Source organism: Bubalus kerabau, chromosome 16, assembly GCF_029407905.1.
Source record: "Bubalus kerabau isolate K-KA32 ecotype Philippines breed swamp buffalo chromosome 16, PCC_UOA_SB_1v2, whole genome shotgun sequence".
NCBI classification, from domain to species: Eukaryota; Metazoa; Chordata; class Mammalia; order Artiodactyla; family Bovidae; genus Bubalus; species Bubalus kerabau.
In genome coordinates this window covers 62,282,283-62,425,214 of record NC_073639.1, presented here as the reverse complement: position 1 = coordinate 62,425,214, position 142,932 = coordinate 62,282,283, and the positions used below count along the sequence as shown (strand labels likewise).

The window sequence follows — 142,932 nt, the reverse complement described above, 5'->3', positions numbered from 1 at the left end:
AACTCCAGCCTGACGCCCGTAGGCAGTGACATCTGCTCTCTTCACCCACGAGTGCAGGTGATTCCATCCTACAGACGAGGAAACAGGCCAAGGGAGGTTACTGAGCATCCCTGATAATGATAGAGAGGGGCTGAATCTTGCAAGCAGAAGGGAAGAGGAAAAGAAAAAAAAAACCCAAACCCAAAATCATGCTTCTTTGTTCGCCTTCTGGAACTCAGACTCCCGACTTGCCAGAGCGAGCGCTGCGTTGAGTCCTGGAATGCTTTTTGAGACGAAGATAGCCTCCCCATCCTGTCGTGTTTTTCACTCTCCCCTGACTCCCACCTGCTTGTTGCTGTCTGCTGTGTCACACCTTCTGCACACGCGGAGCTCAGAGCTGAGTCGGGCTGGGTGAAACCGGGGCTCCATCTGCCCGCGTGCTTGCTGGGGGGTGTCTGAAGGTAACTTTGTGCCGGCACCCTTTGCCAGGAGGCTGAGAAGCCTTCTGCAGTGCCACCCGGCTCCCATCCACTCTCGGCAGAAGAAGTCGGTACCAAATCCAGTCTCTGGTGCCACTCAGCCAGATGGCAGGGGAAGCAAAACAAAAGTGACCTTGTTAGCAGACTGTGTCTTCCCCGGGAGAAGCTATTTTTGTTGTGGTTGTGAACTGAAGTTGTCTCGGCTGAGTTCTCCTTCCCTGCAAGGCTGTGGAATGTTAATTTGTTCCAAAGTTCAGTATTTTGATTAGAACCAGGAGTGCCAGATTTTGTCAGAAATATTTTGGAATGGGGTAGGCTCATGCGCGCTCACTCTTGCCGGCTCGCTCTCTCCCTCTCCCTCTCCCTCTTGACCGCTGTACAAAGTAAATGTTGCTGCAGCAGCTGCTCTGGGGCAACAGCCCAGCACAAATTGGAGCTGAGGGGTGAACCCGCTCCTCCCTGTGTGCGGCCATGACCTCATCGCCACAGAGGCACCCGGACTGGGGACAGATGTGAGACGGTACTGTCAGGACACACCCTGGGTTCGTGTGGAAAGAGCCGAGAGCCCGACCCAGAGCCTGGAACACAGGGGTCCTCAGTAAAGAAATGTGTGCTGGAGGAAAACATGAGCTCCTCCAAGGCTCAAGGCCGGCAGAATTTCTGTAGCCAAGAGGTCACATTCAATGTTTGAATTCACATCAAAGGTTTTGGACTCCAAAAACCCTCAGGTCTTTATCTTTGGTTCTTTTCCTCAACCATCTTCACTTCTCTCTCTCTCTTATGAGTTATGAACCCAAGTCCTGTACAAGTATATTGTGCATTGCAGAATAAACACAGATAAGATGAAAGTGCCCACCAGCCTCCAGCCCCAGTCCTAGCCCTGCAGGCCTTTTTGGATGTAATGAGGTGCAGGCCCCTCGCCAGCCTCATGGTGATTTGATCGTATCAAACCTATTACTTGCCATCAGTCTGGTGGATGAAAATCGGCTTTTGATTTTGGATTTGATTTTTTTGTTTGTTTGTTTTATAGCATAAGAGTAGTTAAAAGCATGGACTTTGAACCCAGCTTCCCTGTGATCTGATCTCAGCCTAGTAGTAGAAGTAGCAGCAGCAGCAGCTGTGTAGACAGGTTACTCAACCTGGCTGAGTCCATTTCCTTGTGTGTGGGATAGGAAGGTTTCAGTGTTTAGTTCCAGGGTGGTTCGGGGTGTTGAATGGACTTACACGTGCAGAGTATTCAGATCGGGCTGGCCTGTGCAGCACCCTGGGTTGGGGGGTGGGGGCGGTTATCATCGGCACCATGATCTCCCTGGTCACACATACCCCCGGCCCCACACCGTCCCTTTCAATTTTGGGCTTGATGATTTCCCAGGTCTCCCAGGTTCCACACCACACAGAACTCTGGAGCAGGGATTTCTGGGCTTTTGTTCCAGCCTCCGTGCAAAGAGAGAACAAATACTTGGGGAGGAGCAACTTTCCTGCTTCTTCCAGCTGGGACCATGAAAGTCTCACGGGTGGAGGGATACCTCCAAAGGTACAGAGGCCATGGAGGCAGCCAGGATGAGCATCCTACAGGACAGCTCTCCTCTCCCTCTCCAGGGCCAGCGCTGACCGCAAGGGCAGCTGTTGAGGAGGATTCTGAAGTACAGTAGGGATGCTGATAAGGAGCCCATGGTCTGCTGTGAACATAAGGGAGTGGTGGTGCCTGCTCTTTCCTGTTCCTGCTGCCCCCGCTCACCTCCCGCCCTTTCTACCCCGCCACCAACCACCACTGGTTTGCCTGCCATCAGTGAGAGTAAGGGATAAAAGCTCTGCTGAACCCAGGATGCTCAGGCTTTGCTTCTGGGACCCTTTCTTCCTCCGCTTGATCTACAGTTTCCTGTGTATGGTCATCTCCAGCAGACAAACCTGGACGCCCTGGCCACTCCCTCATCCATACTCCGCCAAAGTGGAGGCTTGGTGGGACTCCTGAGTGGGTGTTCAGAGACACAGCAACACAGCCCCCGGGCAATAATTGTTTAGAAGCACTAGTAAGCCTGCAGTGAAGACCCAGCTCTCTGAGATGCCTGTGTACTCCAGGCCTCGGATCGATACTTGGCGGGGAGGAGCAGGTGTGCGTGCTGTATACACAGAGGCGGGCGCTGCAGTTCCAGGCTGCGGCTCCTCAGGAGCCCGGCCAGCTCCCCTCTCCCTCTCATTTCCCTTTGCAGGGCCAGGGAACCGTGGGGGTTCTGCTGCAGGCTGACACCTGCTGCTACACACACCTGTGCTAGATGCCTTCCATGCAGACCAACTGTCTGTCCTTCTTCCTCTCTTCCCTCCAGCAGCTCTTCCTCCCTTTTCCCCCAAGGGGGCCTTTCCAATGGGTGTGCAAACTGCAGGCAGATGCTCAGGGTGCTTCCTGGACTGTCCAGGTACAGGGCAGCCAGCACTTCGTCCTCGGCACCTGGGCAGCCAGATCCTGAGCCTCCGGAGAGCTCACAGGTGGGTGAGCTCACCTGTGAGCTTTGGGAAAACCCAGTAGGAACAAAGTCCATGCTAGTCAAGCAGATCCAATGGGCAAAGTGTCTCTACCCTGCACATCACTGACGCTTCTAGTCGATTTGAAGATTTCTGTCCTCCGTTGGTTCTAGGTTGATAACCAGAAGAAGAGGGACACATATATTGGGTCACCCAGAGTCTTTTCTTTCTTTTTATTATTTTTGGTCGTGCTGGGTCTCTGTTGCTGTGTGCAGCCTTACAGACCCTAGGTACATGGGCTTCAGTATTGCAGCACGTGGGCTCAGTAGTGGCGCACGGGCTTAGCTGCTCCTCAGCATGTGGAATCTTCCCGGACCAGGGGTCAAACCATGTCCCTTGCCTTGAGAGGTGGATTTTTATCTACTGTACCACCAGGTATGTCCTCACCTGGAGCTTTTTCAACATTCACCCGGCCAGTCTGCACACCTCCCACTCCCAGAAAAACCGGGGAGGGGAGTGAGTTGAAAGATGTCCCTAGGGCCAAGGTAATACTAACAGACCTTCTCTACCACTACCACTGCTATCCTTGTGCATTTAAGCTCTGATTTAAAAATCAGTAATTACTGACACAGTGGGGGAAAGGATGGTCTTTTCAACAAATGGTGGTGGGAAAACTGGATATCCACGAGCAAAAGAAGGAAGCTAAAGAGGCATCTAAACATGGGATGTCTCAGAGTCTTTAAATGCCAAAGTGCATGGTCAGTCTTGAAATGTATAAAGAGGATGCAGCTAGTCCTCAAACTCATTTGACATCGGGGTCCTTCTGGATCCCCCTCTTTGAGGAGGATTTTTATAATATGTGCCAGTAAATGCTGAACCAAAAGATTTTGCTTAGAGTAAGAAGAATTCACCCTGCCTGGGATTAGAGAGAGCCGGAAGGCAGCATGCAGAGTTAAAGAGGTTCCTCCCATCCTTCTATTCATTCACTCAGCACACGCTGTTGAACACACACTAAGAGTTGGGCCTTTTGACACACACTGAAGATATGGAGATGGATGAGAAATGGGCCCCCTTCACCCTCACACAGTCTAGGAAAATATGAATAGCAGGGCTCCCTGCTGCCCCACCAAGCAAACTTAGGCCAAATAGAAGTTATGGGCTCAAATATTTGAACTGCACAGGGAATGGGGAAGGGGAGGCAGGCAGGGAGGTGAAATAGGAAATTATTATAAAGGCCCAAGAAACAGATGAGGAGGGCCTGGGTGGCAGAAGGAGCGTGGGATCCAAGAAACATTAGACTTGTCCTGTCAACCAACAGGTGACTCTTGAAGGCTGTTTTATTCTGGGCACTGTGGGGATACAGGAAAATAAACACAAGGCATGATTCTGGGCCTGCAGGAGTTTCTGTCTAGCTGATCCACTAACTATCCATGAACTATCTTCTCAACAAGGCTTATCAACTTTGTCAGACGCAAACACATCCCAGGACTAAAGGGACAGTGATGAAAATGGCACTCAGACCCAGGTGTAGAGAACACAGAAGGGGAACAGGAAGGCTGACCAGCTCCTTTGGTGCCAGTTGTCACAGAGGTGCAGCCTTTGGGAACCCAGACAACCGCTAGGTGACAGATGGAAACGCTGTACCTTTTCTCTCCCACGATAACCAGAATAACACCAGAGTAAGAGAGGAAGGAAGTAGAACAGAACGAGAACAAGGGTGGGGTGCAAGGGAACAAGCTAAATGGGACCACAAACAACAAGGCACAGTGGCAGACGCTGAGCCGAGCTGTGCCGGAAGCTGAGAACTGGCCCCGAGGTCAGGTGTGACTGCAGACATTCAGAAGGGCCGATGACTTCTACAAGGTGCTTTGGGAGCTGCGACTCCCTAAAATGGCATTCTGCCCCCTCCCAATCACTTCCTGACCCCTAAAATAAGCGGCAACCAATAATGAGGTGAACCGCGAATGCAGGTTGAGGGGAACACGTACCTGTCAAGGAAAGAGGCCAGAGACAGAGGTGAAATTCAAAGTTGATGTTTTATTAGTTTCTTCTTGCAATTTGTGAGTCTTAGTGTCACAAACCCAGATTTAGTGTTCCTTTGGAGCGTTCTGGGCTGTGTAATGGTGATATGTGCTCGCTCCTGTTGAGGGTTAGGGGGAAGAAGATGCTGGATAGACTGTCTCTTTTCATCTCTAAGCACTCAGAGGCCTCCTGCAGGCAGCTTTGGAAACCCAGTCCTGTGGAAGGTAACCTAGGTTAGGACACTAACAAGGGCTGCTACCACACAGGAGATGAGAGGGTGAGAATGTGAAGGCAGCGGAGGGAAGGAGGTGGGGAGAGGGGATTATTGGTCTCTCCAGAATGAGAAACAGAAAAGGAAAGGAACTTGTCTGGTACAGGTTTGAGTCCCAAGTGACTTTCACGCTGGGGAAAAATCCCCCAAATGCTAAACCAACCCTGACTCTGTTTCCCCCTTGTGCAGTTAGGATGTCACCAGGCTCCTTAGCAGACATACTCGTTTTCTTTAGACTCCAGCATGGCTCAGGCCTGAAGGGCAGTACTGGATGGAGAAATGTAGGCCTGAAGGGCAGTACTGGATGGAGAAATGTATCCCTGGTACTCAGTATTCTGAATATGACTCAGGAATGCTTTAACAGAGCCTGCCTCCGGTCCCCAACCCCACTCAACCCCCATTGCAGGATCTTGGGTTTTCAAGTTATTCCTGTTTTACTGACAAGCAAGCTGAAGGGAAAAGGGAAATGTCCCCTGACAACTAGCCTACAGCTGACAACTTAAACATCAAAGATTCCAACTCCTGCATCTCCTTCTGGGCTGTGGTGGGGGGTTGTCAAACTACAACCCACAGGCCAAACCTGGTCCAAGGCCCACAAGTTAAGAATGGTTTTTACATTTCTTAATGGTTGGTTGTGGGGGGAGGGGGTGGGAGGGTGGGGATAAATGCAAAAGAAGAATATTTTGTGAAAAGTGAAAATTATATAAAATTAAAAATTTTTATCCATAAAAAGTTTTATTGACCAACAACCATGCCAACTCATGATGTAGCGTCTACAGCTGCTTTTGTGCCTTAACCGCAGAGCGGAGCAGTTGCAACAGAGACTGTATGGCCCAAAGAGATGAAAATATTCACTCCCAGGCCCTTAATAGAAAAAGTGCGTTCCCTGGGGGCCAGCGGTATTGGCTGCTGGGCGTTGAGACCCTTGCCGGGAACTGACCTCAGAGCTACTCACCGGAGATTCCCCACTGCCCCCATGGCAGCCACTCATCTGGCAGGTGCAGAGGCCCTGCTCCCTGGCCTCCATGGGGGCTGCTTCTCCAGGGAGCCCCGTGGGAGTGCCTGACACTTCTGGGGCATCTGCTTGGTCCTGCCCTCACTCCTTTACAGATACTGTTCCCCAGAGCACACTCCCGGGAATCTACACTCAATCTCTATCTCAAAATCTGTTTCCTGAAGGCCCGATCCAGGTTGGGGGAGCATAATGAAATTTGAGGCAAAATATTGTCTTTTCTTCTCCACTAATCATGGACCAGCAGCTGTGTCTCAGTTTCTTTTTAACATAATTTGATGCCTGATCAATTTCAAACCAGTTCTCATTCTGGCGATTAGATTTAATAGAGAGAATTTGAGGATAGGGAGCATAATGGTTTTCTATTCTTTTTTTTTTTTTAATATTTATTTATTTGTTTGGCCACACCAGGTCTTAGCCACAGCACGCAGGGTCTTCAGTCCTCATTTCAGATGTGGGATCTTTAGTTGTGGCATGTTAACTCTTAGTTGCAGCATGTGGGATCTAGTTCCCTGACCAGAGATCAGACCTGGGTCGCTTGCACTGGGAGCGTGAAGTCTTAGTCACTGGACCACCAGGGAAGTCCCCATGGGAGCATCATTGATTTTTTAGTCAGCTCTTCCTATGGATATCTTCAGAAGTCATCCAGACTCCCCTGCTTAAAACTTATCGATTTCCCATGGCCCTGGGGCAAAGGTCACAATAACACTCATGTCCCATATGGTCCTGTCTTGTCTCTAGCTTCACTCTATCCCTGAGTCCCCTTGTTCTCTGCACTACACATCTTTGACACTCTCCAAGGGTTAGTTCCCCTACCACAGGGCCTTTGCATGTGCTGTCTCCATTACCCGGTTCACTGAATTAAGTCCTATTTATTCTCTGGATCTCAGTGTAGTTGTCTCTTCCTCAGGGCAGCTTTTCCTGGGCTGATTTCTCCATTAGAGATAGCCATGGACCCACAATACCTTAGGGGCCCAGGAGCAAAATGTTTAACTTCTTTTAAAATCAGAAGAACAAAGTGACTATAATAGCAACTATATAATGATGAATCTAGCCTGGGTTTATACTAACTCCACTGTAAAATGTAATTTTTAAAAAGAATGGGGTTCCCCAAGGCCTGATTAATGCAAACCGGGCCTTTTCTGACCTCCTCAACCTCCCAGCACCACTAATGGGTCAGGTGACCCCACTAAATGCCTGCAAGGTGCCCTGAACTCTTCTATCAGAGCACTTACCTTGATTGTTATCTTGCACCTGTCACTTAAACTGCAAGCTTGACGAGGGCAGGGGCCACATCAGACACACTCCGACAGCATCGTGTCTGACACGGCACCTGGCTCATCAGGTAAGCTCAAGAGATATATGTTGCAGGTGTGAGGGCGGGAACGCGACACACCTGCATGACTCAGCCTACTTTTTAAGCAAGAAACGCACTCGATCTGCTTTCCACCACCCACCCCACTGGCGGGTCGAGGGGAGGGGACAGGACGGAAACCCAGAGGAAAGACTCACAATGGACTTAGGAGAATGGACCTTGCCAAACTTTTCCCCTTGGGGAGGCGGGCAGGGACGACAGAGATGGAGTATAAACAAACATTTCCTTGTCTGGTAGGTCATTTTGTAATTATGTGCAGGTCAAGCACTTTAGACTCCCGGAAGTCAGACAATATCTGCTTCCAGAGGCCATTAATGCTCAAGGGCCCCCCAGAGTGAAGGGGGACTTTCATTACCAGGTCTTGTCCTATTCGGGCAGGAAGCGTGCTAAGTGACAGTCCAGGGTGAAACAACGGAGCCAGGAAAAAGCAATAGGAAGGGGCACTGACCTCAGAGTTCAGAGAAGAGGAGGGGGAACAAAGCAAATGTGCTATGAACTCAGGGAATTGGCCAAGCCAGCTTGAAGCCCTGAGCAAGGTGCTCTGGGGGAAAGTGGTGAGACTTGGCAAGGGGACTGGAGACTGGTGCTGGCCCCCCGGGATGATCTTCACCGCCACTGGGGCTCTCCGCTGATGGGAAATGCGTGGAGCCGGCTGGAGGACAACAGGAGCCTGTTAAGAGAAAGCAGATGCGGCTGCTGCCAGGTGTGGGACCTGGTTCTTGCCATGTGGCTGCCCCTTCATTCACGTCCATTCAGCAACAATGGCAGGGACCATCCAGTTCACCCTCACTGGTGGTTACATCGACAGGGTTGGAGAGTGAAGAGGATAAAGGGGAAGCTTGACTGGCAGCCAAAAGGAAAACATAACCACACACACCCACCCACACACAACCCCCAACTGGTAGCAAACAGGATGGACTGGTGGCCGCTAGCCAAGATCCTCTGGGTTCACACTTGACACTGGCTTGGTGGCACAGCCGCCGGGCTTCCCTTTGCTGGAACGAGGCGGGTTATGGGAAGAGGCACCGGCATTCTTAAAATTCCCCTGTCCTTGCAGACCTAAAATTAACAAGACTGTTTACACTGCTGGATGTGGATTCAGAACACAATATTAGTAAACAATATAATAAGGATCCAGTGATCCAATGGTCTGAACTGCGGTTGTCTTTGCCTGTGGCGACCAAGTGCCAATGCATTTAATAGGCTGTAATCGTCACTGATTATGTCGCTGTCCTTTGTATTCAGGGATGACTGATACCATCCCTGTATGTGGCAAAGAGCATCAAAGAAGGAATCATGTAATCTTTTTCTTCAAATGGCTTTTTGAGATACCATTCACATACCATACAATTCAATTTTTGTTTTCTTATATATTCACAGGGTTGTGCAACCATTACCGCAATCTAATTTTAGAACATTTTTGTCTCCTCTAAAAGAAACTCCATACCAATAGCGGTGAATCCGAGTTCCCCTTCCCTGCACCCTCTAGAAACCACTAATCTCCTTTCTGTTTCTATGGTTCAGCTTATTCTATGTATTCCATATAAATAGAATCCTACAGTGTGATCTTGGGGGCCTGGCTTTCACTGTGCATCATATTTTCAAGGTTCGTCCACTTTGGGGCATCTCCCTGTATCACATCATCCATTTTCATTGCCAAATATTATTCCATTGTATGGATATGTTGCCTTTTGTTTCTTGATTCACTGGCTGATGGCCATCTGGGCTATTTTCCACCTTTGGGCTATTACAGCTAATGCTGCTGTGAACACTGGCACGCTCAACCAGGTAACATCTACAATGGCAGCTGCACTGATTATCGCACAACTTCAAACCCTGAGTGCCTTTCTTCTAACCTCACACATTGTATGAAAACACCCTATGCTTTCCAACTTATCTTTTCCTAAAAGGCAGTTTTGTGTAAAGGGATCATGGCAGACTATGGGTTGGAACAGTGGAGTCTGTGAAGAGACAACACCTGAATGATTTAGAAAGGCAAAATTGCTTAGCTAGGCAATGCTTCTTATGTAACAACTGTGTGATGTGCATGAATTTGCACATCGGTACACTTATGAGACAGGCTATATGCAGAAGCTGCAAACCTGGGGCCCAGAGGCCAAATTCATCCCCATGGACATGCTGTGTTGGGACAGCATATTAAAACTGTTGTATCTGACATTTTAAAAATATGATAAAAATCTTGATTTCTGCTCTCTCTTGAAAGTGCAGAAGCTCTAGCCTCACAAGGACTTGCCCTTTTGAATGGGGTCACCTTATCACAGTTGCCAAGACTCCACGGCTCCCCTTCTTCCCCGGTTTTGAGGCTAGGCTCGGCTGTCACTGATCATTTACACGCACTGTTGTTTCTATGATGACAAGAGAACCCTCTCTCTGTAGCCAGGCCTCCGCCAAATGTGAGAAAATCTAGGTGAGCAAGCTTCAAGACAAATGGAGAAAGCATATTCCTTTGTGGAGAAGAAGATCACTCCTTTGTGATTTAAGGAGCACAACCATCTGCAAGTGGCTGTGCCATGCTGCACGCGTCACTCCTGTCTGAGGCCTGTCTGTCCTCCACAGGTGTTAGTGCCTGCAACCCCAGGCCTGCAGTCTTCTCATGTGTGTCTGTGGCATCTCTCCTATCTGAGCGCATCTCCTAGGTTCTTTGAGGACCATCCCTCTAGTTTCTTTTTGTATCCATCACCCCTGGTTCCCTGAAGCACCTCCTACGGGACTATCAATCAAAGATGCTTCGATATATTAACATGACAAGCTATCAAATCCAATAAAATATTTGAAGATGGTAAGTGCATTTATTAAGCACTTGCTGTATGCCTGGCTCTGTTCTAAGCTCCTTAGGCACTCAGGTCCTCACCTGCCCCATGACAAACAAGGCAGGTGAGTCGTCCAAAGTCACCTAGTAAATGGGAGCTGGATTTGAAGTTTCGTGGTCAGATTCTGGAACCCAACCTCTTGACTATTAGTCCAGATGGCTGCTCTAGATTGATTTTTCTTGGATGTAAGGTCTCTTTTATAACCAACTGAGAGAAACTGAAGCACAAAGTGGTCCAAGTCTCACTCAGGATCAAATTAAGCCTGAGAGCCCAGGAATTTCTTCCATGTGGACTGGAAGTGAGTTCCTTGTAGGTACCTGATTCTGCTTCACACAGACTTCCCATTCCAAGCCCACCTTTACTTTCTAAATGTCAGAGGTTTGGGGATAGTAATAGACAACATTTTTTGGGGGTACAAGAATATATTCAGGAAAAAACTCAGAAGCTGCCTTTTCTCATTTAGAGTTAAAAAATAAAAAAGTCATGTCCCACATGGAGATGAATTATAATTTTTTACAACTTCATTTGATTACAGGCTGAGACACATGAATAGCAGCAAAGAGGTGGCTGAGCGTTTCAACTTTTCATCTGCAGAGCTCATTGGGGTTCAACAAGTGCAATCACACCCATTTCTCCCTTTACTCTAGAGACCTCTTGTAATAGCTCCTGGGATGGAGTATCCTATCTTCACAGATGAGGATAGTGTGACTCAGAGATGTGAAGGGATGCACTGAGTCCCAAAATCACATGCACCAAATCAGCAGCAGCTCGGGGGTCAGAATCAGTTGATTCCATACAACGTGACAATGACCAAGCTTGTGCCAGGGCCTGCAAGCAGTGCTGGGAACATACGGAGACAGGTAAGATGCACCTCTTTCCCTATGATGGTAGAGTCTCTGTGTTCGGCTCAGATATGTACCCCAGAGAAGCCCCTGTTTCTCCAGGTGCCAGAGGGCTGGCCACTCTGGGTTTCAGCAGCCCCTAGGGACTGAAGACCCAGCCTGCTGTGGCCCTGGCCCCCCCACTGCAAATTCTTCCCCCAGCCTCTTGCTGGTGGTCCCCCCCAATTTGGTGAAGCCTGGGCATCAAGGAGTCCAAACAGGTTCCCCTCAAAGCCAAACATGAGCCGGACCCCTATATCACTCCTTACATCAAAATAAATTCCAAACGGACTAGCATTCAATTTAAAAATTAAAGCCATAAAAAGGCTAAGGAGAAAAAAACTGGTCATTAAAAATATATATAGTCGTAGAGAGGAAAAGGCAAACACAAAACCCAAAAGCCATAAAGAAAAGATTAATATATCTAGCTACATAAAAATTAAAATCTCCATAGTAAAAAAAATTACAAATGCAAACAATAAACTAGAAAAATATTTGTAACACATTTCTTTAGTATTCAAAGAGCTCTTAAATATCTCTATTTTTTTTTTTAAAGACAAAGTCAAAGCACAAACTGTGCAAAGGGCATGGAAAACCAGTTCATAACAGAATTATAAATGGCCAAATAAACACATGAAAAAATGTACTCATAATGCACGTGTGTTACAATGAGCCAATTTTTCAGTGGGAAGATTGTCAGAGATTAAACAGGTCGATAATGCTCAGGGAGGGTGAGGATGGGGGGCTGGTACTTTCATACACTCTGGGAGAGGGGAAACCGGTGCAGATATTTGGAGCACAATTTAGCATCATCTACTGGAAGGTAAAGTGTGCATACCTGGTGACTAGCAAGCCCACGCTGGTCATTTATTCTACAGGTACATTTGCTCCTGCACTGCCAGGTATACGTACAAGGATGCTTCAGCAGAAGCACAGTTAGAGGTGAACATCAGACACAACGGAAACATCTATTGATAGGTGAAGGATGAAGTAACTGAAGTATCCAGCCTTGTAAAAGAATTAAGTCTGTATGTGCTGATCTGGAAATATCTCCAAGGTATGCTGATATCCTCAAAAAAGCAAGACCCAAACATCTTCAGGCTGGACCTGACTACCAGTGGCATCTCCTCCCCAGTCGTATTTCAATTCCAGCCCTACAGTCAGGGCTAATTTACTAACCGAATGACCCTGGGTGAGTCACTCAATCTCTCTGTGCCCCAGTTTCCTCCTGGTGAATGGGGATTGTAAACACTTCCCCCTGTCATGGGATTCGGTGGGATAATACAGGAAGCACTTAGAAGAATTTGGGGCACTTGGTAAGCACTATCTAAATATTGGAATTTTTAAAATTACCATGAAACAAAGGAGTATGAGGTAGAACAGTGTAGATAGCACTTGTTATAGCTTTTGTACTTACAGGGAAAATAGATATAACACGTGCAAAGCATGAGCCTGTATTTGCATAAATACAAGATAATGGTGACATTGGAGAAGAACAGAGAGGCTGGGAACAGCAGTGGGAGAGGGACTTTTCCTAGTAAAATCCTTTTGAATGTTGAACCATGTACATGTATTAGCTGGGCAGAAATGGACAAAATTTTGAAAAGAAAGTTATACGTACATACAGATCCTTATACATGAATAGAAAATTTCAGGAAAGCTATACAAGAAACTGGTAACTGTTTACGTCTGGGGAATGAGATGAACTGGAAGGCAGCTTTTACTTTTGTTTCTCTTTTATGCCACATTGTTGCATTTTTTAAATTTCACATGTGAGCTTTATGTGAGCTTTATAACAAAAAAGGCATACCCAAGCCAAAAAAGATGAATAGAAAACAGCTCCCTTCCTACATCACTTATGAGATTCATCCTCCCTAGTGGTCTAGTTCTTTCAGCTGAGGGGCTAGTCATCCCTGAGGATAGGCAAGAAGCTGTGTGGGCAGGACTTGAATCTGACGGTGGTCAAAGTTCCAGGCAAGGTCCAGCCCAGTTATTTCTCTATCCATCTCCCATTGGTAATGGAATCAATATCCACTTAAAAACCTGTCCTGGCTTCCCCCTGCCTACAAAAAGTCCAAACTCCATAACACACCATGAAAAGTCCTTTGCAATCTGTCCCCCTACACCTCTCCAGCTCCATTTTCTGCATTCAAATCATACCAAGTAGGGCAGCGCTGGGGGACAGCATGTGGGGTGGGGTGGGAGGGACAGACAGGGCTGGGGAGAAATCTTAGTTCTCCACCTGGTCAGCCTTGACCTCGGTTGAGCAATGCAGTCTCCCCCAGCATCATCTGAAAAACAGGGATGATACGACCTACTCCTTGCAGGATATTGGAGGATTAAACAAGAAAATAGTTAAGCTCATCCTTCTGTCTCCTGATCTCCTCCCTCATCTTCTGCCTGATGAACTTCTTATGAAACCTTTCCTGAGTCCCTTTCCAACTTCCCTTAATATCATGGTGATACCTGCCGGTTCGTATTATAATTAGGTTATGTATCACTTAGTTCAGATTTGGGCAGAGTAGGTGCTCAGTAAATATTTTCTGAACCAATACATCTGATCATTTACCTTCAGTGAACTCCGGGCACCACCTTTACCACATTCATCTTGAGAAGGGGAGTAACTGAGAAAAGGAAAATAGGCTTCCAATTCAAGGAAGCAGACAAGGGCTGCAGTCAACTCCCCATGGTTGGTCTTTTGTCTCAAAGAAAGTTGCAGAGAACTTTGCCATGGATTTCTTAATGCTTTGCTATTTCTCACTTTCCAAGACACTTCCCTTTAATGCTTACCTGTTTGCATACAATGCAACCCCTGGGCACCATAACCCTGACTTCGCTTTCAAATGAAATGTTTTTGACAAATGGAGAAGCAACCCAACCATTCCACTTTCCAATTACAGATGCACTAAGGCCCCACACCTGAGAAATATCAGCCTCATTCTCTTCCTGTCTGTGACCCCAGAAAATGTCAGAACAGATGTTTCTAAATTGTGTACAAAAATAAACAAAGCCACAATGAAGGGCTCCCTGGCTGGCCCCCACATGACCAGCAGCGGGGCCTGGAGTGCGGTTCAACGGCTGTGGTGGAAACAGGTGAAAGGAAAGGAGAGTTCCTCATGGCAACAATGCTTTGGTGAGAGGAGGGTCCCAGCCCCTTGAGCTGGGGGACAGGAGCTCCCTGATGCCTGCCTGAGGGGGGTCAAGGACAGGGGAGGCAGGGGGGGCTTGGCAGGATTTGGATCTTTGCATTACTCTGGGATCTGAGTTCCTGCTGTCAAATCATTAAGCACTTTGTAGCAGAGATTCTATGGCTGGTGAAAGGAATGAGAGACTAGGGGAATGGAGGAAGGAGAGGGCAGATGAGGACAAGGAAGTCACATTTATCCGTTTGCCTAGTGCCATGCTGCAGACTTTCATATATATGATCTCATTTCATCCCCATGTCCTGTCTGGGAGATGGGCATTCTCATTCTGCAGATAAGGAAACTGAGTCCAGAGAGGGAAGTGTAGTCAAAAGCACAGCCACAATTCTACCCAGCACCATGGGTAGCCCTTGTTACCCTACCCCAGCACGCTCTGCAAGAAGGCAGCACTCTCCTGTGGGTGCCTGCGACCTTTAGTTGGTGGAAGCCAGCAACTCCCAATCTCTCCTCTACCCAGGTAGCCCCGGCTTTCCTTCAGACAAGAGGAAAGCTGTTCCTAGAAAAACCACATCCTAGGGTAGGGGACGAAGAAGGCAATGGCACCCCACTCCAGTACTTCTGCCTGGAAAATCCCACGGTCGGAGGAGCCTGGTAGGCTGCAGTCCATGGGGTCGCTGAGGGTCGGACACGACTGAGCGACTTCACTTTCACTTTTCACTTTCATGCATTGGAGAAGGAAATGGCAACCCACTCCAGTGTTCTTGCCTGGAGAATCCCAGGGACAGGGGAGCCTGGTGGGCTGCCGTCTATGGGGTCACACAGAGTCGGACACGACTGACGCGACTTAGCAGCAGTAGGGTAGGGGAAGAGGTGATACTGCCCCCTAGTGTTCGACGGACCACACGCACCTCCGCATCTCTTAACGGCAGCTCTTTCTTTCCCTTTAAGACTGCCCCAGATATCCATTTTAATCAGATTTTGACTTAATAATAAGTCAAAGCACAGGAGAAGCTCTCCTGTCATTCACCCTGTCGCTCATCCAGAATTGTGCGGGTGGCCCTGGCCCAGCAGTGATAATGCACATAAAGAGGTCACGTGTGGAGGGGCCCAGGGAAGTCCTTAACCGCCCTGGGCATTTCGAGTTAGTGGAATTAGATTCCAGGGCTCTCTTTCCTTTAAAAGGCACATCCATCAACTTGAGTACAGCAGAGGCTCTGATTCCAAGCACATCTTTGCTGAAACACAGAGTTCCGAGCAGGTAAACATTGCCCCTAACCCATCTTTAAAGACAGGATGACTCACCCACAAAAGCCCAGCCAGGCAGGCCTTCCATGTTTGCTTGGGGTGGGGGGGCGAGGGAGGGTGGAGGAAGGAGAGTCCTCTGATGGGGAAAAACCAAGGTTTATGTGTAATTGGTGCAAGATGTCATTTTTTGGATCAGATGAAAGATTTTCTGGTCTTTATCCTGTTAAAGAGACTTTCTAGAAATTTCTCTTTATAGAGTAAGTGCTCAGTAATCAGAAAAGAATCCAATTCCAGATAAGCCCATGTTTTAAAACAGAATCTCAGGCAGCCCCTATCCTCCAACAAGGGATGGATCCCAGTTTCAGAACACTCACGTTGGCTCTGCAAGTTCCTGGATACTTCCCTGACCCTTGCTTGCCTCGGTTTCTCCTACTGTAAAATGGAGCCGTGCTAGCTGCCATTTGTGAAGAATTTCAAGGAGACTGAAGGGTCATAAAGAAGGTTTCAAGTATCCTGGACTTGGAATTCTCATTACAAAAGCTTATTTCACCTTCAAAGCACTATAGCATTAACTAGATCTGCCTAATTACACTGCAGAGAAATGCCTTGAGTTTATTTCACCTGAATGTGACAGAAATTGGGGTGGTCATCTGTCAAAAATATTCCTGTGCCCACAAGATAGATATATAAACTTTCAGTCTTATCTGATTATCAATGAAGGTTCTGTGTGGGATTTTTTTTTAAGGTCTAAATACTGGGTGCATGATAAGAGAACAGTTCCTTTTTGCAATATGCCAGCTGTCAAGGGTTTCTAGGCAAGATATTATTTCTGATAAATAGATATGGACAATAGATAATGTCTATATTAATCTCACTAAAACATGGTCCTCTCCTGCTGCTCACCCCGGACGGGGACAACGGTGTGTAAAGAGGCAGATGCCAGACAAGAGACTTTTTTCTTGTGATAGTTTGAGCTCCCCTGCCACAATTAACTTTTTCTCCCCCTCCCTCTCCTCCTTCATCTCATGCAATGTGGTTCAGTAAAAGGGGGTCTGTATTTTCCTCCTGCTGATGGAAGTTGATTAGCAGTCAGGTGGAGTGATGCTCAGGGGACAACACAGCGGATTAATTAAATCACTTCTACTGGCTAAGTGGTGACACTTTGATTTATAGCAGAGCTCACTCAACCAGACAGCAGCTTTTCTTGCATGCCGAAGGAGAGGAGGGCCACACTGGCCACTGGTTGGAAGCCGAGGGCTTGGCAAACTTTAAAGACAAGCATCCTAGTCATTAAAGCAGAGGCCCCCCGCTGGGCTCTTCTCTCCAGGGCAGGGGGACCTGCAGGCTCAGGAGAGGAACTGGAAAGAATGGAGCCGCAGAGGCAGGCCAGCAGTCTAACAAAAAGCCAGGGGATCTGTTTCAGAACATGAAGAGCTCCATCACACCCCTGCAGAAAGGCAGGCTTGAAACAGCTTAGCATGCTTTTCTCCAGGTTCGTCTCTATCGGAAGGGTTTGTTAGCATCGCATCTTGGTTTGCTCTAAAGACCCAGCCCTATGATGGTCCTGTCTGATTCAGGCTGTTTGTGACTATTTTCCATCATAGCACAGGGTCTTCTCAATGAGGAGCCCTCAGGCCAAAATGCACACAATAGCGGTGCTCCTGGTGCTATGTTTTATGTTACGAGCTGGATACATCTTACGGCTAATCTTATTTCACTCTTTGCTTGGGCTGCTAGGAAGCTTAGAGCTGACCCTGCAGCCCAAACCACAGGCCCTCGCAGATGCCCCTGTGTGTGAATGCCTTATGGGATGCCTTTACCCAGAACACTTCTGTTTATCTTAAAACGTTTGGGGTGAAAGCTACCTCCAACTCCCTTAGGAACAAGATCATATAGGATAGTAGTCAAAACCCCTAGACTTCACCCATATTAAGCACACTCTAGTTCTCTGATGACCTGTATTGAAGAAGTGTGCATATTAAGACACAAATTCCTGGGACCTACTGCAGACCTTCTGAACCTTCTGAGTAGGTCAAGACAGGGCCCAGGAACCTCCTAAACAATCCTGGAATGTTTGAGAACTATAGTTTTATCTTTTAAATTTTTTATTTATTATTTATGTACTTGGCTGCACTGGGTCTTAGTTGTACATGAGAACTCTTAATTGTGGCAAGTGGGATCTAGATCCCTGAACAGGGATCAAACCCAAGCCGCCTGCATTGGAAGCTCAGAGTTGCAGCCACTGAATCACCAAGGCAGTGCCAAGAACTATAGTACTAAGCCCCAAAACCAAATCTCAGCACCACCAATTAATTGTGGGTCACCTCAAGCAAGACCTTTCATTTCTCCAGGCTTCCTTTCCTCAACTATAAAATGGCATTGGTGAGAATTAAATTAGATTTCTGTAGGTAGGCACACACCTCACATGCATGACTGGAAACCATAATATTCAATAAATAGTGGGCAACCCCAGTGGCCATCAACTGATGGATGGATAAGCCAATGGAGTATATACAAAGACGCAATATTAGTTGTTAAAAGAAAGTTCTGACACCTGCCACAACATGCGTGAATCTTGAGAACATTATGCTAAGTGAAAGAAATCAGACGCTAAGAAATAAATATTGTATGATTCCACTCATATGAGATTCTTAGAGGAGTCAAAGCCATAGAGACAGGAAGTAGAACAGTGTTGCCAAGGGCTGGGGAGTGGGGGTGGGATTAGGGTTTAACAGGTACAGTGTCAGTTGGGGAAAATGAAAGCGTTTAGGAGTTTGGGATGGAGGTGATGGCTGTAAAATGATGAGAATGTACTCCATGCCACTGAGCTGTGTGCTGAGAAATGGTTAGAACGGTAAACTCTATATTAGGTATATTTTATCACAATAAAAGAGGAAATAAACAATAGATATAGTTACCTCTCCCACCACCAACAAACGAAATGTATTTCGGACACCCTCCTCCCATTTCCCACCTTGCTCCCTCAGATCCTCTACAATCAATTTAGCAACAAAGCATCTGGTTGCGGTGTGGGAGGAAGGAGAACAGATGAGCAATGGGAAAGAAATGACAGTACCTAGCCCTCTCATTGTTTTTTCTTTAACCCAGGGATCCCAAAAGTCCCCAAGATGCCACAGAACGCTTATCCCAACTGTGAAGAAGCTGATGCGACATCAAATATTAAAGGGTATAGGAACCAGCATGGCTTTCCATATAAATGAAGCTGCTAACATATATGAAGACTGCTTTTAAAATTCAAACGTAATTATTTTTTAAAAGGCATCCTGTGAGCACTGTCTCTCTCCCAACACTGACACTTCTGGGCCCCTGTCATGCTCCAGTGAGGCGCCTGTTGGCAGCCAGCCCAAAGCACTTTGTAACATGCCCTCCAGATCCTAAGTGAAAACTGATCAAAGAATTGGCACCGGCAAAGACAAGACTGAAATCAGCTCTCAAAGGGGTGGGGCTGGGCTATTGTCCCTCTTTGTGGGAACAGCTGCTTAACGGGGAATTGGAGCAGCGTGATTATAATATGCAGACGGGCTGCTCTGTTAACAGAAGCCGGCTTAAAGTACTCTGGGGGCCTCCACCTTGCGTGTTGGCAAAGGGCTCTGCGAGGATGCTGTGTCAAATCTTTTTTGAAAATGTCTCCTTGACACGGAGGGTGAGTGAGGGCGCCTGCGAATCTCATTACAGTCCCAGGCCTCCCCTCTGCTGTCCCCCTGCTCCCTTTTCTTGGCCGCTGCTGAGTTGGGGGAAGCTGCACAGGGGGGTCATCCTGTCCCCTGCTTTAATCAGGACAGAGGCAGTGCAGGAAAGGAGAGCTTTGGTTACCTGGGTGGGCCTGGGAGCCTGGCTCCCGAACCCTGTGAGGGATCTGCAGATTCTCCCAGGTGGGGAGGGGAGGAAGATGGAGTGAGTTTCACCCAAGTTCTTCTGAATGATAATATGTCACGGAGAAATTCATCTTCATCGTGCTTGGCACCATCTCTCGACACTGGGGACCTCAAGGAGCCCCGTGGACACACGTGACCTCTGGTTTCACAGACCCAGAGCAGGGGTGGGGGTGGGGGGGAAGCGATCCTTGGGGAGGGGAGGGGTGGGGAGGGGAGAAGAACAAGCCCTGAGGCCTTAGGCTCTTCCCTGTTCCTCATCTAACATAATCCTCCCCGTGCTGACATCCCCTTCAGGAGAGGAGGAAACTGCATTAGGAAGGTTAAAGCTATTTTACCGAGGTCTCCTAGGAGAAAGTGCCGGGGCTACCACACAGCTCCTGGTCGGTTTCCCTCCAAGGCCTTTTGTCTGCGGGTTGGTTTTGTTTTTAATTGCACCACGCCCTAAGGAAACGGATGCATTTCTTTTTCTAGGGGGAAAAGTTGGCTGCTCCCAAAATCCTGTCTGCCCCAGTTCGGAAGGATCTCACTGTGTCCTCTGCCTGTTGGTAGCTAAAAGGCCCCCTGGCCTCCATCTCTGCAGAGACAGAGGAGGATATGTGGAGGGAGAGGGGGGAGCCAGGAAGAGTTTTTAAATGAATATATGCATGTGTCTCTCCTGCTAATCACTGGAATGCATTTTCAGGAGAGGTAAGCACAGGGATTAGCTGCAGGACTCCCATTAATGTTAACTTTATTTCAGTAATGAGGTGCCGAGGCATGGAACAATCACGGTGGCTAACACGGCGTAATCACAGTGATGAGATACGCGTGCTGGGAAAAGGGGAGAGGGGGCGAGAGTCAGGAGGGGGGAAGTCGTTCACTAGTGGGGACGATGACACTGTAGAGGCAGCGGGAGCCACACTCGAGAGGCGAAGGGAGGAGGCAGGTGAACCCTGTCGATGGGCTGAGCTGGATAAAGGAAGGCCCTGGCAGGTAGGAAATAATAACAGCAGCTCCCCAGTGAGGTCTTAAGTAGGCCAGGCCAGGTGAGGAGCCCTGTTCTTTTCATGGCATCCTCATGAGGAAATGGATACCTGGGTATTATTACCCCCATTGTAGAGATTGGCAAACTGAGTTTTTAAAAAGTGAAGACATTTGCCAAAGCCATGCAGTCAGTGGAAGAGTCTCAGTTTGAAGTCGTATTTCTCCTAATTAGCTACACTTTACAGTATGCCCCCATCGCTGTGAATATAAGGTGGGAGAAATACCCTGCAGACACCAGACGCTAAAAGAGCAGTACCAGAAGGAGGGAGAAGTGGCTTTGCACATGGGCCCCTGCCTCCATGACACTGGTTTGCAGCTGTATTCGTAGGGCTCACCACGCCTGACCATAGCCGTCACCTGGAAGTCTCGGTGATGCTGAGAGAGGTGATGGAGAAAAGGAGAATTGCCCCAAGTACCACCTGCAGCCAGGAAAGAAAGCCTCCAGACACCCACGAACAGAAGCTAGAATATGCGCTGGCTCTCCAGACCACACAAATCCTTCGGTTTGAGAATGTCTGCCGGCCAGAGACCAGTCACTCTCAACAGAGCCTGGTGGCCTCCAAGGATGATCTGCAGGCTCATCCAGGCACCTGTGAAAAATGCCACTTATCCCCGGAAGTGCTTAATCTGCTGGTAGAGGGGGTCTGGAGCCACCCTTCCACCAGACGCCTGGCTTAGGTTTCCTGAGATTTCTCTGTGCTTTAAAGAGCTTGCAGGTGGCCAAGGCACAGCATTTTAGTGTCCATGACCAGTTAAAGCACACTCTGCAGGCCAGCCCTGCCCCAATCCATGACCCCATCCCCTCACAGGTTACTTAGAAGCATGAAGTTCGTGACACTCAACACAATTACAGAGTACCTACCATGTCCCAAGCTCCATTCTATACCCTTGGAATACAGCAGGGGACAAATCTAAGTCCCTGCTTTTCTAAAGTTTGCATTCCACTGAAGAAGACAGATCGGACGGCCTGTCAGAGAGCGCCACGAAGAAAAATAAAACTTGCAGGAGAGCAGTGATTCTCAACCAGGGCGACGCTGCCTCTCCGGGGACAGTGGGCCGTGTCTGGAGATATTGTTGGGCGTCACAGTTGGGTGTGGGGGGGCTCGCCACTGTCGTCAGGTGGGGAGGGGTGAGGGACGCTGCCCAACATCTTACAACGCCCACAGCAGCTCCCACTACAGAAATCGTCTGGCCCCAAATGGCACTAGTGCTGAGGCTGAGGACCCTGGCTCAGAGAACACGAATGTCTGGTCTTCAGGGTAGGGGTGAGGGAAGGCCTCTGGAGAGATTCAACCAGAGATCCAGGGGCGGGAAGGATGACTGTGGGCAGAGGGGAGGCGCCCACAGAGCATACCGCCTGGTGGGCCTGGTGATTTCAAGGGTACATGCCAGGGAGCCTGGGGCTTCCCAGCAGGATGGTGACATGCTCTTGCTATCCTTTCCTGAGGGTCCCTCTGTCTGTAGGGAGCAGAGGGGAATGGGAGAACCAGCTGGGAGGCTGCTGGACTCTTCTAGACCAGAAATGAAGGGGCTTGAATGAGAGCAGGCGAGGCAGGGTAGCAGGAAGTGGTCTGCTGCAGAACATGCCATCGAGGTAGAACCTTTGGGACTCGATCGTGGATTAGAGGAGGATATGGCACAGAGGACTCAAGAGCAATGCTTGGAGCCCCCTCTCCACTAGGTCGCTGGTACAAGTGCGTCCCTGAACAACGTGACTCCCTGTCCCACCCCTCCCCGTAACCCGGTGGTTCTCAGGAACGTGAGGCTGTATCTGGGACACCGTGGGACACTGGGACACACTGGGACATTGTTGCCACTCGGAAGGAGGGCTGCGACTGGCACCTACTGGGTAGAGGCCAGAGATGCTGCCCAAAGCCCTACAATGCACAGAGCAGCCTCCCCGCTCCCACCTCAAAGACTCGTCTGGCCCCAGATGCCAATGGTGGTGAGGCTAAGGAATTCCTCCCCGGCCCCAGGCTGGGCGCCTCCTCTCACATGGCTCCCGGCCCTGCCAATTTAGCGGGACTTTGTCAGAGCCTGGAGATTCCCAATCAATGTCCGTCGGTGGCTAAGGTCCATATTAACTACATTTCACTTGCTTCTGACGGTGACGCAGATCAGATGCTGCTGCGGTCGCCACCGCCACCACATGAAACGAGACTGTTGGAGAGCAAATTCATTACCCAGCTGTTAAGAGCGACAGAACATACACGCGTCTCTCCCAGACCGGGGGACCTGGGAGCTGGCCCTGGTGCATGATTGAGTGGCTGCCCGCCTCCTCCTCTCTGTGACCTTGACACGCCGGGGCAGGGCCTCCGACACACAAGCTAAAAATCCGAAAGGGAACACAGGTAAGCGACAAATAGATGGGTTAATGTGTTTCATGTCTCCCTTGCCACCAGACTTTCATTGGAAAAAAAAAAAAAAAAAACAACCAACCTCCATTTTGGGGGCTTAATATCCCAGCTGCTAGGAATCAGATTCAGCAGAAGGAAGAAAGTGTGACATCAATGTAGAGATCTGTTTGTATTCAGTTGCGTTTGCTTAAAAACCGGTTTGGGGTCCGCAGGTTATTCTTGCTGGCTGGGACCTCGAGCAACAAGCGCTCACACTTCCAGGTGGTATCTTTAAGGAAAGCTAATTAGAATTCTTGGCACTTGGAGCACGAAACATTTTACAATTTTCTTCAAAGCAATTTGCCAACATTAGCTAATTAAAACACCCAGCCTTCCGTTGAGGGACAATGGGAAGAAAGTAGAATCTTCATTTCTCAGCATCTGCCGGAGGGTAAAAGCTCCCAATTCCTGTTGCTTCCACTTGGTGGAGGTTTTTCTCTAAAGGTGGCCTTTCGTGGTTGTTAGCGACCTTTTTGTGATCACTGAACAGACTCCGGCTTTTCTAGCACTTTGTCTCTAAAATAAGGGACAACACTAAGAAGGGAGGGAGTTTGAACAATTAAGATTGGCCTGCTAAACCAGAGGTCAGTACACTACAGCCTGCAGGCTGAATATGGCTCCCCACCCCCCACCCCCAACTGTCCCTTCACATGCCTTGACCAAGATCTTCTACCTGGGAGGGTCAAACTGCCCTTAGCCCTGACTGGGTTTATCTCCTGCACCCATCTCCAGGCGTCTGTCATCAGTGGGGCTTCAGCACTCAGGCAGAAGAAAGAACCAGCATTACGTTCACGGGGAGAAAGGCTTCTTCATACAGGATAAAGAGCTCAGCTGGGACATGTGCTGGCAGAAGGGCGGAGAGGGCTCAGGAATGAGCACAGATGGCCTTCATTTTCAGCCACTTCTTGCCTAACGCCTTCACCTCACATTGAGATGCAGGACTGGGTCTGACCCCCACTTCCTGGCCTCGTTCAGGACTCACTCCCCCGTGTTGGGCACCGCCCCACTAAGTGAGATCTCGGGTTCAAAGAAGAGCACAGGATAGGACTCGCCAGGTCCCCAGGCTGCCTAGGATTGTTGGGAGGGGTCAGGGGTCACCAATGGAGTTAATTTCCTCTGATCCTGAGGTGTCTGATAGGACAGATGTGACTTGTTGGCTTGGGGACAGCAGAGACATTCAAGACACCCCCTTCCATTTCTCCCCCAGCCTCACTGGCACATGCTTATCTGCCTTTATCCCAAGCATTGTTTGTGTAGAGTAGCTTGAAGGGTCCTTATTCATCCAAGACAAAACTGCTTTACGAGGGTACGGGAAAAGCTGCTCTTAGCCACACTCCCAGCGACCCCTTATAACAACGGCCCTCTGCCAGTCGGCCCCTTGAAGAAGGAGCTGGTGGAGGCAGAGGTGGGGGTGACCGGCCGACAGGAGGAGGGCACTGCCTACAGATGCTGCACAGGCCTTCCAGGATTGGAGGACAATGCAGGTGTGCCCACAGGCTCACAAGCCGCCAGGTGTGGGACTGGGGTCTTGCAGGACAGACCAGAGTGGGCTCAAGCAGACCAACTTAGGGTATCAAAACAAAGACACCACAGACTCCTGTAGGGGCCAGGCTTTTAGCTTAGTCCAAACCCCTCATTTCACATTTTGGATCCACTCGACTGCATTAACCCTAACCCACTAGATGTTTCTGGCAGCCAAAGGGGGCTTCAGAGTCTGTTCACTAGCCTGAAGTCTCAGATTCATGGCAATTCAGGGTCAAAAGACAGGGATGAGTATTTGCTGAGCACGGCTATGTGTAAGAAACTTTACACACGTCATCTATTTAATCCAAAAAGAGCCTATGAGGAAGATACTGTCATACTGTCATGCCTGTCTTACAAATAAGGAAACAAGCTCCAGAGCAGCTAAGTACTAAGGTAAAACGATGCTGCTTGCCCGGGGCAGAACTGGGGTTTAAGCTGGCGTCCTTCTGCTTGAGCCCAGTGCTCCACTTCCTCTGTGGGGTCCCAAGCCCAACACCCTTTCCCAATACACACACCAACTCTTTGCAAAGCTCACTGTACACACTTTAAAAACAGCTTTATTGGGATATAGTATAAAATGCACCCCCATTTCAAGTGTATTTTTAGTATATTTCTTAGTATATTCAGAGTTGTGCAGCCATCTCTACCATCAACTTCAGATCATTTTCATCACCCTCAAAGAAATCCCACATCCATTAGCAGCCACCCTTAATTTCCCCCATATAGTAATCTGCTTCCAGTCTCTATAAATTCACTTATTCTAGACATTCCATATAAGTGGAATTATGTAACACATGGCCTTTGGGGACTGGCTTCTCTCACTAAGCATCACATTTTCAACAGTCACCATGCTGTAGCTTGTGTCCACACCTCAGTCCTTTTTGTGGCTGACTCATATTCCACTGTATGGATGGTGCACATTTTTATCTGTTCATCTGTTGATGGGCATTTCGATTGTTTCTACTTTCTGGTTGTTGTGACTAACACTGGTATGAATATTTGTGTAGGTGTTTTTCTGCACATTCTTTCAGTAATCACATTTTTACTCCTTTTATTAAAGACTGAAAGTTATAAACACCTGTTCTCTCACTGAACAACAGTGCAAATATTCGTTGAAATGACTGAGGCATTTACAACAGAAGCAGCAGTTGGGTGTGGTGAAGGGAAAGTAGGTCGGGAGTCAGGACACAGAATTTCTTTTTTTTTCTCCATTCAATAAAGATTTATTAAAATAGAGTATAAGGCATTATATTGGATACTGAAGATTGCACATCGTAATTGTTCCATCATTTATTTAAAAAAAAAATTGTTGCCCATTCTGTCCTAGAAAACAAAGATCAGTCACGTATCTTCCTAGGGCCTCACTCTCATCAGCAAAGTGGGAACAATACCTAGACCTGGGTATACCTGGGCAAAGCAGGCAAAATGGTACATCCGAGAGAGTCCTAGCCTATCAGGGACTCAACAAACATAATAATTTGACCCAGATGACACGAGAAATGACTTGTATTCATTTGCCTTTCCACACTGAAGGTAAAGAAGTGCTTCCTACTCGATAGTAAAAATGTTGAACACTCTAGGAATTGCCTGTAGAACGAGAAACACACAAGCTTCCCTGCCTTATAGAAAACAGGTTCACTTTTTGTAAGTGGTTGAATTTTTAAACACTACCTCCAAAGGTGAAAAGACCTTAAAGCAACAGAGGTGGGTCAGAATGAAAAGAATTAATTGGCACCTGACAATCTGCCATGGAGAAAGGAAAAAGCAAAAAGACCTTCCGTAAAACCTTCAAGTTTCTGGCATTGCACTTTTCCGACTTTGCCAGAAGATGGCGACGTGGTCCCACGAGGTTGCCTTACCGCAACGCTGGCGACCGAAGGCCAGGGACTTAGAGGGCAGCTAAGTTGTGCTGTATGGAGACTTCTGCTCCTTGTCAGTTGCATTGCAGAGGTCTGGGCACCGCTAAGCACATTTGTAGGGGAGGAAAAAAGGACATGTGGAACAATGATGTGTTTACAAAGGCTACAGGAATCTAATGCAATTTGCAAACGGCTTGAGGTATAACTCCTGATGTCACCAGAATAAAGATATTGGGGGTAAGGGTGGGCATGAAGACATTAAAACAAAGAACATTATGCAATTAGTATCAAACAATTATCTTTTTATGCTACATCTATTCCAAGGAATATTATAATTCATTAAAAATCAATTAGTATCACAATATGACACCAAAATCACAAGCAACCAAAGAAAAACGAAATTGAACTTCATCGAAACTAAAACTTTTATGCTTCAAAGAACACCATCAAGAAAGTGAAATGACAATCCATAGAAATAGGAGAAAATGTTTGCAAATCATATACCTGACAAGGGGCTCGTATCTAAAATACATAAAGAAGTCTAACAATTTATAAAGACAACCCAATTTTAAAATGGGCAAAGAAAAAAAAAATAAATAAAATGGGCAAAGAATTAAGATAGACACCTCCCTAAAGATGTCCACGTAGCCACTAAGTACATGAAGAGTTGTTCAGCATCATGAGCCATCAGGGATACTAATTCAAAACCCCCAACGAGATACCACTTCATCATCATTAGGATGGCTACAATAACAAAGACAAGTGTTGGCAAGGGTGTGAAGTAATCGGAATCCTCGTACACTGCTGGGTGGGAATGTAAAGTGGTACAACTGCTTTGGAAAACAGTCTGGCAATTCTTCAAAAGATGAAACCCATACCATATAACCCAGTAATTCCACTTCTAGGTATATGCCTAGAAGGGAAAAGAAATCATATGTCCACCTAAAATTTGTACACAAATGCTCAGAGCAACGTTATTCACAATAATCAAAAATGCCCATCAACTGATGAATGGATAAGCAAAAGAGGGTCTATCCATATTGTGGAATATTTACCCATAAGAAGGAATGAAGTACTGATACATGCTACATGAGTAAACTCTGAAAACATGTTAAGTGAAAGAGGTTAGTGACAAGAGACTACATGCTGTACAATTCTATTTATGTGAACTATTCAGAATAGGTCAATCAGTAGAGACAGAAGGTAAATTGTTGCCACAGGCTGGCAGGGAGGAAGAATGAGGAATGACTGCCAATAGGTATGGGGTTTCTTTGGGGGGGATGAAAATATTCTGGAATTAGTGGTAGTGGCTGCACAGCTTTGTGAACAGGAAAAAATACTGAACTGTATACTTTAAAAAGGTGAATGAACTGTATATGAACAATTCAACTAGAAAAATAAATTTTTAAAAAAGAACAAAGTACTGATACATGCTATAATTGGACAAGTCATGGAAACATGATGATATACGAAAGGAGCCAGTCCCAAAAGATCATATATGATTCCATCTATATGAAATGTCCAGAATAGGCAAATCTACAGACTAAGTAGATCGGTAGTTATCTAGGCCTGGAAAGATCAGGGGAAATGGGAGAGTGATAGCTAACAGGTACGGGACTTCTTCCTGGGGTGATGAAAATGTTCGAAAATTGATTGTGGCGATGGCTGCACAGCTCTGAATAATACACTAACATCACTGAATTGTACACTTTAAATGGGTGAACTGCATGGTAAGTGAACTACAGCTCAACAAAGCTGCTACAAAAAGTAGAGTTCCAGGGCTGCTGGGTCACACAAGGGGGAGGGGTGGAGGGCTGACACAGAATACATCATTCTGGTACTACGTGAATGATGCCCTCTGGAGTTGTGAAATGTGGGTGTTCACCCATCTCCCTGGATCAAGGCATTCTTGGTAGGCAGTGACCCTGGTCACCTAACTCCACAGCCAGTCTGGCATGCAGACATCTTTCTCTGCCTCGTGATCACCAAATTAGAGGTCAATGCCCCATTCAAGGGCCATTCACTTGGTGACAAAATGGTAAAATAGGGTTGCAATTTTCTTTTTTGTTAAATATATGTGCATGTGTACAAAAAGAGACGTATCACTAGTGGTTATCTACAGATGGAAGAATTATGACAGTTTTTATTCTCTTTACTTCTCTTTCTATAATGTAATGTGTCACTCTGTAATTAGGAAAAATGCATATATGGATTTATGCATCAACTGTGTTGCTGTCTCACATCTGCATGTTGGCATTCCACTTTCAAAGTGTCAGTCACTGAGTCACATCCGACTCTGCGACCCCATGGACTATAGCCTGCCAGGCTCCTCTGTGCTTGGGATTCTCCAGGCAAGAATACTGGAGTGGGTAGCCATTCCTTTTAAACTGGTTCTACTAATCAGTATTATATATAAATACACAGCTTCCTCAAATCCTTTCTGTTTTTTTTTTTCTTATTTACTTTTATTTATTTGGCTGCACCCCACCAGGTCTTAGTTGGGACATACAACATCTTCGATCTTCGTTGAGGCACGAGGGATCTTTAGTTGTGGCATGCAAACTCTTGGTTGTGGCATGTGGGGTCTAGTTCCCTGATCAGGGATCGAACCCAGGCCCCTGCATTAGGAGCAGAGTCTTAGCCACTGGACCACCAGGGAAGTCCCTCCTCCAATCCTTTATAAAAAGAACCAAGCTGACAGGGAAGCCTGACATGCTGCAGTCCATGAGATCGCAAAGAGTCGGCCATGACTTAGTGACTGAACAACAAAGCTATACTAGCATAGGTCTGTGAATGAGGCAGGATTCAATAAATGGTGCTTGGCTGTCCAAGCAAAAAACGCTCTCTGGAAATCCAAAGTGACAGTTTATCCTAAGGAGGATGGTAACATCATCACCTAAGAATGTTTAGGTATCAGTACCATGTTCCCAACACCAGAAGCTTAAGATCAACCCAACTTTAAATCCCAGGAGACTCTTCCAGGTCTCTGCCCTCCCTCACAGAAAGCTAGGCAGACGGTAAGTGCTAAGCGAGTACCTGCTGAACGAATGACCGGAGCCGACAATCCCATGTCACCCCCATTCTCAGAGCAACAATGCTGAACCCAGGGTTTCTCCACCTCGACCCTGCTGACACTGGGCGGTGGACAATCCTCTGTGGTGGGGGCTGTGCAGGGCACACAGACACACACACATCATGACAACCTAAACTGTCTTCATACATTGGCTTATGTCCTCTGGGGGGCAAAATGCCCCTCTGGTTAAACACCACAGGTTCAAAGCAGCACTTTTCAGGTCTTGAGGCTAGACCCTAAAACTAGAGCCCCTGAAGGCCAGGGCTGGAAGGGCATGCTCTCAGGCACACTTTCTTAGAAAAGAAACACACTGGAGCCAAGACGACTGCAGCGGTGCAGCTCAGTGTTGCTACCCGCCATGCCATCCTTTGGGTTTGCATGGTAACTCAGCACCATTTCCTTCAAGGATTGTTATCAGTCACCGCAGGCTGCCCTGACAAAATGCCACAGACTGGGGAGCTTAAAGGACAGGAATTCATTCTCCTGCAGTTCTGGAGGCTGGGAAGTCTGAGATCAAGGTGTCAATAGGTTTGTTTCTCCTGAGGCCGTTCTTAGATTGCACATGGCGGCCTTCTTAAAGCCCTCATTAAGGGCTTTCTCTCCCTCTTCTCATAAGGACATAGTCCTAGTAGATCAGAAGCCACCCTCACAGCCTCATTTTAACTTAATCACCTCTTCAGAGGCAGTTTATCTGAATAGGTTACACTGTAATGCACTGAGGGTTGGGAATTCAGTATATGGATCTGGGTAGGGGGAGACAGTTCAGCCCCTTATAAGGACTCTGATCAGGGCGAAAAAGGAAGTAACCAGAGCTGTGCTGAAAGGCTAAAATCTTCTTTCAGTGCATTCTTCAAACACTCTTCCTGGCAGGACCAGCAGCAAGAAGGTGAAACATTTTGCTTAAATCAAGGATGATCCAAATCCCTGGCCAAATAGCAAGCTTTAAAGCAAATAACCCCTCCTCCATCTCAACCTGCTTCTCAGCACTCAGCCCACAGTGGCACTTACATCACGGGGCCTAAAAGTCAAGGTCCTGGAGCAAAAAAAGATCCGGGTGCAATCACTATCCTGGTTTAAGCCACTAAGACGATGTTTCCCCTGACAAAGAAATTAATCTCTGAGTTCTGTAGAATGAGGATAAAAAGACCTACAACTTCATAAGCGTGGTTGTTGAGATTAAATAAGAGGCCTTTAGCACCAGAAATGACTGGAAAACGGTCGCTATGATCACAAAGTGCCTAGGCTGGGCCCGTGTGCACCTTCCAGGGCTCTGAGGCTGGCATCTGTAACCTGGAGAAAAATATAACCTGTGTCAGAGCCTGACTCCTAAAAAGAAGATGAGAAAGAACACCTGCCTCAGGACACACTGCCATGTGAACGCGATGGGGCCAATGCAGGATGGTACGCTGTAAGCAGTTCCCAGATGTTTTTTGTCGGGGTAGGACCAGTCAAGAGACTATCCTACTTTTCACCTCAGCAAATGGGAGGGGAGGAAGAAGGGGACGGTACGGGCCCCAAGCCTGAGGTCTTCAATGGCACCAGCAGCAGATTTCCTTTTCTTTGCAAAAGGATATGCCTGAGTCCCTGTGCACAAAGTCGACGGGGCTTTGGGAAAGAGTCCTGGTTCGTCGCCACCACCAGATGGTCCCTCGTCTATAGGAACAGCTTCATTGTCTCAGTGAGAGGGAGCCCACGTGGGCACAGGTCTCACGGTCTCACAACAAGGACTACGCTGAGTACAGAAAACCTAAGTAACTGGTGCCCCCAAGTGGCACAGAGAGCAACTGTTGGCGTTTGTGCCCCCAACACTTCCTGCTCTCTCCTCTCCCCTTCCTCCCATCTCTCCAGCTTCTCTTTCCCCTTTTTGCCTTGAGAGAGTGCCCATGAGCATCATTTAACTCGGCAGTCATCCTTAAAGGTCTGAAAAAACTGCGATGAAAAGACAGGGCTTTAAGATCATATTGGACTTGACTCCATAGTTCCTCCCTCTGTTAAATCAGGTCAATGAGCTTCTTTGTGTCAAATAAATGAGCCTGGCTGACTGCTAAGCGGCTGCAAGACCATTTATCTCAGGCCTCCAAGCTGGCATGCAGCAGGCTGTAGGCAGAGCTCAGGATGGGCACGGGTGTCAGGGCTTGCACTCTCAGAACACGCTCTGGATTGCTGCCCAGGCAAAAACTTCCTCAGAGAAACTGAGTCCAGCACGTGCAAGGGACTCCAGGCCTCTTGAGGCTCTGGAGGGAAGCACAGAGGATGCCAGCTCCAAATAGCAACCCATGGAGCGTCTAGAACATCTTTAGAAACTGACATCCCTCTTGCCCTCAAAAACCATCACCGTGGGCCACAAACTTGACAAAACTTGGCTGCTTTAAACTCACAACATCCTTTTCCCAAAGCAGGTATCCAGAAAGATGGCCCCCCTGTGTCCTTCCCGGCCATTTTGTAATTTTTTTTTTTTATTTCCTTAATTGCTGCACTTAGTGATTCACTGAAATGAATGACATAGTTGGGGAGATTTGGAGCAGGGCTCCCCCCATCTTTCTTTAGCTCTCTCGAGAAAGTGGGGTTCTGCCGTGACAGGTTTCAACTTCCTCATGCTTCCTGCAGGTCAACTCTGGCTGAAGTAGCATGACTATAATTTATTTGTGAGGAACACAAAGACTTGTCTCCCCACTGTGTAAAAATCAGACAAAGAAAAGGGATGTAGAAAGCCAATGCCAAACTTGTGTGCAGTTCTACAAGTGCTTTCAACCCTACCCTGACTTTATGTTAAGAGGCCCAGATAATACAATTAAAATGTACACTTTTCCCACTCTGTAAATTAATGAGCTATAATTGAGTTAAGCCAACCCGATAGGAACTTTTTAAAATATTATATGGCAAGATTCTACCTTTATTTACATACTAACACAAAATATACAATTATGTACAAAAAAAGGCAAAACTTTACATCAAAACTTTAGTGGTTATCTCTGGGGGGTGCTGGGGATCTGATAATTTAATATCTTTGTAATTTCCTATATTTTGAGATTTCTGCCTAGTAATCACAAAAGATACGAAAGGGAAACCTTTTACTGAGCAGTGACTACAGATGCCCTAAATAGGAATTCCAAGATGCTCTGAGCATCTCAGGTTAAGCATGTCTAAATAATTTAGCACTGTGTTAAGGTACAGCTACAAAGCACATTCTGGGCCTCCCCGCCAAAAGGCAGCTGTTTTTATGATGGAGAACACAGCAGCTGTCTTCACAGGTGCAGAGCAGCAATACATGATAAGTTGGTCCCAGCAGAGAAGAATATGGTGTCTATTTAATATTTGAGGAGAAAGAGGCAGAAAATGGTGAGCCCCTGCTGAAATCTTCAAGAGAGAAGGAAAAGCCCCGGTCTGAAGAAAACAGGCTCCAGATGGTTGGTCTCCACTTACCCTCTGAGAATCAGAGCCAAGGACCAAGTTGCTGGGCTCTGGTCTTGCTTTATACGTGGCAGGATCTTTGGCACAAAAATCAGAGTTTTGGATCTGCAAGATATCTTAGTAATCACCTGCCTATGACAAATGGCAAAACCAAAGCCATAAGAGGTTAATTTACTTAAGGCCACTAAATGTCTGTGCTCTTGTCAATAATATTAGAATGCTACTCACACACTGCTGTTACACTTATAAACACACATACTCCTCCTCAGTAATAGTGACATGTGGCCACCATAGACTGAGACCTTGAATTTCTCTGATAGCCAATACCACTTCTTCTCATTTAGCAAACATTTCTGACTTTGATAACCCAGATGCAAGCTGACCAGAGCTTCCCTACACTATGCTCCATAAAAATACGTAAGAATTTTAAAATTCCAAAGACTGGAAGAACTACTGATCCTACCAAAAACTAGGACAGCACCCACTTACAAATAAAATGCACTGATAGCAGTGATACGGTTTTGATTTTGGTTCCCTTGAAGACGCTGACCTTGCAGTCCTGGGAAACAATATAGGACCCCTGTTTAAACATTTGAATGACAGTTGGGCCCACTCGCTTTAAGTGGCTAGATGTTTTGTTTCTTTATAATATTAAAGGCTGTACTTCTATTTTTAAAATGTCCACCAATGCAGCTCTACAGTCGAGTCGTACACATGAAGGTATGCGGCGAGGGGCTACCAGGACACGGAGCCAGCTGCACGAACACGATGACCCCCACTGTCCCCACTCAGGCCTGAGGGGGCCACCTGTTCCTCTTCCCACCTGTGAAAGCAAACCGGACGAAGAACATCGCAGCCACGTGACTGAGTGAAAACAGGGATCCCGGCACCCCAAACCATCTTCACACTGTGACAACAAACCCTGCAGGAAGAGTCCACACAGGCAAGGGGCTTAGAAGGCAATGGACTGACGCCACAGAGTCAGGGAAAGTGCTGTGCAGGAAAGAACTCTCACAATTCCACCAGCTTTTCCTTTTCATTATTACTATTCACTTATGTGGTACTTTTTTGTAGTAGAAGGACCAGTTTTCTGAATGGGATCTGTAGTGACATTTCTCTTCCCCCCTCATCCCCCAAAGCCCTCCTTGCAAAGGGCTGCTGCAGGAGAACAAGGAAGGGAGGGCACTGTGAGTAAACCTGAGGTTATTCTGCCCACAGGAGGGTGTCTGTGCTTGGACTGTGTCAGCACGCAAGGGACGCCGATGCAGAGTAATAAGCCAGTTCCTGGAGGCAGCACTGGGCTGGTAGAGACCAGCGAGGAAGCCGTATGTCCTGTGGGATTTCAAGGTAATTTAATCAGCAGCACTTGGGCACAACAGAAGGCAAGGGCAAGGAAATAATCAAGTCAGCTCTCAGCTCCTGTAGTTTTTTCTCTTTAACTGAAAGGGAGGAAATGTGACCAAGAGTAGGGCCTCTCCACGTCGGCACCATTGACGCTTGGAGCCGGATCATTCTGTGTCGCAGGGGCAGTGGGGTGTTTAGTGGTATCCCTGGTCTCCGACCATCACACCTACTGACCACCTGGCAATCTGGACGTTGCCAAATGTCCCCTGGGGGCAAAACTGCCCTCGTTTGCTGCCCTAGATCAACTGGAAAGGTTAGTTTGTTAACAAACAAGCCACTTGCCTCTGAGAAACACAGGGCTGAGAAAGACAAGAAAAGGGGTTTAAGGCCTCCTTCAGTGAAAAACGCTCTGTAAGATAAAGACCAATGAGAGAAAAACTGGCCAAGGTCACAAACAGCAGTTCACTACATCTGAATGATAAGATGACCAATCAAAATATGGGAAGAGATCAGATAAACATCAATTAGAACACTAAGATCCATCGGCAAAGAGTTAAACAATACCATGGGGTTCTTGGGTATACACAAAGAGACACTCATCACATACATTAGGTGGGAGTATAAATTGGTGAAAATCATTCTCAGATAAACATACAATCGTGCACGTGAAAGCATATCATCAGTGCATTACTTATAGTAACCAAAAAAAAGTAACAAGCTAAACGCTCTCAGCAGGGGATTAATAACATTACTGTATATCCATGAAACTGACACCATGTGATCACTAAAAATTATTAGATAGGCCTGTATGTCACATAGAAGAATGTTCATCAGAGGACTGCTTTCAAGAGGAAAAAGGGTTCTCATCTGCCTAGAAAGTCATGAGGAAGAGAAAAAAACAGGGGCTGATGTCTAGATTGCATGATTTTAAGTAATTATTACTTTCATCTTGACGTATTTCTAAACTACCTCCATTTTAAAAATTATCTTTAGCATGAGTTCTTCTAAAAATAGTAATGAAAACAATACCCAGAACTCTGTAGTTCCCATCCTTCCACCCATTCCCAACCTTGTTGACCACCTGATGTTGGGCCCCTGATGGGTTGCAGATGTGGACTTTGTGCCCAGGACTGAGCCCTCACTCACTCCAACACCTCACAACAACCCCATGAGGAGCCATCGGATGTGATCCTGTATCACAGAGCAGGGCCTGGGACCTAAAGAGGAAAGAAGACTACCCGAGGCCATGCCTCAGTAACAAGCAGAAGTTACTGACTGCAAGGCCACGCTCTCTCCAGCCGGTGAAAAGCAGATTAAAGAAGCAAAGTCTCTGCCCATTTACAATTTACCTGCAAATCCCAACGATGGGAACAGCTTGCTCGGAATCTTGCACACAGCTCCCACAGCACCTGTGCAGCCTCACAAACCGAGGCACTCCCTGGACAGCCTCCGAGTCAGCTCTGGGAGCAGGCTGAAAGCTGCAAACCCTGTTTGAAAATCCTATCCACTGCTTTTATAAGAGCTGCAGAGTTGTTCCTTTGATAACAGCTCCAGCGCTGCCAGGTCCAGGGCCACCCTGAGTCCCAGGCTGCGTTGAGGCGGGTGGCCCTTTCTGTACAGCACCCTTTTCACGGAACGTTTCTTTCCCTATCAGGACATATCTTTACAGCTCCACCAACAAGCACGGCAGTTAAGATTCAGAATTGGGGGAAGTGGTTTAAATTAGCCAATTACCTTTCACCCCAAACATTCGGAATTTAATACATTTTCTTCTAAAGGAATTCTCGTTTCATCTTTGATCTTTTCCTAAAACCCAATGTGTATCACGCACTTTGCTGAGCTCTGGGCATACAAAACTAAGACAAGATTCCTAATTATGGAAACTTTCAATCGAAGGAACCAGAAACAAACCAGAGAGGGGAGTAGAGAGGGGTCCAGGCTGGAAGCCTGGGGAGGCCCATGATGTTCCAGGTCCTTGGGAGGCTTCGCTACACAGTCTGCAGTACCCTGAGTTTCCCAAAACAGTTAACACACCTCTCAACTGACTACAGTACAGAGAAACACATTCCAGGACTGAATGAAAATGACCTTTGGATTATCAACCCAATCTGACTACTTATGCCACCTCTCCTCTCTTCTGGCCTGGACAATCCAGATCTATATGCTCTCAGGGGAGTGTTTATAGATGAGTCAGCACTGGAGCGGGCGAGGGGCACCGGGAAGGACAGTGGACCCCCGAGCAGCAGATGAAGGTCATGTTCTGGTTCTGTCGTGGAGACCCAGGGAAGTCACTTCTCTCTATTACCTCATCTACAAGGTGGGAACAAGAGAGCTTCATTTTCTACTTAAGTTACAAAGACCGTGAAAACAGTGAAAATGCAAAACATGCACGCCAATGTTCAAATACAGAGTAAACAGGCACGGCTGACCTTTGATATAAACTGTTTCCACAGTAAATCTACTGTGAGTTATTGCTCAAGGGTTCAAATAAGCTCAAAGGAGAGGCTTGTCAGTGACAACCACCAGGAGACAGGCTGAGGTACCAAAAGCAGTGAGATGACGAAACAGGTAGACGTACTCACGCTTTCACAGAACACACACAGAAGCCAAAGAGCCTGATGCACACTAAATAAACTTCCTGGGATCTAACATTTAAAAACAACTGTCAGATAGTTTACCCTCTAAGAAAGTGGACTTAGGGGAACAACTAGCTTGGGAAGATAAGGGTGAGAAATAATGCGAAAGAGTTAAGGGAAATTCCCACTATGCAGACTTCAGAGATACAGAGGAAGGCAAAGCTCCACTGAAATAAAAACGCTGAAAGCGGGCTGTAAAACCTGTGCTCTGCTCCAAGGGCAGCAGCTGAACAACCGACAAAGAACGAGGGAGACCTTGACAGATCCAGAGGTTAGTGAAGGGCTCTGGGAAAGAACTGTGTGTGATAGCATGACTTCTGAGAGCAAAGAGCTGTATTATATGACAGGCACGACGTCTTGATCTAAGCCCCAAATACTGCTGGCATTGACCAGAGCGGGTTGTTGTACCATAAGCACAGGAGGCCCCAAGTAAGCAGACCAGCGCCTGTGCGTCCTGAATCCACCGAGGGCAGATGTCTCCTTTAGCACCTTGACAGAAACTTGAGTTTTGTTCTTCATCTCTGTAAATCATAGAGAAACCAAATGTCCGTACCTGTTACATCTCCTGAAGCTGAAAGCAATAAAACAGGACCACTTACAGTCAGTTGCGAGATGTATCTTCACTTGGGAATCACCTTAACAATGGGTTCCCATGTCAGGAGAGGAGGAGGCCGCCCCGCAGGTGACTTTCTTGAGACTCCTGATGTTCCAGGGCTGAGAAGACCAGTCATTTCAACCAGGGCGTAGGAAACAGTTAACAAAACCCTCCAGGACAACAAGGCAGAATTGCTGGTTAAAACGATGCATGCACATCAGTAAACAAGCATATCCAAACAGACTAGAAAAAAACCTGAGAGCACACAGTGCCAGATGCCAGAAAGTTAGCACAGGATGTGAAGGGAACAGCATCTGAGTTTCTCCTGAAGATGCTGTCTAAACAAAACCAAAAATAAACCAGCTTGAGAGAACATGCACGTTTTAAGAGGCCAAAGTTTTAGTGGGTGAAGGGACGATTTCACTCATGAAACTCAAGAACACAAGAAAACAACACCAAGAACAACAATCTCCTTGAATATATTCCACTGTCAAGGCAAAACATTTTCCTACAGGAAACAGAATTTTCCCACCACTCCAAAGAAGTCCAATAAATAACTTTACAGTGAAGGGCCCGGGGAGAACACACAAAGGGGCCCACAGGTTCCCAAGCAGCCGCAGGGCTGAGGCGCCCAGAGCGCCGATGCCTCCGCCAGGTCACCCGCCGTTCTGTCTTTCTCGAATGCGACCCGCTGGCGTTTCCAACTGCTTTACGGAGCAAGTCCATCTGGTCAGCCCGGGGGTGAGTGAGGCCACAGAGCACAGCACAAGAAGTGGTCATAATCAAGTCTTCTCTCGAAGACCAGAGAAAAGCTTCAGGCTGCAAGTTCTTCAGCAGCACATCCTCCCAGAGGGCCGAGTCCCCAACAGTGTCACGCGGGGAAGAGCTCGGGAGGGCTCTCTCCGTAGCAGTACTTTGCTATGGGATCCCTATAGGTGTTCTCGTGCTGCACGCTCTGTTGGCAAAACGGAAGAGAAGAGCGCTGTGAGAGAGAGTGGGATGGCGGCCAGCATACGCCCCCTGAGGGAGTCCAGGTGAGCCCAGCTCCAAAATGTCACCAGGGCACCCTCTGCAACCAAGGCGGATGCTCGGCACGGAATGCCAACGAAGGGCATGAGAAAGGACAGAGTGTCACAGGACCGTTTCTTTTACACACACGAGTGAGTTTTTTAAAACCCAGCTGTGACTAGGACAACCTGAGACAATAAACTTCCCTCAAATTATTTTAAGTCAGATTAAGATCCAGCAGGTGTCTTGCACTTGACCCTGTGCTTCAAAGTAATTCGGCCCCTGGCACTGCACCCTGCAGAGGTGAAGGCCCCCGGCACTGCGCCCTGCAGAGGTGAAGGCCCCCGGCACTGTGCCCTGCAGAGACGAAGGAGCTGCACTTCCAATTGCTTCCATCAAGGTTTGTGTATCTAAGGGCCGGCACATGAGCAAAACACCACGGTACCACGCAAATGCTTGACCACATCTGGCCAAGCAAATGAAGTGTGACTACAGATAATCAGCCTCGATGACTAATTTTTCAGCAATTTGTTTTCATACAAGCAACTTGAATTTTTGGCTATTCAAGAATTCATTAATTAATCTAAGACCAAGGCTAAATATCTAAATTGTAAGTATTAATCCAATTTATAGTCATGCAGCCAACTCTGCTTCTTGGGACACTGTTATAAAGGCAAATTGGCAACTGGGAATTTTCTCTTTACAATGAAAAAGCAAAGTCAAGAAAGTTTAGCATCTTCAGTCAAGTTTGGAATTAACTCCTGGGTTTTATCAGTTAAGGAAAGAAAACACCTGGCCTTTTTTCTATTTTCCATTTCTCAGAATGAGAGTATGAATCAAAGTCACAGGTTCAAACTTCCTCCACATTTCCTTTAAAGTCTATTCAAATGGAAAGCTCTTTCAGCAAAACAAGGCCATTAGGAATTTCTTCATGTTTCAAATACTCATTATAATCCCTGAAACATTTACCCAACAATGCTAAATACCATTAAGAGCAGATCAGAGACATACAGAGTATTATAAAACCCAAAGGAGGACTACAGAAATCTGGCAAAGGGTGTAAGAGTTCCAGATAATGGCAAATGAGTCATGTATCTCAGACAGAGCCAGGTCAATCTTGGAGACACCATGAAGGAAAGCCAGAGGAAATGTGCTTGTATAACGAACACATTTGGTGATTTTACAGAGAGCACTCCAACCACCACCCAGTCACAAAGGCTGAGAGCAGAGGACGGGAAGTCAAAAGGCAAAAAGGTTCAGACACTTTCAGCAGCTGGTGCCATGTTTAATGCCCAAAGAGCAAAGCATTTAATGACAACATGCTAGAAAGTACTGAAAGCTTAACGACCTACAGATTTATCTGTGTATTTTTCTACACCCACCGGCCCCATGCCCTTGAATCCTAAAATAAACCACATTTTTGTCCCAGAATAATTTAGTACCCACTCTAAACGAGTGGTGGCTAGAAAGTTTTAGTCAAATTTCAGTCAAAGACAGAGGAGAGAGCTTCTCTCAGGAATTTGACTAGTAGGACTTAAAATGCAAACAAGCTAATCAGACAGGGAACATGCAAGTTAGTTAGACCTTGATTTAAATAAATATAAATATTTTACATCCCTAAATCATATAAATCTCACGTTGACATTCTAAATACAGTCAGCCCTCCGTATCCACAGGGTCCGCATACATGGATTCAACCAACGGCAGATCAAAAGTATTTCAAAAAACTCCACAAAGTTCCAAAAAGCAAAACATGGCCTTTACACTGTATTAGTTATTATAAGTAATCTAGAAACGCTTTAAAGCATACAGGAGGATGGAGGGAGGTAATATGCAAACATTATGCCATTTTATATGAGCATTTAGGAATTTGGGGTCCTGGAACCAAATATCCTCAGATACCAAGGGATGACTGTACAATCAATCCCCCAAAGTTCCATTTAAATCTCTTCTCCATTATCACCCCACCAAAGGGCCCCCAGTGCGGATTTTCAAGTTTTCTTCCAGACGTTGATTCCCACTGGCCCACCCCACCACCAGAGGCATCATGGCTTCTGACCTGGGATGAGGTCCTGCATTTAGCCAAACACAATTCAAAGTGATCTTCAACTGCCATGAAGAGGTTCTGGAATGCCACAGCTGCCCGGTTGAGGAAGCGCTCCAGGAGGAGTTGCTGTGGAAACAAAAGTTAGTACCTATAATAAATTCCGAACTCAGCAGCACAAGGTAACCTTGGAAACTTCTCCTAAAGTAAGAGACTGCTGATGCAGGGAGGGGAGGGAGAGGAAGAGAGGCTTACATGAGCAGGAGGCTGGTGTCCTATTCTTCAGACATCTGACTGGGAATACAACAGCCCACTCTACCAAAGCACAGCTGGAGGAAAGAGAACTACCTTCTTCCCTTGCAGACAAAGGCTACCTCACAGCAGCCATTTCTGACACCTACACAAGGTTCTCTTCTATTTTCAAAGAATCCCACAGAAAGATTCTAATGCTCAATGTGAAATGCAAGCAGAAAAATGAAAGGAGACGCAGCACAAGGAGCGACTCTCCATACCTTGCTGGGCTGCAGGCAGCAGGAGACACAGTACTCGTAGGCGCTACAGCAGCCACTGGACAAGCAGCCGTCACAGCAGTACTGCTTCGTGCCAGGGACGTTGACGTTACAGCAGCCGTTCACCAGCAAATCTCTCCTCTCACAAACGTAACCTGAAAGGCAGAGACTAACCTGAGTATACACCTAGCAGTCCCCTACCTGTCCTCCAGGGGCGATCACACGGCAGCAATCAAAGTCCGGCTCCCAAAGAACACAAAGCCAGAGTCTGGAGTCAGCAGCATCCTAAAGACCACAGAGTTTGGAATCAGACGGTGTCCAATCAGAGCTTGCTATCTGCATGCAGCAGTTTACAGGAAACACAGACTCCTATTTTATAAGTAGGCTGCTGCAGCTAAGTCACTTCAGTCGTGTCCGACTCTGTGCGACCCCATAGACGGCAGCCCACCAGGCTCCCCCGTCCCTGGGATTCTCCAGGCAAGAACACTGGAGTGGGTTGCCATTTCCCTCTCCAATGCATGAAAGTGAAAAGTGAAAGTGAAGTCGCTCAGTCATGCCCGACTCTTAGCGACCCCATGGACTGCAGCCTACCAGGCTCCTCCGTCCATGGGATTTTCCAGGCAAGAGTACTGGAGTGGGGTGCCATTGCCTTCTCCATATAAAAAGTGTGTGTGAAGTTTTGTTTTGTTTTGTTTTTAATCTAGGAGGATCTCATTTTCAGGAATGAACGCCTTGTTTATTTTCCTCTCTTCAGGGAAACAAAGGCCATGTGATGATTAAATCAAATATGTGACCGCAGACTAAAAGGTCATTTAGGTGGATTAGGATGTATATAGCCTAGGCTATATACGAACAAAAAAAAACCTCACACACACTTTTTATATGGAGAAGGCAATGGCACCCCACTCCAGTACTCAGGGAAACAAAGGCCTGTTCTAACCTATACAAGCCAATTTTTCATCTATGCCTGGAGAAAAAGTCATGCTTTTTCAAACAAAAATCTGAAGAGAGGAAAAAAAACAAGGCGTTCATTCCTGAAAATGAGATCCTCCTAGATTAAAAACAAAACAAAAAACCAAAACAAACAAAAAAAACTTCACACTCACTTTTTATAAATACCTTTCATATACTTGCCATTTCACATCTAACCTTTAGAAACTGATTTAGGCTGTTTTTAAGTATACAGAGCAGGGATTCAATTAGCCCTCAGCATTAGGGAATGCCAGTACTCAATAAGACCAAAGGAATAAAAATCCTAATTTCCTCATCATCTAAGTACACCCCCTCCAACTCGGTTCATGCATTCATACTCAACTTTAAGAAAAGAATCTCCTTACTAAAGTGAACTTATTTTTCATAGCTGCTACAGACATTTCTCTATACCCTTCCGGGAGTGGGACACAAAAATATAAGCATAAGTCCATGAGGGACACCACCTGGTCCATGGGCAAACTCCCAGGTGCAGGCCCATGCCCATAGGTGCACACAGGTGCAGAGCAGCTGTTCCTCACATCCTTCCATTCCAAATGCCCCAGCTTCATAATCCTCAGAGAATGAGACCTCGTGAAGCAAGAGGTTGTTTTCAGAAACCATTCTGGAAAACAAAGTCTGTGCAAATGCAGGAGGCACCAGTAAAATAACAATGGAAGAGGCAAGAAGGGCCCTCACTCCATACTAGGGAAACTGAGGCCTCTGAGAAGCCGATCCCACTTATCTGGGTGCTGGTGCTTCTTGTCGTTGCTGTGGTAGTTTTAACTATGTGGTTTTGTCTTCTAAAGTAAGAGAGGATGATCCTAACGCCACATTAAATGTTTCTGGGATTCTTCCTAACTATTCTTACTCATCATCTTCACAGGAATTACAAATTAAAAATCCAAATAAGCCAGCATGTTCCTTAAAATTCTGCCCCAAATGATACAGAGCATCTTATCATGAAATCTGTCAGAAAGATGTAAAATATTACCCTTGTGGAAATGATCTTTCTGCCCTTTTCTCTTTTCCATGTTTTAAGTGTTGGCATCTTAGGTCTTCTATTTTTCCCCAGTACAATCTGTCAATATTTAGCTTTGAAACCAGATCTTTGTAACTTCTGGTGAAAGAAAGCCCATCAAGATTTCTCCTTTTGAATCTGGAGAAGCGCACTCTTACAGACATTATTTCCAACAAGGAGTCCTGTGAGATCACAATCTCAGAGTGTGCTGCTCCTGACTGGGAAACCAACTTATAACCTTTGCAAAGTTTCTAACTCTATTGGTTGTCTTACTGAATAAGGTGTAACTCTGGCAACACTCATGTTGGTGGCATCTGCTCGCTAAAACGCAAAAATTTCCTGCAAGTTTTCTTTATTACACTGTTTATCTCCTCTTGTGTATTCAGGGAGGTAATATAAAACATATCGTTCTTGGATTTTTATTGATTGGTTCTTGGAACTTTTTACTTAAGAAATCTGAGAGTCTTTGTCTCATTTGAATTAATCAGAGGGAAATCATTCTTTTGCTAGCTATGACCAAAGGAAAAGACAAACTGTCATTTATAACCTAATATTAAATAATAAAGTCAAGGCATAAGATTTCAAGCTTTCTCACTGGATATCATACGAACTAAAGTCTGTAAGAAAAAAGCACTGAATTCCAACTTCAGTCCTGGTCCTAGTCCTAGGTCTACGCCTGCCTGACTAGCTGGGTCATACTGTGGAGGTAGCTTCCCTTAACTGAACTTTACTCTATTAAAACAAAACACATGTTATTTGCAATTTAATCTGCTTTTTCAATGTAATCTTAAAAACAGAGCTCAACACTGTTTAGTTTTCCTGATTCTTTCCTTTAATCCCAAATAACCTCATATGCTCTGACACCTTTGAGATCTTTTAGGAAAAGTTTTTTTTTCTTAATTATTTTACTGGGGTTGCAAACTTTAAAACACACCCACATATGCACTGTAGTCTCATTTTAAAGACAGTACCTGTCTTCATTTTGTTGAGCTTCATCAGGTATCAATGAAGACTCTAATTCAAGGTTACTGTTATCAATTTCAGCATTGTTAGGTTTATAATTCATTTGTTCTGAGACTGACAGCAAAATTTACTCTTGCAAAACAAACCAGATTATTTGCAAACCACCAGCTGAAAAAGGAAAAAAACCCACAAAATTACTGAGGAATTCTGACCACCATCTGGATAGTCGACATTAAGGAAAAGTGGCACCAGACTGCAGGAGAGGAAGGGAGCCAGCCTCACCCAGTTCATCTGTGATGAGGTGTTTCCCCTGAATGGAGTTCCGGCACTGGTTGCTGGGTCGACTACTATTGCCCAAATTAAACTGTACTTTCCATGGGATGGGTTGATCGTGGTCTTGGACCTGGAGGAGATTCCGATCTCTCACTGCCCTCTCCTCCTACAAAGAGACCATAAATGAGAAGGTTAAACTATCGTTTCTTGCATTTTCACCAATTTTTCATATAAACTACAGTAATAGGACAAAAACAATATAAAAAAGCTTGCACAACAGGAAACCTCACTTGGTATAAGAAAAGTCTGGGCCAAAGTCCTTTTTTAAAAAATGCAAAATAAACCTGAAGGAAGAAGTAATAAATTAGGGCTATGCTTTAATATTTACATAAATGCCCCTGGATTAAGTACACATTATAAATGTGTACAAAAGCATTAATTTCTTAAAAAAATTTGGAGGGGAAGAGTTTTGAACTTTCTGACAGAAAATCATTTAAAACATTTTTTATGTTAAAGTAAACATTTACATTGGGGAATAGAATGTAAAATCTGAATACATTTTTAAAAAAGGAAACTTCAAAGAAACTTTCCAACTGTCATTTCAGACAATACTGGAACATATCACAGGTAACAAGGTTACTTTAATCTGCAGTGAGGAACAGTGGTAAACTAATGGGAACACTGAATTAAGAGCTTGATTTTAGGTGCAAGAGCATGGAAACTTGCAAATTTTTTCTATGAAAAAATACTGAGTACATGACACTTGGGGCCTCCCAGGTGGCGCCAGTGGTAAACAACCTGCCTGCAAATGCAACAGACATAAGACACGCAGGTTTGATCCCTGAGTCAGGAAGAGCCCCTGGAGGAGTGCACGGCAACCGACTCCAGTATTCTTGCCTGGAGAATCCCATGAACAGAGGAAGCTGGTGGGCTGCAGTCCACTGGGTTGTAAAGAGTCGAACATGACTGAAGCAACTTAGCAAGCAAGCAATGTGACCCTTAGAATATATATCTTTCTTTACAAAAGACACCCACGTCAGACAGCCTTTACCTAGACACGCAAAGTGAGGAGCTTCTCTAGAGGCAAGAGTTTAGACCTTTTCTCCTAGCCCCCATGCCACAGTTAGACTTTCCAATCTGCCTTGTTATACTCTTAAGACAAACTAAGTAAGATGCCCGAGAGCCAAAACACAGACCATGCCATCTTCTGATTCAGGAGACAGCCACCTTCTGAATTACTCAACCTATCTATTGTTGGAAAACAAAACAAGGATAAGACTCCCTCTGAGAGACGCTGTGTATACGGGTGTGTATATACGGGCCCCTAGTGGCTTAGTGGTGAAGAATCTGCCTGCAACACAGGGTTCAATCCCTGAGTTGAGAAGATTCCCTGGAGAAGGGAATGACAACCCACTCCAGTATTCTTGCCAGGGAAGTCCCACAGACAGAGGATAATTTAACCATTCTACCATTTTAATAGAGCTCTGTGGCTTCTGCCATTAAGAATGATTTGTCATGTGTCATTGAGCAAAAGGGACTAACCTTGAAAGGTGATGACAAAGGTTATACTTTTAAGACAACAGAAAAGAGTTATTTTTCTGGGAAGAGTTATTTAATATTTACAACATGCATATCCACATATACTTTGGCACAGCAAACACATTTTTGAAACCTAGCCTCTAGACAGTACCAATGTGTAAGGGTGTATTAGGATGTCCACTATAGGACTGTTTATGTGATAGAAAAAAAAAACAGGAACCCCAACCACAAAGAAATGATTGAATAAACATGGATAGCTATGGCTATTACCAAAAAAAATAGACATGACTGATGTGTATTTACCTACAGTAGGAGTCCTTAAACATGACTTGCACATTAGATTATATAGGACACTTAAATTCTGATTCCCGAGTCCAACTCCAGACTGAGTAAAAAGCTCTGTGGGTGGGACCTGGGAGTCATTATTTTTTCAAAGCACTCAGATGATATAATAAACAGGGCTGCAGATCACTGATGTCCTTAGTATATTAAGCTAAAAAACAAGTTACGGAATAATGTGCATATTACCACATGTTGTATTACAATAATAACTGTATTAATGTATACATACAAGTTTGTAAGAGCTGAGATAAAGGCATGGAAAGATACACTACAGACCATTAACATGGAAAGGACTGGTGATTATTACCATCTTTCATCTTTGGAAAAGTTTCATTTTTAATTTAAAGTAAAATGATAAGTTATTAAAAACATGATTATCATTAACAATAGGCGACACTAGTGAGCAATCTACAGGAACTCTACCCTTGAAACTTCTCTGTAAACCCATAATTATTCCAAATTAAGTTTATTATTTAAAAAAACCATGATTACCAATCTGAAAGACATAAATATCCCACAATCCCATTACTTTAATAAAGCTGTAGCCATTTCTGCATATTAACTTCTAGCCTTTGACCCCAGCATTTATATTACAAATTAGGATGCTTCACATTCAGCTCCTCTTGACACTAATTGGACGGTAAACGATTCAAGTACCTACATTATCTTGATAATCATTTTCGAGGCTATATAATAATCCATCATGTTGATATGCTGTAATTTAGTAAACACATCCTCTACAGATCAATGTTTCAGCCTGCCCCAGGTTTTGATAACAGCACTGCAATAAAAATGGAGACCTTTTGCTTATTCTCTTGCATCCTTTATGGTAGGAATTATTATTAGAAGTAGACTCAATGCTATAATTCATTTCAGTCAGTCGTGTCTGACTCTTTGTGACCCCATGGAATGCAGCACACCAGGCTTCCCTGTTCATCACCAACTCCCGGAACCTACTCAAACTCGTGTCCATTGTGTCGCTGATGCCATCCAACCATCTCATCCTCTGTCACCCCCTTCTTCTCTTGCCTTCAATCGTTCCCACCATCAGGGTCTTCTGACCTGACTGAATGAATCAGTTCTTCGCACAGTGCTAGATAATTTTCCAAAAGTTATATATGCCACTTATAACATTACCAGCATTTAAATAACACTGTGCCACACCAGTACTGAATTCTGTTCCTTAATTTACTAAAGGTAAAACAGTCCTGCCAGGTGGCTTTAATTTCTATTCTCCCAGCTGGTAAATAATCCACCTGCAATGCAGGAGACTCCGGTTCAATTTCTGGGTTGGGAAGATCCCCTGGAGAAGGGATAGACTACCCACTCCAGTATACTTGGACTTCCCTGGTGGCTCAGCTGGTAAAGAATCCGCCTGCAATGTGGGAGAACTAGATTCAATCCTTGGGTTGGGAAGATTCTCTGGAGAAGTGAACAGCTACCCACTCTAGTATGCCGGCCTGGAGAATTCCATGGACTGTATAGTCCATGGAGTCACAACGAGTCAGATATGACTGAGCTACTTTCACTTTCCCCTCTCTTTTTTTTCTTTTGAACTAGCATCAGCATGAACAAGAAGGGTTATACAAAAACAACATCAGTATTACTCGGTTGGGGGAAGAATGGGAGCTAAATGCAGAAGCCTTGGGAATATGGACAAATCACTTAGGTGCACACTGCTTAACCACCTGTAAATTCACGCTCCTCTGCTCTGTTGGGGCTGTATCAGTTAACGAGATAATCAAGCTATGTCCAAGCTAAACTACACTAAAATGCTACCCTAGATAAATTAATAGCCATAAAGACTTAAGAGGCTGGTCAAAGTACAGTAAACTGGATTTACAGTATAGCAAGGTTGAAAGTGCTCTTCAAATTACTCTCAAACTTTCCTGTTATTCCTCCTGAAAGAAAACAAGCATTCACGGACAAGGGCATTCCAGAAGGACCTCTTCCACATTACTATGATCCTGGAAAACAGAAAGGCAATGCTCCCAGCATTTGAGATTGTTTTCAAACCTGAATATTCACAACCTTGCCAAAAGGATTGGCTCAGCGTTGTACAACCAGAAAAGACTGTACAAGACAGTGTGTAGGACATAATGACAAGTGTAATGAATTAGCACACAGCTGTTTTTCCAAAGGTCCACTTTTACAAAGATGTGGTGAAGGGGCACTGAAGGGATTGCTTCACTGAACAAGCAGCTTTAAACCTTTCCCCAGCTGGTCCACCTACCCTAACAGGCTGTCTCAATTTTAAACATCCCCTCCCAATATGTATTTTCTCATTTCGGACCCATCCAAAGGTACCAAGTTCTTACAATGTGTTAAGGATACAGAAACAAAGGTAGCTGGGTTCTCTATTTTCAAAGCGCCTCCAGAATTTTCATAAACTACAAGCAACAATAGAAATGTTTTATTACTAATGTATATTACTTAACCTCTGATTTAAAAGGGGGTATATTGATAACTGGGGCTTCCCAGGTGGCACAGAGTTAAAGAATCCGCCTTCCAATGCAGGAGACACAAAAGACATGAGTTTTGATCCCTGGGTTGGGAAGGTCCCCTGGAGTAGGAAATGGCAACCTGCTCCAATATTCTTGCCTGGAAAATTCCAAGGACAAAGGAGCCTGGTGGGCTACAGTCCATGGGGTAGCAGAAAGTCAGACACAACTGAGCGCCAGAGCACGTGAGCACACATATTAATACCTGTCCTATTTTTCAGGAGCTAGCCTAAGGGTCAAATGAGATACGCGTCCCATGTGAGCAGTGAGGCACCTAAGCATAAGGCACTGTCATTAAAAGAGTCGCTTATGGTTCTCAAAAGTAAAAGAAAAAAAGGGAGACAAAGGCCAGAGGGAATCCCGAATGTCCAATATTCAGGGAATGACAAATAAATATAACCTGATCATGGAAAATTTTAGTTATAAAAAATTTATACTTAAAGCTTTTAAAGATGGGGAAAATGCATACATGTTAAGTGAAAAAAGAGTATGCCCCAACTATATGTTTAAAATATGAAAATGAAGAAAGAAAATATGCCCAAATATCATCAGTGAATCCCTCTGGTTGCTGAGATTAAAGTTAACTGTTTTCCTTGTCTAACCTATGCAGTACTTTACAAACTCTGAAAGGTATATGTACTTTCGTGATTAGTGAAAAATAGAACAAAAACACAGATTAGCAACTCTCTCTTATGATTTATTACACTTTAGACAGTGTCTAACTTGAAACCAATTTACATACTTAATTACTTAAAAGATGATGATGTTCATATATTCTCAAGTAGTTATGCACATAGCCCTGACACTTTCAGAAGTGCACTACTTGAACAACTATGAGAACAGTTATTGACATGAGAGGACCTCTAAGGACCCTTCTGACTCCAAGACTGGGAATTCTTTCGTCTCAGCTCAAACGCCCCAGAGTTAGGCCCACCTTGCTGCTCTAGCATAGTACCTTGTTTTGTTTTCTTTATATTACTAATTGTTGTGTGAAATAATCCTGCTCATTTGCCATTTCTACCCCTCACCCCCTACAGAATACAGGCTCTTGGAGAGTCAGACTCCATCTGCTTTGCCCCCCACTGTATCACCATCATCTAGCAGACACTGCCTAGTGCAGTTGGTTTTCACTAAAACATTTGTTAAATCAGTGTGCCCAAGTCACCTGGCACCCAGCCCTCTCCCCCAATGGCATCCCCACCAAGGTCACTAATTTCTCTTGTGTTCCCATACCTACAATTTAAACTATCCCCCAAAGCATTAATTAACATGAAAACTAAAGAAAAGAGGAATTCAAAGCTGTAGAGAATAATCAACTATTCTCTAGGCAAAAAATGGCTGCATCTGCTCCAAGAGTTCAGTCTCACTGAAGCAGAGCTAAGGATCATATGAAGCTTTGGAGTTTTTCAGTCTCCTTTCAATTAATTCTAACCATTCCCACCCCGCCTTCCTGTCCAATAGCTCTGTTACAGATGGAGCCTGAGTCTAGGCAAAATGGAGCCCACTCGCCTCAAGCCACTGATCTCAGGAGTGCCGAAGACCAAAATGGCAGCAGAGAACAGAGCCGGCAAGCAAACTCACACGTGTGTAAGAGCATCAGTCAGATTGGGATGATGTTCATCTCACAAAAGTCCACGGACCCTTTATACTCTTAAAAATTATTCAGGACTTCAATATGTGGGTCATTGAGGGTTATGGCTATTGATAGTTATCATATTAGAAATTAAAACATAACTTCTTAAAACATTTATTTTAAATAAGCTATTTGTTTAAAAATAACAATAATGAGCCCATTACATATCAAACAGTTTTTCATGTGCATGTGAAAAAGAATGTTTTTCAAAACAAAAATATGTATTTGGTGAGATGAGAAAATGTTTTTACATTTCTGGAAATGTTTTTAATGCCTGGCTCAATGGAAAACAGCTGGATTCTCACAACTCCCTCTGCATCCAATCTATTGCAATATATTGTTCAGGTTGAAGCTTATGAAGAAAATCTATCTCATACAGATGTGCAGTTGGAAGTAGAAAGAATATTTTAGTGGTTTTTCCAGAAAATTATGGATAATCTTTGATAGTACATCAAAAACTTGACAAGTATAGTTTCTTAAAAGCTCACTGCAAATGGTATGGCCACTTTGGAAAACAGCCTGGCAGTTCCTCAAAAAGTTAAACAGAGTTACCAAGTGACCCATCAATTCCACTCCTAGGACCATACCCAAGAGAACTGAAAACCCATTTCCAAACAAAACCTTGTACACTAGTGTTCATGGCAAATAGTCAAAAAGTAGAAACAAGTCAGTATTCCTGCCCTGAGAATTCCATGGACACAGGATCCTGGCGTGCTACAATTCATGGGGTCCCAAAGAGTTGCAACTAAGCAACTAACACTTTCACTACTTTCACTTTTTTCAGACACAAGGCAAGTCTCCATCAGACAAAATGTGGTAGATGTCTACAACTGAGTATTATTCAGATATAAACTACTAATACATGCTACAAAATGGATGAGCCTTGAAAATACAGGCTTTTAATTGAAGAAGCCAGACACAGAAGACACACAGTACAATTCCATTTATATGAAATGTTCAGAATAAGAAAATCCATGGAGACAAAAAGTTGACTAGTGGTTGTTGCCAAGGGCTTAATGGGCAGAAATAGAGAGATCATGGCTAACATGTTTTTTAGGCCATGGGGTAATTAGATCCAAAAAAATCTACAAAACGAAAACAGTTGTGAACAGTTTTAGGGACTCACAATCATCTCCCCCCAACACATACACACCCCTATGATTGTGGCCATAGATCAAAAGTTAAAAAAAAACAAAAACAAAAACAAACTAGGTACACCAGAGTAAAAGGTAGTTGTAGGAGAATTCCCTGGTAGTCCAGAGGTTAGGACTTTGCATTTTCACCCAAGGGCCTGGGTTCAATCCCTGGTCAGGGAACTAAGATCCCACAAGCCTCATGGCATGCCCATCCACACCCACCCCTCAAAAAAGGAGACTGTAATACCTGTGGCGGATTCATTTTGATGTTTGGCAAAACCAATACAATACTGTAAAGTTTAAAAATAAAATAAAATTAAAAAAAAAAAAGGACACTGTAGGGAAAGTAACAGAGTAGACAGCATCTGAGTCAATAAAGGAAAAATCAGTAGGAGTGTGCTAAACTGGGAAGAAAGGAAGCCACCCAATTATAAAGATTTGATTGTTCAACCAATATCTGAAAAACCACAATAGTGTCTGGCAGTATTCTAGAGACTGGGATTCTATGAACAACACAAAGTCCCTGTTCTCCAAAAAATGATGTTCAGAAGGGAGAGTGAGGGGAGACAGATAAATAAAAGATCCAAAAATCCTCAGTAAGCGATTTCTACCACAAAAAAAATAAAGTACGACTATGGACAAGAAACTGACGTCACTGAGACTGTGTCACCTGGTGTGGCCTGGGGCAGTAACAGTAAGCCTCACCTGAGTTAACAACAAGACTCACCATGCAGAGATCCTGGAACTGAGCCTGGAGTTTTACCTAAATGCAATGGGGGCCCAAAGAAGAATTATATCTTTTTTTCTATTCAGATGATCACCCCCTCTTGCTGGTAGAGAAAAGGCTTCAGGACAAGAAAGAAAGCAGAGACCTGTGGGTGGGCCCCTGCAGAGGTCCAGGCAGGCTGCCCTAGGGTGGCTGCGACGACAACTGGGAGAGAAGAACAGATTCGGGATCTGCTGTGGAGGCAGAAGAAATGTTTTGCAGGCGAGGAGTGAGATAAAGTAAAGCAGAAAGTATGTGTGGCCAGACTACCTGAAGAACAGTAGCTAGTGAGCCTGGGAAGACTGGAGAGGAAGTGCGGGTGCTGGAGAATCAGGAGTTCAGTTTTGGACAAGTAAGAGGAGCTGACAATACATTCAAAAGGGACTCAAGCAGGCAACTGGACAGAAGAACCTGGGGGTTTCGGGGGTTTCTGAATCAGCCGAGGCTGGAGTTAGAAATTAGGATAGCCAACAGCATACAGTTGGTATTGAAACCAACGGAGCTAGAGGTGAGCAACAGCAGGTGGGAGGGAGGCAGGGGGCTGAGTCCCTGCTCACTGTGGCACCCGCGGGACAGACAGGGGACGGCATGTGACCACGAGAAGGTGTCTGTGAAGTTGTGAAAACACATGTCCAAGAAGCACTGAGTTCACAGGAATGTCACCCACACATCCTAGTCACCAGAGGAAGCTTATAACACAGGTGAAAGGTGGGATACAGTTCTCTAACTTCCCTTTTTACAGCTTCCCCACCAACCTGCTAGAACTAGGGTGACCATCTCCTTTACTGTTTTTTTTTTTTTAACTTAGAAAATAACTGCTTTACAATACTGTGCTAGTTTCTGCCGTCCAACAACGTGAATCAGCCGTAAGTATACATATATTCTCTCCCTTGTTTAGTAATTTTCTATTCACTGATACATTCTATTTAGGAACTTGACTCTTGAAAATGAAAAGGGGAGATTTGTTTTAACTCCCATCAGAGCAACAGCATAAAGCAGGGTTGTCCCGGGTACCCTCTGAAGTAGGCTCATTCGTTGTAAAAACCCAAACGCTCGTACCGAATTTCTAAACACCCTGCTCGTGCTCTGGGTAACATTTCCCACCAAAGCTCTCTGCCTTTTCTCTCAGAAATTCGCACAGAGAAGAAAAACTCAGGGGGTGGGGAGGTGAAAACAAAATTCCACCCAACCCTGTTTTGTATAGGAAGGGAACCACGGGGGTCCTGAAGTGTCTCCCTGGCGATCACTGAGCCCCGAAATTAAATAAAAACCAGGCACACGGGCGCTGGCCTCGCAGCTTGGCTACTTATCGCCCAGGAATCTCCACCTTTTCCAGTCTCCAGGTTCCCCCACTACAATACCGGGACAGTACACCCCCGCACCCCCACCCCGAACCGCCGTGAGGATGAAAGGAGAAATGTCAGCCCCGCTCAGCCCTGGGACCGGCAGGTGGGAAGCCCTGAGCCTGGCAGGTAGGAAGCCCTGAGGGTGCAAAGAACAGCGTTAAAGGCCCATCACAGCGGGCTCGAGTCCCAGCTCTGTCCCAGCCAACGGGGCAGGTCCCCTCTCCCGTCTGAGCCCCGGCGCGCCGGCGCTCGGGCAGCGCGGCTGCCGAGGCAGGTTCCCTCTCCCGGGCAGCCCGGGGCAGCACTGACCTGCTTGAAGGTGCTGGTGAGGAAGTAGACCAGCGAGAGCCCGAAGACCAGGGCGAGCACCCACCTCTTCCGCAGGAGCCGGCGCCACACCATAGCCGCCAGGTTCACCATCCCGGCGCGGAGCGGGGCAGGACCGGGGCCCCGGCGGCATGGCCCCTACACGGCCGGCAGCCCCATGGCTCGCGGCGGGCGCCGGCCCCGCGGCCCTCAGCCCAGCCAGCTCCCGTCAGCCACCTCTCACCTCCCACGTGACCCCGCCCCACGCACCGCCTCTGCACCTTTGCGTCACCCTCCGGGGCTCATTCAGCCTCCTCCTCATTGGTCCCTAGAGAGCGGCGGCTTCTTATTGGCTAAATCTCGGGAAGGGGGTGGGCAATCGTGTGCGTGCGGCCGATGGAGCTATGCCCGGGTCTTAGCGCCGGACCTTGCGACCTGAGAGAAAAACCTGAGGAGAGGCCGGAAGCACTCGGAAGTCAGGTGCTCTCCCGGCCGCGAGAGTGATTGGCTTGGAAGGACGTGAATGATGCCGCTGTGATTGCTGAATCGTTTGTGCAGGTAAAAAGAAAACGTTATTTTTCCCCCTCCAGTATGGTCAGTGTAATCAGCCCTTGAAATCCTGGGGCGTTTCGCGCTAAATGTTGCTTGCAGGAACGAAAAACGCCCACGGCATTGTATTCGAAGCGCACCTGCCTGCTTCCAATGCAAGTGCTGCAGGAGATGCGCTCTTGCGTGCATTTTTGTGCAGTCATGTAACGGCCCGGGGGTGCAACTTAAAATCTCCCATACACTGAAAACTCTTGGTAAAATCCTTAGGAATGGAGTGCGATGTATTAAGCAGAGGGTAAAAAAGGCATTTCAATCAGTCATTTCAGAAGCATCCCACATGCAAACGTTTTATTCCAGAATTCAGTATGGGAATAGTTAGGTACGGCCTGCTTACAACACAGAATCTGAAGCCCCTTCGAAAGCAAGCATCTGAAAGTGGAATCTTGGGTATTTGATTTAGGAGACTGTGGCAAATTTGTGGATGGAAACTTGGGATTTTTTTTTGTTTTTAAACAATAATTTGACTGCGCCGGGTCTTAGTTGCGGCATGCAGGATCTTCTATCTTCTTTGTGGCTTGTGAGCTCTTAGTTGCAGCAGTAGATGGGATCTAGTTCCCTGACCAAGGATGGAACCTGGGCCCCCTGCATTGGGAGGACAGAGTCTTAGCCACTGGACCACGAGGGAAGTCCCTAAACTTGGGATTCTGTATTTTATTTTCCCCAAGGATTTGTAGGTGATGAGGAATCATTGTGGGGGGAGGGGGCATTAAGGCAAGATTGCAGGTTCTTGAAATAGATTTACGGGATAAGTTCAGTTCAGTCGCTCAGTCGTGTCCAACTCTTTGTGACCCCATGGACTGCAGCACGCCAGGCTTCCCTGTCCATCACCAACTCCTGGAGCTTGCTCAAACTCATGCCTATTGAGTCAGTGATGCCATCCAGCCATCTCTTCCTCTGTCATCCCCTTCTCCTGCCTTCAATCTTTCCAAGCATCATGGTCTTTTCCAACCAGTCAGTTCTTCGTATTGAGTGGCCAAAGTATTGGCACTTCAGCTTCAGCATCAGTCCTTCCAATGAATGTTCAGGACTAATTTCCTTTAGGATGGACTGGTTTGATCTCCTTGCAGTCCAAGGGACTCTCAAGAGTCTTCTCCAACACCACAGTTCAAAAGTATCAATTCTAAAGCGCTCAACTTTCTTTATGGTCCAACTCTCACATCCATACATGACTAATGGAAAAACAATAGCTTTGACTAGACGGATCTTTGTCAGCAAAGTCATGTCTCTGCATTTTAATATGCTGTCTAGGTTTGTCATAGCTTTTCTTCCAAGGAGCAAGCATCTTTGAATTTCATGGCTGCAGTCACCATCTGCAGTGATTTTGGAGTTCCAGGAAATAAAGTCTCTCACTGTTTTCATTGTTTCTGCATCTGTTTGCCATGAAGTGATGGGACCGGATGCCATGATCTTAGTTTTCTGAATGTTGAGTTTTAAGCCAGCCTTTTCATTCTCCTTTTTCATTTTCATCAAGAGGCTCTTTAGTTCCTCTTTCTACCTTAAGGGTGGTATCATCTGCATATCTGAGGTTATTGACATTTCTCCCGGCAATCTTGATTCCAGCTTGTCCTTCATCTAGCCTGGCATTTTACATGATGTACTCTGCATATAAGTTAAATAAGCAGAGTGACAGTATGCAGTCTTGACATCCTCTTCCCAATTTGGAGCCAGTCTGTTGTTCCATGTCCAGTTCTAACTGTTGCTTCTTGACCAGTATACACATTTCTCAGGAGGCAGATAAGGTGTTCTGGTATTCCCATCTCTTTAAGAATTTTCCAGTTTGTTGTGATCCACATAGTCAAAGGCTTTAGCATAGTCAATGAAGCAGAAGTAGATGTTTTTCTGGAATTCTCTTGCTTTTTCTATGATCCAACAGTTGGCAATTTGATCTCTGGTTCCTCTGCCTTTTCTAAATGCAGCTTGAACATCTGAAAGTTCTCGGTTCACATACTGCTGAAGCCTAGCTTGGAGAATTTTGAGCATTGCTTTGCTAGCATGTGAGATGAGTGCAATTACGGGATAAACTTTCCTTCATATATGGAGATGGTGCTACTGACCAGTTTTGTTTTGCTTTGTGTTTTTGGCTGATTTTCCGAAAAGAAAGAAGGCTTCTCTGGTGAATTGTTTCTAATCAGCAGCCCTGGTAACATGAGTACTGTCCCCTGAAGAAGGCTGGTCAGGATCAAGAAATCACTCAACAGCCAATTATGGTGCCCTGAACTAAGCCAGATACCATCTTTTGTTCTGGGACAAGAAAATATTTAAGGAAGCTAAACCTATTCATGTAAAGTCTCTGGCTTTTATTTCTTCTCTAGGGTGAGAGGTCAGGGAAGAAGCAGGGGATATATAGAAAGAGGTAAAGTGAGAGACCCATTGATGTTTTACTTGTTGAGTGCAGCTCTGTGCCAGGCAGTGTTCTACATGTGGAGGTAGAAGGGCAAACTAGGCAGATAGATCCTTACTTTTGTGGCATTTACATTCTAATGGGGGACAGAACATAAATAAATAAACAAGCATGTAAATAACTGATCGATGCTATGAAGATAGTTGAACAGGGCAACATATGTTGAGTCAGGAGGGTGAGAAGAGAAGACCTCTAGGAGGAGGTGACATTTGACCTGAGGGGGCTAGCCAGAAGGAAAAGCATTCTGGGGAGAGGGAACAGCAAGCACAAAGGCCCTGAGACAGGAACAAGCTGGCATCTTTGAAAAACGAAAAGACCAGTATGATTGAAGCGGCTTGGTTAAAGGGAGAGTGGAGGCAGGTGAGGCTGGGGACAGGTGAGGCCTGCAGGCCAGGAACAGAACTTTGATTTTATTCTGGTTACAGTGGGTCACCTTTGGAGGCCCTAAAACATGTCTGTATTTCCCAATCAGGACTCAGAGTTTGACAATAGGGCAAAATATGTTCAGATCATAACTGTCCTCAGGAATACTAAAGAGGGCTCAATGGGAGGCTAGTAAGGGATAAGGAGGCAACAGAACCACCTGCTTATAGCTCCCCATGAAGTCCTAAGACGTCTTAGGTTCAAGGCATCCCATGGACTAGTCACTTAAGTGTTCTGTGCCATCCAGGATTTGGAATCTCTGGTAAGCTCCTGTGACCCGTGTGTCCCTTTGGAGAGAAGGAAGAGGGAGAGATCTGCTTTCTCTGGAATCCAGTGGTCACATCCCCACCCGGAACCCTGAATGCCCACCTGAGGTGTTGTCAACATGGAGTTCTGAAGTCCATGTGGTTCCTCACAGTGAACCAGGTGACGTGTCTGCATGGGAATTCACATCTTCATTACCAAATGTGAGGGCTGGAAGGAAGCTCTGGGTTCAGACACTCCACCCCTCTGCCTTTGAACCTATGGGGACTCTGAGGCCACCAAGAGGTTACTGACTTGTCCAGGGTCACACAGCAAATCAAGGGTGGCACCAGTCCAGGATCTGTGTCTCCCAAATGTCTGTCTATTGCACCTCCTCCAGCACCTCTTTGCTTTATAGTTCACTTCTTTCTCCTCTCATGTGAAGACTTCCTCCACCTTCAAGTCTCATCCTCCTCATCCACGAATGACACTTTCTTCATGGGACAGAATGTTGATTTGAGGGTTGAATGACATAGCAGACTGAAAAACCCAGTTTGCAAAATGTCAGAAAGCTCTAGGGATATAAGATATGAGTAGTACTTTTTTATAGTTACCATGGCAATCTAGGTGCTGGGAATGTTGGGAGACTCTGGTTCATGCCTGTGTTGACTTCTAGGTCTTAAGGAAAATGCAGAGACGGCACAGCAGCAACACAGAAAACGTTCCACCTGAAAGGTAGGCATCACTCTCATTCCATCCGAGGCTCTGAGCTTCAGGTGGTCGGGACAACCCGAAACTGGATTGAATATTACCTGCTCCTCAGGGCTACTTGTCAGAAGGGTGGAGGAGATCTGATCGGAAACTGCTTTGCACAAAGATGACCTCGTATCTTCAACACACAACAGCTTGCTGTTGCTCTCACGGTAATTCTCAAAGCCTGTGCAGCCAGTGGTCCACTTGACTAACTGTGGCAATGATTGCACCCAGGGGATTTTAATTTATAGAGGTGTCTGGGTGGGAACATGGAGAGGCTGATGACCTTGAAAAAAGATTTTTATTGCTTGCACTTCCCAAGAGAAAAGGGCATCCCATCCTACGCAGGGCCACATGGGGAAGCACCAGGGTCAGCCAGGAGACGGAAAGGAGCAAAGGGAAAGCATAGGTCACAGCTTTTATTGTGTTTTCCACACAAAGTAAAGCAGGGCAGAGGAAACAGCTTTGCGTTGACTAGTTTGAATAATGTTGGTGGCCTCTAGGCTATAGGAGTGGTCTCTAGCTGTCTCGTACCTGGCCCTGGGTGATTTGAGGCAGAGGAAATATTGGCTGAGAATGTGAATTAGATAAAGGAGGTGGTTGGGGATATAGGCTCTGGGTCACAGGGAAGCTGTAAACAAGTTTGGCCATTAGTTTGACCCTGTAATGTGTGTGTGAAAGTGTTCGTCACTCAGTCGTGTCTGACTCTTTGCGACCCCAGTGACTATAGCATGCCAGGCTTCTCTATGCTTAGAGTTCTCCAGGCAAGAATACTGGAGTGGGTTGCCATTTCCTTCTCCAGAGGGATCTTCCTGACCCAGCGATCCAACCCAGGTCTCCTGCATTGCATGCAGATTCTTTACTGTCTGAGCCACCAGGGAAGCCCCATACTGAGTAGATGCCAAATAGACAAATACAGAACCTAAGAAAACAACAGTTAAAACACTAATGAACTAGGATTTCTATCTTAAGCCAAAAAGAGTACAGACCGTGAGGCCCTGTTCTCAGGTTGTGACAGCCTCCCAGCCCCAGCCCTCTCAGCATGCTGGAACATACACCCAAGGAGCTGGCAGCCAAGCTTTTCCTATTTCAAGTCCCCTGTGACTCTGAGGTTCGCAGCAAAATCACAAAGTATTCACCAGTGCCAGTGTTGAGTCTTGCATGAAGCCTCCCTGTTCTCTGGGGAAAAACTCCTTTAGTCAGATAACCCTTCGACAAAATCCCACATCAGTCACTTCCCACTTCGGTGCCTTTGGCAAGCACGTTCACCTCTAGGCTTTAGTTCCCCCATCCATAAATGGCAGATAACAGAACTCAGGGTTGCTTGTGAATGAGTGAAAATACATAAACACAGCACCTGGGCTGTTTGTTAAGCTGCGCCGTTGAAGCTTTTTCCAGCCTCCAAAGACAGAACTGCTCTCTGCTTTTAAATGAATGGTGAGGTCTTTGGGGGCAGAGATGACCCTGGAAAAATAATGGCCACTGTGACTTGTGTACTTTCTTATGTCACCCTCATATTAGCCTGTGGAAGTCGGAACTGTTTTTATCACCATTTTATAAATGAGGAAACTGGGGCTCAGAGAAGGTAAGTAAGATACCTGAAGTCACACAGATAAGAAGTGGCAGGGCTGAGATTCAGGCCCCAGTCAATCTGACCTCTGTGAAGTATGTGCTTTGAGACTCTACATTTCAGCTGTCTCCTGTTTTGGTGGGTTCACTGTCCTTCCAGGTTGCTTCACATTCTAGCCTTTAAGTGGTTAAGTTGGAAGCTCAGCCTCTGCTCCCCCCACGGATTATTCTTTCCTATTTAGGCTGAAATCTCAACTGCATGCTAGGGAAAGGCCCAGGGAAGGGAGGCCAGCTATAAAAAGGCCCTTGGTGGGTTGAGCCTTCCCTGGTTGTACTAGAGGTCCCCTGAGCCCAGTGAGCTCAGAGTGCTGGTGAGCTTAAGGCAGGCAGGAGCTTTTCCAGGGCCCCTGGGATAGTGGGGGAGAGGGTGGCCGCTGTGGGCACCTGCCAGGACTCCTGCTTTCTCAGTTCAGCTTCTTAAAGTGCAGAAAAAGCTGAAGGCCCCTTGAGGATCATAGCCATAGTGTTAGTTATTGTTATTATTATCTTTATTATTATCCCAAGCTCAAGAAACTAGGCCCACACATTTCCTAGGCTTTTGGAGCCAGCAGGGATGGGCCATGGGAGGTGGGGGAACAGGTAGCCATCTTCAAGTTCCCTCCCTTGCCCGGGCATAAAGTTGGTGGTTTATAATAACTCACTCCCAGGTCAAGTTTGTAAGGCTGGTGAAGCCAGCCCCAAGACTTCTGCAGATCAGTATCTCCCCTGCCGGGTTTCACAGATATTCTTCAAGATGTGAGTAGGTTTTCTGTGGAGGAAAATAATCCTGTTATCAAATAAGTTTGGGAAACACTAGGTTTAAACAAAGTTAATTTTTTCAATTGCAGGCCTTCTCAGAGACTTTCAGAGCCTTTAGTGTACTTATTCATTCATTCTTTCAAATAATACTTATTGAGCATGTTCTGCGTACCAGGTGCATTGTGCTGGGTCATGGCAATCCAGTGGAGGCAGACAGTCATGATCTTTAACCTTATGGAGCAGGGCCCCGTCTGAAGTACCATTCTCAGTCCTGAGTACGTGTTAGAATCACCTGGGGGCTCTGAGGGACTAGAGGTGCTGCGACCCAACCCCAGAGATTTTTTTTCAAGTTAGAATTAATATTATAACTTTAATGAATTTGTATACTTCTAAGTGTTTCTTTTTCATTGGGCTTTATCTAGCTGTTTCATCTTCTAATGTCCTAGGCACCTGCTTTGGTCTATGCCGCTAGCTGGGCGCTGAAAATAAAGAAGTGAATCAGATACAGTGTGTGGCCTCAAGGAGCTTACAGTCTAGTAGGAGAACAGGCCATGTAAACAAATCAGTGTACTGTGTTGTAGCTTGTGGTATACTGTCTAACCCCAAAGATGTTTGATGCAGTTGGTTAACACTAGGTCCAAGGCCTGTATTTTTCAAGAACTCCCCTGAATGATTATAATGTACATGCAGGGCTGAGAGTCATAGGTAAGGAGTAAAATAACTATGATCAGTCCCATTTTGTGCCTGGATGATAGGAGGTTAGGGTACAATGAGGACAGAGAGCAGAGACTGTCATTGTCTGGGAGGTGGGCAAAGCTCCCCCGAGCAAGAGAGAGTTTTAGCTGAAATCTGATGGATCAGTGTAGGTTACCTGGTGGGGCCCGCCAGTGAAGGGGCTTGGCTTGGCAAAGGCCCTCCAGTAGGAAGGGTGGGTAGTGAGAAAGGGGCACATGGTGAGATTGGAGTTCAGGGCCAGAGATGATCCAGGCTGTCTGGCAAGTTCATCTCTCTGAGACTGAGTCTGTGTGCTGTGCTGTGCTAACAGACTCAGTTTCTTTATCTATAAAATGGGAATGATATTAGCCCCTATCTGTGGGATTTATCTGAGACTGCAGGAAGGCATTTAGAATGGGAAGCCCTTTTAGTGGGACAGTGAAATAATTGAATATATGTTGGGTTGTTTTTTTTTTTATTCACCCTGTTCTCTGAGTGGGGATAATTTATATAAGGTCAAGTGTGAAGGCAGTGTAAAACCTTCCCTGGAGCCTCCCTCAGGGGCCATTTCGTGCCTGGATGATAGCTGCCGTGCATTTATATTAAGCACCTACTGTATGCCCTGGGTTGCAGTGTCCAGAGGATGAGTGGAACTCAGCTCTCACTTGGAGTAAACTCGGGGTGTTTTAGGTATACTGAAGGGGTTCTGGCGTGAGAGGAGGAGGAGAGGGTGGCTCTTTGCCCCTCCCACTGACACAGCACATTAATCAGTTCCACCTGTTCTGTGGACTGATTCCATTTGAAAAGGACAAGTCCAAGAGAAGACATGACATCAGGGCTCTGGGGCCTGGTGTTTATGGGAAAGGGCACCCAGTTCAAGGCTCTCCGTTCTTGGAAGAGTAACTCTAGGCTCTCTGCTCATCTGGCAGTGGCTCTGAAAGAGCATCAGCATGCTTTATCTGATTTCGATACAAGAGGCTGTGCTTGGAACTAGAAATGGCAGTTGGCCCTGGAGGTTTTGCATAGGGATAGAGATGCCTGGAGAATACCAGGGACGGGAGAGCCTGGTGGGCTGCCATCTATGGGGTCACACAGAGTCGGACATGACTGAAGTGACTTAGCATAGCATAGCATAGAGATAAGATTTCCCATTTACTTAGTGTCAGATATATTGAAAGAGGTATTCTAAATTTGATCCCCAGGAATTCTATGCATGAATGGTGTTTATACCCATTTTCCAGGTGAGAAAACTGAGTGTAGGCTTGTTAAGAGCCCTAGAAAGGGTGGAGCTAGGGTTCACATGTGGGCTTCTCCAATTAAGTCTTCTTCCCATCACTCTCTGCTGCCCTCCAAATATCAGCTGTAACCAAGGTGGATCCTCTTGGGAACTGGGAGTTATTGAACTTGGAGATGACAGAGCCAGGGGAACCTGAGTTCCTGAGGTTATTCTCAAATCGTAGGTCCCTGCGCTCCCTTTTCAGTGAAGTAAAGTGGTTAAGAAAGCAGACTCCAGAGGTAGCCTTCTGGGTTTGAATCTCATACCACCCCTTACCAGCTGTGTGACTTTAGATAAGTTACTCTTTTCTGTGCCTCAGTTTCTTGATCTGTAAGATGGGGGTATTATTAGTAAGTAACTCACAGGGTTGATAGGAAGACTTAATGAGTTAATTTAATGAAAAGCACTTGGAAAAAGTATCTGGCACATAGGAAATTTTCAATAAAGATTATAACCCTATTGCTGTTATTACTTGTATTAATTTGCGAGGGCTGGCCATGACAAGGTGTTGTAGACTAGGTGGCTTAAACGACAGAAATTTATTTTCTCACAGTTCTGGATGCTGGAAGTCCAAGGTCAGGGTGTCAGTAGAGCTGGTTTCTTCTGAGGGCCTCTCTTGGTGGCTTGCAGATGGCCACCTCCTCCCTGTGTCATCATATCATCCACCCTCTCTTGTGTCTGTGTCCAGATTTCCTCTTGTAAGGACAAAAGTCATATTGGATTAAAGTGTCAGTCGCTCAGTCGTGTCTGACTCTTTGTGACCCCATGGACTGTAGACCGCCAGGCTCCTCTGTCTATGGATTTCCCAGGCAAGAATACTGGAGTGGGTTGCCATGCCCTTCTTCAGGGGATCTTCCCCACCCAGGGATCAAACCCCAGTCTCCTGCATTGCAGGCAGATTCTTTCCCATCTGAGCCACCAGGGAACCTGGACAAGGGCTGGCACTAATAATCTCCTTTTAACTTAATCACCTCTGCAAAAACCCTTCTTCAAAAACAGTCGCATGCTGAGGTACTGGGGGTTAGGGTGTCGATGTATGATTTTCCCAGGGGAGGGGGCACAGTTCAGCCCATGACATTATGGATACTGTCATTTGCCCCCCATCCTCCATTGCCTGACTTGGTGGGACTTCCTCCTCCTTTCTGGTCCAGAAATCGCAGTCAAGCGCTTAGCTCCGAGGCGAGTGTGGACGAAGGCGGCGTCTTTGAGAGTCTGAAGGCGGAAGCGGCCTCCCCACCAGCGCTCTTCTCGGGCTTATCCGGCCTCCCGGCGGGCGGCCTCCCCACCACCGCATTCCCGTCCAGCCTGGTCCTGGGGGCCGCGGCCGGCGGTGGGGACGTGTTCCTCCAGATGCCGGCGTCCAGGGAGGAAGGCGGGGGCCGCGGCGAGGGAGGCGCCTACCACCACCATCGGCAGCCCCACCACCACTTCCACCACGGCAGCCACCGCGGGGGCTCCCTGCTGCAGCACGTGGGCGGGGACCACCGTTCACACTCGGACGAGGCGGGCGATGAGCAGCCCGGGACACCCGCCCCAGCCTTGTCCGAGCTGAAGGCCGTGATCTGTTGGCTCCAGAAAGGGCTGCCCTTCATCCTCATCCTCCTGGCCAAATTATGCTTCCAGCATAAGCTCGGTGAGTGTTGGGGGGGATGCGGGGGTCAACGCCTGCCACTTCACCCAAGGGGTTGGGGGTCTCCATCCCAAGTGCCAAGGGCAGGCAGTAGAGGTCCTCATGGGGCAAAGTGCTTCAAAGGCCAGGATTCCGCTTCAGACCTGGGTTCAAATCCTGGTCGATTAGCTATGTGACTTGGGGCAAGGCGCTCCCCTTCCCTGAGCCTCAGTTTCCTCATCTGTCCAGCAAGGGTTGTGATAGAAACTTCCTCAGCTGGTTGGGTGACTTGAAGGTGTGGAGGAGTTCAGAATGCTCCGGTCTGAACCTGAATTCTTCCTCTTCCTAGCTGTGTGATGCTGGGGACATTATTTAACCTCTCTGTGCTTTAGTCCCATCATCCATAAAATGGGGATTAAAATAGTATTTGTACTATTCAGGGATCCCCAACCTCCAGGCCGTGGAACAGTACCTCCTGTCTGCTCAGCGGCAGCATTAGATTAGAAGCAAAGTGCATAATAAATGCAATGTGCTTGAATCACCCTGAAACCATCCCCCCATCCCTGACCTGTGGAAAAATTATCTTCCAGAAGTCAGTCCCTGGTACCAGAAAGGCTGGGGACAGCTGTACTATTTCATATGCTATTATATAGGTATCATAGATACACATTTACTATAATGGTATGTTACAGATACCATTAAATGTGCAGCTTCTGGCTTCATAAGATTGAGTAAGGTTAAATGAGTAAACACATGTTAAGCCCTTAGGTCAGTGCCTGGCAGAGAATAAGTGCTGTGCAAGTGTGGATGCTTGTCTTTATTATATTCATTGTTAGTACCTGTAGAATATTTAACATGGAATCCTGCACATAGCAAGTGCTCAATAAGTACAACCTATTACTAGGAAGTAAAATAATGATTCATGAAGTACTTAGCATAGTACCTGATACATACTTATCATTCAATAAACGTGGTCTCTGGTCCACTGTTGTTTATTTCTGTTACTGGTATTAGATCATGGTGTTGCTGTGTCCTGGAGAGTTTTAGGCTATTGTTTTTATCTTATGGTAGAAATTACAGTACAAATTATGTCATAGCCTGGTACATCCCACAAGAAATATCTAGAAGAGGTTAGGCCATCATTTGTGTCTTATTTGCCCCTTTCTGGTATGTTCCAGCTGACCCAGGTCACTCCTTCCTTTTTGGGATGCTACCATATCAGTCCCTTCTTTTTTTTTTTTTTCTTTTTGACCAATTAAAAAATGGTGGGTTTTTTTGGTTTCTATAATCTGTGTGCGCACTGGGTTCTGGGCCCTTCAGCACCTCCTTCCAAGTCTAGCGCCAGCTGGACTAGGGCTCCTGTGGCAGTGTCTGTCCTTTCTGGGTGTCTGAACCCTTTCCCCAGGTGCTGTGGACAAAGCCTCAAGCGGGAGGTTCTGCCCCTTGCTTCTAAACTTTGCAAGCTACTGAGCCTCAACCTTTGTAGGCCCCTCCTTTGTCTACCCCCCTTTTCTCCTAATGTAGATAAAGATTATACTGTACACCTATACCTTTTCATGAAAGAAAGTGAAAGTGCTAGTCACTCAGTCATGTCTGGCTTTTTGCAACCCCATGGACTGTATAGCCCACCGACTCCTCTGTCCATGGGATTCTCCAGGCGAGAATACTGGAGTGAGTTGCCATGCCCTTCTCCACCTTCCTTTTTATTCCTAGAAACAGAAGCTGGCCTGTTTCTTCTTACCCTGAATTCCAGCAAACTCACCGCCAAGTTTTATTCCCAAGTTTGGTCATATTCTTCCTCAGTTGTCAGGTTTGTTCAGTTGATCAAAGAGTATAAGAAGGGATTTTGGGGTTACTGATTATGATTTTATATGTTTTCAATAAAGCAACTCATCTTTTATAAAGTAGATCTGGAAGCATGCATGGAATACATGTACTATTTAAAAAGTAAAAGTGAACTGCAAGCACGGGAAATTCTGTACATTGTGTAAAAGCAGAATCCTGTCCACAAGGAACAAAAAGTAGGATTTGAAAATCCCCGCTCAGGGAGAATTCTGATTGCAGCTTAGCAAATTGTGGAATAAAACTCCGTTCTTTTTCCCCCCTCTCCAAAGGTCATGTTTTCCTGTCAGCTAGGAATTCTTTTCCCTTTCAACATGAAACTTCCATTTCTTATGGTGCTGTGGTCTTTTGCTACATACGCTTTTATTACAAATAACATGCCTCAGATTCTTTTTGAAAATAGAAACACTTTGGCTACCTGATGCAAAGAGCCAGCTCATTGGAAAGGACCCTGACGCTAGGAAAGATTGAAGGCAAAAGGAGAAGTGGGCAGCAGAGGATGAAATGGTTAGACAGCATCACTAACTCAATGGACATGAGTCCGAGCAAACTCCCCGAGTTAGTGAAGAATGGGGAAGCCTGGCGTGCTGCAGTTCATGGGGTCGCGAATGGTGAGACACGACTTCGTGACTGAACGACAGCAACAAACTGCTGGAGATTGTGCCCTGTAAGCAGTATCCCTCCTTGAGTTCAGTTCTGTTATTATTCTGTTTTTACAGAGGAGGAAACTGGGCTCAGAGCGGTGCAGTGACTAGTCCAAGCTCACACAGAGAGGAGGTGGCAGAACTGAGATTTGAACCCAGATCTTACCAGACTGCACAGCCCATGCTATCTAGTCCTATAAAATACCCTCCCCCCTAGTGGCCTCAATCCCATCCCTAAGTCAGGGGCCTCCAGGTTCCCAGCAATATATTTGGCAGCCCAAATGCCCCAGAGATGGGATTTTCTCTCTCCTCTGTGGTTAGTGTGTTGACTCTGAGGAGGGAGGTATGTGTCCTGGGTCCCTAGTAAGCCAGGCCAGGCCAGACACATCTAAGTGGGTGGTCTTGGCCCCTCCTCTGCCCTGCAGGCATTGCCGTGTGCATCGGAATGGCCAGCACCTTTGCCTATGCCAACTCCACGCTCCGGGAACAGGTCTCTCTAAAGGTGAGTCACCTGGCAAATCAACCGTCCAGCACTGCTGTAACAAATGACCACAAACTCAGTGGCTTAAAACCACACAAATGGGTTCCTTGTGGTTCTGTAGGTCAGAAGTCTGAAGTGGATCCCTCTAACCTAAGATCAAGGTGTCCACAGGACTGTCTTCCTTCTGGAGGGTTCGGAGGACAGTCTCTTTCCTCACCTTTTCCAGGTCCTGGAAGTCACTCACATTCGTTGGCTCCTGGCCCCTTCTCCTCTTTTGAGCCACCCACATTGCATCTCTGTGAACATCCTTCCATAGACACATCCCCCTAGACTCTGCTCTTCTGTCTCCCTCTTCCACTCTTAGGGGCTCTTGTGATTATTTGGACCAACTCCCCGGAAAATCCAGGAAACTCTCCCCAACACAGGGTCAGCTAATTAGCAATCTTAATTCCACCTGCAACCATTATCACAATGGAACCGAACAGATTCACAGGCTGCTGGAATTGGGACAGGAACACCTTTGGGAGTCATTCCTCTGCCTCCTACCTTGGCAGGTCCCTAGATGTGCCACCTTTCTCCCTTCCAAGAGCAGCCTCTCCTCTCATGCCCCTAGCCCAGTCCCCTTACCCTCCTGACATTCAGTCAGTTAACTCATTTCCAGCCCACCCTCATGGTTCAGGCCACCCCAGTGGCACTTCTGGGTGGCTGGTGGGTCTCACCACCATCATCCCCAGTGCCTGCTGATACCTGCTGAGCACTCAGTGTGTCCAGCACAGAGCTGGACCCATTTCACAGCTCATCTTGGAGATCTATCCCAGCAACTTGGGAGGCAGGCAGAATCACACTTAATTTATTTTTCCAATGAGGAAACAGTGGCGCAGAATTTCTTGGCTAAGATCTAAGTTTTCTGCCTAAGGCCACACAGCCTGTGTGAAGCATGGTGTCAGGATATGAATCCAGGCATTGTGCCCAGAGCCTGTGCTCCCCCAGGTTCAAATCCCAGCCTCTCCACCCTCCTGCAAGCCCTTGGAGGGGTGACCTCACTGATCTCATCCTCAGGTGCCGCCTCTGGGCAAGGAATTGCCACACCCACTTCATTCACCCAATGAGAGGATTAAGCAAGATGGTGCATGGAACGTGTTTTGTGCAGCACCTGGCTCATAGGAACAACTTAACTGAGCTTTTTTTTTTTTTTTAACAAGCCTGTGTATTCTGCAGCACATGGGCTCCTATAATAGCCACAATCTTCTCTGACCCTGCTTTGGGGTCATCTGCTTTCTTGGAAGCACCTAGGCCTCCATGAGATGAAAATGCCAGCTCAGTCTTTATTTTAAACAAATGAGCACGTTGAAGTCAGGAGTAGGGCATGGAGCCAGAGGTTCTTCTTGATCCTCAGTCTTGTCTTCTTCATGCCAACCCCTTTCTGTTAGAACAACAAGTTGGGGCTTCCCTGGTGGTCCAGAGGTTGAGAATCTGCCTTGTGATGCAGGGGACACAGGTTCAATCCCTGCTCGGGGAACTAAGATCCACATGCCATGGAGCAGCTGGGCCCACATACCACAACAACTGAACCTGCACATGGCCACAACCAGGGAGTCTGTGCTCTGCAACAAATGACCACACATGATGCAACCAAGTTCCCACATGCCTCAACTGAGACCCCATGCAGCCAAATAAATAAATAAATAAAAATTTTTAAAAAATCACCTATAAGAAAGAGCAGCAGGTTGTTCAGTGTCATAGTGGGGCTGTTGGGGCTATCTTTTTCTCAGATACAGCAACATCCTCATGGTGCCTTGACTTGAATTTTAAGGACAAAGGGTTGCCTGTATCCGTGAATAGGCTTCTAGGGGTCTTCACACCCTTTGAAGACTCAGGTGATGTTTTGCCTACGTGTGCATATTTCAGTAGCAGTAGGTCTACATGACTCTTAGTTTAGGATCTCAGCTTACTACTGGAGAACTACCCCACTTGTCCTCCAGAGTCGGGCTTCTCAGGGCTTTGCTCATTCCCTCTCTCTTCTACTTTTGATTCGGATTTACAGGGGATTAAGCTGGAATCTATTATTTATTGGCATAAAAAGGGCTGCTGAGTGGATTAATCACATTGATAAGAGCAGTTGGTTGGTTGGAGGTGGTTTCTCGGGCTGTTAACCTTGACCACTCCTGGAATAATGGGTGGATAGAGATGCATTTATTTTGTCTTCTCTATGGAAATGTGTGTTGTAACAGTGTGTGAAGTACTGAGCTGTGTCTGGAGACTGGAACATTTACCGAAACCACAGGGAAGGTTACACTGGGAAAGTTATGACCTCATCTTATTCCAGCAATGCAGCCACCCTGGTCCAGGAAGAGACAGGCTTTTGAGAATCTACAGCACGGGGTCTGATTATGTATCCCAGGGTACACAGGCAGAAACACCTTGCTCTAGGCTTCCTCTAGAAATTTCCTGGGTTTGCTCTCAGGCTGAGAGACTACTAAGAAAACAGACTGAGAAGGTTTCCCAGCTTGTCTTCCTGGGGACGAATCAGAAACAAGTCTGAAGAAAGAGAAACCGTCTGGATCACAGAGGGCTTTGACGTCGATGTGTACAAAGCTGCCTGTAGCCCTACAAACGTGCCCCTACGCTGAATGGTCAGTCCGGAAAGGTGCATACCAGAAAAAGTTAGAACAGCAGTTTCTGACTTGTCAATCTGAATCGAGTGGTGGGTTGTAAAGTTGGAATAACAGGTCCTGCCACTTAGTGACCCTGAAACACGCTCCTGTGCCCGACTGAATGTTTACATTTGTCAAATTTACTTAAACCTTAACAGAACCTCACTTTTGAATAAGGGCACCGGACCTTAAAATATGTGCCCCTAAAGGACTTCCTTGGTGGAGCAGTGGTTAGGACTCCATGTTTTCACTGCAGGGGGCACGAGTTTGATCCCTGGCCAGGGAACTAAGACTCTACATGCCTCACAGTATGGTCAAAAGGAAAAAAAAAAAAAAGTTATTAAAACATGGCAATGGCACCCCACTCCAGTACTCTTCCCTGGAAAATCCCATGGACAGAGGAGCCTGGTAGGCTGCAGTCCATGGGGTCGCGAAGAGTCGGACACGACTGAGCGACTTCACTTTCACTTTTCACTTTCATGCATTGGAGAAGGAAATGGCAACCCACTCCAGTGTTCTTGCCTGGAGAATCCCAGGGATGGGGGAGCCTGGTGGGCTGCCGTCTATGGGGTCGTACAGAGTTGGACACGACTGAAGTGACTTAGCAGCAGCAGCAGCAGCCCTTGAGCAAGAGTTGCTTAAATTCTCTGTGCCTCAGTCCCTAACAGTAAATATAATCTAACATTTCCTATATGCCAGTCACTGTTCTAAATGGTTCATGTACATTAGCTCTCACGACTTTATAAATTGATATAATATGCACCCTTTTTGCAGATGAGGAAAGAGAAATGCAGCGCGTTTAAGTACTTGCCCAGGGTTGAACAGCCCCCAAGTAGCAAATCAAGGATTTGAAGCCAGGTCATCCAGCTCCAGAATCAGTTTTGCTAACCATGGTGCCCTCCTGATTCTGGATAGTTCTCCAAGCAGGTTCACACATTTCTGTTACCTCCACTGTAACCATTGCTTGGGTTCCAGTGGGATGGAAAGATGCCAGCACCCTTCCTTTCACCATTAGCCATGTTTCCTCCAAACCTTTGAGAAAGGGAACATTGCCCCTTGTTGGGGAGCATTCTGGAATATTCTGCCAGGTGTACCTTTGACATTTCAGCATCCCCACAGATCTCTCACTTTGTCTCCAGGAGAAGAGGTCGGTGCTGGTCATCCTGTGGATCTTGGCCTTTCTAGCGGGGAACACCCTCTATGTGCTCTACACATTCAGTTCCCAGCAACTGTATAACAGGTAAGCAGAGGAGTCTGACCCTCAGTGGGAAAGTGGGGAGCTTTGTTGCACTTGGGACCCACAGCCCCTTCATTGGAGAATGATATAGTAGCCCTCAGTCACACTGTAACCTTCAGATCCCACCCTGTTGTTAAGTATACACATGCCTAGAGCAGAATTCTTGAGCAGAAATAGAATGCAAGCTGCATGTATAATTTTGCATTTTCTACTGACCACCTAGTGCACGAGGGGAAAGGACTAGCCAGTGACGGTCTCTAGTACAGGGTTGAAACTCAAGCCAAGCTTTCAGATTATGTCCATCTGTTTTCAAAATGGGCTTTGAGGAGTAAGCAGTTTCACCACTTTCTGGGGCCACCCAAAGTTGCATAAAAGCAATTTGGAGAATTCGTTCCAAGGCATCAACATGCCGCTCACACACTGCATTAGTTGCCCGGCCCAGAAGATCAAGGTCCTGGTGGAGGGTAAAGAGATGGAGTTTCCCAGAACCTTGAATGAATTTCCAGCTCATGCCATTTTCTGGGCATGATCACATTCTCAGGCTCAGACCTCTGTGCCCTCATCAGACCAGGGCTGAGTCAAACTGGCAGCACATGAAGAGAAAGAGAGTGGCTTGGGGAAAAGCAGTAGAGCTCCTTTTTGATGTCAGTGGTCTAGAGTGTGTTTGTGATACCAACAGCCGTTATCTTACTTTGCTTTCCAAGTGAGCAGGGTATTGCTGTTGCCATTTTACAGGTAAGGAAACTGAGGCTTAATGAAACCCCTTTTAATGAACCTTAGTCCCTGTAGATGAAAGCAAGTTCGAATCATCCCAGGATTTGAAGTCTGATGACCAGCGTCAGAAGGTCATAGTCCTGCCACATACCAGCTTGTGCCCTTTGGCAAATAGTGAAACCTTTAGAACCTCCCCTAGTTTCTGCGTTTGTGAGACTGGAAGCAAGTTAATTGCTGCTTTACCCACCTGAACAGGCTAATGATTAGAGAGGCCAAATATTAGAATATGCGGAAACTACTGGGCAAACTGTGCAACATTTGATATGTCCTAATCATGTCATGATGTTATTGTTTATGATGAATTACTCTACCTTTTGGTAGTGGTGGCTAATGGGGTGGAAAACTGACAATAAAATGTATCCGTCCATAAAAGTTCATAGTGTATCTTAGAAGTAAGTGGATGTAGTGATCAATCTGTGGAAAAACACTTAGGCATCTTTCCGGCGTCAAAGCCAACAGAAAAACACAAAGATGATGAAGTAAAACCCAGGTAGGTGAATGTAACAGATTGGTGTCTCTGGGATAAAATGGAAAGTGGATGGCACATCATTTTTTTGCAATCAGAGATGCATGCATAATAGAGAAGCGGGGTGTGAAAGTCAGCCCGCCAGCCTGGGATATGCCCAGGGAGGGACAAATGCAGAGACGAAGAGAGGAGCTCAGGGCCGCCCGCCTCTCCCCATATCGTAACCTGGGTGCGTCTCAGACTTGGAGACGAGGCATCCCATGGAGATGGGGCTCAGATGTGGAAGAACACTGATGGTATCATGAGAGATTGCCAAAATAGATTGTTTTCATTGATTTAGCCTATAGTCTAGCTCTTCAAAGATCTTTATTATAAATAGAAATCGATTTTTAAAAATAAAAGTAAGAAAACAGACCATTTGACTCCTAGAATGCTCTCATCAGGGGACCTCGGTTTGCACTGTTGCCTGCCAGCCCAGCAGAGTATGTGGGAAGAGTTTAGAAAGCACTCAGTCTGGGCTGTGTGCACTGTCTTCTGGTTTTTGGGGGACAGGCAAGACTCAGAATGGTCTTTGCTTGGAGCCTCTAATCCAGCAGAAAGAAAAGCGAGGGGCCCAGCACAATTTGGGTGCTGGTTCCAATCCTAGCTCCACATTCTAGCTGAGATACTGTGGACTCCATGATGTCATAGAACTCCAGACTCCCCAGCTCAAAATGCGATAATCATAGTGTCTACCAATTAGAGCCCTTGGGAAGATGAAATGACTTGAGACACATACAGCAGGTGGAGTAGGGCCAGCATGATGTAAAGAACCAAGATATTATTAACATGAAGAATACCGTCATCTGCAGGGGTGACAGACAGCAGTGCTGCTCCACATGTGGGCCATGGACCAGGGTCAGTTTGAGAATGACTTTTTGTCTGTCTCCCGTGAGTGAAGTACAGAAGTTGAGTGTGAGGTTGCCTTACCTGGTCACGGATGGGCAAGAGGGATTACACACTCCAAGCAGCACTACTGTAGAGTAAGGACTGAGGGCAGTAATTGTAGCTAGCACACCTGGGTTCAAATCTACCACTGTTCCTTGTATTTGTAGGACTATGTGCATGTTCTTTACCTTTCTGTGACTCCGTCTTCTTGTCTGCGAAATGGGTAGGTAACAGTGCCTGCCTCGTAGAGATGTTGTTATCATTGTCAGTGCTGCTTGGCAGAGTCTGTAGTATGTCTATTACCTCATTGAATCCCACCAATAACCCGAGGAGGGACAGAAAGATTCCCATTTTATTGATGAGAACACTGAGGCTTATAGAAAGAACATGATTTGCCTAATGTTCAAAAATGGAGAAGCCTGGATTCAAATTCGTCTGTCTGATACTCATGCCTGTATGCTTAGCATGCAATATGACTATGGGCAACTTACCTTACCTCTCCAAGCTTTAGTGCCTCATTTATAAGGTGAGGGTAAGCAATGCTTACTGCATAGAACAATAAGATACAGTGAGTAAAGGGGTTAGCACACTGTCACACATCAAACCTTCCTCCCTGCTTCTCTCTCTCCCTCCTTCATGGTGTTGCTCAGCTTTTTTTCCCTCCCTCCCTTCCTTCCAGTTTCTCTTGTGAAGCCTGTTGTGGACCCATAAAACTGGAGGGGACTTTAACTTATGATGTTCTAGGCCAAGCTCATCATTCAACTCTCAGGGGAACTGAGGCTCAGAGAGGTTAAGATAGCCACCCGAGGTCACACAGCAAGTTAGTAGCATATTCAGGAACAGAACACAGATGTCTGACTCGCAGTTTAGTGCTCTTTCTACAGGTAATATTTACAAGGCTCCCAGAGTGAGTAGAAGGAGCTGCCAAGGGCCAGTGATCCTAAATGAGCACTCTGACACTCTGACTCCTCCCCTAGCCTCATATTCCTGAAGCCCAACCTGGAGACGCTAGACTTCTTCGACCTGCTGTGGATCGTGGGCATCGCAGACTTTGTGCTCAAGTACATCACCATCGCTCTCAAGTGCCTCGTCGTGGCCCTGCCCAAGATCATCCTGGCCGTCAAGTCCAAGGTAGGCACAGGTGGCAGCCCCCATCACACCGATCATGCAGGGGTTCTAGTGCGCCTCCTGGAGAAAGAAAGGTTGGACTTGAGCAGAGCTGATGTCAGGTCATCAAATGAACAGAACTTGAGCTGGTAGATCCGGTAACCCACCTCTCATCGTTGCTTGAAGCTGCGCATCATTCTTTATTGTCATCACCCTCCTGTCACGTCCCTACTCTCCAAGTGCATTCATTCCCTAAGTCTTATTGTCCAAAGCTGGCCTTGATGCCGTTTTCATCTAAATTTCTCCTGAGAAGGGAAAAAAGCACATCAACATGCCCCGGGTCCTGCTTTTCCCAGGGAAGGGTGGCTCTCATAGGTCTCACTCTTCGTGGCTTCTGTGGCATGTTCTGTAGGGGGAACTGAGGCTCAGGAGGAAAGAACTCTGATCTATGAGTGATGCCTGCCATGGCTGGAGGAAGAGAACTGGTGACAAGGATTCTTTGCAGTGTCATCTCAGGGAAAGGTCTGCAGCAGGTGTTGGTATGAAGAGGTCTTGGGGGATAATCATTGTAATTCAGAGAACTGGACACTGTTAGGAAGAGACATCATCATTAGGTCAGAAAGCTCAAAATTTGTCCCAGGCCTTGGTTGGCAGAAGAGCAAGTTGGAATTGACCATTCATTTTCAGTGACAGCTGGTCAAATCACTGGCCAGGTGTGTAAGAAAAACACACTCTTGTGTTTCTTCTCTACACACACATGCTCACTACCTCTGACACCAGACATGCGGGTTTTCCACACATCATGTAATTCTCTGACACCAGCTGGGTGTCCAGCAGTTTATCTAGTTCTGACACCATCCACCTCAAGATAGTATCAGATCCCACGGGAGAAGGGCTTAGTCCCACCAGACGTCTCCTGTCCCTTCAGATGGCCAGTCACAAGCCCCAGGTTGTCACCTGTGCTTCTGATCAACCAGCCACAAAACAGAGTTCCCACGACCCCCTCCTTGGGTTCAGTCACTTCTAGATGCCCTGAGCCTTTTCCTTCATAGCATTTGTGACACTTTGTGGAAGGCAGGAGATGTGAATCCAGGCATGTGAGGAAGCTGGCTCAACACTGACAGCCTGGAATAACAGTGGCTTGCAATTATTGAGCACCGACTGTGAACCTGAGACTGTGCTGTGCTTAGTCACTTAGTCATGTCCGACTCTTTGCAGCCCCATGGACTATAGCCCACTAGGCTCCTCTGTCCAGGGAATTTTCCAGGCAAGGATACTGAAGTGGGTTGCCATGCCCTCCTCCAGGGGATCTTCCCAACCCAGGGCTTGAACCCAGGTCTCCCACATTGCAGGCACATTCTTTACCATCTGAGCCACCACGGAAGCCCAACAATACTGGAGTTGGTAACCTATCCCTTCTTCAGGGGATCTTCCTGACCCAGGAATCGAACTGGGGTCTAAGAGCACTTTATGTATGAATTCCTTTTGTAGCCTCTTCAATTCCTCCCAGGGAGATACTATTTCTCTCATTGGTGATGAGACGGAAGGACAAGCAGCTGTTATGTGGTAAGGATTGGGACTCCAGCCCAGAACTTCAGCTTCAGGGCCCAAGCTCTGTCTCAAAGTAGCTAGGGGAGGAAGATAAGGAAAACAGGCAGAGGATGGTCACTCATCACCTAATACCTTCTGCTTCTTGCTAGATTCTTTTCTATGTCTTGACTTGTGTAAGGCTCTCAGCACCCCTCTGAGAGAGAGAGAGATTATGATCAACTCTTTCCAGATGAAAAGCTGAGTATAGTCACCCCTCAGTATCTGTGACGGGTTGGTTCCCGGATTTTCCTCAGATAGCAGAATCCGCGGATGCTCAAGCCACTTACAGTTGTCCTCCTGCATCCGTGGTCCCACATCCTTAGATTTTCTACATGAGATTGGCTGAATCCACAGACGAGGAACCTGGGCTTCCGCTAGACCAGACCCTACTTCTTTCATTTCTTTCCATACACCAGCTAGTCCCAATCTGACATGTGGCAGATGCTCTTATCCCATTTTCCACATGAGAAACCTTCAACACAGAGATGCTGAGTAACTAACCCATACAGCTTCCAGAGCCGGCTCTGTGCTGCCCTTTCTCCTACCCACTGATCCTTCTACCTCAAAGACCTTTTTCCTTTCTTGTCTCAACCAATTCACGCTCCTCCTGCAGATCACAGCCTCTTAGACATCCGCCTGCCCTTTGGATGAGGGATGGAGCCCCTACTGGGGCTCTCCTAACGCCTTGTTCTCCCCCATTCCAGCACTCACCACTCTGACCGTAATTGCTTGTTTAATTGTCTGCCTGCTCTGCTCAACTGTAACCTCTGTGACAACAGGAAATGAATGCATTTGGTTTCTTTGTTGATAGATCACCAGCATCTGATATGCACTCAGAAATGTTCATTGTATGTAGATATGAGGAGTAGATGGATGGATGAATGGCTTTATAGGTAAATGGATGAATTGAATCGATAGCTGGGAAGGTTGGTGGATATGTGGATAGATGGATAATCAAGTGATTGTGTGGATAGATGGATGGATGGATATTTGGATGTTGGATGGATATGTGAATGGATGGATGGATGTTTAGATGATGGATGGAGATTTGAATGGATAGATGGATGGAGATTTAGATGGATGGATGGATATTTAGATGGAGATTTAGAAGGATGGACAGACAGGTAGGTAGATGGGTGGGTGAGTGGATGAGTTGATAGTCTAGCTAGCTACACTAACTCTCATCATCTCCTCTTGTAACTGCAGTGAGAGCTTAGACTCCATTGTCAGCTCAGCTCAGACTTCTCATGTCTGTCTGGTAGATGTCCAGACACCCTGTTGTGAAGACACCAAAATCTGCAAGGCAAAGTAGTACTCACTTCCCTGTGCTAGAAAGGAACACGCAGGGGCCTTCAAACACTACAGCCGCCAGACCAATAGTAATACATACAACTAAACATTGCTGAGCAACCACCAGGAACCAGGCCGTGTTTAAGTTAAGCACTGCCGTTTGTTCAAGAACAGTTGCTAAATGCCAGCTGTGTGCCAGGCACTGTTCTAAGCACAGGGGTATATCAGTGAACAAAGTAGACAAAAATCCACATGCTCATGGAGTTGATAGTCTGCTGAAGACATTGTCTTGTTTAATCTTAACAATCCTGGTAGGTTGATACTGTTTATATCTCCTTGCATGCACGGAGCAGACACTGAGTTAAATAACTTGCCGGAGATTGCAAACCCCAGCATAATAATGCCCATGTCAGTAGGAGCAGCTGATGCAGAGTCAGGCCTTCATGTGGGCCAGGCCTGGCTCTAATTCATTTTCCTCTGACATCTGTTCTAGAAGGCAAGTGCTGTTGTTTTGTGGGTTTTTAAAAATTGAGGTAAAATTCACATAACATAAAATTAACCAGTAATTATTTAAAAGTGTGTGATTCAGTGACATTCAGTACATTCACTGGCAACCATCACCTCTATCTAATTTTAAGACATTTTCATCACCCCAGAAGGAAACCTCATATGCATTCAGTCACTCCCCCTTCCCTCTGACAACCACCAATCTGCTTTATATCTGTATGTATTTACCTTTTCTGGGCATTTCATATAAATGGAATCATACATTATGTGACCTTTTATGTCTGGCTTATTTCCCTTAGCATCTTATTTTCAAGATTCATCCACATTGTAACAGATGTCAGCACTTCATTTCTTTTTATGGTTGAATAATATTCCATTGTGTGGAGAGACCAGCGTTTGTTTATCCATTCATCTATTGACAGACATTCAGGTTACTTCCACTTTTTGGCTATCAGGAATAGTGGTGCTTTGAACATTTGTGCACAAGGATCTCTCTGAACAGTTTTTCTGGGTAATACTTAAGAGTGGAATGGCTGGGTCATATGGTAATTCTGTGTTTAACTTTTTGAAGAACCATCACACTATGTCCCATAGCGGCTATACCATTTTACGTTCCCATCAGGTGCTAGTTTTATCCCTGTTTTCCAGAGGAAAAAACAAACCCAGTGAGAGGTTAAGAAGAGGCCCAAAGTCACGCAGCTTATATATGGCTGTGTGGGGATTTGAACTCAGGCAGTCTGATTCCAGGATCCTCTGAATCACTAGACCACACTCCCTCCCAGGGAAGTTCTCTGCATTTGCCTGCGGAAATTCCTGTGTTGACTGAGGAATGATGTCCCCATACACCATCTCTAGAAAATCCCCCCAAGGTTCAAGCAAAGTTTTCCTCACTTCCTTCTTCTTTGACGGGCACTGCTGGGGGTCGGGGCGGGGATGGGATTTGGCACCCCTTCTCTGCACCACCGAGGTGTGGGCGACAGTTATTAATGCCTCCCTGGCAACTATCCAACTCGCTTTTTCTGATTATTATTATTTTATTCGGCGAGATTAATGTGCCAGGTCAGAGCAGAATCCAGCCTGTAAGGAGTGATGTGAATAGTCTCCTCAAGATAAATTGCAGGCTTGGAAAAGGTTCGCAGCCTTTCCTTGCTTGTCTGAGTGCTCTCCCGAATCCTCATCAATCCTTGTCTGGGCAGAAGAAAAGGATGGGTCTTCATTTGCAGCTGGTGGGGGGAGGGGAAGGCACACATCTGTCAGGGACCCTAATGGCTCACAACACAGATGGTCTTTCCTGCACCTCCACGCCGTCCACTGAGAGGGTGGGTTGGTTTTTAATATTATAATCATTGTATTGGAAGGGCTTCTGGAATTTGGATTTGCCTGATGGCCCCACGGTCCCTGATGTGTGAGGCCGGATGAGCCACCGATCCCCCCACATGCCTCCAGACACCAGAGAGTCTGTCCAGGATCTTCTCACACCTGGGCCTCCCAGGATCTCCAGGCTCATTGGCCACCCAAGAAGGGAGGTGGGGTTAACAATGATGACCACCCATCTGTAACCTCAGCCCCAAACCATCACCCTGGCCGGATGACTAGAGCAGCCACTTATCATCATAAATCTAGATAACTTATACAACCCATACATCTAGGCCCTGCCCAATCAGACTGCCACCCACTTCTCTGACCTCATCAGCCATGACCTTCTCCTCTCCCTTGCTCACCCTGGACCAGCCAGCACCTTCCCTCTCAGGCCCTTTGCACTTACTGCTCCCTCTGCCTGAGGAGGTTTTTCTCTATGTTTCCATGGCTGTCCCATTCCCATCATTCAAGTGTCACTCCAGTGTAACTTCCTCTGAGAGTCTGTCACCTCCCTGACCACTCTGTTCAGAGTGGTGGTCCCCAGCCTGCATTATCCCATCACCATTCTATTTCTTCCTCTAGCATGTACCAGTATCTGAAATGACTGAATTGTGTTTATTTTTTTACCTCTGCTACTCGAGTATAGACTCACGAGGACAAGGACTATCAGGTCTGTCTTGATGCAGGAAACACACCTTGGGTATTAAGGGCTGAATGAAGAGCCTCATGTTAAATTCCTATTGGGAGGTTAAAACCAGGTCTGCTGCTTCCCCCATGTAGAGTTCTTTTCAGCCACCTCCCCTTTCTCTCCTCAATCCCACTGACATTATTTGGAACTTATTTGCTTAAAGAGGCAGTGCTAGACCTTGAGAATATAAAAATGAGTAAGACGCCTTCCTTGCCTTCATGCACTCCCTTATTCTCCGCGAGTAAAACTTGCTTTTGTGTTAACCTTACCCAAACCTAGTTACCAGCTTCTCAGGTGGCACTAGTGGTAAATTACACACCTGCCAATACAAGAGATGTAAGAGACCCAAATTCGATCCCTGGGTTAAGAAGATGCCCTGGAGGAGGGCATGGCAACCCACTCTAATATGCTTGCCTGGAGAATTTCATTGACAGAGGAGCCTGGTGGGCTACAGTCCATGGGGTCGCGGAGTTGGACATGACTGAAGCGACTTCACGCATGGGTAGAGGAAGTACTTGCGGAACTGACATCTACTGACAGCTGAGTCAGTGCTGAGCTGATGAGAAGTTGTAGGGTCAGCGAACCTGGGTTCCAATCCTGATTCCCGGACACTTATTGCCTATGCAACCTTGGACAGGTGACCTCACTCTTTGGAGCCCTCAGCTTCCTCATGTCTGAAATGGTCATTTTTATCCCGTTAAGGTTATCAGAAGGTAGAAGAGTGGGTATCCAGTTGCTGGATGGTTAATAGGACTAGCTATGTCAGAAACAAGGAAAAGTTTAGCCAAGCTGTTTCTCCAAAGAACACAGCACGTGCCCAACTTCCTGTCTTTTCCCATCAGAACAGGAAAGAGAAAGCCCTTCCTGTGTCTGAAATCATCATAACTGACTCCTAGTGCAGTCTGGATAGCCAGCCCCCGGATGAGAGGTTTCCAGAGGGCAAGATTCCATGAGCTTTCAGCCTGGTGGTTTGTCTCTAAGTACAGGGGAGAGCCGACAAGAGCAGGAAAGGTGGTTTTCTTGGATGTGAGAGACGAGAGGATTCATGAGGCTTTTGGTGCCATTAAAATCCCTCTATTTTCTGGGCCCTGAACCCAGCACTTTTGCTTTCAGAGTGGTTTCCCATTGATTGAATCACCTTCCCTCCTGGAGGTCAATCATTCCCCTCTCCACTCCCCTCCTAAGCAGATGCAGGTCTCCACCAGGGCAGGGCTGGGTTCCTAGGTCTCAGCTGTGGTTCTCACAGTACATGATTCTGTGTATGAAAGTGCAGAACTTCTCGATGAGCCAGATGTACTTGGCCCAGCTGCCCACACAGCTGGGCTAGAAGGGGTTCCCAACTAGGGGGACATTTGGTCATTTCTGGAGATATTTTTTTTTAATATTTATTAATTTGGCTACATTGGGTCTTAGTTGTGGCATGCAGGATCTTTCACTGGGGTGCACAGATTCTGTAGTTGTGGCCCGTGGCTCCGGAGCTCTCAGCCTCAGTAGTTGTGGTGCGTTCTGTGGCATGTGGGATCTTAGTTCCCTGACCAGGGATTGAACGCATGTACCCTGCATCGCAAGGCAGATTCTTAACTAGTGGACCACCAGGGAAGTCCCTCGGGAGATGTCTCTGATTGTTATAATGGAGTTGGGTGGGGGGATGGTATTGGCATTCAGTAGGTAGAGGGCAAAGATGCTGCTCAGCATTCTACAGAGCATAGGACAATGCCCTGAGACCAAGGATTATCCAGTCCCCAGTGTTGAGTAACCCTGGGTTAAATGTTCATTTTATGGACTGAAATGTGTCCCTTCACCAAATCCATATATTGAAGTCTGAAGCCCTAGTACATCAGAATGTGGCTGTATTTGGATAGAGGTTTTAAACAGGTAATAAAGTTAAAATGAAGCCATTATGGTGGGCCCTAGTCTAATATGACCAGTGTCCTTATAAAAAGGCAGTTAGGACCCAGACACACACAGAGGGAAGACAACATAGAGACACAGGAAGGTGACGGCTATCTATAAGCCAAGGAGAGAGGCAGGAAGCAGGCCTTGCCCTTACAGCCCTCAAAAGCCCTGCTCACACCCTGATCTCAGACTGCTGGCCTCCACAACTGTAAGAAAATAAATTTCTGTTGTATAAGCCCTCCATCTTTGTTATGGCAGCCCTAGGAAATTAATATACCTACAGACCAGTTAATCTGTCATTCTGAGTCCTTTTGAGAATGTTTTTTCCATCTCTTCAGATGTCTCTCAACTTTTCCCCCATTCCTCTCATTGAGGACACCATTTTTTAAATGGGTTATATAATCACAGAGTTCAGAAGTCAAAACAATATATGGTGAAAAATCTCCTTCCCTCTCCATCCCCAAGACACCCATTTCTCCTCCTGGGAAATAATCGTACAATCCTTGAATCTTTTTATAGCTACTCTGCCACATACAAGCCGGCCAGTGAGTATGTTCTTCCTACTCATCTTTATATATTCACACAGTAATATTCTTTTTCTTAAACTTGGGGGTACAGCCAGTTAACAATGTTGTGATAGTTTCAGGTGGACAGCAAAGGGACTCAGCCATACATATACATGTGTCCATTCTCCCCCAAGCTCCCCTCCCATCCAGGCTGCCTCAGAACACTGAGCAGAGTTCCCTGTGCTGTATAGTAGGTCCTTATTGGTTATCCTTTTTAAATACAGCAGTGTGTACATGCCCATTCCAAACTCCCTAACTATCCCTTCCCGTCATCCTTCTCCCGGCAACCATAAGTTCATTCTGTAATGAACCACAAATTCATTCTTCAAACAGTTATATTCTATACATAGCTCCCACCTTGCTTTTCAAAACAACTACACTATCTGTGTTGGAGATTGTTATAGACAAATACAAATGGAGAACACAGCACAGTGGTTAAAAGCCAGACTGTCTGGGTTCAACTCCTGTTTGAGAAGCCCTCTGCCATTTACCAGCTGTGTCACCCTGCAGACTTTCACTTCCTCAACTGTGAAATGAGATCATAGTAGTCCCTGCCCTTGTGAGTTTTCAACTGTTGCCTAAGAAATTACCACCAACTCAGTGGCTGAAAAACACCCGTTTGTTAGTTCACAGTTCTGTAGGTCAGAAGCCAGGTGGGCTTGACCATGTTCTCTGTATAGGGTCACATGAGGTCAGAATCAACGTGTTGGCCAGGCTGTGCTCCTATTGGAGGTTCTGCAGAATTGACTTCCAATATTATTTGGTTATTGGCAGAACAAGGTTCTATGTGATTATAGTTCTGAGATCCCCATTTTCTTCCTGGCTCTTGGCTGGGGATCACCCTCAACTCCCAGAAACCACATCCTGGGCTGTTCCCATGGCCTCCTATATCTTCAAGCCAGAATGGAATCCCTGTGCTTCGTGTCTCTGTAACTTACCCTTCTGCCTTCAAAGGGCTCATGTGATTAGAGTAGACCTAACCTCAGATATGCAGATGACACCACCCTTATGGCGGAAAGTGAAGAGGAACTAAAAAGCCTCTTGATGAAGGTGAAAGAGGAGAGTGAAAAAGTTGGCTTAAAACTCAACATTCAGAAAACGAAGATCATGGCATCTGGTCCCATCACTTCATAGCAAATAGATGGGGAAACAGTGGAAACAGTGTCAGACTTTAATTCTTTGGGCTCCCAAATCACTGCAGATGGTGATTGCAGCCATGAAATTAAAAGACGCTTACTCCTTGGAAGAAAAGTTATGACCAACCTAGATAGCATATTGAAAAGCAGAGACATCACTTTGCCAACAAAGGTCCGTCTAGTCAAGGCTATGGTTTTTCCAGTGGTCATGTATGGATGTGAGAGTTGGACTTCACTATGGATGTGAAGAAAACTGAGCGCCAAAGAATTGATGCTTTTGAACTGTGGTGTTGGAGAAGACTCTTGAGAGTCCCTTGGACTGCAAGGAGATCCAACCAGTCCATTCTGAAGGAGATCAGCCCTGGGATTTCTTTGGAAGGAATGATGCTAAAGCTGAAACTCCAGTACTTTGGCCACCTCATGCGAAGAGTTGACTCATTGGAAAAGACTCTGATGCTGGGAGGGATTAGGAGCAGGAGGAGAAGGGGACGACAGAGGATGAGATGGCTGGATGGCATCATTGACTCGATGGGTGTGAGTCTGAGTGAACTCCGGGAGTTTGTGATGGGCAGGGAGGCCTGGCGTGCTGCGATTCATGGGGTTGCAAAGAGTCGGACACGACTGAGGGACTGAACTGAACTGAACAGGACCTCTAGGACCCTGATTAACTTCACTGACCCTCAACATCCCCTTTAAAATGGGAGTATCAGGATTTACCTCACAACCCTGTTGTGAGGGATAATTAAAATAACACAGGTCAAGTGATTGCTGGCTAGTTATTCTTCTTTAAGTATAGTTGATTTACGATATTGTATTAGGTTTTAGGTGTACAGCAAAGCGATTTGGCTGTACATATATGTACATTGTTGTTGCTGTTGTTCATTCGCTCAGTTGTGTCCAACTCTTTGAGACCCTATGGACTGCAGCACACCAGGCTTCCCTGTCCTTCACTATCTCCTGGAGCTTGCTCAAACTCATGTCCATTGAGTCGATGATGCCATCCCACCATCTCATCCTCTGTCACCCGCTTCTCCTCCTGTCCTTAGTCTTTGCCAGCATCAGGGTCTTTTCCAGTGAGTCAGCTCTTCATATCAGGTGGCCAAAGTACTGGAGTTTCAGCTTCAGCATCAGTCCTTCCAATGAATACTCAGGGTTGATTTCCTTTAGGATTTACTGGTTTGATCTCCTTGCTGTCCAAGGGACTCTTCAAGAGTCTTTTCCAACACCACAGTTCAAAAGCATCAATTCTTCAGTACTCAGCCTTCTTTATGGTCCAGCTCTCACATCTGTACATGACTACTGGAAAAATCATAACTTTGACCATACAGACCTTTTTCAGGAAAGTGATGTCTCCACTTTTTAATACACTGTCTACAAATCCACTTTTTATTCTTTTCCATTATACTTTATTACAAGATACTTAATATAATTCCCCGTGTGCATACTCAGTTACTTCAGTTGTGTCTGACTCTTTGTGATCCCATGGACTGCAGCCCGCCAGGCTCCTCTGGCCATGGGATTTCCCAGGCAAGAATACTGGAGTGGGTTGCTATTTCCTTCTCCAGAGGATCTTCTCAACTCAAGGATCGAACCTGCGTCCCCTGCGTTGCAGGTGGATTCTTTACCAATGAGACACCAGGGAAGCCCATAGTTCCTTGTGCAATACAGTAAATCCTTGTTGCTGTTATTAATTATTGTTATTCTAAAGAAAATGGAGAGCATTTACAGTTTAAGGTAAGCAAGAAAGTCAGAATCTAACCATAATCAGATGGAAAAAAATTACTATTTACTAAACTATTATGCTGGGGCCTTCAGTTCAGTTCAGTTCAGTCGCTCAGTCGTAACCGACTCTGCGACCCCATGCAGCACACCAGGCCTCCCTGTCCATCATCAACTCCCGGAGTTCACTCAGACTCACGTCCATCGAGTCAGTGATGCCTTCCAGCCATCTCATCTTCGGTCGTCCCCTTCTCCTCCTGCCCCCAATCCCTCCCAGCATCAGAGTCTTTTTCCAATGAGTCAATTCTTCGCATGAGGTGGCCAAAGTACTGGAGTTTCAGCTTTAGCATCAGTCCTTCCAATGAACACCCAAGGCTGATCTCCTTCAGAATAGACTGGTTGGATCTCCTTGCAGTCCAAGAGTCTTCTCCAACACCACAGTTCAAAAGCATCAATTCTTCAGTGCTCAGCTTTCTTCACAGCCCAACTCTCACATCCATACGTGACCACTGGAAAAACCATAGCCTTGACTAGACTGACCTTTGTTGGCAAAGTAATGTCTCTGCTTTTTAATATGCTATCTAGGTTGATCATAACTTTTCTTCCAAGGAGCAAGCGTTTTTTAATTTCATGGCTGCAATCACCATCTGCAGTGATTTTGGAACCCCAAAAAATAAAGTCTGACACTGTTTCCACTGTTTCCCCATCTATTTGCCATGAAGTGATGGGACCAGATGCCATGATCTTCATTTTCTGAATGTTGAGTTTTAAGCCAACTTTTTCACTCTCCTCTTTCACTTTCATCAAGAGGCTTTTTAGTTCCTCTTCACTTTCTGCCATAAGGGTGGTGTCATCTGCATTTCTTAGGTTATTGATATTTCTCCCAGCAGTCTTGATTCCAGCTTGTGCTTCTTCCAGCCCAGCGTTTCTCATGATGTACTCTGCATATAAGTTAAATAAGCAGGGTGACAATATACAGCCTTGACGTACTCCTTTTCGTATTTGGAACCAGTCTGTTGTTCCATGTCCAGTTCTAACTGTTGCTTCCTGACCTGCATACAGATTTCTCAAGAGGCAGGTCAGGTGGTCATTCCCATCTCTTTCAGAATTTTCCACAGTTTATTGTGATTCACACAGTCCAAGGCTTTGGCATAGTCAATAAAGCAGAGATAGATGTTTTTCTGGAACTCTCTTGCTTTTTCGATGAACCAGCGGATGTTGGCAATTTGATCTCTGGTTCCTCTGCCTTTTCTAAAACCAGCTTGAACATCTGGAAGTTCACGGTTCACGTATTGCTGAAGCCTGGCTTGGAGAATTTTGAGCATTACTTTACTAGCGTATGAGATGAGTGCAATTGTGCAGTAGTTTGAGCATTCTTTGGCATTGCCTTTCTGCTTCCTTAGCGAGATATTATTAAAAGGTGTTGCTTCCTGGAAATGGCTTCTGTGACTAACTTACATTTCATTGGCCACCGCACAGTCATAATTGCTACATAAGACTTGGGGCTCATCCTACAGCTGGGTTCCAGTGGATCTAAGCAAAAATCATAGTTCTTATTTTGAAGGAGGAAGGGGAGAATGGACCTTGGGAGGCACCAGCACACACGCTTATCCCTGATTTGTAGAATGAGGGACCCGAGGCTCAGCAAGGTATATTCATTTACCCAAGAGTCACACAGCAAGCCTATGGCAGAGCTATAACTTAAGGCTAAGTCTTCAGATGCCAAGGAAGATGCCCCCAGAAACCAAGAATAAGAACATAATCAATGTTCTGTTTATGATTATTGATAATCATAATAAGATGATAACTATCATGCAGCAATAACAAATAGCCAGCGTCCTTAGTACTGTTCTGAATGCTTCATAGACATGAACTTTTTTAATCTTTACAACAACCCTATGCAGGAGATACTTACTACTCCCAATTTGCAGATGAGGAAACTGAGGCACAGAGCGGGTAAGTGACTTGCACAGGGCACATAGCTGATGAGTGGCCGAGCTGGGATTTGAACTTGGGCAGTCTAGTTCCCGACCTCCCCCCTCTTCACCACTATCCAGTCCTCTCTTCTCTGCCCATCTTTCCCCACCCCTGCCCTCCTGACTCAGTTTCCGCAGCACAAATAGCGGCAACAACCCCGCTTTGTGCGGCTTGGGAAGAGCCAGGATCACTCCCCACCAGTCAGGTGCCTGAGACCCTCCTCTCCCGGCCCCTCTGGTCCGTAGTCTTCTCTCTCAGCTGCCCTGACCCCCCTTTCTGTCTCAGAGGCCCCACATCATTTTTTGTTGTTTGTTTTTTCCCTTTCCCTTCGTTCCCTGGGAGACTCGAGGTCTACATTCTGCCTCCAAGGAATGCAGTACAGACGGGCCAGAGCAGGCACCTGGGATTTCCTGCACCCCCGCCTATGCCCCTGGGGAAAGGGGGGTCTTTCACCTTATTTATTTATTTATCTAGCCCTGCTCGGCTCCACACCCCCCAAGCTGTTGTTCCCTACCGGGGAAGATGAAAAATGGCTTCAGACAATGGAGGACAAGGCTTGCCACATGGCCCCCGCAGTTTAATTTCCTTTAATTCATTTTATATTGAACCAAATGATACTGTTTGTTTTTAATGGCAAACACTCAACACGGAGGAGGGGCGGCCAGGCCTCCTCCTGGGGAAATTAGGAACACAGCTGCTATTTAAACTCTCCTCCATCCACCCCTGGTGCTGGGCCTTTGGAAATCAGTTTCCAGGTTGAAAGATGATACCTTTCACTGCTCAGAGTGTCACTGCATACACAGCGAGCTGGCATGGCTCTCTCCAGCTGTAGTCAACCCCTCTGAGGGTGGCTGCCCAAGCCCAAGGCCCACCCTTCCCTAGGAATAACTAGATACACGGGAACAGGGCTGTGGCCACGGCTGTTGCTGGGGCCATAGCTGCTATCAGCACTCTACTGCTCTGGCTGTCACTGAAAATTTGGGACAGGCACCTGGCCCAAGAAAGACCCATCCGGTGCCCTCACCCAGGGAAAGAGGAACACAGAAGTTGAGTACACTTGATCATTCAGCACCTGGGAGCAGCATCATGCATCAGTCTGCATTTTAACTAGATCCCCAGGGAAAGTTGGAAAAACACCAGTCAAGAAGATAGGTCCTTCCACTTCTGCCTTCAGATGACCTGACAATCCCACAGTGAGTCCAGCAGGCCCTTCTGGCTTTGGTGGGAGTCAGTTTCAGTTCCTTGCAGGCAAAGACAACTGTAACATATACACCAGCTCCCTTGGCAGAGGCTGGAGGGATTCACAAGCTTTGGCCTGCTTGTGACTTTGGCAGGGGCCAGACCACCATGATTAATGCTCAGTTTGGACATTCCAGTTCAGTTCACAGTCACTCAGTTGTGTCCCATTCTTTGCAGCCCCATGGACTGCAGCATGCCAGGCTTCCCTGTCCATCACCAATTCCCAGAGCTTGCTCAAACTCATGTCCATCGAGTCAGTGATGCCATCCAAATATTTCATCCTCTGTTGTCGCCTTCTCTTCCTGCCTTCAGTCTTTCCCAGCATCAGGGTCTTTTCCAGTGAGTCAGTTCTTCGCCATCAGGTGGCTAAAGTATTGGAGCTTCGGTTTTAGCATCAGTCCTTCCAATGAATATTCAGGGCTGATTTCTTTTAGGATTGATTGGTTTGATCTCCTTGCAGTCCAAAGGACTCTCAAGAGTCTTCTCCAACACCACAATTTGAAAGCACCAATTCTTAGGCGCTCAGCTTTCTTTACACCCCTTTTTCTCACATCCATACATGACCACTGGAAAAACCATAGCCTTGACTAGATGGACCTTTGTTGGCAAAGTAATATCTCTGCTTTTTAAAATGCTGTCTAGGTTTGTCATAGCTTTTCTTCCAAGGAGCAAGCATCTTTGAATTTCATGGCTGCAGTCACCATCTGCAGTGATTTTGGAGCCCAAGAAAATAAAGCCTGTCACTGTTCCATTGTTTCCCCATCTATTTGCCATGAAGTGATAGGACCAGATGCCATGATCTTAGTTTTTTGAATGTTGAGTTTTTAGTCAGCTTTTTCACTCTCCTCTTTCACTTTCATCAGAGGCTTTTAGTCCCTCTTTGCTTTCTGCCATAAGGGTGGTGTCATCTGCATATCTGAGGTTATTGATACTTCTCTCAGCAGTCTTGATTCCAGCTTGTGCTTCATCCAGCCTGGCACTTCACATGATGTACTCTTCATATAAGTTAAATAAGCAGGGTGACAACATACAGCCTTGACGTACCTTTTTCCCAATTTTGAACCAGTCTGTTCAAAATTCCATGTCCAGTTCTAACTGTTGCTTCTTGACCTGCATACAGATTTCTCAGGAGGCAGATAATGTGGTATTCCCATCTCTTTAAGAATTTTCCACAGTTTGTTGTGATCCACACAGTCAAAGGCTTTGGTGTAGTCAGTGAAGCAGAAGTGGGTGTTTTTCTGGAACTCTCTTGCTTTTTCTGTGATCCAGTGGATGTTGGCAATTTGATCTCTCATTCCTCTCCTTTTCTAAATCCAGTTTGAACATCTGAAAGTTCTCAGTTCACATACTGAGAACTGTCACACATGGACATTGCAGAGGTACCCCAGTACCTCAGAGGCTGGGCTATACTCCTGGTTTTTTAGCTGGGGTTGGGTTTTTGGTTTTTTTTTTAATATTTATTTATTTGGCTGCACCGGGTTGTGGTTGTGGCGTGTGGGATTTTCAGTCTTTGTTGGGCATGCAGGATCTCTTAGTTGTGGCATGTGGGATCTAGTTTCCCAACCAGGGATCATACTCGGCCCCCTGTACTGGGAGGGAGGAGTCTTAGCCATTGGACCAGCAGGGAGGTCCTTCTCTTTTGTTCACAGATTTAGACCCAGAAAGACCTTCTTCTACAGATAAGGAAACCAAGTCTCCAAAGTTACTGCTCCCAGATCACATGATTTATCCTCTCATGTATTCATTCTACAAGTATTTATTAGATGTCAGCAGAGTGCCGGGCACCCTGCTAGGCATGGAGGGCTACCCAGACCTAGGACTTTCAAGCTCAAAACTCAGTCTGATGGAGTGACAGGCAGGAAGCGGAGCCCTCTTGGAAAATAGAGGGGTGGGTACCTAAACCAGCCCCCGGCAAAGTCTTCCTAGATAAGGTGACCTTGGAACTTAAGACCTTGGAGGTTTAAAAAATGGTTAGTAGTTAGCCAGGCAAAGCCAAACCAGAAGGGCAGGCAAGGGAGAGGGGACAGCCAGGACCACGGTACTACAGTGGGAATGTTTGGCATGTGCATTTTTCCAGCTAACTGTTGAATGTTTCCCCCTACTGGACTCTAAGCTCCAGGAGGGCAGGGGTGATGTCCACCATGCTCGTGACTAGGCATGGTGACACATAGTAAGTAAATGTGCAGTGACTCTCAAGTGAACAGATGAGTGATATAAATGGCTGGTGTGAATTTGCATTCGGGGCAAGGCAGGGGAGGCCCCGGTCCCTCACTCTCAGGCCCACCGTGTGCCTTTCCACACCACGTTATGGCTGTGCAGCGGCAGCCCCTATTCTGGGGTGCTGCGGGGATTAATTAGCCAGCTAATTAGTGATTATTTTGCTCTTCTCCAGCTAAATGATTAGGGAGGCAGCCAGGCTCCCTGAGGTGGCCTCAGAGACATCCCCTTCACCTCCTCCCTCTGGGTGGGCACCTGAGTTTTGCCGGGTAGCTGCCACTCTGCTGGTTTTCTGGGATTGACTTCCTCTGCTGTGGGTGGGCCTGCCCTGCTCTCACATTTCCCTCAGATACGCTGGGGGCAAGAAAGGGGGTTACAACTGAGATGGTCCAAGGGAGCCCACCACTTACACTTCTCAATTTACGGTGTGTCCAGAAACATTCCAGAGTCATTTGGAAAGAGCTTGCACTCTGGAGGGAGGCAGATTCCCGTTTGAACTCTAGTTTTGCCATTTCTATCAGTATCACTTCTGGCCTCTCACCTCCCTGCTCCGTGCCTCACTTTCCCCCTCTGTAAAAAAGGAGATAATCCGGTTTCCCTCAAGGCTTTAGGGGAGATTCGAGCTAAAACAAAATAAATTGAGACAGCACAGGTAGAGGCGCTTTCCGCAGTTACTGACACGGAATAGGTGCTCAGTATGTGTGTGTGTGTGTGCGTGTGTGTGTTTCCTTTTGTGTTTTCTCCCCCGTGACCCTCACAGGTCAGAATTCCACTGGAGCTTGGAGATTGGAGGTAAACAAGCTGCTCAGCGGCTGAGAGCCGCTAAGGCTTGACAGACCCCTGCCTCTTCATCTCGGGACTTAGGAATGCCAGGAGTGCCTTCCTTGAATAGGCCAAAGAAGGAAAGATATATTAACACTTCCTGCCCTGGCTGGGTCTTAGAACAGCCACGCTTTGAATCTTGTTTGCCACTAGCCATGTATCCTCAGAGAAGCAAGTTCAGAGGTTTGAGTTTCCACTGCCTCCTCCATGTATGGGGCTGATAGACAATGTGGCTCCCGTCAAAGAGGAGCCCAGTGAGGAGAGAATGAGCTCAAGGATTTAGAAGGCTTAGCACAGAGTTCTCGGTGCCTGCTCAATCTTTGCTGTGAGGATTTTATTTAAACAAGAGGCCCAGCATTTTCATTTCCACCAGGCGTTGCAAATTATGTAGCCAGTCCTGGTGATCAGAGAGGCAGCAGGGGACCACAGCGCCAGAGGCCACTCCCAGCCCGGAATATGCTTTCTGGCCTCCTCCCATCCTGCCCTAGAGCCAGCCTTTCAGGCAGAGGCCTTAAACTAAGAGTCTCCGACCACTTGGTCCTGACTCTGTCCTCAAGATGGGGAAACTAAGGCAGAGTGTTTTGGTTCCTCTTGCTACTGTAACAAACTGCCACAAATTTAGTGGCTTAAAACAACATAAATTGATTCTCTTACAGTTCTAGAGGTTGGAAGTCCAAACTGAGTCTCATGGAGCTAAAGTCAAAGTGTTAGGTATGGGCTGGTCGCTTCAGGAGGCTCTGGGGAGAATATGTTCCCTTGTGTCTTCCGGCTTCTGGAAGCTGCCTGTGAGCCTTGGCTTGTGGCCCCTTCTCTCTTCAGAGCACCTCTCTTCAACCTCTTCTTCTTTCACTCTGACACCCCAGCCTCCCTGATAAGGACCTTTATAATGGCGTTGCTCCCACCCCTGGTAATCCAGGATAGCCTCCCCTTCTGAAAATCCTTAACATGTAATCACTTTGGCACATGCACAGAATTCCTTTTACCACACAAGGTGACACTGAACATTATCGGGGGATCAGGATGTGGGCATATGGGGGAGCCATTGTTACGCCTACCACCTCCCCCAATTTGCAGAAGAAGCTGAGGCTCAGAGAGGTGATGTAATGTGGGGAAAATCGCTCCCAGCAAAGGGGCAGACCTGCAGTTGAAGTCCACATCCATCTAGTTCCTCTCATGATCGCTAGACCACCAGGAAGGAGGCAACTTCTGCCCTTCTTGGCCACCCCTGCCCCATGCACCCACTCACCTCACTCCACCCCCAGTACTTTAGGAGGCAGACAGGCTTGGGAAGTTGCTGCCAGAGCATTTGTGCCTAAGAGTGTAGCTGACACAGGAACAAGTAAGGACATCCATCCCCCTGGGACTGGAATCAAGAGAAGACTGCCTTTCTGCAGCTAACAGGGTCCCAGGCCACCTCAGGCTTCATTGTCAACACCATATAATTGGGCCTCTCCTGGGTCCTGAGGAGCAGGGCCCTGATTGTGAGGAAGCTCCTGATAACACATGTTGCTGGGACACGTGGCCTGGACCCTTCCTGTTCATGGGGCAGAGGCTTTTATTTTTTATTTTTATAATTTATTTAATTTTGGCTGTGCTAGTCTTTGTTGCTGCACAGGTTTTTCTCTGGTTGTGGAGAGCAGGGGCCACCCTTCATTGTGGTGTGTGGACTTCTCGTTACTTCTGGTCGCGGAGCACAGGCTCTAGGCGTACAGGCTTTGGGAGTTGTGGCACGTAGGTTCAGAAGTTGTGGCTCCTGGGCTCTAGAGCACAGGGTCAGTAGTTGTGGTGTGCAGGCTGAGATGCCCCGTGGCATGTGGGATCTTCCCGATCCAGGGGAGGAACCCATGTCCCCTGCATTGGCAGGTGAATTCTTTACCACTGAGCCACCTGGGAAGCCCAAGGGTGGAGGTTTTTAAATCAGGGGAACCACAGCCAGTGAAGCTAGATGCCTGACTGCTGCTGTTGAGGGGCAGGTTTCTCCTCACAGCTGAGAGACTCTCTGGGGCCTCAGTCCAGCCCCAAGAACTCTGTGTCACAGAGGCCGATCCCAGCCATTGGCGTGGAAACCCGAAGAGTAGAGAGAGGACCAGTGTAGGAAATTGGAGGTGGGAGGGTGTGGGTGACAGGTGTTTTCACCAGCTCTGCTCTTTAATGACAGGTGTCTAGTTATCAGGAGGCAGGATGTCGTGGTGGGTGAGCACATTCATGTTGACATCAGACAGACCTGGATTCCAGTGCCCCTTCTGCCGCTTATCAGCTCTGTGATCTTAGGCAAAACGATGAACTTCTCTGACCCTGAGCCTCAGTTTCTCCCAAGATTTGGTGGTTCAGGCTAGTGGGCAGTGCTGATATTCAAACCCAGGTTCATTTGAGCATAAAGCTTGGGTTTATTTTGTACCTTCTAGGAAACTGGGGTTACTGATTTGCCCCCTGCCTCTTCGTGGTGTTACAGTCAATAACTAGGCAAACAAATGTTCTGCCTGTGGCATTTTTAAGATAACACATGAGGTATATATATATATATATATATACACACACACATATGCATATATATCAGTTCAGTTGCTCAGTCATGTCTGACTCTTTGTGACCTCATGGACTGCAGCACGCCAGGCTTCCTTGTCCATCACCAACTCCCAGAGCTTGCTCAAACTCACATCTATCAAGTCAGTGATGCCATCTAACCATCTCATCCTCTGTCATCCCCTTCTCCTCCTGCCTTCAGTCTTTCCAAGCATCATGGTCTTTTCCAGTGAGTCAGTTCTTCACATCAGTTGGCCAAAGTATTGGAGCTTCAGCATCAGTCCTTCCAATGAATATTCAGGACTGATCTCCTTTAGGATGGACTGGTTGGATCTCCTTGCTGTCCAAGGGACTCTCAAGAGTCTTCTCCAACACCACAGTTCAAAAGCATCAACTCTTTGGCACTCAGCTTTCTTTATGGTCCAACTCTCACATCCATACATGACTACTGGAAAAACCATAGCTTTGACTAGACAGACCTTTGTTGGCAAAGTAATGTCTCTGCTTTTTAATATGCTGTCTAGGTTTGTCATAGCTTTTCTTCCAAGGAGCAAGCATCTTTGAATTTCATGGCTGCAGTCACCATCTGCAGTGATTTTGGAGCCCAAAAAAATAAAGTCTGTCATTTTTTCCATTGTTTCCCCATCTATTTGCCATGAAGTGTTGGGACCAGATGCCATGATCTTAGTTTTTTGAATGTTAAGTTTTAAGCCAGCTTTTTTGCTCTCCTCTTTCACTTGAATCAAGAGGCTCTTTAGTGCTTCTTTGGTTTCTGCCATAAGGGTTCATGTCATCTGCATATCTGAGGTTATTGATATTTCTCCCAGCAATCTTGATTCCAGCTTGTGCCTCATCCAGCCCAGCATTTCGCATGAGGTACTCTTCATATAAGTTAAATAAGGAGGGTGACAATATACAGCCTTGATGTATTCCTTTCCCAATTTGGTTTTTTCCTTTCATCCAGTTTGTGAGAGACATACATTTAGTAAATGGGAAACAAGTCTTCCCCTGCATGCTGAAAGCGTTCACTCTTACTTGGGCTTTGAACAGTTTCACACAGCTTTCAGTTAAACTTTGGAAAACATAGGTTTGTAGATTTTTCCAAACATTTCTCTAGCTACTCCAAGTCCTGGGTACAAGCTCCATGGTTGTTTAGTCACTAAGTTGTGTCAGACTTTTGAGACCCCCATGGACTGTAGCCTGCCAGGCTCCTCTGTCCCTAGGATTTCCCAGGCAAGAATACTGGAGTGGGATGCCATTTCCTTACATTGAGAGAACAAGCTCCATACATTGAGGGAACAATCTCTGCAAAAACTTTGTTTGTCTAACTTGTAAGAAACATTAACTCATAAAAAACATTCATTTTCTTCATGGGAAACAAACTTCTGTGAATGGCCTTCATCTTATTCATGTTTATATATTTATTTTTAATTTTTTGGTTGCGCCACGCAGCTTGTGGGATCTTAGTTCCCCAACCAGGGATCAAATCCAGGCCCCCTGCATTGGAAGTGCAGAGTCCTACCTACTGGACCACTAGGGAAGTTCCCTTACTCACCTTTAAAATACAGAAATTTGTGCAGCTTAAGGTAGCTTAGAAGAACAGTATTACAGATCTCTTCAATAATAATACGTATATGCATCTCACTTAAAATATATCTTCCATTCAATGAAAGAACATAGTGCATAGTATTTCCTTCTTGCAACAGGAAACTATGTGTTCTGTATGTTTGTAAACAACAAAGACTCATGTACCCAGCTTAAAAAGTAGAAAATTAACTCATGGCTTAGAAACTCCCTGTGCCCATCTCCTAGATTCTATCCATCTCCCTTCCTCCCTTTGTGCATGAGAAACCAGAGTTTTGTGGTTACTACTACCTCATTTTCCTTGAGTCTGCTTTTCTGTAGTTTTAATGTCTCCTTCCTTGCTGAGCTGTTATTAAAGCCAGGAGGAGGGGATTTCCCTCATGGTCCAGTGGTTAAGAATCCTCCTTGCAATGCAAAGGACACAGGTTTTATCCCTGGTCAGAGAACTAAGATCCCACATGCTGTGAGGCACCTAAGCCCATGCATTGCAACTACTGAAGCCCAAGCAGCCAGAGCCCGCGTGCCACAAGTACTGAAGCCTGTACACCCTTGAGCCCATGCTCTGCAATGTGAGAAGCCCCGCAATGAGGAGCCCCATCTCCACAACTAGAGAAAGCCCATGTGTAGCAGCAAAGACCCAGCACAAAAACACTAAATAAATAAAATTATATAAAAACAAAAGACTAGAGCAGGCATAAACATGAATAACTTCCTCCCTTCCACACCTAATTTCTTATCAAGTTCCTCCTCCTGCCCTCTGTCTGTTACCAAGCAAGGGCTCTGCTGGTTGGGAAATCAGAACATCAAACTTGTCAGTACTGTGAGCATACTTAGAATTAGTAGGCTCTGAGTGAGCACCGGAGAAGGCAGTGGCACCCCCTCCAGTGTTCTTGCCTGGAGAATCCCAGGGACAGGAGCCTGGTGGGCTTCCATCTATGGGGTCGCACAGAGTTGGACACGACTGATACAACTTAGCAGCAGCAGCAGCAGAGTGAGCACCAGAATGGTTTTGCTGTGAATAAAGTTATGTGTACCAAGAGGCTTGGACTTCTTAGAAAGTAAATATAAGCCCAAGCTTAAGCCCAAATGAGCCTGAGTTTGAATATCAGGACTGCCCACCAGCCTAAGCCAACAAATCTTTGCATTCACCCTAAAAACATGTCTTGTGTATCTGTCATATGACAGGCACTGCATAGGCATGGGAGTACAACGGTGAATGCAACAACAGGGTCAGTGCTTTCATTGAGTTGGGAAGAGCACCGTTAAACACAAACATAAAGCTTCAAACTGCAATAAGCACTAAGAAGAAAATAACACAGAAGTTATGGAGGATTCATTTAGGAAGATGGGAAGGACTTTCTGTGTGGAAATGATATTGAAGCTGAAGCTGGTACTGCCTTGCCATCTGATTGTAGTTAAAATAAATTCAGTTTTCTCATCTGCAGAATGGAGCTGGTAATGACCCCCTCACAGCTCTGCTCTTGGTAATGGCAGTGACTCAGTGCCTGGCTTAGCACAGCCACTCAGAAAATGTCATCTCCCTCCCTCCCTGTCATCCTAGGCAGTGGATGCTGCTGGAGAGCAAATGATGAGCAGTAAGTGATGGAAAATCTGCTGCTGGCAAGGGAGTTGAGCCACCCTCCAAGAGGCGCTCTCACTAGGCTGTCTTTGACTGCCTTTGATGGCTGACCTAAGGGGGAAGGATACAGGTGAGAGGGTATATTGTCCACAGTTAACAGGAAAGCATCCCCTTTTGTTGCGGAAGGTAGTGTAGAGTAATACAAAGCCTGTGCTGTAGAATCAAATCCTGGCTCTGCCACAAGTCATTTCACCCCTCTGAGCCTTCTGACTCTTATCCACAAACTAGCCCATATACTCTCAATACCTTTTCCATGGGTTTGGCATGTGGAACTGTGACTTTTAATATAAAGTACCCAGTGCATGGTGGGCACCCAGCAGTGTGGCCATGATCACTGTTTCCACCAGAGCAAGGAGGAACTAGGATAAAAAAGTGGATGTTTGGGGTGCAGCTGCTGCTGCTGCTGCTGCTAAGTCACTTCAGTTGTGTCCGACTCTGTGTGACCCCATAGACGGCAGCCCACCAGGCTCCCCCGTCCCTGGGATTCTCCAGGCAAGAACACTGGAGTGGGTTGCCATTTCCTTTTCCAATGCATGAAAGTGAAAAGTGAAAGTGAAGTCGCTCAGTAGTGTCCGACCCTCAGCGACCCCATGGACTGCAGCCTACCAGGCTCCTCCATCCATGGGATTTTCCAGGCAAGAGTACTGGAGTGGGGTGCCATTGCCTTCTCCTTGGGGTGCAGCTAGAGAGAGCCAAAGGGTTAAAGAGTCCTTGCTGCAACCCTTTCCTAGCTGGGTAACCTGGGGCAGGTGTCCCTTACCCCTCTGAGCCTCAGTTCCCTGTCAGACATCTAAGAATAGAAGTTCTTTAATTTAACGGCTGTGAAATCACTCGTGCAAGTCGCCTTGCACTGCTCCTGACCTCAAGTTCTGGGGAGCTGCTGCAGTCTCTCCCTGCTAGACATGTGGCCTCAGTGGTGACAGGTTCAAATAAGTGGGCAGGAAAAGGTGCAGCAAGAGTGGAAAAGGTAGCTTTGCCCTTCTGAAACAGCCACCTCCTTTGTCCCCGGAGGCTTAAGAGCCAGGAGCTGGGGGGCTTGCTTGGTACGGATGGCAGGGTGCCCAGAGACCCTGGCAAGGAGCCGGCGCGCAGACCTGGGCAGCCAGGGGCGCGGGGCTGTGACCTCATCGGCCGGCGCCGTCCCGCGGGGCCATGAGATCATGAGATGCCGGCGCTTGCCGTGGAGTCGATTTGTTGGGAGCACGGGGACAGCCGGCTGCCCGTTGCGGTGATCTCATCCGGGCCCGGGGGAGGAGGAGACAGGCGGCCCCACTCGCCCGCTCCACCGGGAGAGGGATTGATGGCCTCCGCCGCCACCGATGACGTCACCGGCAGCGCTTGTTGCCGGGTAACGTGCGGCCGCCTGCCCCTGGCCCCGCCCCTTCGGACCCCGCCCCCCACCCCCCACCCGTCGCGCTCCCATCCTCTATATCCAACCTGGCTCACTCTTCTTTCTTTTTTTATTTATTGAGGCATAACTTACATATTGTAAAGCAGTCTAATTATAAGTGTACACGCTCGATGAGTTTTTACATATGTATGTATCCATATGTAAAATATGTATATGTATATCCATATGTTTCAAGATATCACCAGTGCTCTCCAACAGAAATATAGTACAAGTCACATAAGCAATTTCCAATTTCCAAGTAGTCACATTAAGCAAGCAAAAAGGAATAAGTGACATCAGTTATAATAATATATTTAACCCAGTATGTGCAAAGTATTATCATTTAAACATGTAATCAATATAAAAAAATTTAATGAGATATTTTACCTTTTTGTTGTTTTTTTTCTAAGACTTTGAAATTTCCTGTGTATTTCATACTTTCAGTACATCTCAGTACAGATTTCGCCACATTTAAAGTGCTCAATAGCCACACATGGCGACTGGCTACTGTATTGGGTGGCAGAGATATAAAACGCTTCCAGCACCCAAAAATCTATTTCATTCTCTATTCTGGTCGGAACCCCTACAGGTCCCTTACCCCCAACTCAGAGACTCTGTTCCCTAGACTGTCAGACAGCTAAGAATAGAAGTTCTTTCAGATAAAGGACCTCTTATCTGAATCTCATCCTCGCTCTTTGGTTTTCTACCCTCCCACACACCCTGTATCTTTTCTTTCTCTCTCCCCTCTCATCTCACTCTTAACTTCTTAACTTAGAGTCTCCTCTTAGAGCGCAAAGCACAAGATGGGAAGTTAGACTGGTTTTAAACCTGGCTCTACTGCTGTCTAGCACATGGGAACCCCTCAGAGCCTCTGTTTCCTCGCCTGCTAACTGGGACTGGTAAGAACAGTGTCCATCTTCTAGGGTTGTCAGAATTGGGGGCCACATGCAGGTACTAAGTGTTCCCAGAGAAACTTTCATCACCAAACTGAGCTGGCCCTTGATCTTCTCTTTTGCTGCTAGTTTCTTGTCTCTTCTCTCTTGTACATATCTCATTAACTTAGTCTCCCACGCTTTATTCTTGCCTCCCTTGCGTTTGTTGAGATTTATCATCTGGGAAATGGAACTGGGTCATAGCTACCCTACCAAGGGAGCATTTGATGTACAATTCTTGGCCCATGATATGTGCTTAATAATGGGATTACTTTCTCCTCCTTGGCCTCCTCTGCGCTGGTCTCTCATTCCTGGGTGCTCCTTTTCTCCTGACTTCTAACTCTGTCATTCCTCCCCGCTCTTCTTTTGGCCACATCCCCTATTTCCCCTCCTGCGTCTCTCCCCTTTCCCCACCCCCTACATTTCTCTCTAGCCTTCTTTCTAGTCCCAGTCCCCTCAACACCTCTTGCTCCCAGCACTCCAGGCCAGGCTGTTCTGAAGGCAGTTACCAAGCTCTTTCCCCACCCTTAAGCTTTCTAAAGTCTTAGCTGGCCCTCCTGCCCCTTAGCCGATGGGCACAGCACTTCAGAGGTCAATGTTGTGGCTGTTTTATTCTGAAGGGCTCTTTCAGCTGCTGTCCCCCTGGTGCAGCCAGCAATCATAACAGACCCACAGGATACCTTCCCAAGAAAACAAGTCTTTGTTTTCAGCCCTTTGCACTGGCCCAGCCCACCCATTTTGGAGCAGGAAGCATGGCCCTGTCCCTTGAGGCAACCCAGAGGTAACTAGCAGTCCAGGGCAACAGAAGCAAATGAGGGCAAGCACCAAGAGTCTGGACACAGTTACCGTTTATTTTCCCCACATTAAAGGAGGGCTCTGCAATGAGGACTCCTTTGGCCCTGTTCTAACTTAAACTCAGAGAAGCTTTCTGGCCTCCTTTTCCTGCCACTCCCCTCTCTATGGCGGAAGCACCTCTCCCTCTACCTGTGGTCCTGTTGCGGCTGTCAGCTGTGGCACCCCACCCACTGCCTGCCCCGTGTGACCAATTTATCTGACTCTTAGCAACCCCATGGACTGCAGCCCACCAGGCTCCTCCGTCCATGGGATTTTCCAGGCAAGAGTACCGGAGTGGGGTGCCATTATAAGGACACTAATCCCATTAGTGAGGTCTCCATCCTCATGAAGCCCTTCATCCTCCTGAAGGGCTCCATCCTCATAACCTAATTACCTCTCAAAAGGCCCCTTTCTCCAGATACCACCATACTGAGGGTAAGGGCTTCAGAGTAAGAATTTTGTGGGGACACATTCAATCCATAGCACTGGCCGAGTATCCTTAGATAAGTACTTTAGTTGTTCTTTCTTTTTTTTTCTTTCTTTTGGCCTCAAACAACCACCATTTCCTTATTTCCTGTGATTCTGTGGGTCAGTTCAGCCAGGACACACTGAGGACAGCTGGTCTTCATGTGATGTACAGTGAGTCTGGACCATCTAAGATGGCTTTTTCAGTCACAGGTCTAATGGCTCAGCTGACACGGGTGGGATGAATTGCCCAGGGTCCTATATTTGCTGCCTCAGTTCTCCCTGTTGTCTGGGTTCCTTGCTTCTCCTCCATGTAGTCTTGCTCAGAGCCTCTCCCTCTGCACATGGCCTCTGCATGTAGTCTCCCTTTGGGTTTTTCATAATGTGGTGCTGGAGGAAGAAAGGCAAGCGAGGGGGAGGCCCAGACAGCTACCAGGTCTCATGGGGCCTGGGCATCCCAGATAGCACCTCTGCCGCATTCTACTTCAGTCCTATTTCTTTTGAACCTGGGGTGCCCCACCTCTGAAAGAAGGTGACAGTAATAGTGCCCGCATCCCCAGGTCATCACGAGCTTCTTTCCTGGCTCTCATCACGCACTGGGCCCTTTCTGGGTACCTGTATTTTAGGTTCATATGCTCACTCAGTCCTCCCAATCACTTTGGTGCATTGGAGCCAACTTGCACAGGCTTGTGAGAGCGGATGGTTACATTTTCAGAAAATTTGCCAATAGTCTTTAAACCCTAGGTACCTTGAAATTGGCCTGGTGGGAGTATTTACACCAGAGAAATTGGAAACCTACATATTGGGGCCCTTTTATTGGGGGGGTTGTTTTCCACTATGTGTGTTTGTTTTCAAGCCCACTTACAGATGAGTAAACGGAGGGTCAGAGAAGTTTAATTATTGCCCTAAGTCAACCAATTTAGTAGGCAGCATATTTGACCCTGGAGCCCCAAATTGCGTGCCCTTAACTACTGTGCTGTCCTACTTCTGTAGATGAGAAAAATGTGTATGAAAGAAATTCGTAAACAGGTTAAGTCTCATAAATATTCATTATTAATTTTTATGCAGAAAAAAACTTCTTACCGTGTCTGTCTATTCTTTATGTCTTTGTACATTTATGCTGCTAACAACTCTCTGCTTATGTCTCCGTCCCCTTCTCTTCATCCCTGTAATCCCTCACATCACCCTTCCTAGGTATGTTTCTCCAGAGTGCTCTTTCTCTGTTCCTTTCTTTGGCTTCTCGGTATCCCACTTGCCTTCACTTCCCACTCCCTTCCAGAGTCAGCTCTCTCTTGTTTCCTAGCTTCCCAGTTCACGCGTGGTCCTTCCCTCCCCCCTCCAAGCAGTAAGAAAGTCAGAACTGAATCCGCCTTCTCCATCTCAACTGTTACCGCCCCCTTTATCAGAATCCCAGCAGCAAACTCTCCATGCCCAAGTTCTGCAGCAACTGCTACTGTTCCCCCTTCACGGGTGACAGGGAGGCCAGACGGCTCATAATCTGATCGCTTTCCTTGTTCTCTGACACCCTGGAGAAACCACACATTCCATTTGGTGGTCGTCAGAAATAACACGCTTAAGCAACCTGGAATTATAAAACTGCTTAATTAGAGAGAGATGGTTTCACTGGGATATGCCCAGTTCTCCCCGGTGGTTCTATCTCCTTCTCCAAGTGCCTCCCCCTACCCCGCCAGCAGCTAATTGCTACCTTTAGCGTTCTCTCTCCCTTTATTTTATTTTCTGTGACATCAGGGCTTGCTTATAAAGAAAAGTACTCTCTTCCATGTTCCAATTCTGTTTCTCCATCAGCAAACTCTAGACATTGACCTGAGTAATAAGGGTGGAAATCTTGTGCTTCCAAAGTGTCTAGCTCTTAAGTAAGCACCTACTTTGTGCTGCGTGCTGGTGATATGACCAGGAGCCAAATTATCTTCATGCTGATGGGGCTTACAGTTCAGAGGAAGAGAGAGATAATTTTTTAAATATTGTGAGAGGTGATCTAAAAGAGTGATTTAAAGGGTGTAACAGGAGCACCTAATTAAGTAGTTGGGGAAGAGTCCTCATAATAGGTGACAGCTAGCTGAGAAACAGAAGATATTCAAGTGTTAGCTCGGCAAAGAGTATGGGACCAGACATCCATCTGCAGAGAAGGAGCTTGGTCTTCATAGCAAAGCACCTGAAAGAAGGGCCCAAAAGCTGTTCCCTGAGTCTGCCCTGAAATCTGGGGATATGTTGGGAGCCCCCAGACTTGACTTATCTAGCTTCTGATGTGTAGATCAGCGGTCAGTAAACCACAAACTGCATTCAAATATGCCCCGACACCTGTTTTGGTAGATAAAATTTTACAGCCTTGCCTATTTGTTTGTCTGTTGTCAGTAGCTGAGGGGTATAGTGGTGACAGAGGCTGTGTGACCTCAAAGCCAAAGTAGTCACTGTCTGGCCCGTGGCAGAAGAGAAAGGCCGCTGACCTTTGTTCTGGATTCACTCATTAGGCCAGTGGGAAGTGTGGGGTCTGGGCCAGGGGACCAGCTCTCAGCCAGTGGGGCCTGAGAACTGGGGGATCCAAAGACAATGACAAGGGAACAGAAATAGCAAGGTAGCTGGCAATAGGATCTGAGTCCAGGCTGTGTGGCTCCTGAGGCTGCACTCTTACCCACCAAGCCGGACTGGTGGTACAAGATCAGCCTGAGAGGACACAGGAGGGCCTGTCCCCCAGAGCCAATCAGATGAGCAGGCAGGGGTTCCCAGAGACACAGGGACATAGGACCTTTCATGAGGTGGTCATATCCTCACCCACCATGGGGCCAGATGGACAGAACAGGAGGCTTCCCAGCAAGATAGCCAAAGACTGACCACCTTTTCCATCACCTCTGGGCTTCTGCAACACCTTTCTTCCCTCATAGTGCCCACGTTACTGCACGGTCCTTCTTCCACTTATCCATTGAAAGAGAGCTTCTCAAACTTAAACGTGCACACCCATCACCTGGGAACCTTGTTAAATTACAGATGGTTCTGGGCTTCAGCAGGCCTGGAGTGAGGTTCTAATTCTGCAAGGTCAGACATGGGAGTGAACGGATGACTGGATGCCTGTCCTTGGTCCTTAGCAGATGTGGGTACATCCACTTCAAGGGGTCCCCTTGTGAGTGACCTGTACCCAGGCCATCAAGACAGAATATAGCAACATGGATATGAAGTCTCTATCCATAGCCTTTTACATCATCCATTTGTGGATACACAACATGTTTTTATAACCTTTTTCTCACTCTAATTTAAACACATCATATGTTCAGTACCGAAAAAATTGGAAAAGACAGAAAACCACAACGAAAATGAGTAGTTTCTGCATTCTGTGGCTTTTCCACTTGGAACTATAATATGAGCATTTCCCTGAATCAATAGATATCTTTTGCCAGGATTATTTCTTTTTTAATTTTTTATTTTGGAATAATTTTCAACTCAGAGCAAAGTTGCAAAAATAGTGCAGAGTTCCCATGTACCCGTCGCCTAGCTTCCCCTAATGTTACATTTAATATAATCATAGTTCAGTTAGCAAAGCCAAGAAATTAAGATCAATTCCCTTACTAGTAGCTAAACTGCAGACCTTGTCACATTTTGCTCATTGTCCCACAGATGTCTTTTTCCTGATCTAAGGACCAAATCTAAGATTCCAGATTGCATTAGTCATGTCTCCCTAGTCTTGGCTTAGATGGTAAAGAATCTGCCTGCAATGCAGGAGACCCAGATTCGGTCCCTGAGTCAGTAAGATGCCCTGGAGAAGGGAATGGCTACTCACTCTTGAAGAATTCCATGGACAGAGGAGCCTGGCAGGCTATGGTCCATGGGGTTGCAAAGAGTCAGACGTGACTGAGCAACTTTAACTTACCTTCTTCTCCAATCTAACAATTCCTTGGTCTTTTCTTGGTCTTTCGTGAATGTCATGCTTTTGAAGAAAGCTGGATAGTTATTTTGTAGAATGTTCCTCAGTTTGGGTTTGTCTCTTGTTTTCTCCTGATTCAATTGAGGTTGTAAGTTTTTGACCAGAATACACAGCAGTGATACTGTGTTCTTCTCAGTGCATTGTATCAGGGATTTAGGCTTCAGTGATTTATTACTGGGGATGTTAACCTTAATTAACCTTGGTTAAGGCAATATGTCCATGGGGTCGCTGAGAGTCAGACACGACTGAGTGACTTCACTTCCACTTTTCACTTTCATGCATTGGAGAAGGAAATGGCAACCCAGTCCAGTGTTCTTGCCTGGAGAATCCCAGGGATGGGGTAGCCTGGTGGGCTGCCATCAATGGGGTTGCACAGAGTCAGACACGACTGAGGCAACTTAACAGCAACAGCAAGACAATATGTGCTGGATTTCTTCACTGCAAAGTCACTCATTTTCAGGATGGTATTTGGCTGGCTGTATGGCTTTGCATTATTGATCCTATCATAACCAGACCCTCTTTGTACACATTTACTTTGTCACCTGTTTTTTTTTTGTTTTTTTTTTTGCTCTGTTACAGTGAATGCTGCAGTGGCCATTCCTACTGACATATCTATTAACCCAGATCCCTGATTTATTAGGATAAATTCCTAGAAGTAGAATTGCTGGAACAAAAATTATTCACTTTTTAAAAAACATTTATTTATGTATTTATTTATTTGGCTGCACGGGGTCTTAGTTAGGATCTTTGGTCTTCATTGTGGCCTGAGGAATCTTTAGTTGAGAACTCTTAGTTGTGACATGTGGGATCTACTAATAGTTCCCTGACCGGGTATCAGACCAGGGCCCCCTGCATTGGTAATGCAGGGTCTTAACCACTGGGCCACCAGGGAAGTCCCTGTTCATATTTTTAAGGCTGTGCATGCCTGGGGCAGGGCTGTTTGTTTCTGTTTGTTTCTTTCAATCGGCTTTATTGAGGCTTTATTGTATATCTGTACAACAAACCACATAGATTTGAAGCACACATTTCAGTAAGTTTTAGCAAATGTACGCACACGAATAACCACCACCCCATCACTGTACACAATATAAAATTTTATATAGACAATCTGAACTTTCTTTCATTCCCCCAAGTTCCCTGATGCCCCCTTACAGTCCGTCCTCCCCCATCTCGCCCCAGGCAACCACTGATCTTGTTCCATCTTTGCAGTTTACCATGGCCTATTCTAGATCTTCATGTAAATCACAATGTCACAATATGTACTCTTTTGTGTCTGTCTCCTTTGATTGGCTAGAATGTGTGAGACTCATCCAGTCTATTGTGTATCACAAACATTTGTTCCTTTTTTATTGCTGAGTAATACCCTATTGAATAAATATACCACAATTTGTTTATCCATTCTTCCATGAATGGACGTTTGGGCTGTTTCCAGTTTTGGGGTATTATGAATAAAGCTGCCATGAACGTTTACCTGTGAATGGACATATATTTTCCTTTCCCTTGGGTACACACCTGGGAGTGGAATGCAGGGTCCTAAAGAGGTTTCTGTTTAACTTCATTGAACACGGCAGGGTAGGTTATTTTCATGTCCATTTTATAGCGCAGGCCCCAGAAAGCTGAGGGACTTGAATAAAAGCCAGGAGAGGACGAGAAAGAGAACCCTAGATACTTTTCCTGTTTATTTCCTTTAATCTTCAGAGCCACCCAGAAGGTAGCAGTTGCAATTCCCATTCTGTAGGTGATGACAGTGAGGCTCGTGGACATGTAGCAAGTTGAGGTTCTGAGTCCCCCCTCCTGAGACCCCAGCCCTGAGTCCACGTTCTTTCCCCACATATGATCCTGCCTTGTTGGAGACAGAAGGCAGGGGAGCTGGGCCATCTTCTCCCCTCCTCTTCTCTGCCTATCCTTCTCTGCATCCTGTGGTCCATCCTGCCCCTGCCAGTGAGGGCAGTCGCCCACGAAGCTGGGGCCAGCCCCCTAGAGATGAGCGTGATGTGTGTGCAGGGCCAGTGACTGTTGCCCCATGATCAGCTTGGAGCCCTCAAAGCCACAGCAGGCACCAGGGAGTGACCCCCACTCCAACCTTCTACCAAAGGTGTCCAGTTTCTGCCTCCCTAAAAGGCGATCCTCAGAGCGTTGATCTCCTGGGCTGGTGGGCAGCGGGCGAGGGCAGCGGCAGGGGCCTTGTCTCCCCGGCCACATCGCAGGCCCATTAGGAGCAGGCCTGAGTGCTTTCCAGAGCTGATTAATGGGCTGGCTGTGACCTGGAATGTCATTACTCCCTGGGCTGGAGGGCCCCTCAACTGGGTCCTTTGGGTCTTTACTGCTGATAATAATTGATGCTTTCTGTGTGGTTGCAGGGAAAGTTCTATCTGGTCATCGAGGAGCTGAGCCAGCTGTTCCGATCCCTCGTCCCCATCCAGCTGTGGTATAAATACATCATGGGTGATGATTCCTCCAACAGCTACTTCCTGGGAGGGGTCCTGATCGTCCTCTACAGCCTGTGCAAGGTGAGGTGGCCTGGGGGCTAGAGGGCTGGCCTAAGGACGACCCGTTCACCAGCTGAACCTGGCAGGTGGGGGGCGGGCAAGTGAGGAACCTGGATAAACACCCTCATCTCTTTCTGTTGAACTGAAAAGCAAAATTCACACAATATGAAATTATTTGACCGTTTTATAGTGAGCACTTCAGTCACTTAGAGGATTCTCAGTGTGTGTCACCACCACCACTGTCTAGTCCAGGATGTTTCACACAGAAATGCCCACAAAGAAAGGTGGCCCAGTAGAAGAGAACCTTCCTGCCAGTGCAGGAGACACAGGTTTGATCCCTGGGTCGGGAAGGTCCCCTGGAGAAGGAAATGGCAATCTTCTCCAGCATTCTTGTCTGGGAAATCCCTCGGACAGAGGAACCTGGTGGATCACAGTCCATGAAGTCGAGAAGAGCTGAGCATGACTTAGCAGCTAAACAACAGCAGCAGCAACTTGGGAAGCCTCACTCTTCATTCTTCCATCAGCCACTGGCCACCACAGGTCTTCTTTCTGAAGACTCTCTGGATTTACCTTTTCTGGGTGTTTTCATGTAAATGGAATCATACACTCTGTGATCTTTAGTGTCTGGCTTCTTTCACTTAGGGTTGTTTCTGAGGTTCCTCCACATTGTACCATATGTCAGTACTTTCCTGCATTTATGGGTACAGCCATCCTAATTTCTTGCCCACAAAACTCACTATATGCTATCCTTTCTCGTTGTCTTCTTCACAACAACCCTTCCAGATACATTCCATTGTCATGTCAATATTATGGGAAGTGTACTGAGGTCCAGAGAGAAGTAACTTGTCCAGTGTCACTCAGCTGGAGATCACAGAACAAGCATCAAACCCAGGCAGGCTGCCTCCAGAGTCTGGAGATCTCAACCCACCAACAGCACAGCCATGGAATTTGTTTTCTGTTCCTCTTAAATTGCACACCCTCAACTCTGCAAATCAGTATAGAGCACTCCTCTTTTCATTATTAGTGCAGAGTCAGATTCCCCACTCCCGACAATAAACACATCCTCCTCTTTCTTTTTCCGTATCTATTTCTGGCTTTAGAGAATCCTGGAAGAATCGTGTGTTCCCTTTCCTTAAAGCAGGACTAGCCAGGCAGTCCATGTAGAGTCAACCACTGGGGCTTGTCTTGCCTGCCGATTCTGATCTGCTGGCTGTGGCTGACAGGAGTGCTAGATGGAGAAGGATGATCACAGCCTGGCTCAGAAGAAGAGTGATCGATTAGCAATGCCTGCCCTGGGCTTATGGTGGGGGAAGAGGCAGTAGGCATGCCATATATTCGCCATCCTGGCCCCACTGGCAGAGGAGACTGCTAATGGGTAGCAAGACAAAAGCCAAGTAAAACTAGTGGGAATGGTGAGTTTTAAATGGGAGGATGTACCCTACAGATGGTCAAAGATGAGGCCCATGGTGAGAAAGATCCTGAACCATCCTTGGATAGTTTGTAGCCATCCACTCACTCTCCTTTCAGTCCTTCGACATCTGTGGCCGTGTGGGCGGAGTCAGGAAGGCCCTGAAGCTTCTCTGCACCTCTCAGGTGAGTTGGCTTCTGATGGGCCTCCCCGAGCTCATAGGAACTGGGAGCTGGGAACAGACCACACTGTGCTTCTGAGGGTACCTCTCCAGCACGGGCCACAGCTGTGTTTGTGTCTTTCTCCCTCGCTTCTGTCAAGCAGAATTACGGAGTCCGGGCCACGGGGCAACAGTGCACAGAAGCTGGTGACATCTGTGCCATCTGCCAGGCTGAGTTCCGAGAGCCTCTGGTCCTCATGTGCCAGGTGAGCAGGGCCGGGCGGGACCGCTGGAGATGGGCGCCACGGGGCCACAGGGCCCTGCCCCATGCAGGGGTCCCAGGTGCCTGTCCTCTGGCCAAACCTCAGGGCTCTGGGCTGGGTTTCTGGGAAAAGTGTGGTGAAGCCTGGAGTCTGTCAGACCCTAGTATAAAACTCAGTTCTGCCTTTCCCAGCTGGCTACCCTGGGGCAGGTTACTTCACCACTCCGAGCCTTGGTTTCATCAGTAAAATGTATAAAATGCACATTTTGGTATGGTACAGTGTCAGAATGTTCTGCACGTGAATCTCAGCGGGTGTGTGGACCCCAAGTGGCTCAGTCCATCTCCCCAAACTGTGGTTGTTTTCATTTATAAAACAGGTATCATAATAGTGCCTACTTCATTTAATCATAAGAGCTATTCTTATGATCAAATGAAATCATCCCTGGGAAGAGCTAAATTTGAAATATTCAGCCCTAAAACTTTATACTATTACAGTTATTAGTATCATTATAATTATTACTACCACTTGTTTTCATTATTAGTTGGGGGTCACCAACTCATAGTACTGGTCAGTTACTTTTAGCTGCCTAAACTTACCCCTTCTCCTCCTCCCCTCCAACCCTTCCCCCTCCCCCACACCTTCCTGACATGGGGGCGGACTAAGATGTCAATTCAGCAAATGTGTATGAGTCAAAGCATCCTATCAGATACCGGGCAGGGGAGGCAGGGGGCACACAGGCCCTGTCCCCTTCTCTAGAAGCACACAGTCACCCTGGGGAAACAGACACATACATAAATAACTATGAAACAAGGCAGGCAGTGATAAGTGCTGTGTAAGAGAGATTCATGCAGCATCCCAGGGGACCGGGCCAGAACGCGATGAGTTGGAGGTTGAGAAGGCTTTGGGGGAGGCGTAGCCTGCAGACTGGAAGGAATGGGAGAGCAGACGGCTCTCCCCCATCCCCTAGCCCCCACCACCACCCAGGGGTAGGAGTACAAGAGATGGGGGCCTTTTATGGCACCAACAAAATTTTTTTGTTTTTGCTGTTTGGGGATGTTTAAGAGATTCGTTTTTAATTTTTAATTGTATTTATTTTTTAAATTGAGAATAAATTTGTGTGACTCAAACAGTCAAAAAGGAGATGAAGAAGTCATGATGATTAAATGCAGTATGGGACCTGATACAGAGAGAGGACAGGAGAGAAAAACCAGTGTTGTAAAATCCGAAGAGAGGCTAGAGTTTAGTCCATGGTCATGCCTCTGTGTGGGTTTCTTTCTTGGCTTTGACAAATCGACCATGGTGATGCAAGAGGATGGTACTGGGGGAGACTGAAACTGGGGGAGGGGTGTCCAGGAACTTTCCATGCTACCTTTGCAGACTTCCCTGGTAACTCAGCTACCACCTGCAATGCAGGAGACCCTGTTTTGAAAGACCCCCTGGATAACGGATAGGCTACCCACTCCAGTATTTTGGGGCTTCCCTGGTGGCTCAGTCAGTAAAGAATTGCAATGCAGGAGATGTGGGTTTGATCCCTGGGTTGGGAAGATCCCCTGAAGGAAGGCATTGCAACCCACTCCATTATTCATGCCCAGAGAATCCCCAAACAGAGGCACCTGCTGTGCTGCAGTCCATGGGGTCACAAAGAGTTGGACACGACTGAGCGACTAAGCACAGCACAGTACAAGATTATTTCAAAATAAAAAGTTCATTAAAAAGATATTCTAAAGATACAAAAAGGGAAGTGATGACAGGGCTCCTTCACTTATCCCTAGCTCCCTAGGCCCCTAAATACCCACACAGGCAACCATTGTTGCCAGTTCCCTTTATATCTTTCCAGAGATGCTCTGAAAAGTTTAAATACACAACACACACCATAAACACATCATTTCCAAAAAGACCTAACTCGTGGCCCATTCTGTCCAAGCTGCATTCTGCATCATTTCTTTTTGATTTGAAACTCTGCCTGAAGAGATTGCTCCTTATTTGCATAACATCCCATTTTATGAATTGACCATCTTTGTTCAACCATCCTCCCATTGACAGGCCTTTAGTGGTTCATAGTCTTTTGTTACCACAAATATGGTTGTCAGGAGGGATCAGGGATAGGGAGATCTGTAGCACCTACCTGGACTCATTGTGTTGATTAAATGAGTTAATTCAGGTGCTGCATCTAGAACTACACCTGGTCAGGGTTCCATAAACACTAGCTCTCACTGGCACGTATTCCATTTCACACGTGTGCAAGCTCGTAGTAGGATACACTCCTAGGAGTGGAATTAATGGGTCAGAGGGTTCTGACAGATACTGCTCAGTCGCCTTCCATAAAGTGTATCTGTTTGCGCTCCCAGTGAGGGGAGTGGCGTGCCCTCTTGCTTCGCCCCCCTCACCAACACACCACATTATCAAGCCTTTCCTGAGCCTCGCCAATCTGACAGGTGACAAACACTATCTTGGTGCAGTTTTCACTTGCATTTGTCTAATTATGAGAGCAGATGAGCATCTTCTCATATGCTTCAGAGCCATCTGTATTTCCTTCTCGGTAGCAGTGATTATTTGAACATGATGTCAAGGTGAAAGTTTTTCTTCTTCCTTGATGGCAGTCTCTCCAAGCCTTTGTGTGTCTCTCTCCCATTCTTCTCCCGGTACCAGTATGTGTCCCCATCACTGGATTAGAATTGGCGGGAGGGGTTGGACAAGACACCGCCATCCCAGAACTAGGAGCAGTGGCCACACCCAGTGCTGCTGAAGCCCACATACCTGGCCGGGCCCAGTACACACCCCAGTCTTGCTCTGCTCCTGTGAGCTGGGCTTAGAAGGACAAGGACAAAGATGCCTTCCACAGGGAAAAGGGCCTCAGTAATTCCTAAATACACCGAATGAATGAGCAAATGGATGAATGAGTCACGTGTTACATCCTCATTAAAGGCTTCCCTGATTCTGTTTCCCCAGACTAGTCAGCACCCCTAGCTATGCAGCCTCCAGATGCTAAGTTTTTCCTTAAGAGCACTTATCCCAGTTGTCAGCTAGATGGCTAATTGGGCGACTGGTTAGGTCGGGTCTGTCTCCTCTTTGCCAGATTGTGAGCCACTTGGGAGCGGTGACCGTGTGGTCTTAGTAGTGTAACCACAGTACTGACTCAGTAAACATTGGCTGGATGGAAGGAATGGGATGGTTGGAGAGATGGATGGATGGGTGGATGGGTGGATGGGACAGATAAGATGGATAGAGCACCTCCTGAGGGCAGGATCTCTCCCAAGTCCACACTCCAGTATACATAGCCAGGGAAGGGTTAACCATCCAGCCCCGCCTGCGATCCCCCACCAACCACAAACTGACCTGATGCTACACATCCCAGCCTGGAAGGACCCCTCTGCCCCCTCCCTCTGTAGACACGCCTTTGTTTCTCTAGATGTAGGAGGCAGTCCTAGGTCATGAATGCCTCCAGCCCGGCCCCTGGGGTCCTATGTGCTTTGAATCTCTTAATTTGGCACTGGATTCTGTCCTGTCTGATTCTCTGAGAAGGAGACCGTGAGCTCCTAGGAGGCCAGGGACCAGGTCTTCATTATGCTGGTATCTCTAGAATCTTCCACCTAACCTGCATGGGAAGGCATTCATTTGTCGGAGTGCAGGCCGGGGCTAGGCAGTGGGGTTACAGCAGCAGGAGTCACTGCCCTGTGGAGCTGCTGGGCCTGCTGACCCCTGGATCCTGCACTTCAGACCTTGGTGAGAATCTGGGCACGGCCTTCAAGACTCTGCATGGCCTCCTCACCTCCTCCCCCCCACTACCCTACACCCTGTAGCCACTTAGAGCATCTCGAGATTCTCAAACACTTTCCCGTCTCAGGAGGTTTGCACAGCTGTTCCCTTCAGCCTGGAATGCTCTAGCCCCACCCCTTCTTTTCCCCCAGTTAACCCCTAAGCATCCTTCAGACTTCAACACAAGCATCACCCCGCCTCCAGGAATGTCCCTTGACTACGCAGGGCAGAAATCGTCTGTCTTGTTCACTGCTGGGTCTCAGCTCCTAGGACCAAGGCGGGCATGGGGTGGATGCTGGGGGAGGCGACCCCAGTGATCTTGATTGCTGTCTCCCGCAGCACGTGTTCTGTGAGGAGTGCCTCTGCCTCTGGCTGGACCGTGAGCGCACCTGCCCACTCTGCCGCTCGGTTGCCGTGGATACCCTGCGCTGCTGGAAGGACGGGGCCACTTCGGCACACTTCCAGGTGTACTAGGGCTGAAGACTGTGGCCCTGGGGCTCACAGGCACACCAGGGAGATGATGGAGGGTCAACGGTGTCAGGACCACCTCTGAGAGCTTCCTTGAAAACAGCCCTCGGCCCCGACTGCCCTCCCTCCTGCCTCTCTCCATCCAGCCACCCGTCCCCCACCCCACCCCCACCCTCACCTTCCTCTCTTGTGCTGTTCACAGCCTGCGCATCCTTTGCCTCCACATGGAGACGCCTTCTCACTCACACTTGGTCTCCACCGAGGTCAGTCTCCCTCCTCCCTCCGAGTCAAAGAACTGATAATGGACCAGGTTCTACCTGTTGGTGATCATAACCCGTGGTGACCTGACACCTGATGCTGCAGACTGGAAAGAGGCCTTTCAATGCTGCCTCCCCGCCAGGGCCCCAGGTCTGCAGATGAGAATCACTGTGAAGTACTTTTCAAATGCAAATGCTGGGCCCCACCTTAAGCCTACAGGAACTTCGTGTATCAGAACCCTCAGAGTGAGCCAGGCAAGGGCCTTGAACTTTCGGCCCAGATGACCTCCTATAACGCTCACACCGCCCCAAGGTGGAGGTACTGTTGTCTCCTCTGTTTCACAGATGAAGAAACTGAGCTCAGAGCTCCATGTGGAAACATTCCCAGGTCACCCGGCGAGCAGTGATGGACCAAGCTTCCGACCCCGGCCTGTCTGGCTTTGGAGCCTGCCTCTTTCCCACACACTGATGTGCTGCTCAGACACTGCGGGCATGAGGCCCCTCAGTCATTTTTTTTTTTTTTCAACGCACAGGAAGTGATTCTGACGTCATCGATGACTCAAGTATGTAGTGTGTTTCATTTGGACTGGGTTGAGGATGCTAATAGTGAATGCCAGCTCTGAAAATCTAGTCGTGATTGGGTTCACAGAAAATTTTGGTCCTTAAAGCTGCTGTTTAGCTGGATTCCTGCCAGGATGCTCAGTTGTGATTGGGTATCTTCCAAGTGGCGCAGTGGTAAATAATCCATCTGCCAGTGTAGGAGACATGGGTTCGATCCCTGGGTTGGGAAGATCCCCTGGAGGAGGAAATGGCAACCCCCTCCAGTATTCTTGCCTGGGAAATCCCATGGACGGGGGAGCCTGAAGGGCTACAGTCCACGGGGTCACAGAGTCAGACGCAACTGATCGAGCACAGCACATGGCACATCAAGAAAGGCTGGTTCCAGAGACCTCCCCGGAGGCAGTGGCTAAGACTCTGTGTCTCCAGTGCGGGGGCCTGGGTTTGATCCCTGCTCAGGACACTGAGATCCCACGTGCCATGGGACGTGACCTGAAAGTGAAAAAATAGAAAGGCCGCCTCTGGTCCAGATGCGGGTGTTACTGGGTGTCCCCTCCCGTATTTATTTCTCTTCTCCTTTTGTCCTGTCCCTCATTTAAGTCTCAGGCTTGTCAACAGCTCCTCTGGCCATTGCCTTCTCCTCTGGTAGCCTTCAGAGCAAAAGGCAAGATCCTTGTTATGGATTTTTTTCCACAAGCCAGTATGCTGGCAGAGAGCACAGCAGCAATCCATGTTTCCCGGAATGTCTCTACCAGAGCTCCTAATCTCTGTAACACAAGCTCTCCACCCACGAGACCCTCTCTGCTTTGAAATCTGGGGGGAGAAGGCACAAGTGGCCCCTTGGAAGCCACTGGAATCTTGCCTGGCCTACCCACCCTCCCAGCGCTATTCTCTCACTGTCAACCTCAGCACCACAGGTCAGTGCCAACAGCATTAGAGAGAGAGCAGTCTGGGTGGCTACTGAGCAGATGAGCAAGAAAGCCCTGAGAGAAATGGTGGGAGCCTTGCTGCCACCTCACCCTCAGCCAGGATTCTCATGCCCATCCCATCCCCAGGAGATTCAGGGCATTCACCCCTTTTGTGCTATCAAGTCAGGACCTTTCCTTTGCCTGGCATCCCTGGCTCTTTCCTGGTACCCAGCAAGACATCCCTTCCAGGGCAGCGTGGTATCTTTCAAGCTCTGTTACTATGGCAATGGCCGTGATGTTAACAATCCCACTTGCCTGGATAATCAAGTCGGAAGGGGAAGTGGGGCCAGGGGGATTTGGCTGCTCTGCCCCCTCCCCCCTCTCCCCCGCCCCCCACCCCGCCACCTTGGGGAAGAACTGAAGGGACACACCAGGAGCTTCTACAGCTGATTTTTATCAGAAGGATCATCCTGCCTGCAGATGCCATCAAAGAAGCATGAGAAAATGCCACTGAAGAAGACTTATTAATGTGCCAGCGTGTGATGGAGCAGACAGAGCAGTCTGCTGGGAGTCAGGCCTGGAATTCTGATTTCAGACTCCGCATGGCTTTGGGAAGTCACTTTACCTCCCCGTAGCCATCTCCAGGGTGACAAAGCCTAGTGCATTATCTACGGGAACCAGGGAAACCAGCAATGTAGATTACTGATGAATACCCCAACCATTTTGTCAATTACACTCATGCCACCAAAAAAAAATATTGAACATTCTGCAAATAATGAGCCTTGTCTCAGACACTATAAAGACTGTCACATGCGGGAGACATTTGGGGGGGGCAGGTGGGATGATTTAGTTTAGATTTTATTTATGTAGCCCACCCTAAAGTCACGTTCTGGAGGTTTCCTTTTGGGGTGGGAGGATTTAACTTCTGCTCAAGGCAGAGAAACAGTGGCCAGGGGCAGAGGTTTCCAGACGTCAAGCTGCATGTTTTCCCTAACACGAGAAAAGCAGCCAAGAGTCACCATTGGAAAGAAAGAACAATGCCACTGTCTTTTATCCACCTTGGCTCTGCAAACTCATTTGTTAGAGGCAGGGTTAATTGAGTGTCAGGTGGGAGAGTCCTGCTCTTAATATTTTATGATTCACTGGCTGAAGTTCCACGGAGTCCTTGGAAATGGCTCTCCTAATGTAAAAGAGCTTGAGCGTAATAAATATGAGATGAAAAAGAAAAAAAAAAAACAACACAAGCTTTGGACCTGGATGTCATAGGTTCATTATCTCCCTAAGGGGAGCATGTGAGAGGCATGGGAAGACTTCCAAGCTGCCAAGACCTGGGGTTGGAAATAGGAAATGCAAAGTGAGTCCTGGAATCTTAGTATGTTTGCTCTGGGCCAAACAGAGCCGCCTTTGGTGTATTTAACGTCCCCTTAAGTTGCAGTCTGCCAATAAATATGATGTGTTGATAAAAGTTACATCTGGGTTTTGAGTCTCCATTTTCCTCTGAAGCCAGGTGGACCTGTTTTAGGACAATTTTGAAGAGATGTTTTGTGCAGGGGGTGGTGCTCTGATGGCAGTTTTTCCCCAGAGTGGATCCCATTGAGTTGCACATGATTTATTAAGGAAGTGCTCCCAGGAGAAACCAGTAAGGGAATGGGTGAAACGAAATGGGAGAGGGAGGAGATGCAGCCCAATAAGAGGGCGACTTTCAGAGAAGTCCCAGCTCAGCTTGGTCCCACGGGCAGCTCTGGAGCATCAGCTGCATCTCAGAATTGGTCCAACCCTGAGGTTTCTGTGCTCCCAGCCATGGGCTCATGCGGGAGGTGGGAGGGACTCTCAAGCACTCCACTCAGGAGGCCCCAAGCCTCTGAAAGTGTCAGGTGCCACAGAACGCACTAAGATGCAAGATGGCACTGAGAACTGGTAAGAGGGATCAGAAGGGACCTCAGTGTGGCATCTGCAGTGCCCACTGCAGCCTTCACTGTAGGCTGAATGACACCGGGTGCATGGGCTGATTCAAGAAGGGTTTTCCCAGACCCCAGATGATGATGGGTATTTAAAATATAAATAGCAGTAGTGACAACTGGTGCCTCTCAGGTCAGCATTAGGAAGCCAGCCACACAAGCATCATCAGGCAGAACCTTTTGTTGGAATTATTGGTAAACCAAGTCAGCTATGTCTTGAATAAAAGGACTCTATTTGGTTCATGTAACGGCATGGGCTTCAGGTACAGCTGGATTCAGGAGCTCCAAGGACATTAGAATCACGTCTTTCCATCCCTCGGTTCTGTTTTCCTTTGAGATGCTTTAATTTTCAGGCTGTCAGATCCCATGTGTTGGGAAGAGGGCACCCCGAAGCTCTGTGCTTGTGTTCTACCAGCTTCACAACTTCAGCAAAGAGCCCCTGCTTCACCGAAGCTCCAGCAGGAGTCTTGAGCCTTATTCTCATTAGTTTGTTCCCAAACCAACCATTTTAGCTCTGAGGACTCAGAGCGCTGAACAAGCTTGTATTGGGTGTTGTGCTCTGGACGTCAGAACAGAGTTGGGTGGGAAAGGAAGTCCATCCCTCCAAATCTTATGGACTGAGAGTGGGGAAGCAGTGGGTCCCCAAAGAATAAAGGACCTATTATCTAGAAAAACAACCTGTCCTCAACCTACCATTCTTAGGAAGAAACTAGAACTTGGTCTCTTGGTACAACTCAGACCAGATAAATGCAGGTGAAAGTACCCCACCCAGAGCGGTTCATTCATCCTTAGCTGAAGACATGAGTCTGTAGGCTCACTTGCTTATCTACATGATGTCATGCATAAATGATGCTTTTGTGCACTGACCTTGGACTGTTGGACACGTTCTCCCAATCTGTTGCTCAACCCAAGGGTACTGCTTAGGCCAGTCCTCCCCTTGGGGTGTTCCCAGGAACCTGACAGATGAGTGTGTGGCCTTCTGTCCCAGGGAAGGGTGGCATGTGCGGCCAGATCCTTCCATAGTCCTTGGGGACCAACCTTCCAAGAGGAAATGAACACGCAAAGGCCTTTGGCTGGAACCACACAACTAGTTTGTTTGTTTTTTAATAAAGTCATTACAAATATGTACAAAGCGTCTCCAAGGTATGAAATTCCTCTTACAAAAGAGCACAACGAACCAGCAAGGGTAGAACCCGGAACGGAATGTCCCCAAGCTTATTGCCCCTCCAGCTGAGTCAGAGGCCTCACTGAGGATCCAAGCAGCCCCACAGCTATCCCCACCACACATGGGGTTCCTGGGCGCTTATAGTGCAAAAGACCTTGAGGGGAGGAAATTGGGGGTTTGAGTTGGGGAGGACACAAGGAGGGGAGAAAAACTTCCCGTGTCCTAGGAAGTAAGTCAAACAGACCTGGTTTGCAAATGAGATTCTTGTCCCAGGGACCTTACAGAAACCAGGAACACAAAGGGCCAGGAACAGATACAAAATCCCCAGCTAAGCCATCCAGCCTGTCCTGGAGTGCCCCCAAATGCAACCTAAGTGGGGCTCCCCTGCCGCTTGCTGGGCCCCAGGCATGTTCTTGCCTTTGAACTAGCGATGCTGTGGAAGGACCTCAGTGGAGCAGGACGGTTAGCTCACGGGCTTGGAGGGAAGTGGGACCAGGGCAGCAGAGAGGGGCGGGGTCACAGAAGCCTGAGTCCAGACCTTGGCTCAGTCACTTCACTCTTCGCATGCAACTTTAGCTAAGTTGCATAGCCTCTCTGAGCCTCAGCTTCCTCAACTGGGAATAATACCAGCACTGTCTTCCAACGTGGGCGTGAGGAATAGCTAAGGGGTAAATGCAGAAAGCACTTAGCACAGCTTCTTTGCTGTGTGAAGCAGCAAGAACCAGCCTTTTCGTGCTGGGAATGAGTTGAGGTCATCGGCTTTTGAATCGCCTTCATGAGAGTGTAGCTCTTAGTAAATATAAATTCTGTAGAACAATCTGCCAGCAAGGCTTGGGGTCACAGCGATGACCTGACAAATCTGTTAAAGACCATGAACCAGACTGGAAAGAGACATTGAGTATCGTCTGGTTCTAAGCGGGTCTACCCCTCCATTATCAATACATAAATCTCTTCCCAGAGGACATTCTACAACCTGGCATGTTGTAGGTCCTCAATAAATAGGTGTTGAATGAATTAATTAAACTTTTAAAAAGTAAACTTTCAGTTTACACTTTAAAATGACACTTTTGACATCAGCTTACTCCATCAGTTCCCATGGGACTAGGCTAAAGTGTCTAGCCTGCCTCCTTCATCCCCTAAACCAGCTTCTGACCCTGTGATGGGCCCAGGTGGACTTAAGGGGACATTCGGAAAAGGAAATGGTATCAACATAGAAAAACAAAACCTGTATTCTGATCACTGCACCTCTAATACCAGGTGGACACTCAACAGTTCCACAGTGGCAAGCCAGTGTCCCCAAAAGACATCTGTATAGCATCAAAGAGGACTTTCCTAATTTCCCAAGCAAGAGGGGAAGTGATATTTTGTCACTGTCAGGAACATGAAAATAAAGGTAGGCATGCATGAAATCAGATCCATGAATTGTGAAACCAAAGTCACAGGTCCATTGTTCTGTGACAGTACTGTTTAAATCACCCCTTCCCCCTCCCCAAACTAGAAAAGAACTTTAAAATGAGACCACTGGAAGAAGTGGGGGGAAAGTCTCCAGGATCCCAGTGAAAGAGGAACAAAATGGGAATTGGGTTCTAGGAAATGCACCGTCTAGAACCATGGACAGCAGCCAGGGAGGCACAGGGCTCCCCAAAGAACTCTATTACTCAAGCTGTGTCTATGTCCAAGGGAATAGGAAAGGGAACCCCAAATTTTAAAAAGGGAGAAGAGATCGTCTCTGCTCGTGGGAGTTGGGGTAAGGGAGAGAAGCTTCCAGAAGGGAATGGATCTAATCTGGAATGTGGAAGTCCCAAGAGGATTCAATCCCTGTGGCTCCTTGATCCCTGCCTTCTGAGAGCAACCAGAAAGAAGGAGGCCCTTCTGTTTGCTCCTCACCTCATTATGCAGCAAGCTACCTAAACGATGATCTCAGAGGCCTCCCTCTGGTTTGCACGGACACACACACACACACACACACACACACACACACTCTCTCTCTCTCTCTCACTGCTGTCTGCTGAAACCTGATATGAGGTCTTTTTTAAAATTTATTTCAAAGCCTCCCTCCCTCTCTCTCTCTCTTCACAGACGCTCTGCAGTGCAGCTAATCAAAATCAATGACTCCTTGGCAGCCAGAGAAAAGCAAGGGGGTTGGGAAGGGGGAGAGGGAGGGATGGTGCCAGCACTTTGCATGCTGTGGAAATATTTTTTAAAAAAAACCACCACCCCACTATCTCATGCAATCCAAGTAATGCAACGGGAGAGACGGTGGAGACAATATATACATATATATCATGCTTCAATTTCCTAATACAAATGTCCATCAAGAAGTCAAATCTCATATAAAAACAAGCATTAAAAACAACCCCTTGTCAAAAATCGGGGCAGTGGAGAAATGCACTCAAATTAATGATGTGCAAGAAAAAGCCAGGGTTAGATAAATACACAGTTTCTAATAATACAAGAGAATATATACAAGGGACTTGGCTGTAAAGCTCCATCAGGAGGGTCCTGGGTGCCCAGTTCTCTCAGCAGTGTGACTTCATTGAAATGAGAATTGCCCCAAACCCCAGCACTTGGAGTGTGTATCCTCCAGTGGAAATGTCATAAGCTAGTCAGGGTCGAAAAAGGGGATTCTCTGACGTTTAACCTGTGTCCAGGTGGTCAGCACATCCCCACTGTGGTCTTGAAGGTGCAGCCTTAAAGCAGCAGAGAGCTGTGATCAAGAACAACTATGGTGATGAAAACCCCCTCCCCAGAAAATGGGGTCAGCTGGAAAGTCTAGCGTCTGCCTAGGAAAGTGACTGACAAAGCAGAGGCTGTATTTCATTTCATTCTAGTGAACTTGCCTTCTCTGAGTTCACGGCTTGGTGGGGATGTCACCTGCCGCTCTCTGACGACCGTGCCTACACACCCATCCCCTGTAAACATAACTGCAGGAAGGGCTCCAGCCATGAGGGAAACAAATCGTCTATAAACAAGCTTTCCTTTTGGCTCTGCTGAGTTCCAAGCTGTCCGGGAGGAGAGGGGAAGCTGCCCTCACCTTCAACAGTTCTGGGTTGCACATTTCTTTAAAGGGCTATTTAGAAAAACATAAGGCATGGACTTACTTATTTTTCAAAGAAAGAGACAGCTCCCAGCTTGCAGCAGCACTGAAAGCTCCTGCATTCTAAAGGACCTGGTAATTCTCAGCAAAGCCCATGGGAAAGAACTGTGGTTTCAGCCCTTAAAACAGATGATCCCTCTGCTGGCTTCTTGGAAGGGTGTCTGCAGAACAGTCCAGGACACCCGCTGTCCACAGGTACTGGGTGGTGACCTGCAAACCCAGCCTTGTAGAATGACTGTCTGGACCTACAGTCTGGTGCCTCACCACCTCAGCTTTAAAAACCGTAGGGTGTACCCTGCACAGAGGAATAATACCTGTTGTTGTTGGATTTTTTTTTTTTAATGAAAGCAAAAAATAATCATTGCTCCCTGAAGAGTCTTTGCAGCCAAGTCTCAGTCCAGCACACATCTTTTTTCTTTTTTTTTAGCCCTTCTAGAAACTTCTGAAAATAGTAGCTTATCCTGGAGAAAAAAAAAACACATCAGACCTTCAGTCAGTGAGATGCTGGTGCATTTCATTTAAATGACCCCGCTCCCTCCCCCAACGTCCCTGGCTTATAAATCACCCTTGACCAGAACTTAGCTGTTTCTTGGCTCTTTAATCCATAAAACCTAAGCCCTGAAATGCCCTTGGGGTGTGGGGGAGGCTGTGGACTGAACTCCCAGGATACTTTTTGTGGGGGTGGCAGAGACAGCAAACAAGCCGCATGTGAGGTCAGCTTTCTACCTCGTGACCAGCAAGCCACTCAGTGCCATCAGCGTCCACCTCCTCCCTCCCAGACCCCAAGGTTTGCTCCAAAACACCTCTGGATATTCATCCCCACGCAAAGAAAGAGAAAAGACTCTCAAGTGGCACTTTTGTGACTGATCCCTTTTAAAAAAGAATCCGAAACAGCAAAATAGACATCTCTCTCGTTCCCTGGCCTTGCGGGTCTGGCAACAGAACACCATGGCAGCACCAGCAAGAACACGCTTAGCACCAGCAAGATTTAAGTGAAGCACCAGAGACACCAGATTGGTCGGGGAAAAGAAATGCCTTTTGTCTTGATGTAACAGCGGGACTAGCCATCTATCTAGGTAGACAGAGAGAGGCTAGGATTTGTGAAGACAGAAATGGAGGTGTCCCTGGGCTCTGCCGCTACGACATTGGCCCCAGGTCCTCCTCACTTTTTTTTTTTTTCCTATTTTGCCTTTTGCCATTTCACCTCTTCCTCCACCAGCATCCCTTCCCAGGCAGTTGGTCGCCTCTGAGGCTAACTCCCACCAGTCTTTGCAAATTTTCTAGGTACACAGTAAGCATCTTTCTTCCAGTGCCCCCAGACATGAAAGAGCATCAGAGTTCACATCGGAAGGTGCAGAAAAGGGAGGGGACCACGTCCTCGACAAGGCATGCACTGAATAGTAATATTCATATTTTCTTTTTTTTATATATAGAGAGCTGTATGTAAATAGTGTTGGGGTGTCTTGTGTCTGCAGCTGGACATCCAGAGGGCTTCTCCAGTCCCGTTCCTCATTGCTACTATTGCTCCAGGCGCTGTGTTTATTCTCCACTTCCTTCTCGAAGTGCCAACTGTGGCCTTTCAAGCTCTGGGCTCCCCCTTGGGAAAACAGGAACCAGCTTTCTCCAGGACACAGGGTTTTCACCAACCTGCAGAAATAAAGATTTGTATTTCAGTCAGCAGGCACGGGCAGACAGCTGCTGGGGATGATGTCAGCGCCTTGGACGGCTGCACAGCCAGCCCTGTGTGTCAGGGAGGGGGATGGGTGAGAGCTGCTAGATACCAAAGCTCTGATTTGGGAGGAAAGGTTCCCCCAAAGGTGGTCTTGGTGCTGCCTCTCCCCACAAAGCCCTGTCCACATAGCAGCCTTCTCTAAACATGCATTTGTGAGTACACACACACACACACACACACACCTGTCTCTGCTTTCAGACCTAGATGGGTTTTACATAGGCATCTTCTGTGATTAAAAAAGAGAATGTAAAGATACTACTTTTTTGCTCCTCCATGTCAGGAAACAGGACCTTCATCTATTCATTTCATAGATCCATCTTCAAGGCAGACATGTAGGACAGTCTCTGCTTTCATCCATCCACCCGCCCATCCATCCATTCGTTCATTGATGAACATGCCAAGCACAACCTAAGGTGTTAAACATCCAGCGATACAGTTCTTACCCTTCAGGGGCTCAGAGGCCAACAAAGGGAAGATGGGATGAAATCAGTCATGACAGGGTCATGGGAAGAGCCTGCAACCTGGGTGAGCATGGGCTACGAGGGACCAGAGGAGAGGTAGCTTGTGAGGGAGGAGGATGAGTCTGAGAAAAGCCCTCAGAGAAAGAGCAAACAGACCCCTGCTGAGTACTGAGTGATACCAGTGAATTAGCCAAGTTAAGGTATTCTGGGCAGGGCTGAAAAAATAGTACAAACCCAAGAGGGTGGAAGCTATACCTCCACAGAAAAACTTGTACACAAATGTCCAGGGCAACATTATCTATTAATGGCCGCAAAGTGGACACAACGCAAATGCCCATCACCTGATGAATGCACAAATAAAGTGGGGTATTTCCACACAGTGGAATATTATTTGGCCATAAAGAGGAAAGAAACACTGATAACATGCTACAGTACAGATCAACCGTGAAAGACATGATGCTAATGAAAGAAGCCAGACACAAGAGGGACAAATATTGTATGAGTCCATGTACAGGAAATGTCTAGAATAAGAAAATCTATAGAAACAAAAAGCAGATTCATGGTCACCCAGGGCTGGCAGGAAATGTAAACAGTTGCGGGGGTAAATGCTAATGGGTCCAGGGCTTCTGCTGGGGAAATAAAAATGCTCTAAATTTGACTGGGGGATGGCCATACAACTCTGGAAATATAATAAACACCACTGATATGTGCACTTTATTTTTTAAAGGATCACTGTGTGTCTGTGTTAGTTGCTGTCATGTCTGACTCTTTGCAGCCCCATAGACTGTAGCCTGCCAGACTCCTCTGTCCATGGGATTCTGCAGGCAAGAATACTGGAGTGGGTTGCCATTCCCTTCTCCAGGGGATCTTCCCAACCCAGGGAGCCACCAGATAACCAGGTTATCATCTGAGCCACCAGACTGCTAGTTTATTTTTAATATTTATTCATTTATATATTTATTTAGCTGTGCCAGATCTTAGCTGAAGCATGCAGGATCTAGTTCCCTGACCAGGGATCGAATCCGGGGCCCTCTGCATTGGGAGTGCAGAGTCTTAGCCATTGGACCACCAGGGAAGTCCCAACTTGTGCACTTTAAAAGTCTATGAGTGGGAGAGGGAGTAGAGGAAGGGAGAGGGGGCTGAAGGGAGGCAGGAGGAGGAGGAAGGGAGAAGAAACAGGACCCAGAGGAATGACATAGCATGACAAGGTCGGGGAGCGTGATGAGGCTCAAGTGAAGACTGGGCCACGGGGCCCTGGGAGAGATGAGGCTGGAGAGTTAGCAGAGGAGACAAAAACAATTCACACGTTCCTCTACAGCAGGTGGTAGGGAAACTGCCTTGTGCCTGTTACAAACCACGTGGAGTAGGAGAAAGATCACTTGATGACCTTCAGGTAGGCAGCAGTCCTGGATTTTGACCTGTCCGAACTGCACCAACAGGCTCACTTGGGCCTGTGGCCTCCTGCAGGGTCTAGTTCTCAGAAGGCAGTCATGGGGCCACAAACGGGGGCCACAGATCAGCCGGAGAGCCTGCCAGGAAGCTCTCTGCCATAGCTCCAGGTTCCTGTCCTCACCTTTAGGCCAGCCTGCCAGGAAGGGGTGGGGGCATGGTGGTGGAGACGGGACTGCAGACACCCCCACAGATTTCCTAAACCCTGCCCACATGTTGCCATCGAACCTTTACTAAACTCTCCTCTGATAACTCAGTTTGGGGGTGCTCTCTGCCCTTACTTGGACAAAAGTCGGTTCGGGTTTTTCCATGAACTCTTTGGCCAACCCAATGCATCGCATCAGAGGGTCACAAGGATCTGAACCAGCAACTTCAAACCTTTTGCTTTTGACCGGCTCAGGTAGAAGGAGAAGATCCCTGCAGCCTGCCAGCCATCACCCCAACCCCGTTCCCCTCCTGTCTCATCAGGGCACAAGTGCAGGATGCGTTCTATTTAGCTGCTGTGTGTTTTCATGGAATACAGATTCAGAGTCACTGTCAACTCAACTGAGAAACACACTTGATTTAGTTCACGGAAACCAGCTTCTGTAACTCCTAAAAATTACTTACTTTGTTGGTGCCTAGTCATACTGATCTATAGAGCCAAAGTCAGTGGAACCCTGCAATATTAGCCTAAGGCAATTATGCTGCCTTAAATACCAGTACAAAAAAGGAAGGATGGGGGGACTTCCTTGGTGGTCCAGCAGCTAGGACTCCACACGCTCAATGCAGGGGGCCTGGGTTCAAACCCCCATCAGGGAACTAAATCCCACATGCTGCAACTAAGACCAGGCACAGCCAAATAAAAAAATAAGTATTTTTTTAAAAAAGAAAGTAAAGAGAGAATGCACCTACTGTGTGCTATCAAGTGTGACTTTGTACTAATAAGCATTGTTCCCTGCTCTAGAAAAAGCTCAGTTTCTGCCCTCAACTGGCCTCCAGTCTTACTGGGGAAGACATGAAATACCAGAGGTCAGGACTGCAAAAGACCATGGTCTGCAGGTGTGTGTAGAGCCTAGAAATTGGGATGCAGTTATATCACCAGGAAAGTTTCAGAGAGGAAGCAGGATTTCATCTGGGTCTTGAAAATACATGGGAAGTTTTTTTCCCTATATTTGGAAGAACAGAAAATGGTTTAGGTGGGGAAGAGGCTGAGCAAGGTCAAGGGCAGCGACAGGTATGGCTCAACCAGGAGACCCTGATGAGCAGGGAACTGCATCAGAGAGTTGTGACAACCGAGACTGTGTGGATACTTGAATTGAGTAGAGATGACGAAGGGAAAAAAAGGTGACATCAGGCAAGAAACGGTATTGTTTTCTTGCAAAACTAGAACCAGCAACTGATTTTCACTTTTCCTACCTAGAAATCATTGAGCCAATAATGAGTCTAAGGCTGTCCCAGGGCTGCTAAATGGACAAATTCCTGTACCAGTTGGCATCCTGATTACAGGCTGGTGTCCACAGTGAAGGACGAACATCAGAAGCACCTCTCTGCACTGCATGAAAAAACCAGCGGACACATCACCACATCACCACGTCCCACCATCAGTGGGTGGGCACTTCACTTCTGTGCGTACACTTCTAGGGGATTTTAAATTGGACAGCCTACACTAGCCCACAGAAGTAGTCACATGAGTGTACACAAGGATGTCCCCTCCAGCGTTATTTGTAACAAATTTGCAATTTATTACAAATCTGGAATTTGGAAGCAACCCATGTGTTTATTTTTTATTTATTTATTATTTTTGGCTGTGCTGGGTCTTCACTGCTGCACACAAGCTGTCTCTAATTGTGGCAAGTGGGCTTCTCATTGAGGTGGCTTCTCTTATTGCAGCACACAGGTTTAATTGTGCCAAGGCATGTGGGATCTTAGTTCCCAGTCCAGGGATCAAACTGGTGTCCCCTGCATCGACAGGCAGATTCGTAACCACCGGACCATCAGGGAAGTCCCCTATGTGTTTACTGACAGGAGACTGGATTAACAAGCCTTATGGAAGTTAGAAAGAGGTAAATCTAAATTAGATAGAGGAGGAGAAATGTCATATGACATCCCTTATTTGTGGAATGTAAGAAGAAATGATACAAATGAACTCACAAAACAGAAACAGACTCACAGAGAACGAACTTGTGGTTGCCAGGAGATGGAGGAAGGATGGAGGGAAGGAACAGTTGAGTTTGGGATGGATATGTACACACTGCTATATTTAAAATGGATCACAATGGATAACAAGAACGTACCGTATAGCATAGGGAACTCTGCTCAATGTTACGTGGCAGCCTGGATGAGAGGGGATTTGGGGGAGAATGGATACATGTATATGTATGGCTGAGTCCTCTCACTGATACATGTATGGCTGAGTCCTCTCACTGTTCACCTGAAATTATCACAACATTGTTAATTGGCCATACCCCAATACAAAATAAAAAAAATTTTAATGTATTGATATAGAAAGTTGGCTATGATTTTTAACTGAAAAGAGCAGATAGCCCAGGTCTTTTTTTTTTCTTTTAACGAATATGTGTATTTGTGTATGTGTATACACAGACATTTATACCTATCTATATATCCATATAAAAAGTATTGCAGAAAGGCAAAAGAGTTTAATGGTTAAGAGCGCAGACTCTGGAGCTTAATACCTGAGTTGGAATCCTGATTCAGACACTTAAAAGCTGTGTGACTTTGGGCCAGTTAGTAACCTCTCTGGGCCTCAGTTTCCTTATATGGAAAAGGAGTGGGGCAGTATGTTGAATCTCATTGTGTTGATGTTAGGACTGAAAGCACCGACCCATTTGTTATCATGATTGTTACTGTTGTTATATATACATCCAGACTGAAAGTTACACCAGGCGCGTAGCTTTAGGGGCCGAGTAAAAGAACACTACAGTTCTCTATATACTGTACTTCCATATTATTTACTTTTCGTTTTTTTTTTTTTTGCAAGGAACAAGGAGTCATTATACAATTTAAAATTAGTTTAAAAACATAGTCTGCTGCCCCCTATGAGCCCAGTTGTCCTGCCCCTGGGATTTTCTTCCTCAAACTTGGCTCATAAAGCATTTTCTCAAATGCTGACTCACAACCAAAGCTCACAACTGGGGAGATTCATGAAACTTCTGTTTTTCAATGTCCCTGTTTCCACTTTGCACCCACAGAGTGGGGGGGGCGGGGTTGAGGTGGAGGTGAGGACAGGAAGCTTGGAGACCCCACCTGCCTGGGCTGAGATATGGCAGGTGGGAAGCTGTGAATCCCGCTGCAGCATTAGATGGGACAGAAGTCTCACTCCCTTTTCCCTACATCAGAGAAGAGTTAGGAGTCTTGGGTTCCCTCCTAAGGGGTCCCAGTTTTAAATTAAAAAAAAAAACTTTTTTGTTCTTGCTGTTTGCATATGTGGTAAGTTCAGTTCAGTTCAGTTCAGTTGCTCAGTCTTATCCGACTCTTTGCGACCCCATGAATTGCAGCACGCCAGGCCTCCCTGTCTATCACCAACTCCCGGAGTTCACTCAAACTCACGTCCATTGAGTCAGTGATACCATCCAGCCGAAGTTCCAAATAGCAGAGAAGGATATAGAAATAAAAAGAAAGCCGCCTTCACCTCCACCCCCGAGCCACCCTGGACGCCTTCTGTGTATGTACACACCGAGTCTCTCCCTTGATCATGTTTCCTCAGGGCCCAGCAGCATGCCCGGCACACAGTAGGTGCTCAATTCAACCCGGCACACAGTAGGTGCTCAATTCAACCTGGCGAGCGACAGTGGCTAACTGAGCACATGAATAATGGTAGTAACTTCCCAACTTTTCCATCTTTGGGGATTTTTTGTTTAATCTTTAAAATCGATTTTTACTGGAGTATAGTTGATTTGCAATGTTGTGTTAGTTTCTGCTGTACAGCAAAGTGAATCAGTTATTATTGTTGTTTTCCAGTCGTTAAGTCGTGTCTCTCTGTGATCCCCATGGACCGCAGCACACCAGGCTTCCCTGTCTTTCACTATCGCCTGGAGCTTGTTCAATCTCATGTCCACTGAGCTGGTGATGCTCTCCAACCATCTCATCCTCTGTGGCCCCCTTCTCCTCCTGTTCTCAATCTTTTCCAGCGTCAGGGTCTTTTCCAGTGAATCGGCTCTTCGCCTCAGGTGGCCAAAGTATTGGAGCTTCAGCTTCAGCATCAGTCCTTCCAATGAATATTCAGGGTTGATTTCCTTTAGGATGGACTGGTTTGATCTCCTTGCAGTCCAAGGGACTCTCAAGAGTCTTCTCCAGCACCACAGTTCAAAAGCATTAATTCTTCAGCACTCAGCCTTCTTTATGGTCCAACTCTCATATCCATACATGACTCCTGGAAAAACCATGGTGGTGGTGGTTTAGTCGCTAAGTCATATCCAACTCTTGCGATCCCGTGAACTGTGGCCTGCCAGGCTCCTCTGTCCATGGGATTCTCCATAGCTTTGACTATATGGACCTCTGTCAGAAAAGTGATGTTTTGCTATGATGCTCTGCTTTTTAATCAGTTATACACTCTTTTTTAGACCCTATACCCATATGAGTCATTACAGAGTATTGAGTAGAGTTCCCTGTGCTTTACAGTAGTCCTTATTACCCACTCTTTCATCTCTGGTTTCAACAAGTTGATTTTGACCATGGGGTTCAAATGGTACCTGTAGTAGGTCCTAATGTCTAAGAACCATGGGTACAAAGTTCTTCAAGTGGAATCCTCCTAGAGGGAAGATGCTCTGGTCCATGTTATCATTTAAATCTCCACCTGTGTCACTCATGCTGGCCAGTTAGGAACACTGGGCTCTGAGGAGATGGTGGTAGAGGAGACTAACAGAGCAGAAGGCTAGGTTTAGGGTATACAAGAAAGGAAGCAGCCATTTATTTGGCAGCTCCTGGAAGAAGTGTTTACTTCTCTCTGCCTATCTGTCTGCTGCCCCTGTTATCTGTGAATAGTTATCAATTCTATCAGTGAACAGTGTTTTTTAATTAATTGCTGTATTTATTTTTTGCCTGTGCTGGATCTCCGTTGCCGTGCGGGATTTTCTCCAGTTGTGGCGAGCGGGGGCTATTCTTTGTTGTGGTGCACAGGCTTCTCATTGCGGCAGCTTCTCTTATTGCAGAGCACAGCCTCTAGAGCACAGGCTTAGGAGTTGCGGTGCACGGGGTTAGTTGCCCCGCGGCATATGGAATCTTCCTGGACCGGGGATGTGAAGCTGTGTCTCCTGCACTGGCACGCGGATTCTTAAGCACTGGACCACCAGGGAAGTCCAGTGAATAGTTACTGATCACATAAAGTCTGTGGAGAGAGCCCAAAGACCTCAAAGCTCCACCCACTATGAAGTTCTGGCAGGTGGGCCTTGAATGCCAAATTCACTCGATGTCCAGAAGGGTAAGCACTGAGAAGCTGGGGAGGCAGGGAGTAGCACAGCACAGAACTGATGCCAGATCAAATGGGCAGATCCTTCTTACAGCAGTCTCACCATGTGCATCACGTTATCACACACTCATTTTTTCACTCAACAACTTCACCTCTAGGAACTTCACTTCTTTTTTTTTTTTTGCAAAGTTGTTCAAACAAGAATGTTCACCAAACCTCATTTATGAACTATCAGAAAATGGCAAGAGTGTAAATATCCCTGGGGAAATGACCAAATAAGGAAATCGTGGTCCATCCAAGCAACAGAACACCAGGCAGCCATAAAAAGAGATGATGAAAACCTCTGTTGACATGGGAACATCTCAGCAACCTATTTTTTTTTAATTGGGGAAAAAGCAGATTACAAACAGCAGGACCAGAATGATCTCATTTATTTAAAATGGGACGCATGTGTGGGTGTGTCTATACATCAAGGGACCTCTGGTGGGGTGGTCTCCAAAATCAGGGGTTGTCCATTTAAACGCATCAGATCCAGTGCAGGAGGGGCCACAGTCATTGGACAGTTTGTGTTCCATCTAAAGAGGCTTCTGAGGCTCATCTGCAGCCTTTCACTGGCACATGGGACTTGGTATTGTCAGATCTTTCCATTTTTTCAAGAAAAACTGAAAATGTGGGCTTCTATATGAAAGTGCCTGGTTTGTAAGTGTTGGGGAGAAAGCATGCAAGTCAAATAAAACTCAACAGAAGGCCAGTTTCAGCCAGGAAACCACCAGGTTTTGAGTTTTGATCTCTGCCTAGACATGAAGGTATTCTTAGACAAGGACAGCTGGCATGTAAGCCCACATCCTTTTAACCCTCAGAAGCTCTCTGAGCCTCAGCTTCATCATCTATAAGGTGAGGAGTTGGGTTTGGTGGTTTCCAAAGTCCTATCTAGCTCTGGCTATGTTTCTGGAACAGTGATCTCTTGGGGTCCTAGATCTTTTGAGACTCAGATTAGAGCTATGATTTCTCTCTGAAGTGGGGGAGACGAATAAAGGAGTATCAATCAGCCAATTGTATGTCTCGTTTCTGTGGGGGGGGGTCCCAAATTTACTAGGCCTCTCCCCAACTCATTCATTCATTTACTCATCCATCCATTCATTCAGTAGTTAGTGAATGCTTACTCTGTACCAGTCACTATGCCAGGTGCTGGGGATAAGTGATGAATTGGGGTCCCCTGGGGACCCCAAGGCTAGTGTCCCCCAGGACAGTAGGGGAGTCCTGTCCCCTAGGACAGTTGGGGAGTGGTGGTCTGGAGGTTCTCCCTGCCCTGGTGCAGTGACTTAAGAAGGCTGTTGGTGATCCACAGGGTTGAAGAGGCAGGATTGACAATTCCTTTGTGCAGAAGGCTCAGAGAATTCCCTTAAGAGCTCCCACCATACATTGAATATGAGCCCATGGACTGAAATTTACACCAAACAAGAACACATATCCTGCACTATCATTTACCACTTTCTACCATTTTCTGAACATCAGTGACACGCCTTATACTGCTCAGAAGGTAGGGAGGCCTGCCTATGGTCACACAAGTGGGAAATGGCAGATTAGGACCTGACCTGAGAGTCAGCCTGACTTGAAAGTTCATGTCACTTTCCACCAAGCTGTCCTACGTCGGCAAAAAATCTGGGTGAGTTAGATAAACAGTTACTAGCAGTTCAATTTTCTGAATCAAGAGTGAGGTTCCACAATGCGTTAACAGGCTAAAACATTTTCAATCTGGGCTGTCTTTGAAAATGGTGCGTGCTGATTGCTAAATCGCTTTAGTTGTGTCCAACTCTGCAACCCAATGGACTGTAGCCCGCCAAGATCCTCTGTCCGTGGGGATTCTCCAGGTGAGAATACTGGAGTGAGTTGCCATGCCTTCTTCCAGGGGATCTTCCCAACCCAGGGATCGAACCCCTGTCTCTTATGTCTCCTGCACTGGCAGGGGGGTTCTTTATCACTAGCACCACCTCGGAAACCCATGAAAATGGTACCTTTTGTTAACTATCTCATGGCCCCTGGCAAATTCCCACCCTCAGAAGACCCCTCCAAAATCACTTTGTCTAAGATTCCCTGCCATCATTATGTGAGCATCCTGCGGTATTTATTAAGTACCCTGTGCCAAATCGAAGGATATCAGATGAACGTGGTGCCGTAATGACAAGTACAGCCCGGCAGGCAGAGAAGTCCTTCAAGCCTGGTGGCACCGCCAGGGCTCGGAGCCTTTTCCTGAAGTCGGGAGGGGCAGGCCAGCAGCCATCACACTCACGCACTCCAGCCACAGTGAGAGCTGTGCTCTACGGAGAATGTTCCATAAAAACATAACACAGATTTAGCTGAGGATGGCAACAGCCAGCTCCAGAGTCAAGCAATAACCACATTATGGATAGTGGCCGGTGACATAAATGAGAAATGGGAACAAATGGCAGAATTTATCTAGAACCCACAAGATTTTATACTCTTTAGACACCCTTTATAATAAAAAAATGTTTACGTACACTTCTGATACCAAAGTTCCACCTGTGGGCCTTCCTTAAGAAAATCTCTGTGATGTCCCCGAAGAGTGACACCCAAGGACGTTCTGTATCGCAACTGGAAACAGTCCAAACCTCCAATAATAGCCGAGTGAGAAGGCAGATGATGGAAGAGCCAAACAGAGAAATCCTAAGTAACCTCTAAGATGTGTGTCACGGAAAATACCATAAAACATGGAGAAATGTCCATGATATAATGACAAAGTCAGATTACAGAAAATGTATTTACAGGGATTCCATTTGTTACACTACTTCTCAGTGCATTTTTTTTTCAGCCACGCCACGTAACATGTGGGATCTTAGTTCCCAAACCAGGGATTGAACGTGTGCCCCTTGCAGTGAAAGCATGGGATCTTGATCATTGGATGGCCAGGGACGTCCTCTCAGTGCATTTATTTTTTAACAGAAAGAAATCTATCAAAATGTTAACAATGGGTAGTGAGATAAAAACAATCAACTAAAATGTTCTTTTATTCAGTATTTTCCAAGTATTTGACAATGAGCTTGTAATATTTTTCATAATCAAGAAAAAAAGCTATTTTTTTCCTAAAAAGGTAATAAACTTTATTACATAAAGTTTCCCAAAGCTATTTAATTCCATCTTGCCCAAGTCCGTGGCGTGTGGAGCAAAAGTTTAGAGATGGTCATAGTCTGTGGAGTGGTCAATTTTCTCTCCACAGGGCAGATAAAGGAGCCTTCTCGTTTCCTGGTGTACAGTGCTACTGGAAGGTCACATCTCACTGACCCGGCCCAAAAGAGAGATCCCCACCCAATAGCAGGGGCACCAGTTTAGGGCAGGAAGGAGGTGGGGAAGACGATACGGAATTGAATGGTGAAAGTTCTTAGGTGACGGAAATCCAGCCTGTATCCACAACCTTCTAAGGACACTGAGGGTTGGTCATCAGAGAGCTGGTACAGGGTCCAGAATCTCTCAGACCTTAAACAACCTAAATATTCATCAACAGAGGAACAGATAAAGAAGATGTGGTTTATACACACACACACACACACACACACACACGTATATGTATACACACATGTATATGTATACATACATTCCCTTTTCACTTTCATGCATTGGAGAAGGAAATGGCAACCCACTCCAGTGTTCTTGCCTGGAGAATCCTGGGGACAGAGGAGCCTGGTGGGCTGCCATCTCTGGGGTCGCACAGAGTCGGACACGACTGAAGTGACTTAGCATATACACATGTGAACTGGACATGGAACAACAGACTGGTTCCAAATAGGAAAAGGAGTACGTCAAGGCTGTATATTGTCACCCTGCTTATTTAACTTCTATGCAGAGTACATCATGAGAAACGCTGGGCTGGAAGAAGCACAAGCTGGAATCAAGACTGCCAGGAGAAATATCAATAACCTCAGATATGCAGATGACACCACTCTTACGGCAGAAAGTGAAGAGGAACTAAAAAGCCTCTTGATGAAAGTGAAAGAGGAGAGTGAAAAAGTTGGCTTAAAGCTCAACATTCAGAAAACTAAGATCATGGCATCCGGTCCCATCACTTTATGGGAAATAGATGGGGAAGCAGTGGAAACAGTGGCTGACTTTATTTTTTGGGGCTCCCCAAAAATATTATCACCCTGTGCAGCTGTGAAATTAAAAGGTGCTTACTCCTTGGAAGGAAAGTTATGACCAACCTAGATAGCATATTCAAAAACAGAGACATTACTTTGCCAACAAAGGTCCATCTAGTCAAGGCTATGATTTTTCCAGTGGTCATGTATGGATGTGAGAGTTGGACTGTGAAGAAAGCTGAGCGCCGAAGAATTGATGCTTTTGAACTGTGGTGTTGGAGAAGACTCTTGAGAGTCCCTTGGACTGCAAGGAGATCCAACCAGTCCATCCTAAAGGAGATCAGTCCTGAGTGTTCATTGGAAGGACGGATGCTAAAGCCGAAACTCCAATACTTTGGCCACCTCATGCGAAGAGTTGACTCATTGGAAAAGACCCTGATGCTGGGAGGGATTAGGGGCAGGAGGAGAAGGGGACGACAGAGGATGAGATGGCTGGATGGCATCACTGACTCGATGGACATGAGTTTGAGTAAAATCTGGGAGTTCGTGATGGACAGGGAGGCCTGGCATGCTGTGATTCATGGGGTCGCAGAGTCAGACACGATTGAGCGACTGAACTGAACTGAACTGATACATATACATAAACATGTATGTATACATATACATACATGTATATGCATATATATATATATACATACAAGGGAATGTTACTCAACCATAAAAAGGAAAGAAATTGGGTCATTGGTAGAGACGTGGATGGACCTAGAGACTGTCATATAGCATGAAGTCAGTCAGAAAGAGAAAAACAAACCATATATTAATGCATAAATGAGGAGTCTGAGAAAATTAGTATAGACCATCTTATTTACAAGGCAGAAATAGAAACACAGATATAGAGAACAAATGTATAGATATCCAAGGGGAAAGGGCAGACTGGGATGAATTGGACGATTGGGATTGACATATACACGCTCTTGATGTCTGTGTGTGGGCTCAGTTGCTCAGTTGTGTCCGACTCTTTGCAATCCCACGGACTGTAGCCCACCAGGCTCCTCTGGCCATAGGATTTCCCAGGCAAGAATACTGGAGTGTGTTGCCATTTCCTTCTCCAGGGGATCAGCCTGACACAGGGATCAAACCCAACTCTCCAACACTGGAAGGCAGATTCTGTACCACTGGGCAGCCAGGGAAGCCCAGTTCTCTTTCTTGCATCACATCTAATCCTCCGCTTATAAAGCGCCTCTTCCTGTGCTGTCAGCACTTATGACTCCCTTTACAGCAGAACTCACCCTCTCCACCATGGCCTGATCTAGCCCGTCTGCCACCTGACTTCCTCTCCCCCTAGTTCATGTGGTCTTCGCCCACTGCTCGTTTTTCTCTTCCTCAAACATACAGTGCTGAATGTCACCTCCCCAGAACACCTTTCTTCCAGACACCCACATGGCTGGCTCCTCATCACTCAAGTCACTGGTCTCTTGGTTTCTCCTCGAGTGGCCGTCACCATCCATTGCAGGTAGGAAAGCACCAGGCTCCCTCTATAACAGGCATACGTCAGAGAATTCACAGTTGATTTTGTTTTTTACAAATGGAAGGTTTGTGGCATCCCCACGTTGAGCAAGTCTATTGATGCAATTTTTCCAACAGTATTTGCTCACTTCATGTCTCTGTGTCACATTTGGGTAATTCTTGCAATATTTCAAACTCTTTCATCATTATTATATTTGTCACGGGGATCTTTGATCCGTGATCTTTGATGTGGTTATTTCAAAAAGATTACGACTTATAGAAGGCTCAAATGATGGTCAGCAGCATTTTTTAGCAATAAAGTATTTTTTAATTGAGGTGTGTACGTTGTTTTTAAAGACATAACCCTAGTGCACACTTAATAGACTACAGTATAATGTAAATGTAACTCTTACATGCTCAGGGAAACCAAAAAAATGGACGACTTGCCTTATTGCGGTGGTCTGGAACCAAACCACAGTATCTCTGAGGCCTGCCTGTACATTATCTCTGTGTGTTACCTTCAGAGCCCACAGCACTTTCTAAAATTCTGTGTTTATACCGCATAATCCAAAGATGGCCACAATATCTTCTCTCCCATTTGCTATTCTAGAACCTGCCATTCATGGGGTGGGATCTAATTCCACTCTCCTCTAAATCTAGGCTGATTTGTGACTTGCTTTTGACCAAAGTGATTTCTTTCTTTCTTTTTAAAATATTTATTTGGCTGCCTAGGGTCTTAGTTGAGGCATGCGGGATCTAGTTGCCTGACCAGGGATCGAATTCGGGCCCCCTGGCGTGGGAGTGAGGAGTGTTAGCCATTGGACCACCAGGGAAGTCCTTCGACCAAAGTGATTTCTGAAGCTGGGTCAAAAAAGACAAAGCAGCTTTCATTTGGCCCTCTGAGACGTCTGCTTTTGGAGTTCTAAGACACCGGGTCAGATTCCATCTACCATGAGGCTGCTATGCTGTGGGGAAGCCCAGGCCACAAGACCAGACTGAGTATAAATGCTCTGATTGGCAGTCCCAGCCGATACCCAGCTTCAACAGCCATACCTTTATATAAATGAAGATCCCACTCCCATGACTCCAGTCCCCCAATCAGCCTGGACAGAGACGAGTCACCCCTGCTATGCCTTGTTTGGATTTCTAACCCTTAGAAAGTTTGAGCCTAATCAAATAGTTGTGGGTTTTTTTTTAATGTTTATTTAAATATATAATATTTAAATATCAATTTAAGTATATAATAGTTTAGAATATTTATTTAAAGATGTATTTGGCTGTGTCGGGACATAGCTGCAGGACACCGGGTCTTAATTGCGTTGTGTGGGCTCTTTCACTGCGGCACATGGACTCGAGCTGTGGCGCTCAGGTTTAGCTGCTCTGGCATGTGGGATCTTCCCAGACCAGGGATTGAACCTGCATCCCAGGCATCGTAAGGCAAATTCTTAACCACTGGACCACCTGGGAAGGCCCTCAAATAGTCATTTTAAGCCACTAAGTTTTGGAGTCATTGGTTACACAGCAGTTGTAACCGGAACAATCTTTAGTGATTTATCATCTGTACTCTTCCCCTAAAATGTAGGCTCCATGAGAGGCAGGGGCTTCTAATGTCTTGGTCGTTCTGTGTCCATCATGCCCTGCACACAGCAGGAACTCAAGAATTAATAGGTGAATGAGTGGAAGAAGCTGAATTTGGGAAACAGTAATACTCATCTGACAGTTTTTGAATGACTCATGTACTGTGTTCATCATAGTTATTTTGTATCTACTATGCCACAAGCAAGTTGCCATGAGCTAGGGACAGTGTGGGGCAGCTCGTTGCTCCGGTGAAATCCTACCACACAGAGTGATGACCAGAAGGGAAACCGGAGCCCTCACTATTCTGCGTCCTCCTTACTCCCAGCATAGGTCTCAAAAGCTGACGTTTCAACAACCAGAGGTGCGGTTGCCAAATCCACCCAGCCCACATCTGGGGGTGTATTTAATTATCCCGGGTGTGGCTGTGTTTACATCCACAGCTCAGTCACTTGTGCCCTGGCCTCTCGGCAGGCAAGCGAGTGACTCCAGACAGGGACCATGTGGCAGGAGGGCTGCCACAGTCCCGCACATCTGGCCCCTTCCTAGGGGGTGGGGGTGGTCCTCCCCAACAGCTGTCTCCCTCCCTTCTGTTCCCTCCTTTCCCTCTCCCCCGCCGAGGCTTTCAAGCTCTAAAAGTCATTCTGGCAGGGCTGCAGCAGGCTGGGAGGGAAGCCTGAGGGATGCGCCTCCAGGTTTAACCACTTAATCCCCAAAGTACCTGCCAAGAACCAGTTAGCATGTCTGGCGGGCAGGCCAGACCGTCATTAATTCATTAAAGCCGGCTCCTGCTGGCCCATTATCTTCCTTGCCGCTGACCACGTCGCCTCTTGGGCACGCAGAGTCCCCCTTTCTCCACTTCTCCTTAGTCCTAAGGCAAGGTTCTGCCCACCCCTAGCCCCCTCCCCCTGCCAGAATCCTCCTCCTTCTCTTCCCCTCCCCTCCCCCTTCCAGGGCACACACTTCTCCCTAGCACGCCTCCGCCAGCCAGCGCTTACCATAAAGCATCTTTTGTTCCCTCTCCTGTATCTTTCCAGCAGTGACTGGTTAAAACACACCCATTCTCCTCCGGGCCTCCCCAGCCTCCAGGGAGCCTCCCCCACCCCCTACTCCCCCGAGGCTCTCTCAGAAAGGGAATCTCTCTAGTGCAGGAATTTGAGGCTCACCACCCCCTTTGCTTGCTGCTCACTATCTTCTCCTCCCTTGCACCCCTCAAGTCATCTGAGGGGCGGCCAGGTGAAGGTCCCTAAAGACAGACCCTCCAATGCGAGTTCTGACTTTGCCCCTGATCCTTCAGGACAACTCAGGTGGATTTTCTCTGCCTCGGTTTCCCCTCTGAAACAATAAGAATGGCATTAACCATTTCATAGCATCCTCTAACAGAGAAGGCAATGGCACCCCACTCCAATATTCTTGCCTGGAAAATCCCATGGGCGGAGGAGCCTGGTAGGCTGCAGTCCATGGGGTTGCGAAGAGTCGGACACAACTGAGCGACTTCACTTCCACTTTTCACTTTCATGCATTGGAGAAGGAAATGGCAACCCACTCCAGTGTTCTTGCCTGGAGAATCCCAGGGACGGGGGAGCCTGGTGGGCTGCCGTCTATGGGGTCGTATAGAGTCGGACACGACTAAAGTGACTTAGCAGCAGTAGCAGCAGCAGCAGCATCGTCTAAGGATTGAACTAAGCGTCAGGCACTGCACTGGGCATTTGAAATAGATGACCTCTTATTGACCTCCCAGCAATCCTGACAGAGATATAGCTGAGGTTTACAGATAAAGGCTCAGAGAGGTTATGGTTCTTACCCAAGGTCACACTGCCAGAAAGTTCCTGGGCTAGGACTTAAATCCAGTTTTCATCTGATCCCTAAACCCATGCTCTTCACCAATATACTATCCAGGCCCATGTGGCCCTGATTCCCCAAAATGGCAAGTAGAAATAGTGTGGAACCACCAGCAAGGACAATGGCAAAATGTTGTCTACTTTCAGAAAAAAAGGCATTAAATGCACAATCATAGTCAAACACAGGTATTAAATGCACAATCCCTTCTTGATGCACAAGGCACTGTTTTAGAGCTTTCTGTATATCACCTCATTTTACCCTCTTGACAACACCTATGCATTTAAGTACTGTTACTGTCCCTACATTACATATGGGAAAACTGAGTCTTGGAGGGGAGGTTGGCTCTTTGTTTAATGATGACTTCTGAGAAAAGTATTGGTGGCTCACAGTAGAAGCTCCAGACCACTTTGTTGAAACCGCTGTCCTATGCATAGCTAAGCTTGCCTTTAACGCCTAAGAGAATGGTCTGCTGTGGATGGAGGATTCAGGCCTCCCTGAAACCCCTAAGGTACCCTGTGAGCATTTCCATTTCTCCTCCAGGGTAGGAAATGTGGAGAGGACCACACACAGAACTCAAAAACCTGACTTTCCCCAGGGGATTTCCTTTGACTTCTTCCTAATTTACCAGAGGTTAACCAAATATGGGTTTCCCCCAGTTAAGCCAAAAGCACAAGAAAGGCCCGAGTGGTGGATAGCAGGGAGAGAAGCCAAGTCCTTGGTATGGGAGCCAAGCCTGGAAGACCCAGCGCAGCGAACCCTGGGATGGTAGTGGTATACACTCTACCATTCTATAGGCGATCTGAGAGGGTTCCGGGCATCCTAGGGTCAGGGCACCCAAGGAGGAAGGACCCTAGAAGGGTGTGACTGCTGGGGACACCCGGCAGGGACACACAGGCGGGAGGAGAACCCAGGGATGTGCTGAGGAGGTGGCCTGGACTCGGGACGCAGCACGAGACTCTGCGGCAGAAATAGAGTGAGGAGGGGGAAATAAACTCCGCGGAGACCACGCTTACCCGACACCACCCCAGCGAAACTCCTCCCAAACTCCTCCCCGTCCCCCTTCCGGGTGGTATGGGTCCTCCCGCTCGCCCGAGCCCAGAGCGGCGCGCTCCGTCGGCCCCGCGCGCCCTCACGGAGGTCTCGGGCCACCTCCCCGGCGGCAGCCTTCTCCTGAGGACCCCGGGGGCATCCCCCGGCCCCGAAGCGAACACACAGTAGCGGGCTCTGGCTGAGCGCCCTCGGTCCCGGGGGGGTGGGACGCCCAGCATCCCGCACCGTCCAATCCTGAGACGGGAGCGCTTCTCGAACCTCGCCCGGACCCCAAGACTGGAGGAAACGATGTCCTAACCTTCCTCCCCATTTCCACTGGGTTCCTCTCGCTTCCCATCTTTCTCATCCACGTTCCCACTGTCTTGTTCTCCATGAAGTCTCTCTTTTTCTCCAGCTTCTTCGACTTTCCTCGTCTCGCCGCCTTTTTTTTTTTTTTTTTTTTGGTCTCTGCCTCCTCTCCCACCTTCTTTCCGCCTTTCCCTAAATTACACACTTTGGGCTTCGCGTCTCTTTCTTGGCTCCTTTTTCTGCCCGGCCCCCCCGTGCCCCATCCAAAATTTTTTTCCTGCCCCCAGGATCCGGCAGCCCCCGCCCGGCCCCCTGCAGCCGAGGGTAGCCCCCTGTCTCTCTTTCGCGAGAGGGAGAAGCGAATGGGACCTCCGGGAGCCGTGCAGAGGGCGCCCCGAAGCGCGCACCTCTCTTCGCCAGAGCCGGGGCTGCGCCGGCCCACGCGACATCTGTCACCCGCGCTCCCGGCTCACACCCCGCGCACCCCCGCAGCTCCCCGGGCGTTGCCACCCCCCACGCTCCGGCTGCCGCCTCTCCCTGCAGGCGCCGCGCCAGCTTCCCAGGGTGTTGGCGCACCGCGGGGCTCGGCCGCGACCCGAGCGTTTGGCGTCTGCGGGCCGTGACTTCGGGGCTGGCTTTCTCACTTTCCGGCCCTAGACCCACCTGTGGTGGGCTCAGCCTGATTCTCTCCACCCCCATTCTCTGCAGCTCTCCTCTCCATTCCAGAACCTGAAAGACAGTCCTGATCTGCTGTCTCCCCTCAAGTGCCTAGCACAGTGCCAGGCACACAGCTGGTGCTCAGCAATTCCCCAACCCAAGGACTTAGCGCACAGTAGATGCCCAGTACCTTTCTTCCACTGGTACCAACCATGCTAGGCGCTCACTACTTACTACCCACCCCCATCACCATCCAGTGCCTAGCATACTGCAGGCTCTCAAACATTGCCTCCAACTACAAGGCCTAGCACCCAGAAAAAGCTCAATGAATGCTCTTTCATTAAGGCCTTCCCCTGGAGTTTCCCTAAGAGCCTCAGATTCCCGCTCATTTGGGGACTTCGCCTTCATCTCAACTCCCTCCGTTTGGTGAAGAGGAGGCCGAGCTCCTTGAATGGGACACCTCAATGGAGGAGAGAAGTTGGCAGAGCGGAGGAAAAGTGCAAAGTTTTAGGGAGAAAGAGGGAGCCGGCCTGAAACCTGGAGGGGGAGGAAGTCGCGACATGCGCTCCGGGCACCGGAGGAAGGGCTACAGAAACTGGAGAAGGGACACTGAAGGAGAACAGGGTTTGGGGCGGAGGTGATGGAGACGGTGGCTCGTAGGAATGGCAGGCCGCAGGAAGAGGACTGAGGACTCATCTTGAAACCGCGATAGACGATAATTCTTTGGCGTGGCTTGTAACTCTGTTCTCTGAGCAAGCACACTTTTTTACTTACACTGTGTGTTTGCTTGAAGGGTTGGTGGGACTTAGGGAGGCTAAAGTCCTCCCAAAGCCCCTCGATGGAGGGAGTGGCAGGATGCGCTTAAGAGGAGTTGGAGACAAGGGGGCAGAAACGGTGGACCTGGTACATGGAAGGAGAGATGGGGACTGTCTAAGAAGGGGAAGAAGATCCCTGCGAGAGAATGGAGCAGAGAAGATGGGAAGCCGCAAACTTGCGGCTCTCCGGCTCCCAAGCCAGCCTCACGTCTCCAGTCCCCAGCCGCCGCGCCCTGGCGCTAGCTCGCGTACCTGTTGCTCGCTCCGGCTGGGTCTCGGCTCCGGCCCCACCAAGAAGCCCCGCGTTCCTACAAGTTCCGCCTGCCGAGCAGCCAGGCCGCCAGCGCCGCCACCTGCGCGGCCGCGCACAGCCAGGGCCAGTAGGTAGGGAGCGCGCCGGGCGCCGGCGCCCTCCGGCTCCGCGCGCGGCGCCGCCACATGGTGCGCTGGTGCAGCTCGTCGCCGAGCGCCTTGAGCCGGGCTGCCGTGAGCTGCGCGGCGGACGAGCGCAGACCCAGGCGGCCGGCACTGCAGGCGCACACGGCCGGGGGGCCGCGGCCGCGGTGCAGGGGGCACGGGCACATGACCGCTCGCCTTGCTCCCTCCCCGCGTCCGGTCGCCCCTCGCCTCCTCTCCCTCCGGCCTCCGCGCCTGCCTCCGCCGCGCTCCAGTCGCCGGGGGCCTCCCCTGGACACCAAGTTTCTCCTTGTGTTGTGCGTTTGTTGTGCTGACGGCGCTATTATTAATTAAAGTGTCACATGGTGGAGGGGGGCGGGGAGGGCTCGGGGAGGGGGGTTACATCATCCGGCCCCGAGGGTGGGGGGGGGGGGCTGCAGGCAGAAGAAACCGAGAGGTAACTTTTAACCCTAACGGCGCCGGCCGCGAGGGGACGCGTGGGTTGGGAGAGGAGAAGCGCGGGGCGCTGGG

General features: G+C 47.1%; 3 protein-coding genes and 1 long non-coding RNA gene across 10 annotated transcripts; 2 read left to right on the top strand and 2 right to left on the bottom strand.

The window, feature by feature from the left end:
- The first annotated feature begins 19,298 nt into the window (after positions 1–19,298).
- LOC129629610 (uncharacterized) lies at positions 19,299–21,515 on the top strand. Its single transcript, XR_008703288.1, has 3 exons — positions 19,299–19,362; positions 20,066–20,281; positions 20,934–21,515. It is a non-coding gene; the product is annotated as an uncharacterized LOC129629610 (long non-coding RNA).
- A 16,403-nt stretch (positions 21,516–37,918) lies between these two features.
- SPRING1 (SREBF pathway regulator in golgi 1) lies at positions 37,919–54,057 on the bottom strand. Of its 3 annotated transcripts, none has more exons than XM_055550948.1 (5): positions 53,879–54,054; positions 44,252–44,408; positions 41,020–41,171; positions 40,523–40,636; positions 37,919–38,410 (listed from the first exon to the last, which is right to left on the bottom strand). In XM_055550948.1, exons 1-5 carry the CDS (start codon positions 53,963–53,965, stop codon positions 38,327–38,329), a joined length of 594 nt encoding a protein of 197 aa, XP_055406923.1. In that variant the 5' UTR covers positions 53,966–54,054; the 3' UTR covers positions 37,919–38,326. The 3 variants fall into 3 exon arrangements, with proteins under 3 accessions (XP_055406923.1, XP_055406922.1, XP_055406924.1); XM_055550947.1 differs by having other exon boundaries at positions 53,815–54,052; XM_055550949.1 differs by lacking the exon at positions 44,252–44,408 and having other exon boundaries at positions 53,815–54,057.
- A 99-nt stretch (positions 54,058–54,156) lies between these two features.
- Positions 54,157–116,379, top strand: RNFT2 (ring finger protein, transmembrane 2). 4 transcript variants are annotated; one of them, XM_055550945.1, is made up of 11 exons: positions 54,157–54,369; positions 57,492–57,506; positions 58,164–58,222; positions 63,749–64,230; positions 67,118–67,194; positions 70,967–71,067; positions 74,209–74,362; positions 107,006–107,155; positions 108,662–108,727; positions 108,867–108,968; positions 113,061–116,379. In XM_055550945.1, exons 3-11 carry the CDS (start codon positions 58,176–58,178, stop codon positions 113,193–113,195), a joined length of 1,314 nt encoding a protein of 437 aa, XP_055406920.1. In that variant the 5' UTR covers positions 54,157–54,369; positions 57,492–57,506; positions 58,164–58,175; the 3' UTR covers positions 113,196–116,379. The 4 variants fall into 4 exon arrangements, with proteins under 4 accessions (XP_055406920.1, XP_055406918.1, XP_055406919.1 ...); XM_055550943.1 differs by having other exon boundaries at positions 57,492–57,670; XM_055550944.1 differs by having other exon boundaries at positions 57,492–57,711.
- A 5,664-nt stretch (positions 116,380–122,043) lies between these two features.
- HRK (harakiri, BCL2 interacting protein) lies at positions 122,044–142,589 on the bottom strand. Of its 2 annotated transcripts, none has more exons than XR_008703515.1 (2): positions 127,051–127,172; positions 122,044–122,779 (listed from the first exon to the last, which is right to left on the bottom strand). XR_008703515.1 is itself a non-coding variant. In XM_055550384.1 (2 exons), exon 1 carries the CDS (start codon positions 142,587–142,589, stop codon positions 142,314–142,316), a length of 276 nt encoding a protein of 91 aa, XP_055406359.1. In that variant the 3' UTR covers positions 122,044–122,779; positions 142,258–142,313. The 2 variants fall into 2 exon arrangements, 1 of the variants encoding a protein (XP_055406359.1); XM_055550384.1 differs by lacking the exon at positions 127,051–127,172 and adding an exon at positions 142,258–142,589.
- Between the last annotated feature and the right edge of the window lie 343 nt (positions 142,590–142,932).

Excerpts from the sequence above, each read along its gene's own strand:
- SPRING1 (XM_055550947.1), bottom strand. The coding sequence starts at position 53,925 with ATGGTGAACCTGGCGGCTATGGTGTGGCGCCGGCTCCTGCGGAAGAGG. Across the intron at positions 40,637-41,019 it reads GCTGCCTGCAGCCCAGCAAG|CAACTCCTCCTGGAGCGCTT; the intron begins GTATGGAGAGTC and ends TTGTTTCCACAG. Across the intron at positions 38,411-40,522 it reads AATGCAGGACCTCATCCCAG|AGCGTGCAGCACGAGAACAC; the intron begins GTCAGAAGCCAT and ends TTTTGCCAACAG.
- RNFT2 (XM_055550943.1), top strand. The coding sequence starts at position 57,647 with ATGTGGTTCCTCACAGTGAACCAG. Across the intron at positions 57,671-58,163 it reads GGTTCCTCACAGTGAACCAG|GTCTTAAGGAAAATGCAGAG; the intron begins GTGACGTGTCTG and ends GTTGACTTCTAG. Across the intron at positions 71,068-74,208 it reads TCCCAGCAACTGTATAACAG|CCTCATATTCCTGAAGCCCA; the intron begins GTAAGCAGAGGA and ends CTCCTCCCCTAG.
- HRK (XM_055550384.1), bottom strand. The coding sequence starts at position 142,589 with ATGTGCCCGTGCCCCCTGCACCGCGGCCGCGGCCCCCCGGCCGTGTGC.